This window comes from Myotis nattereri, assembly GCF_964212035.1.
Source record: "Myotis nattereri genome assembly, chromosome: 1".
Classification (NCBI taxonomy): Eukaryota; Metazoa; Chordata; class Mammalia; order Chiroptera; family Vespertilionidae; genus Myotis; species Myotis nattereri.
Genome location: NC_138075.1, coordinates 41,447,601 through 41,591,779, shown reverse-complemented (window position 1 = coordinate 41,591,779; position 144,179 = coordinate 41,447,601). Strand labels below are relative to the sequence as shown.

The 144,179-nt window shown below is 42.8% G+C and overlaps 1 protein-coding gene across 1 annotated transcript; it reads left to right on the top strand.

Moving 5' to 3' along the window:
* The first annotated feature begins 51,877 nt into the window (after nucleotides 1-51,877).
* FRMD6 (FERM domain containing 6) lies at nucleotides 51,878-131,251 on the top strand. Its single transcript, XM_081093547.1, has 14 exons — nucleotides 51,878-51,964; nucleotides 92,175-92,419; nucleotides 99,842-99,932; nucleotides 102,869-102,948; nucleotides 103,950-104,026; nucleotides 107,039-107,225; nucleotides 110,818-110,973; nucleotides 114,292-114,357; nucleotides 115,176-115,244; nucleotides 117,817-117,991; nucleotides 122,536-122,871; nucleotides 123,968-124,099; nucleotides 126,133-126,224; nucleotides 128,379-131,251. The coding sequence occupies exons 2-14, from the start codon at nucleotides 92,321-92,323 to the stop codon at nucleotides 128,661-128,663; spliced, it is 1,845 nt and encodes a 614-aa protein (XP_080949673.1). The 5' UTR covers nucleotides 51,878-51,964; nucleotides 92,175-92,320; the 3' UTR covers nucleotides 128,664-131,251.
* Nucleotides 131,252-144,179: the final 12,928 nt, after the last annotated feature.

The window sequence follows — 144,179 nt, the reverse complement described above, 5'->3', positions numbered from 1 at the left end:
TGCTTACAAAACAACTAACAACTCCTGTGATGACAGACTCTTTCTTTCTCTTGGGAAAAAAAGTGTCCCTAAAGTGAAATGCATGGAGAGGGGAGCAGGGGAAAGTGAGTGAGTGAACAGGAGGGCAGCGAGGGGATGAGAATGCCAACCCCCTGGAGGCCGGGAAATGGAGTGGTTCATTCATTGGTGTTGTCCTTTGGTCAGGAAACTTCCATCACTGCCCACAGCAGTTGGGGACAGCTAGATTTCTGGGGGAGAGTGGGGCAGGATACCTGTGTGTATGTGTGATGGTGTGGGTCTTAGGGAAAAATGGTTCCAACAATTCATTTAGTTCAACAGTTTCAAGTGCCTGCCATGTGAAAAGGACTGGGCATCCTAAGGTGCACAAGACACTCCCAGCTCCAACGCAAGCTCCAGCCCCTCGTGCTGGGTCAGGGAGTTGACTTTGGGGAGAGGCGCTGTGTGTCCAGCACACTTTCCAGTTCAGGCAGTTAGCATTCACAGAATGCTTGCACGCTAAGGGTTAGTAAGAAAGAATGCTATTACTAGAATACTGTTAAAATAATCATGTTTTGAAGAAATGGTTGGATATGATTGGGTCAGGATAAGAAGAGTCACTGAAAATTCTAAAGATGTTAGGGGACTGGATACTAAGAGCCTAAAAGAGGTGAAGAGATGAGTCTATGGCTCATGGTATTTATTTCAACCAACACCAAAGAGCAGCCCTTGGGTAGGATACTGCTAAGTAGAAACTACCATGAGCCATATTCTCATTTTCCTTGTCCTTTGTGTTTTCCAGGGAATACTGCTCTAAATACACTGTTACACTCTCCCAGGTTCTCTCCATATTTATACATTCCTGGACATGCTTAATATTAACACTGGCATGTGGATATGGTTCGGTTCTTAGAGATTATATCCTTGAAGTGCCAATGGTCAATGTGAGCTGCCAACTCAAGATAGATGAGGGTTAAAACAAAACAGAAATCAACCCAAAACACAACCATTTTCTCATGAAGTTCACTGTATCTCCATCCCAGCCCCGCCTTGCAGTCATTACACAGTCATTACTTGTTCTTTGCTGGTTTCTTTGCATCAATTTGCATTACGTTATTCATTCCACTTTTAAAATGGGTTTGCACAGGCAAGCCTTTGCTACATCAAACAAGAGAAGTAAATCATTTTCTCTTAATGTGTTCTTGCCTGAAGTATTTAGAGTCTGTATAATTGCTCATGTCTTACCCCAAAAGATATATGTTCTATTTAAATACATATATTTTCTTTCTCTCAATCTTCAGGATGCAGAGAGAGAGCGTCTATCATATCATAGAAGGCAATCCACTGAGGTGCCACACCTCCGTCTGCAGGAAAGGCACCCCATAGGCCAAGACTATACAGAATTTACTTTCTTTTCTGTAGGATCTGAGATAGGCTCTTTCCATAACTGGGACCCTCTGCAATTGGAGGTTGTATGTGGACCTGGCAATGATTGGTAATGAGATGTGGTTTATTTATACTTCGGGAGACCTGTTCACTATATAATCTATTCGTACGTAAAGGAAATTACAATGGGTGGGTCAGGAGGAGCTAGAACCTCTGGTCTCAGATCTTGTGTTCCTCCCACTGCTGGCACTGGATAATCTGAGTCACTCGAAGGTGATTATTAATTATCAAGTTTCCATACTGTTGTTGCCAAAGGGTCAGAGGAATTGGTCTTCACTGAAAATTGACAATATAGGCAGCAGTGAAGTGGGCCAGTTTCCACGGGCTAGGGAAAGTGTGTTCCCTCCAGGGTAGGTAAGGACCATCCCCTGCCACATTTTTGAGTTATGGTGAGGTGCCTGGAGGTCCTCTGAGAAGGGTTAAGAATGTGGTATTAGGTCTTTAAGCACCTGGCAACACCTCCTTGGGTGCCTGGCTTTGAAAAAGAAAGCTCCTCCCATTCCACACACACACTCACACTCACACACATACACATGCAGACTCACACATTCTGTAACACACTTATCAACATTCACAACAGCACATACACACATGCAGTCTCACAGACATACTCACACATAAAAACACACACATGCATACACATGTAAACACTCAAACACAGAGACATACACACATATGTACATGCTAGCTGGGCACTACACAGACTTTTTCTGAAGAACTGTCTCTAGCCCCAGCCCTCTTCTACCACCTCTGCCCTAATGATACACTGGTCTGAGCTGCATCTAGGTGGCCTGGCTCTCCTGGGCTCAGTCCATGAATCATTCTCATGCCAATAGCTCTAGGATTGAGTCTCTGAAAGGAATGATGAAAACTGGGAAGTTAGGGGATGACTTCCATTTCTTGCTCAATAGAATTGTTGGACCCTGCCCTAGCTGATTTGGCTCAGTGGATAGAGAGTGGGCTTGTGGACTGAAAGGCCCCGGGTTCAATACCAGTCAAGGGCATATGCCTGGGTTGTGGGCTTGATCCCCAGTAGGAGGTGTGCAGGAGGCAGCCAATCAATGATTCTCATCATTGATGTTTCTATCTCTCTCTCCCTCTCCCTTCCTCTCTGAAATCAATATATATAAATATATATATAAATATATATATATATGAATTGTTGGGCTAAATGAAAGTACCAATGTTTGGTAGGCAGCTTGCGGTGGAAAGTGTATTATGCATTCGCTTTTAAATTGAGGGGGCAACTGCGCGTGGTCATGACAATCACAAAGGGAATTGCTAATTCTAATCCTGACAGAAACAACAGAGTTCAGCTTTCACTTTCTTTTTAAACCTCTTTATTTTTATTTATTCTACTGTTTTTCATTACCTGATAATACGTGGCTATCATAGTCTTGTGAAAAATTTAGGTTATGCCAACGTTTCCCTACACAAGGTCTGGTCATAGGAGACAACTACCATTAACAGGTTGTGTATGGCCTTCCAGATGGTAAACTGTCTGGTGGGGATTCTTCCTGACAAAGGGTGCCCTATTACATGAATTGTCTTACAACTTGCATGTTTCCTTCTTAATCACGTCTTCACGGTCTCTTGTTTTGTTTTTTAATCCTCACCTGAGGTTAATTTTCCATTGATTTCTAGAGAGTGGAAGAGAGAGGATAAGACAGAGAGAAATATCGATGTGAGAAAAGCACATCGATTGGTTGCCTCCTGCACAAGCCCCAACCAGGGCCCAGGCCGGGGAGAAGCCTGCAACCCAGGTACATGCCCTTGACCAGATCGAACTCGGGACCCTTTGGTCTGCAGGCCAACACTCTATGTACTGAGCCAAACCGCCTAGGGCATTAACGGTCTCTTTAATAAGTGATTTTTATAAGAAACAAGTCAGCGACCTTCAAGGGGGCCCTTCCCCCACTTCTGCCGAGTGCCACGCTGTGCTTGAGGTTCCGTCGGAAATTCCTGATGACGGGCTCCTGCTTTTCCCATCTCACAGTTACAGCACTCGCTCTGCAGTGTGTCTGGGCTCCCGCCCGTCTGCTGCGGCCATGTGAAGGAAGCAGAGTCGTCTTACTGTAATTATTTGAGGTTCTGGGCATTTTTCTGTGCATCAAATCCAGTAACACAAAACAGAAGAAAACCATTATGCCCCCAAACCAGCTATTTACTCTCTCCCACACAGCACTTTCTGGGAAAGGGAGACTGTGGTGATCTGGGGAAGGGATTGGCCACCGTCCTCAGAGAGGTCCCAGAGCAGTGATTTACAGAGAGCACTCCAGCTCCCCATGGGGTCAACCCAGGCACGTGGGGACCTTTGCCCACGGATTAAACCACCACAGATGTGATCAGACTTTTTTCTCATACCCCGATCCCATCACTTCCTAGCTCTGAAACTTTGGTTCAGATCCTTTTTATCTATAGGCCTTACTCTACGCATCTAGAAAATAAAGATGGTAAAAATTAGCGCTATTTTATGGGATTTTTGTTCAGCCCAAGTGAGAGAATACATAAAAAGCCCTTGACACAGTGCCTGGCATGTACTAATTCCTGAAGAAATATTATCTGCTGGGTGAGTGTTTCCCTCCCTTCTTTCTCCTAGAATTTTTCTTGGTGGCTCCTCCCGCTTCTGTCTGCCCAGAGAGCACCCTTTCCCAGCTCAGGCAAACGTGCAATAATGGGAGCCTGCCTACTGCCCCAGCCTGGCTCTTCCCTAAGAGGTGCTCCCTGGGATTTGCCCTCACCCCCCTTTTCTAGGAACTTCAGAGCTAGTTATTAGAGAGCTTCCTTTCCACCCCCAGTCCAGCTGAAGCTTACCCTCTCTCATTCATGCACTCATCATTCATTCTTTCAAGATAGATGTGTGCTAGTGCCTGCTCTGGGCCAAGCACTGTGATAGGTGATGGGGTAGAAAGAGACCCAGTCCCAGCTCTAAAGGAACCCAGTGTGTTGGGGGTCAGGGACTGGTAACCTGGCTATTACAATGCAGGGGGACAAATACATGCTCTGATGAGAAGGAGAAGGCATGTCCAATGCTTCAAGGAGGGACATGCATACCAGCCTTAAAGTTGTTTCTCTATTTTCTAGGAGATTTCTCTAACTCTCTCTTCCAAACCTCCTATTGAATTTATTTTTATGTCATCATTACATTTCCAGGTTGCCTTTCTTGTTCTAATCATTCTTTTTTTTTCTAGTGGTTCTTAAAAAGTGTGTAGAAATCAGCTAGGAGTGTACATTCGGACTGGGACAGATGACAATGACCTGAGCAGGAAACCTAGACTGCCCCAGCCTTTCAGGTCAGGTCCTCCGGATGATCCAGAGACAATTGGCCAAGCTGCTAAACAGTCATTCAAACCATCACTCGTAGTATCAATATTATTGTTGTCTGCTATTGCAGGTTACGGTTTAGGGTGGTGAGGGACGTGGTGTGTGCTTTGAAGATTTCACTGACAAATGAACAATGAATGACAACATGAATCAGTGTATGGATGGACCAGGAAACCACTGAGGAAGAATCTGGGAAGAAGGAGAAAGGGCACAGTAGAAATGGCAATTTTGCCCGCCTGGTGTGGCTCAATAGTTGAGCATCGACCTATGAACCAGGAAGTCATGGTTGGATTCCCATTCAGGGCACATGCCCAGGTTTCGGGCTCCATCCCCAGTGTGGACCATGCAGGAGACAGTCAATCAATGATTCTCTCTCATCACTGATGTTTCTATCTCTTTCTCCCTCTCCCTTCTTCTCTCTGAAATCAATGAAAACATTGAGAGAGAGAGAGAGAGAGAGAGAGAGAGAGAGAGAGAGAGAGAGAGAGAGAGAGAAGGTAATTTTATTGCTGAGTTTTTAAGGATAAGTTTAAGGATAAGAGGTAATTCCCCAGACAGAGGAAGGGGCAAAGGGCAGACAGCATTCCTGGCAGAGAGAAAGGCGTGTATTGAATCAGAGAGGTATTAAAGGGCTTATGGCCTGTTTGAGACTGGTGAGAACTTCTGTGACTGGAATAGAGTTCGCAGAGCAGGGAGGCCCGGGGCAAGGGCACTGGCAGGAGGTGAGGCCCCAAGAGGTGGATTAGTCTGGGCTGTGCAGGGCCTCACCTGTCATGTTGAGGATTAGGGCTTTGTATGTGTGGTTCTCAAACACTCAACGTGGACCCTTCGGAAAATATGATGAAAATGTCGGGCCTTCTCACCCACCCCCCGGAATGCACATAATCGCCAAGTTGCAGGCTTCAAAGGCTCTGAAGCCCATTCCTGTTCCTGGAGCCAGGCAGTGAAGAGCCCACGAAAGTTTCAAGCAGGAATGCACGTTCAGACAAAGGGCTGAGTTCTGGCTCCTCCACATCCTGGTGTGTGCGCCTGCAGCGTCACCTCTGTGCCACCTTGACATCCCACAGCCACCTCAGATTTCAGTGGCAGTCCAGGTGGACAGTTCTGTACAAACCCTGATGTGTCCACATTGGCGGTCACCTGCTCCGTGACCTCCACACAGGCCCTGTCCCAGGGCAGCCGTGACCTAGTGACCGAGGGGAGAGGGGATCAGTGCATAAATGCCCAGGCCCCCCTTTTCCAGGCCACTGTTCCTCTAACCACTTTCTGTCTCCTAGAGGGTTTCAAAATCTCTCACAAGCTGATAGACCCCATCCATTCTCTTTTTACACCATTTCTTTAAAAATCTTTACTGTATAGTGGCTGTCAAAAGGAAAAAGAGCTAAGTGCTTCTACTCAGTTGGCAATTACTAGCAAGACAGCTTAAATTTTTTTTGTACTACTCAGAGTAAAAAGTTTAAAATATAAACTTTTTAAAAAATATATATTGATTTCAGAGAGGAAGGGAAAGGGAGAGAAAGATAAAAACATCAATGATGAGAGGGAATCATTGATTGTCTGCCTCCTGCATGCCCCACACTGGGGATCAAGCCCCAACCCAGGTATGTGCCCTGACCAGGAATTAAACTCTGACCTCCTGATTCATAGGTCGACACTCAACCACTGAGCCATGATGGCTAGGCTAAAATGTAAGTAAACTTTTAAAATAAATGTTAAGTTACTAGACTAATTGTGGCGATCACTTTTAAGGTACATAAAAGTTGAAGCACTATGTTGTACAACTGAAACTAATAAAAAATTGTTTAACTATAATTTAAAATAATAAAATAAAACACTTTAAATTTTAAAACAGATATTAAATTGGGATTAAATAATGAAGAAATTAGAACCAAAATGGATCAAGTCCCTAAAGCTGGGATTAAAGATTAAAGAATTTAAAAATCAGTTTTACTTAATCAAGTGTAAGCCATGTGCCCAGTGTTCCATTATCACATTCTCTACAAAGGTCAAAACACTCACAGTCTGTGCTGTGATCCTAGTTTATGTTAAAAAATAGGGGGGGGGGGGATAAATGTTGAGTCTTACTTTTGAAAAAGTGTAACCCCTCCTGGTCCCAAGGTTGAAACGGTGAAACATTCTGCAGGACTAGGAGACCAAAGGCTTCGAAGGTATTTGTTTTTCAAGTAGTTAATTCTTTTTTAAATTAACTTTATTGGGGTGACATTGGTTAATAAGATTATATAGGTTTCAAGTGTAGAATTCTATTACACGTGATCTGTATATCGTGTTGTATGCCCAACACCCGAAGTCAAATTATCTTGCATCACCATATATTTGGCCCCCTTTACTCTTTAATGAAGTGGTTAATTCATTGAAAAAAAAATTAGGAAAAACAATTTCTGACTATGACTTTGACTTTTTTGTCAACCTATCGTTGCGACATCATGTAGAGTTTCGAAATTCAAGGGCTTCCTTAAATACAGGCATATAAGAGAAATTGGATTTGGGCTTGAGAGTAGGAGAATGTGCCAAGACAAAATTATTGAGAAGAAATCAAGTAGTCTTTCTATTGCTTGTTGACTCTGTGATACAGAAAACTCATTTTTTGTGGTCTTTGAGCATCTCCAGAGAATATCACGGCCAGGAATATCTTGGGAGAAGGGAAAAGGGGAGAAGGAGGCTAGGGAGGGGCAGAAAGGAAAATGCAATGGGAAATGCAAAGAAAATTTTCTATTTAAATATTTTTTAAAAGCATCATCAGGTCTTATTTTGGTTTCATTGTTGTTGTTCTATTTTTGTTTTGCTTTGTCTTGTTTTTGGAGACTTTCTCATAGACATTTATAGAATGGCTTTGTGGAAACAACACCAGTACTAGAGACAGAGGCTACATAAACATCTAATCAGTTTATGACAGGGTCTCAGTTGCTTCTTCTGTGGCTTTCGAGCACCTTGAAATCACCAGGACAGTGTTATACAAGATTGATACTTGAGTCTCCCTCCCATAGATTCTGGTTTAGTCTCTAGCGTGATCTGATCATGATGTTAACAATCTTCCCAGGTGATTCTAAGGTACAGCCAAGGTTGAGATGGTTTTTAGTCACTACCTCTTATATATTAACGTGCACACAAATCGCCTGGGGATCTAGTTGAAAAGCAGATTAGAATTGAATAGGTTTGGGCTAGGGCCCAAGAGTCTGCATTGCTAACAATCTCCTAGGTGATGCAGATGCTGCTGTTCGGAGGACCACACTTTGAGAAACAATGGACTAGAGATATGAGGTTCCTTTGAGCTGTTAATGCTCATTCCACCAGGTTACTAGATGTTATGCCCTTAACTATGATTCTATTTGGACTCAGACAACTCTGAGCATTATGGCATCAATGATGGGTAGACTGTTATGCAGCCATAAAAAGTTATGCTTATGGAGATCATATAGTAATAAAGAGGCAGTTTATGTTATGATGAAAAATGGAAAAAATAGTGACAGAATTTTATATACTAACAAGTAGGTCAAACAAATAAAAAGTGTATAGAAAATACTGGGAATAATTGTCAAACGTTAATAGTGATCTTGATGCTGATATTATTCTTCTATTTATTTTTTATAATTTTTTAGTATTCCATAATAATGAAGAGAATGGTTTCAAAATAAATGCCTAAACATCTGCAATTAAAAATAATATGGTTATTATATTACTTTTATTATATACTAGAGGCCCAGTGCATGAAATTCATGCATGGAGGGGGGTGGTGGGAGGGGTGTCCCTCAGCTCAGCCTGCACCCTCTCCCATCTGGGACCACAGGAGTCGGGCTTAAACCAGCAGTCAGACATCCCTCTCACAATCTGGACTGATGGCACCTAACTGCTCACCTGCCTGCCTGCCTGATTGCCCCTAACCACTCCCCTGCTGGCCCGATTGATGCCTAACTGCTCCCCTGCCAGCCCGATCACCCCAAATGCCCTCCCCTGCCAGGCTGATTGCCCCCAACTGCCCTCCCCTGCCGGCCTGGTCATTCCTAACTGCCCTCCCCTGCAGGCCTGGTTCCCCCCAACTGCCCTCTCCTGCCACCCAATCACCCCCAACTGCCCTCCCCTGCAGGCCTGGTCACCCCTAACTGCCCTCCCCTGCAGGCCTGGTCCATCCTGTGGCGGCCATCTTGTGATGACATGAGGGCAGACATCTTGTGGTGGTTATCTTGTGACTATGTCGCACGATGCCCCCTAGGCTTTTATTACATAGGATAGTTTATAGATATATATTATTTAGTTTAATATAGATATATTAAACATTTTTACATATCTAATTTTATATTTATATATGCCTTTGTTTAATATTTTTCCCAGATTTTGGGGGTATAATTGACATAACATTGTATAAGTTTAACTTGTACAATGTGATGATTTGATATATGTGCATATTGCAATTTTGACTATCACAATGAAGTTAGTTAACATCTTCATCATCTCACATAATTAACCTTTTTGTGTGTGTGGTAAGAACATTTTAAGATATTTTAGCAACTTTCAAGTATATAATACAGTATTGGTAAATATAGTCACTATGCTGTACATTACATTCCCATAACTTTTTCCTTTTATTACTAAAGTTTGTATCTTTTGACTAACATCTCCCCATTTCCTCTAGCTACTGATTACCATCATTCTACTCTCTGTTTCTATTAGTATGGTTTTTTTAGATTTTACACATAAATGACATCATTCAGTATTTGCCTTTTTTTGTCTAACTTATTTTGCTTAGCATAATGCCCTCAAGTTTTATTCATATTGTTGCAAATTTCCTTCTTTTTATGGATGAATGCTATTCCATTATATGCATCTTTTTTTTTACCTACTCATCCATTAGTGGACACTTAGGTGGCTTTCATAATATTTTATATTAATAAGTACAGCTAGTATAAATCTTTTTACTACATAAGAAACTCTAAAAGATATAGATGGAGGCTGAAACGGTCTCATTGGTCCTAATGTGGTTCTTTCCACTAAAACATTCTATCTCTCTGTACAAAATGTCATATTTGTCCCAAACAAGACAAACCCAAGGAAGCCCAACCCAAGACACATCATAATAGCCCTAACCAGTTTGGCTCAGTGGATAGAGCGTCGGCCTGCAGACGGAATGGTCCCAGGTTCAATTCCAGTCAAGGGCATGTACCTTGGTTGTGGGCACATCCCCATTTGGGGGTGTGCAGGAGGCAGCTTATCGATGTTTCTCTCACATCAACGTTTCTGGCTCTCTATCCCTCTCCCTTCCTCTCTGTAAAAAAATCAATAAAATATATATATTTTTTAAAAGACACATCATAATAAAAGGCTAATATGCAAATGGTCATCATGCCCTAATGTGTAACAACTGATCAGCAGGAGGCAGGGCTTGACGAGAGACCTGAGGCTTGCATCCCCCTCCCGGCAGGGCTTGATGGGGGTGGGGTCGGCTGGGTCTGGGTCTTGCGCGATTTCTAGGTGTGCAGTGGTGGGCGGGGACTTGACTCTGGGTCCTGCGGCATGCCCCAGACTCTGACAGGAGGGAGATTTTCATATACATTTTACTAATTTTCTTTCATCTCTGACACTTCTATTATAGAGAAAGGGAAAATAGCAATATTAAAATATTTCCTCTAATTAATTCCCTTTTAATGTGCATGAATTTCATGCACCGGGTCACTAGTTATAATTAAAATGCCAAAGTTTAAAGATAAAGAGATAATCTTAAAAGCAGCAAGAGAAAAGCAGTTGGTTACCTTCAAGGGAGCTCTGATAAGCTGTCAGCTGATTTCTCAATGGAAACTTTGCAGACCAGAAGGTATTGGCACAAAATATTCAAAGTGATGAAAAGCAAGGACTTACAACCAAGATTATTCTACCTAGCAAAGCTATCATTTAGAATCAAAGGACAGATAAAGAGCTTCCCAGACAATAAAATGCTAGAGGAGTTCGTCATAACCAAACCAGTATTACAAGAATTATTAAAGGGTCTTCTTTAGAAGAAGAAGGAAACAAATATAAAAAATAGAATTAATAAAATGGCAATAAAAACATATCTACCAAAAATTACTTTAAGTGCAAATGGATTAAATGCTCCAATCAAAAAAACATATGGAGGCTGAATGGATTACAAAACAAAACCCTTGCATATGCTGTCTACCAGAGACTCACTTCAGATTGAAAGATGCACACAGACTAAATGTAAAGGGATGGCAAGAGATATTTTATGAAAATAGAAACAAACAAACAAAATAGACTTTAAAACAAGGCTTTATAATAAGAAACAAGGAAGAACCCAGCAATTCCACTTCTGGGTATTTATTCAATGAAACTCAAAACACTAAATCAAAAAGACATATACATCCAGATGTTCATTGCTGCATTATTTACAATAGCCAACTTGTGGAAGTAATCTAAGTGTTTGTCAAAAGATGAATGAATAAAGAAGAAGTGATGTATATATATAGCGGAATATGACATCATAGATGGCCCTAGAGGGTATTTTGCTGAGTGAAATAAGTCAGACAGAGGAAGACAAATGTCATATGATTTCACTTAGATGTGTAATCTAAAAAACAAAATAAATAAAGCAGAACAGAAATAGGCTAGATACAGAGAACATTTTAATGGCTTCCAGATCAAAGGAGTTTTGGGGGGATAGGTGAAAAGGTGAAGGCATTAAGAAGTACAAATTGGTAGCTACAGAATAGTCATGGGGATGTGAAGTACACATAGGGAATATAGTCAATAATATTCTAATAACTATGTATGGTGTCAGATGTGTACTAGATTTATTGTGATGATCACTTAGTAACTTATATAATGTCTAATCACTGGGGTGTGTACCTGAAACTAATGTAATATTGTATGTCAATTATAATTAAAAATTTATTTAAAGTCAATAAAATATCATCTTTGTGTCTGATAAATAACTCAGGGAGCACTGCAAATTGTAAGTAGTCATGTGAGACAAGGGAGAGACAATTAGACCAAGTACAAGGAGACCTGAAGTCTTATCTAACCTTGCCAGGTAATCAATTAGCTTTGTAACCTTGGGCACGTGGCTTAAATTCTCTGAGGCCTCATTTTTCTTTTGTAAAATGGGTATTAATAGAAATGCCTACTTCATAGGTCACCACGAAGATGAAATGAGATAGCAGGCACTCAATAATTGATAACTTGTGTAACCTCTAAAAGTTTTGGTTTCCACTTCAAGGAATTAGAGAGTAATCTAGAAGGTCTCTAAGGATCTTTTAAGCTCTAGCTTGAGAGGTTAGAGAATTCTACTTTTTGAAAGATTACTTGGAATTTCTTTGGATATCAAATAAAGTTCTGCTGTATCTGGCAGCCAGGATAAAAACTGAATAACTCAGGGGAGCTCACAGTCAAACAATTCAATACAGTATGATATGTGTGATAATGGGGAGATATATAAAGTGCTATGAAGGTCTAAAAGTGGATGTCATAGAGATGCTGATAATGTGGGTCTTGAGAGAGACGGGGAACAAAAGGCATTCAGGCAGAGGGAAGCACACGTGTAAAGACTTGCAGATATAAAAGACTGTAAGTCTGGTGTGGCTGAGGAGTATGGGTGGGGGAGCATAGTAGAGATGAAACCTGGACTGATACAGTTTAGGGAGGACGCTCTTGACTATAATGAAGACTTAATGGCATAATATAACCAGATTTGGGTTTTAACATTAACTCTAACAGCAGTGAGGAAGATGATTTGAAGGAAGGAGGTAAGGTGAGAGGTTATGACAATAATCTAGGGCAGTGGTGCAAAGAAACACAGAAGGGCGTGTTAGATAGACTGATAGGCTTTAATGACTGTTTGCAGGCGCTGTCATGGGCAGGGAATGAGGAGAGGAGGAGTTCAAAGATGCCGTGACCCAGACAGAACATGCAGGAGGAGCAGAATTGGTGTGAGAAGTGCTAATACATTCAGTGTGAGCTGGAGCATCCCGGAAGACAGTGCAGATTCATTGATATGTGCACCTCTAAGACTGGCGGGAGAGAGATTACAGACTGTGTGCCAGTGGTGAAGGGATGGGTGGGTCACTGCTTGTCTCTGAAAACACCAGCAATGTTAGAGGTTTCCATGGCAGCATGTCTCCAAATGTGAGCCAACTGCAGCCTTGCCTGCATCAGGCCCCCTGGGGCTGGTTTCCAGCCAAGGCCCTCAGATACAGAATCTGGAGGTATGAGAGATGACTAAGTCCCTCTTGGCTTTAAGAACAAGAGCCCTTTGAAAACTGATGAAAGCTATAGACACATTTCCATCCAATAGAACTGTATGAGCTACATTATAGTTTTAGTTTTTCTAGTAGCCATATTTTAAATAATAGATAAATAAATAAATAAATAAATAAATAAATAAATAAATAAAAGCTGGTGGGATTTGTTTTAATAATATATTTTAGTCTAATACATACAAAATATGATTTCAATAGTTATCAGTATAATAATTATAAATGCAGTATTTTTTCATTCTTTTAATCACTGTAAATCTTCAAAATGCAGGGGAAATTTTATGCTTCCAGCACACCCCAACTAAGGCTACAATATATGTAGTGCATTAGATGGTGTACCCATACATACCTCCCACTCCCCTCCCTGGAAAATATGCATACCGTACACACATAATTTTCTGAAAATTGGCGGGGAGGCTCATAGCTCCTGAAGCCTATGTACGCTTGGTTAAGAACTCTTGTTGTTAGGGTCTTTGGGTTTTTTTGAGACTGGTTCTGAAAAAGGATGGCTTTCTTCAATATTGTGAGATTTAATTTTAAATATTCTAGTCACATAGGATATGAAATAGCATACACTGTGGGGTGATAGGAATTTATTTTTGAAAAACGAAGAAAGAAGCAGATCATTTTCTTTTGTAATTCTACAGTAGACTGTCTACTCAAGAGAGGGATTTTTACATTCTCGGTTGGTTGCAGACTTGGTTTATTAACTCTGGGTATTGTTTCTAGGCCAGACCGAAACAAAGAGTGATATGCACTATTTTCCAGGTGGATAATTTTAAACACAGAATTTAGTGAGTTTTTAAAATTGGTTTTGGTGGTTTCCTTTCTCCTTGTCATGGTTATATACATATTTTAAAGAAATGGCCTGAGGCACTAGTCCCTTTTCAAACCCTATGTGTTGTTGCTATAAAGCAGCACCCTTCTAAAGGATACTTCTTTCTGAATCTCAGACAGAATTATTTTTAGAGGCAGAATCATGTTGTATTGAAAGAATGACCCTTCCCGTAATTGACCGTTGTGATGATTTGGTTGTGGCCTCACATAATTATAGATCTGTGCCAGCAGTCTGAGGGACATCAGCGTACCTCCAAGGCCTCTAAATCAAGGGTATTTGGTTAATTGCTCACAGGTGTTTTCTTATGTTTACGAGTACATGCAGTCTATGAATTATACAAAACTTGGCATGAGGAAGGGCCATACGGTTGAGGAGTTTCTTAGATTTATCAGCTAATTAATCAGGCAGGGTAGGGACTTGGCTACTTCATTGAGGGAGTTTAGCATTTGGATTATGACTGAGGAGTAACCTGTACTTTTGAAGGAGAGTTTTAGAGAAAACAAAGGAAACAGAAAAACTGGAGTAAACTGCTGCCACTAAAAGCTCAGCCTAGCCTGGCTGGTGTGGCTCAATGGTTGAGCATCAACCTATGAAACAGGAGGTCTCGGTTCCATTCCTGGACAGGGCATGATCCCAGGTTGCTGGCTTGATCCCCAGTGTGGAGCATGCAGAAGGCAGCCTATCAATGATTCCCTCTCATCATTGATGTTTCTATCTCTCTGTCCCTCTCTCTTCTTCTCTGAAATAAATAAAAATATATTTTTTTTAAAAAAAAGCTTAGCCCATTCTGGCTGCTTTGCAAAGTTAAGTGAGCTGTGCCTCCCAAAGAAATGGTGCTAGATTCTAAAATAAAATGGACTGTCAAATCTCAGAGGGAAGGCAGGGGTGGGTGGGAAGGAATCAATCAAGGAACTTATACGCATATATGCATAATTCATGGACACAGACAATAGGGTGGTGGAGGCCTGGGGTGGGAGGATGGGGGCAGGCTATAGGGGTCAATAGGAAAAAAAGGGGCCATATGTAATAGTTTCAACAATAAAGATTTAAAAGTAAATAAAATAAAATGGACTGCATTAGGGTATTCATCTTAATTTCTAAAACTGTATATAAAGTACAAGCCACATTGTTGATTCTTTTGATTAGTAATGATCATTGTTGTTGGGGCCTTGGCCATGGAAAGTGTGGAAATGCTGATGAAAGGATTCCTGTATTGGATTTGTTTAAAAATTCATCCTAAACAAGTTAAACTGGCATTATTCTGTGGCATAATACGAAATCCAAAAGAACATCCCAATAATTACCCCCAATAATTTCTATGGCAGTTATTAATGGAAATAACACAGGGGCCTGGTTCAATGAAATTCACCTATAGCAAGTTCAACCACATCATTCTGCCCAAGAAGCTGGGGGGAAGATGGTTTTGCAATTCAGTTCAACAAGCACAGGTGAATGCTTACAGAAAGCCAGTGACCTCTCATGCCCGTGAAATAAAAAGCCAGGGAATGCTTTATGATGGGTATGGCTTTCCCGTTTATCATAGGAAGCTTCTCCCAATTCATGGGAGCGCCATGGGCTGGCCCCCTCACTCTCCGGGGGATGGGAGGCTTCACTCTGGCTGAGGTGTGACCTCTGATTGAGCCGTTTACATGTACACAGTGAGACATTGTTCTGGCAGATGCCCTGCTCTCCACACACATGTGGAGATGTGAAAAAGATGAAAATGATGTGGTCCCTGCCCTCGAGGAGTTTAAATTTGAGAGAAGAGAAGAGAAAAATAAATACAGAATGTCAATGAGATGTACTAGATGGTATAGATGAGTCTTCGTCCAGCCAGTGAATCTGGAAACCTTAAATAGAGGCTGCAGCAACTGAGCCAAATTATGAAAGACTAGAAGCCTGGTGCACGAAATTCGTGCACTGGTAGGGTCTCTAGCAGCTGCCAGCTGGATACTCTCTCCCTCCCCCTAGGACACCTGCCCCCTCCCCCCTGCTGCTGACACTGGTCACCGCCTGCAGGGCCTGATTGCCCCACCAATCATCCCACTGCCACCCGGCTCCCAGGTGCTGAGGGAGCCTGGTGGCAGCCCTGCCCCCCACCGCTGCCACTGGTCACCTTGCAATCGGATCAGTGGGGCATCGGATCGGTGGGGCAATTGGCTCCTGCCCAGTGACCAGTGGCTTGCACCCACCTTGGCCCGGCACTGCCCACTCACCTGCTCCACCATCCTGCCCCGGTTCCACTCTTGTTGGGGCCCACCGGGGCCAGCAGTGCCTCCACTGCCAGCACCAAGATGCCAAGGCCCACCATGTTCCGTGCTGGCCCCTGGTGGTCAGTGCACATCATAGCAAGTGATTGAACTCCCAGCAGAACTCCCAGTCGAGGGGATAATTTGCATGTTAGGCTTTTATTATATAGGATGAGTAAGAGTTCATGCAGCTAAGAAAGCTTGATGTTCAGGGAGAATATTACCAGAATACAGAGAACTGAGTGGAGAGTGGATGGGTATGAGGCAGGAGATATAAAGATGACAAGCTCCAGGGACACCTTTTCAAAGTTGGGGGAGTCTTAATCTTGCTTATAATCTGAAGGGAAAGATCCAGCAGAGAGGGAGAGACTGGAGATACAAGCAGGTCTTAGAAGATCTTGGAAGACACGAGTATGAAGGAGAGAGTTTGAAAGAGAGGGATGCCTCAGCCTCTGAGACTGGGGGGAAGGATGACAGGGTGAGGGTGCCTGGGGAAAAGCTTGTGAGCGGGTCGGAATTTGAGAGAGTTATACTTTACCGACTCCCCTTTTCTGATGAAGCAGGAGTGAAATTACGTGCTTAAAAGCAATGCACTGTGCCCTGGAATCATCTGGGGAGCTTTAAAAATACCGATGCTTGGATCCACTGCCAGAGAAACTCATATAATTGGTCTGGGATGCAGCCTGGGCACTGGGGTGATTTTAGTGGGTTGCCAAGGTTGAGAACTACTGGCTTTGATAGAGTAAGGGGGCTGAGGAAGTAGGGAAGAGGTTCGGAACAGTTGCTGAGGGGAATAAAAGGGAGCTGAGGATGGGCAAAATAATTGTGAGGCAACCTTACAGACCAGGTGAGACTTAAGATCATAAATGTATGACAGCCCCAATCTGAAGGGCTGATTTTTCCCCAGCAGCAGTGTTATATCAGCGAAGGAGGCTGGTTGTGGGACTGGTCCCCAGCTGGGTTTACGCAGTCTCAAGGGAACTGAGGCACGGGGTCATTTCCATGCAGTCTAGGCTGCTTTTGGAAGGGAGGCAGAGAACAGCCCAATCCATTTCCACCGTAATCCTCAGGACCAAAAAAAGCAAGTAAACAAACCCCTGGAGAAGCAAGGGGACCACACATTCCACCACTAAGGTAACTGATTGCTGAATGACCTAGAGGTGACTGTACATGCTTATTATGACTATGTATGACATGGCATGTCAAGAACTCATTTCATGCTTATCCTTTTTTGAAAAATCACCTTTCATGCCCATGAAACAAAAAGCCAGGACATGCGTTATGATGGGTATGGCTCTCCCATTTGTCATAGGAAGCTTCTCCCAAATCAGAGGTGTGCCGTGGGCTGGCCCCCTCACACTCCGGGGGATGGGAGGCTGAGGTGAGACCTATTATTGAACCGTTTACATGTACACAGTGAGTCATTGTTCACACACATTTCTACCTGCCTTTGGAATGTGGGAACACTGACCTTGTATGTGACAGCTTGACAGAGAGGTGGCTCTGTCAGAGATTTTACTACCTCACAGCAAGCGGGGAAGCGAGGAACAGGAGACGGGAAGGGAAGATGGAAGGTAGGGAGAGCAGTGACGGGTGTGGGAGGGGGAGTGTAGAGAGAAGAGAGAGAATGGTGACCAAGAGGAACCAAAACCATTCTCCCACCTGCAATATTCCTCAGTATGGGAATCCTGGTTGGGTAACGCTCTCTCTGGTAAGACAGTGTTTCAGTGAGAACACCAACATGAATATATACCTATTGTGTAAAAAAACATTTAATATGATTTGTGTATATGTTTGAGACCTTGGGCAAGTTACTTAACCTCCATGTTGTTATAGGGACTAAATGAGTTAATGTAGCTGGGACATTCCTGACACACCATAACAGAGCAATAAATGCTAATCATTATAATTATTTTTATACAATTATTTTTATAGCTATTAGGCAGCTCTGAACTTGAGGACCTTAAACTACCTTCCCTAACTTATTTTTCTTTAACCTGTTTATTCTCTGAACAAGGGGACAAAATCATCTGGTCAATAGGTACCTACATTTAAAGGAATTAGAACACCCATGCCCTTTAAACTAAATAAAACATGCAATGTACAAATGCATTATAATGAGGATCCATTTATTCACAAGTATTTTGTTGTTATTGTTGTTAATCCTCTCCCAAGGATATTTTTCCATTGATTTTTAGAGAGAGTGGAAGGGAGAGGGAGAGACAGAGAGAAACATCAATGTGAGAGAGACATATCAATTGGTTGCCTCCCGCATGCACCCCAACCAGGGCCGGGAAACCTGCAACCAAGGTAATGCCCTTGACCAGAATCGAACCCGGGACCCTCCAGTTGTGATGCTCTATCCACTGAGCAAAACTGGCTAGGGCCACAAGTATTTTTTTGAACATCCCTGCACTGAGCCATAGAAGTTATAGCTCATAGAACTACTGTCCTCATAGAACTTATAGCCCTAACCGGTTTGGCTCAGTGGATAGAGCCTTGGCCTGCAGACCAAAGGGTCCCAGGTTTGATTCAGGTCAAGGGCATGTACCTTGGTTGTGGGCACATTCCCAGTAGGGGGTTTGCAGGAGGCAGCTGATCGATGTTTCTCTCTCATCAATGTTTCTAACTATTCCTCTCCCTTCCTCTCTGTAAAAAAATCAATACAATGTATTTTTTTAAAAAAAGAACTTATATTCTGTGGAAGTTGGGCATTATATGTAACACAAGAATAATAGCTTATTATACTACTAGTGCTCTGGTGCATGGGTTTGTGCACATTGAAAGGAATTAATTAGAAGGTGGCCAGTGGAGCAGGACTGGGCGAGACGGCAGACATGCCTTGGAGCCAACCTCCCTCGGTCCTTCCCTGGCTGGCCCCATGTGGGGAGCCACTGTGGCTCAAAGGTCATCTGTGGAGTGAGCGGAGTCCCTCCAGTTCCATCCCTGGTCAGAGCACATACTGGAGACATCCAATTAATGTTTGTTTCTCAGATTGAGGTTTTTGTCCCTTTCTCTCTCTTTCTTTCTTTCTTTTTCTCTCTCCCTCTCTCTCTCTCTCCCTTCCTCTCTCTCAAATTCATAGAAAACATAGAAACATAGTCTCAGGTAAGGATTAAAAAAAAAAAAAAAAGAAAGAAAGAAAGACCTGATTTCTCATGACAGAGTTATGTACTAAAACTTCTGGGTCTTATTTCTGTAAAACAAAGAGTTTCCTTGTATTTATATTAAAACACAAATATTCACAATATCTATACAATAGCTGAGCAATAGGAAGGAACTCTTATTTTTAATAAATGCATAGGAGGCCAGGGCTCAGTAAGTCACCAACTGCTACAGCAGCCCTTCCACGAGCAGCTACTGTGGGCGACTGACTGCTTATTAAAGAGCCCCGCTGGGCTTTGAGGTGTGACGGAGGAGGAAAAGAAGAGAAGAACAAGGAAGACAAGGGCAAAGAAGAGGGGGGAGGCAAGGGAGAGAAGGAAGGAGAGAAGGGGGAGGGAGGGAGAAAGGAAAGGAGAAAGAAAAGATAATCCTGACTTTCACTTCTTATGAATTTGAAGCCAGTACATAAAGAAAAAAATAGCATTTGAGAAAATTGTCATAAATATGACAAGAAAGATTTCTTCCCAAAATCTCCCTCCCATCACCACCTCCCAGTACCTTCCCTACTGCTAAAGTGCCAGAGACAGATGGGAGACCAGAGAATACTTCAGGCTCAGAGCATAAAAGTTTATAGCTAATGGACAATTTGCAACTGGAACCTAGGACACAGGTCAGTCCAGATGTTTGGGGAACTTCGCACTTTGCAACAGCTGGTCCACTGCATCTACCGATATGACATCAGCTGCTTTGTATACTTTTTGGAATATCCAAAACAATCTCAACAGCTGGATTCCACGTGTCTCCTTTAGGGATATAACATTACTCCATGAATAAAAGTTAGGAGGTGAAAAGAAAGATGAACTTGTGTGAGAATCAGGCAAGGCCTTTGCTTATGACAACTGTATTCTAGTTGTCCCCAAAGGGACTTCCTCTGTAATCAAGCATGTCGCCCAAATCCTCTCCACTGTCGGAGGTGGCCAGCAAACAGCTGCGTGATAAGGCAGGTTCGCTCACCTCTATGAGCCCCAGGTCCCTCACTTACCAAATGAAGTGGCTGAACTAAATGGTCTCCAGGACACTTGGAGGTCTCTCGTTCGCCTTGAACTTGCCTCCCTGGGAACGCTGCATTCAAACCCCCTGGGAACTGGCTTGACTTGCTCTGTGGAGGTCATCCAAACCCGGTTTCCACTCAGCTTGTTGTGTGAATTCTCCCCTTAAGTTGGCCTGGGAACGTCTCCTCTAAAATGTACAACTAGATGCAATAAGCCTAACAAGGGCAGCTAATTAGCAGCAACCGAGTTGCCAGCAGCAACTTATGAAGGCAGTTCTGTGAGGATAAAGGGAGACACTGGGAAAGTTCCACATGCTTGTGCCGAGACATAGGGCAGCGGGGTGGTGACTTGGTCTTCGTCCCTGAGAACGGTACGATTGCACAGTGGAACTGGAGAAAGGAGCCCCTGTGACCTTCTGCTTAGGACAAAGTTAGACACCAGCCAGCTTGGACCCATCAAAGCAGGGCTCCTGGATCCACAACGGGAGTCGTCACCTCTTCCTTCCTAGGATGTCACCCTTCCCGCGAAGTCTTGCCCATGCCACCAGCCTCCCTCTGGCTGGATTCCTCTGCCTTGCTGAGCGGTGGCTGCTCAGCCCCAGTAGGACCAGGCAAGACAGGGTAATGCCAGATCCCGGCCACTGCCCCTCCCACAGGCCTCGGCTATTGCCCAAGGGCTCCCACTGAACATGAGTGACCACAGCTGCTACTTGCAGGCCAGGTCCCCAAGCCATCTTGCAGACAGACATATTGTTGGTTGCAAGCTGGCACCAGCCTTCCAGAGCTGGGCGGTGCCCTCAAAATTGTCCCCAAGTTCTGACTTTCCCAGAGACAGTTCCCGAGGAGGAAGTAGTAAATGCAGGGAGAAGCTGACTCGCCAGAGTTTGCTGAGAGTCAACTCTGTTTGCGGCAACCTTGCACATCACCACATGCCAGGGCCGGGATATAATTACTTTAAACACAGAGTGGCATCTAACCACGCCACTGTTTACGGGCCCAAATCAGCACTCAGAGGAAACTGCCTTTTAAGCCTTAACGTTTTGATGTTGCCTCCACATCGCATGTGACTTTGGCAGGGAAAATAAGCCTGGTGTCGTGTGATTGACGTATGACTCCAAGGCTCTGAAGTGGTGCGGTGGATCGGGTAGCCTGCCCACAAGGGAGCCGCCTGTGCTCACTGGTCCCGCCTGCAAACCAGCTTCCGTGGGGGTGGAGCTTTTCTGCCTCGCTTCCCTGCTTGTTTGCTCAAACAGTGATGAACTGGCACAGCGGGACCCAAGGCCAGGCTATGGCCCAATAACACTGCCTTGGCTCCACCCCACATTTAGATGCAATGTTTCACCCAAAGGACAGACACCCAGGACAGATCACTAGGCTTGAATGTTATGCCACTCCACCCTGTAGATTGTTTAAGAGGATGGGTGGGTCACCCAGCCAGCATGGCTTAGTGGTTGAGTGTCAACTTATGAACCAAAAGGTCACCGGTTTGATTCCTGGTCAGGGCACATGCCTGGGTTGCTGGCTCGATTCCCAGTGTGGGGTGTGCAGGAGGCAGCCAGCCAATGATTCTCTCTCATCATTGATGTTTCTATCTCTCTCTCCCCCTTTCCCTTCCTCTCTGAAATCAATAAAAATATATTTTAAAAAAGAAGAAGATGGGTGGGGCTTCATGAAGCATAATAGAAAGGACTAAATCTACTGGATTACTTACAGATTCTTGGATCCGTAAATGAAAGAAGACTTACATACCAAAATAATGACTCTCCCGAAGATAGAAAACCACACGAGAACCTTCCTTGCAGCCCAGTCTAAGTAGGTCAGCGTGATTACCCGCCACTTGAAGATTGGGAAGCAGATCCTGTCAGGTCCAGCTGGCTCAGAAAGGCAATGAAGATGCTAAAGTTAGACCTGAGAGCCTCCCGCCTGGACCCAGCTTGTGTGGTCACAGAGGTGAACAACAGGAACAGGGTGACCCTCTAATTAATTTATTATGCAAGCCCTGACTGTTGTTTTTAGAAGGGAAGGGGATTATTAAAATGTAAACAAGGGTAATAGGCATAACCTGGGACTTTCTGGCAAACCAGGAAGTATATCCAAGCCACTCTCCTGCAGCCTTCCTGGGCAGTACCACATCTGGGTGAGCCACGGAGCCAGTGCAGCGCCAGCCCCACGCCCCTTGCTGCACGGGACCCTGGGAGTGCTGGGAGTGGCTGGGGCGAGGGCATTGTAGGTGTGGAGGGAAGGCCAGGTTGCAACCAGGAAGCATTTCTGTGTAACAATAACTGGCAACTCCCCTTAAGATATTTTAGCAAAAGTCCTGCATCTCCAAGGCTTCATTACCTGTTTTTGACTTCTTTCTTCATTATTCATTTTTGTGCTCACTGTTGCCTGCATAATTCTGTATTCTTTCCCTTCAAGGGCATCCCTCTCCTCACCCTGTAACCCTCGCCCAAATTGCTGAAGCCTCAGATTCCACACCCTGTGCTGAGGGCACCGGCTTAGGTGGGCAGTCTGGGGAGAGAAGCAAGGTTCAACGTTATTCCAACAGGGTGCAAATCAGGCCCTTTCTCACCCTCGCCACATCTATGTCAATGAAATTAGGATAAAATGGTCACAAAGGGCAGCTGTAGAGAAGAAAGTCAATCTCCCAGCAGCAGCTGAGGGGCATAGGTGAGAGAAAAGGGCAGCAATAGTCCTGACTCCCGGTCCTTGGTTACAGGAAGGAAAATAGGAGAACATGGTTCATTGGATGCTTGTGAGCTTCCGGTCCTCTTATAGTTTCCATGGGTAGTTATTTCCTGCCCTGGAGTGAACGTCACTCTGAGTCAGTCCCTGACCCAGCTTCTGCTGCTGCCCAGCCCCCAACTCACACATACCCTGTCCTCAGGCTCTGGGGTATTTGCTCCTGCTCACAGCACCCTAAAGGTTCATCCACACCAGCTGTGGGGGGCCTTCAGTCTGTCTCTTTCTCTGCACTGACTCATGTTGGTGGCTTTGTCACTCGATGCTCGGTTTTCTTGGATGTACAATGCAAATAAACAATACCTGCTCCTCAAAAACATAAAAAATAAAAGATCAAATTTTAAAATCAGCTGTCTGCTATGCACCTGTGAAAGCAGCGCCTTAGGAGTGTGGAATGTGAGGAAAGGATAGGTGTTTGGTAAAACAACGCCAAAATGATCTTTCTGGCTTTCCTGATCAGACTCTGAGAAATGAAATGAGAGGCTCTTGTCTTATCACCAGCTGGCTGCAGGCAGACTCTGCCTCGGGAGCAATGCAGGGCGGACCGGTCTGCCATCACAGTCCCCGAATGCCAATCAAGAAAATGCCCTTTTAACCGGGCTCCTGAACTCCACAGGTGCAAATACTCGAACTCATTAGACTGTGAAAACTGGAGCCCCGGCTGGTGACTCGGCCCTCCTTCAGCTCCGTCACCGTTCATATTTGTGCAAAGGTCATGCATTTCCTTGTGCTTCTGGACGCGCGGCTTCTCCGTTTAGAATCCTCTTTACATCGTCTCCACCCTGAGGACTCCGAGTCATCCTTCATAGTTTCCCAGCCCTCAGTTTCCTGGAAGACTTCCTGACCATTGCTGTCCTCGGCCCATCACTGCAGCTCCTAGTTCCTGACCACCTCACAGGACTCCACACTGGACCGTCTACCCAGATGTCTGTCTCCCCCGCCGGACGCTGAGCAATCTCAGTGCAAGCACTGTGCTAACCGTGGTTGTAGTAGACGCTCAATAAATGCTGAGTGAGTGAACAGATGAATGAAAGCGAGAAGGCCTTGTAGAGCACCCCTAAGGCAAGAAATGTGGGTTAGAGGTTCTGGAAATAGATTCAAATAATTTCCTGTGGACATCCTGGCGTTTGCCACTGTAGAAGCTGTAGCGCTCACTGGGAACACCATAGGCCAATACTAGTCACAGATTAAGATAAGAGAAATTTCAAGGTCTGGGAGCCCTTGAGTGACATAACAGAAGGGTAAATTGGACTCTCCAGTTTCTGAACCTTCCCTTTCAGCCTCTTTCATTCCTGCCCTTGAGTACTGCTGCCTTCCTGAAAGCAAGATGCATTTGTAAGGCGAGTGTGTGTGAGTGTGTTACCCATGTGAATCTATATCCCCTCCACCTGGGGGCTCTGCCAGGCGCTGCTTAGCCAGTGGATGTGCGCATCCCCGTGCTGCCTCAGTCCAGCCCCAGGAGCCCAGAGGGGTGTCTTGTTCACCCTCTAAACTGTAGCGCTGAGAGAGCTAAATCTTTTATGCTCAGTGAGTAAAATGATTTTTTGTCCAAATTAGAGCTGAGGGAGCATGGGAAGATTTGTCTGGAAGCATAACTAGCCTTCTTAAAACTCACTAAAATAATTGCTCAGCCCAGCCTCGCACAAATTAAAAGCTGTGTAATTAAACGCATCGGAAAATGTTCAAGTTTTGCAGCTAGCAGGAAAATTGTAATTTTAAAATTATACTGTGTCTAGAAACTATGCTTGAAAACTCTAAAGACAGTTGACACTCTCTTTGTATTAAAAATGGCAACATTGTCTTAACTTTAAAACAACATCATGTACTGCCCACGTGTCTCCAGCATAGTGAAACGGCAGTTTGAGGGCAAGTTCATGACCAGAAATCAGTACTTTTAAGTCTTGGTAAATTACTTCCAATGTTCTGCATATTTAAAACGGGATGAATCTGTGTGTGCTGGTTGTGGGGGTGGTTACGTATATATTAGTTTCCCATTTAGCAGGAGCTAATTCAGAAGAACTTTGATAATTTCTACTGTTGCATTGTTAGAGAATAAGTGACTGAAACTGGCTCTGTAGCCCTTCTGAGATGTACCTTACCATTTTTTCTTAATGATGCCAAAAATAGACATGTTTCTGCCCATGGCAGGAAGCAGCACCTGGATAGCTACTCCCTGGACCCTGACTAGGATGTGATTTCTTTAGGGTCACGGGGGGCTGCCACGGGACACATCACTATAGCATTCAAATCTCTTTGCTCCCCAGCACAAAGCCCACCACATCCACGAGGGAGGGGGGGGCCCACGGGCTCTCTGTTCTTTAATGCAGCTTGTCCGTTCCCAGTTCCAGGCCTTTGTAGGATGCTCCCCTCTTCTCTGCTTCTGTCAGCTCACCCAGGCCTCACTTCATACTAGGAGGCTTCTCCATTCTCAGCAGCTCATAACCATGTCCTTCTCTACGTTCCCCTAGCACTTACAGTTCTTCAAACTTAATTCTGTTCTCCTTTTCTCTTTCCTGAATCATGAGCTCCTGAAGAACAAGGTTCGTGCCTTATTCTGGGGGGTTGTCATATCCTAGGTTCATGTTAGGAATTGAATAGGCAACCAATAATTGTTTGTTCAAGCTGCCAAAAAAAAAAAAATCATCTAATTCTCGGTGGTGCTCCAAGGATTGAGGATAGGCAAGAGCGTATGATGAAAAGCACAGGAATATCGAGTCAGACAGAATTTTCTAATCTCCCTTGGTTCCATTTTTGTTTTGCATTTTCCCGAATATAGGAATAAGAAGACCTAACTGCCAACTTATCAGGATTAGAAACAATAAATGTGAAAATGCCAAGTACAGTGCCGTCTCTATACTGGGCTCTCAAAAAACGGAAGTTGCTGTTGGTTGTATACCAAGGCCTGGAAAACGATTATCCCATTTTGTATTAGATCGTCAAACAGATGAAAGGGCTTCTAGATTTCTCTTATTGAAGGAAAATACGAGTCTACTTGAGCTCATGATCAGAGAACTACAGAGGGGAAGTGGGAAGGGTTGCAGGATCTCACAGGCTTGTTTGCGTGACTTTGTCTTTGCTTTTCATCCTCAGGGTCAGGACTGAGGTTTTCTGCACAGTAACTCCAGCAGCAGCCACATCTTCATGTCTGAAACATACCAGAGAGATGTATGAGGGAATTTGATATATAATGGTTTACCTTGAGTCCAATGACTAGTTTTAGTTACTTAAATATACATGCATTCCATCCGCTGTGTGATAATGTTCTTCATCCATAACCTCCTCTGTCTTTTCCTCAGTGGAATGAATGCCAAAATGTTTGCATTCAATGTAAACCAAACCAGCAGCTCTCCCCCTCCTGGGAGCACTCCCGCGCCTTTCCTGTCTCCTTCCCCTTCTCTTCCCCCTCCCCCTTATCTTCTCCCTCCCCCCTCTTCTTCCCCAAAGGCCCCTTACCATTGCCTTCCTCACTCTGGAGCTCGAAGGGCCCTTCCTTGGCCTCTATAACTTGTTTCCTAAGCCCATTTCTTCTACAAATTACTTCTACCTCTGTGATTTTCTAGATAAATGTTCTCTTATTGAAAAAAAAAACAAAAAAACAAAAAAAAAGCCAACCAGCCCTAGCTGTTTTGGCTCAGTGGATAGAGCATCGGCCAGTGGACTGAAGGGTCCTGGGTTTGATTCCAGTCAAGGGCACATGCCAGGGTTGCGGGCTCAATCCCCAGTGTGGGGTGTGCAGGAGGCAGCCAAGATCAATGATGTTTCTCTCTCTCATTGATGTCTCTCTCTCTCTCTCCTCTCTCTCTCTCTCTCTCTCTCTCTCTCTCTCTCTCTCTCCCTTCCTCTCTGAAATCAATAAAAATATTTTTTAAAATAAAAAATAAATTTAAAAAGTAACCAAATCAAAGTGCTAGTTAATTAGCTGTAACTTAAACATGAATGGCCCTTGTATTTTCAGCGCCTCCAGTGATTTCCAGCAGATGAAGAGTCTGACATGCCCTGCTGACTGGAGGACCTGTAGCTGGAATTCAGGTGAGCCTGACAGAGAAGAGCGTTCTGTTCAAGTCTTAGAATAACCCGGTGAACAGTTTATTTTGTGAAGCAAATCTCCAAAGAGCCAACTCGTTACCTATTCCTAAATGAGTCAGATGCCCTTGTCCCCCTGTGGCTTGCCCATTTGTAAAAATGAAGGCGACCGTTTTCTTGTTTTGTTTTGTTTTTCTTTGTGGAATTTTATTTAGGTCAGTTCTTAGTACACAGCAACAATTCCAAATGTAATTTCAAAATTAAGAAGTGAATGCTCCCCCCCGCATGGAGGTGGTTTAATGGCACACACACGAACATTACCGGCAACGACGCTCCCTCAAATTTTCCTGCGTGGTTTTTACTCACAACACCAACCTTCTCTCTGGGAGCTAAAAGCACAACTGAAGGCGACCGTTTCTACAAGATTTTCTCGTGAGGCCTATTAGCTGCCCGGCGCAGTGACTGAGGACACCGGGCTCGGAGTCAGAAAGATCTGGGCTGGATCCTTCTGATCTGGATGGTGCTGCTTATCCTCTGTCACTTTGAGCAAAGACCCTTTTTATGTCTTGTTCTTCTCATTTGTAAAATGAGGGTAATTATTGTCCCTATTTCATATGGTAGAGTCATTATGAAGATTAATAAGGTGCCTGGAACATCACACGAACTCAATAATTTTAGCTATTATTTGTAAAGTACCATAAGCTGCTTATTTAAAAAAAACAAAACAAAACAAAAACACCATATAATTCAAAATCCAAATTATTTGACTGGCAGATAGCTTTGGGAGAGCATTTTCCACTTTAAATACATTTTAAATGAGCTTTACTCTAAATAAGCACTGTGCACCAGATTCTATGATATTTAGTTGACTCACACAGTTCTGTAAATGCCCATGGAATTACAATCATCAGTATCAAGGATGTACCACATTTACCTGCACGATAACAGTGCTCCCTCTCTCTTGATAATTTCACTCTGAAATACTGAAGACTAGATTAAGTGAAAGGGAGCATTATTGAATTACCAAGTCCCAAACTAGTCAAACTTCACTACTCTTGGAGATTCTCGCCCACATTCATTTTCGGCAATAAGGTAAATTGAAAATTAGTGATCTTAGTTTCTTAGGTATACGTTTGTCCATGAGACCTATCCATAACGGAACAATAATGATTACAAGATAGGATTTCCTTGGTTTGAACTGTTGCCTACAGGGGCTAAGACACTTCAGAAGATGGTCAAGCCAGATAGGACACATTGGTGCACAGATGACTGAGGGCCTAATAGATGCAGAAGCACAGCCCAGAGGAGATTGGACATCAAGAAAAAGCAGAAATGGGAGAGGTTGGGGCAAAGAGAGACTATGGCCAAGACAGGAAATGGCAGGATGGGCCTATTGGGTCCTGGTTCTCAAAAGGTCCGGCCATGCAGGTGTCCTGCCATCTCCATGCTTGATGTGGGTAAAGAAGTAGCTTCTGGCCTGCTCACCTTCTCTCTGTGCCCTCTCCCATGGCTCCCATCACCCAATCCTGCTCCTCCCCTTTGCTCACTGTTCCATGCCATACCCATCGGGGAAGCTGGAGCACTGAGGTTGTTTGCCATCAGTCACAGAATAATGAATATCAGAACTGAAAGACAGATGTGTGCTCAATTCCAAGACCACAGTCTGATTATGATATCCTCCAGAACTTGTGAATGCTACTATTGATATGGAGGTCATCTCATGAATTACATAATAAGCATGCTTTTTAAAGAACTTCATTGAGGTATAATTGACATACCATAACATTTATCCATTTTGAGTGTACAATTTAATGATTTTTAAGTAAATGTATAGAGTTGTATAATCATTACTGCAATCTAGTTTGAGAACATTTCCAACATCCAAAAAAGTTCTCTTATGCTTATTTTTAGTTAATCACAATCCCTACCCCAGTCCCAAGTGACAACCAATACTCTGTCTCTACAGATTTGCCATTTCTGTACATTTGAACAGAATCGTGCGAAGTCTTTTGCATCTGGCTTCATTCAGTTACCATGACATGTTTGCGTTTCACCCGTGTTATAGCTTGTATCAGTAGTCTGTTCCTTGTTATTGCTCAATAGTACTCCATTGTCCATGTACCACTTGGTAGACATTTGAATTGTTTCCAATCTTTGCTATTATAAGTAATGCTGCTAAGGACATTCACATATGTCTTTATGTGGATATGTTTTCATTTCCACATGGGTAGATTCTTAAGAGCAAAATTGCTGGGTGGGATGGCAGGTTTAACTTCTTAAGCAACTTCCCAATTATTTTTCAAAGTGAAACATATTTTACATTCGCACCAGCAATGTAACAGGGTTCCAGTTTCTCCACCTCTTTGTCAACACTTACTATTGTCTTTTTAATTATACCCATTCAAGTAAGATCATAAGCATTCTACAGTGACCAGAGTCCACTTATCAACCTGAAACAATCCCTTTGATGTCTGTGCAAGCAGAAAAGGAATGCTTAGCTGCTGTTTCTTGTTTTGGCCAATTAAAATAAGTAAAAAAAAAAAATTAATAATAACCTATCACTTGATGTAGGCAGGGGTAGAAACTTCGTCTTTTTCCTCCAACCAACCATCCAGCTGGTTCTCCTACACAAATCCTCCTCTGCTCCAGCAAATTGAACTGGATCCCTAAGAAAAGTCTCTCATGGTCCATGAGGTTATTTCAAAGAAAACCAACAAATTCAGGGTAGGTGTTTATTGTTTCTTTTCTTCCCAAAACCATGGGATTTGATGATAGGCAATGGATGCAGGCAGAGGAGAAGAGAAGAAAGCAAAGAACCCAACTTCCCACATATTGGCTAGGAGATAAGCATTTTCACATTTTTTCATATCATAAAATGCTCATAACCCTTGAGAAAGTGTTATAGCCACCATTTCATAGGTGAAGAAGTGAAGGCTCAGAGAGGTTAGGGAAACTGCCTAAGATCACATAGATAGTAAGTGAAGCTGGGATTTAAGCCCACGTCATCTAGTTCCAAAATGTTCTCCAACTGAGAAGAAATAAACAAAGGGGGAAAATTCAAATGAATGGTGGGGATTTCATGTAAATGTTAACTATTGAAAAAATATAACAATGAGATTTTACAATGGTCAGTTATACCTACATCATACTGCCAACAACGATCTGGTGGTGCAGGCTGCCTGTTACTTCCACACTTTGGTGCCATACGCACATACTAAGTTCAAACCCTGGGACTCAGGGCCCCATGGCGGCATTGGAAGGAATGAGGAGTTGTAGTCCTGCTTGTTGAAAAGGCACTTCGATTTTCTCCCAGCTGAGAAAAGATGGTTCATTCTGAACACTTGCCCAGATCGTGCAGAGAACATCCACAGATATTTTTATCACCCAGGGTGAGCAACTGAGAAATTCCAGCATTAAACTGGTTCATCATTTGAGTACTCATTCTGCTTCCCTTGGGTAAGCAGAATCTTTACTGATGTCATTCCACCCACCACCCCCCTAGCATCCGTGCCTGGTGGCGGTGACAGCAACCCACAGACGGAGTGCAACATTGGGAGGAGTTACAGGGCACTGGAGGGACACTCTCAAAGAAACGCCTTCACAGATTTCCCGGTGGAGGCCTTCTTACTCTCTGAATTTAGGAATATTTGATCTGTGTGTCTCTTACTCCATTTTCCCCCCACAAATGTTTATATGGTCATCATAGAAGAAAAAATGATAACTCGTGTTTAGCTTTAAGCGAAATGATGCTGTTTCCCTTTAGTTCTCCTATTCCTTAAAGCACTTAGCTAGGGGTTGTTCATGCTTAGGTCGGGAATGTGGTTAAGAGAGACAGGGGATAGGAGACGAGGATATGAGTAATATACTGTGACGTTGCTTTTCTCTAACAACAGCCAACACAAATTCTGGTAATTAGGGATTATTTGGATTTTTACCAACTAAGTCTCCAAATTTTAGGGCTTTAGATTAAATCCTGTCTCTGGCAGTAGCTTGTTACTCAGCTCATATTATGTACTTAATAGCACTTATCTTTGAATGGGAATAAAAATACCAGTTTTATACCATAGATCTAATAGTGAGAAAAAATAGCAAAAGTGATTACCAGATATTTGCCAGAACAAATTCTTATTGGTGTACTTACTACAATTAGTAATAATAATAGCATGCATAATGCACTTCCCAAACCATGTTCCAATAGATGTTAACAGGTGATCTGTGGTGGGGAAAATCCAACTTTATAGGTTTGGGAAACACTGAGTGAAATTTGTGCAACACCAAAGAGCCTTAAATAATATTAAATGTGCATTATGAGCCTCCAAGTGGGGGAGCCTCCAGTATGGGGTATTTCCTGAGTTGCTTGAAAAGAACAACTTTTAATCTCACGAATATTTTGTAAAGCATGAAGGAGAAAGATGGCACAGAAAATTCACAGTTGCTTTAGGAATATAGTTTCTTGTCTGTCTAAAGTTCACACACCCAGGCAGCTCTTTCCATCTCACAAACATCCTGTCCTTCTAATATCTCCGATAAGGATCTGGAACACAGAAGTATACTGAAAGAGGAGTGATATTTATCTAAACAGGAGTTGTTTCCTCAAAGCCTAGGGGACCAACCTGATTGAGGCACTGACTGGTTAATGGTGGTTTCATGTTAGAGGGGAATTCTTCATTAAAAAAACAACAACAAAGCTAATGGCCAGTTAGTGTGGCTCAGTGGTTGACCGTCGACCTATCAACTAGGACAGCCGTGGGCAAACTACGGCCCTCGGGCCGGATCTGGCCCGTTTGAAATGAATAAAACTATTGAAAAAAAGGACCGTACCCTTTTATGTAATGATGTTTACTTTGAATTTATATTAGTTCACACAAACACTCCATCCATGCTTTTGTTCCGGCCCTCCAGTCCAGTTTAAGAACCCATTGTGGCCCTCGAGTCAAAAAGTTTGCCCACCCCTGAAGTTGGTCACGGTTTAATTCCTGCCTGGGTTGCAGGCTCAATCCCAATGTGGGACATGCAGGAAGCAGCTGGTCAATGGTTCTCTCTCATCATTGATGTTTCTATCTCTCTCTCCCTCTCCCTTTTTTTCAATAAGTATATTTTTTAAATGTAGTAATGAACACAGAAATTCAATACATGCAGAATCCAAAATCCATATCATCATACTTTTGAAATGTTATTACCGAAGGTTCACAGAACATGCCTGGGCATCACGCCTGGAGTTCATATAGTCTGCAGCGTGATTAGCCATGTCCTAAGCTATAGTATCTGTTAAATATGGGCTTGTGAGCTGTTTTGGTTTTTCTAAAATGCATTGAAATGAACACCACTATTATTTTTAATGCTTATCTGATACTGTCTAAAATAATGTGGCATACCACAAGCAGTACTCTTAATACACCTTGGGAGACATCAGCCTAATTTAAGAGCAGCAAGAAAATAGCAGATCCTTTGCTAATAGGAAAGAAAGGGGAAATTATTCCTAAAGGGATAGAAGTATGTTCTAATTATATTTGGATGACCTATACCTAGCATGGTGTCTAAAACACAATAGGCATGCCATGTACATCTGTTTGAGTAAATGGATAAATGCTTATCATATGTCTGAATTATCTCTATCCCCTATTCTCAAAACCAATTATTTGTCAAGGTAAATGCTTTAATCAGAGCTCTTAGCCCAGGAAAATTAAGTTCCTGAGCCTGCCCTTCATAGGAAATGTAAAATCATGAACCTCGAATACACTTGGGAAATCCAAACACATTTCCATTTACCAATGTCTATAAAAAATGTAGATAAAATGACTTAAATACATGGGTATTAGATTTGACATTTCTGAAAACACTAAGAAAGGAAATGGAAAGTCTCTCTCGTGAATTTGGAGGCAGCTTGCTGTCACGAACAAAAGTAGGCAGAAAGCCTGGGCTCGAATCTGGCTCTGCCTCTAGTTAGTGATGTATAACCTGCTAGTGTCTCAGAGCTTCAGTTTTTTAATTTATAAAATGAAAAGGTGAGATTCAATTATCTATAAGTTTCCTTTCAGCTCTAAAATTCTGAGTCTAGTTTCCAACTGTCATTCTCCCAGAGGCTCCTGACCAGTGCTTTGCATGAAGCTTTGGGTCCTTCCCCGGATCAGGCCAGCAAAGCCTGTCACGGCCCTGTGCATGGGCCCAGCGCCATTCTGAATGACATGGGCCCAGGTGCTGGCAAACAAAATCTTTGGCATATAAGTAAAAGCTTCTGGTTATTCAAGTTTATACAGATTTATTTAGAAAAAGAGCTTAAATGCTCTCATTTCCTTTAACAGTTTAATAAAGGTTATCACAGCACATGATATTTAGTTGTCAAGAACATACAAGGTGGGGCAAAAGTAGGTTTACGGTTGTTCTGCATGGAAAATAATACAATAATCCTATATTATAAAAGCATAATATGCTAATCAACTGAATGGCCGAATAGTGGAACAACCATCCGGATGACCATCCGGGACCACACTGTGACATCCACTGGTGCCAGGCCAACCAAGGCAGGTGCGATGTGATTGGTTGGGGGCCCAGCCATCGCCTCATGATCACCCTGCAGAGGGAAGCCCAGGTCCTGGGTGTCGGAGGGAAGGCGGTGCAGGCAGCCAGGGGAAGGAAGGACTACTCTTGCATGAATTTCATGCATCAGGCCTCTAGTTTATAAATAATAATACAAGAATAAACTCTGTGTTTCCTGTACTTACAAGTGTAAACTTACTTTTGCCACATCGTTCATTCTCTGTGGATTGTTTGGGTTTGAATCCTGGCTTTAGAACTTCCTTAGACAAGGTTAGATGTTTTAATTAATCCTATTGTGGTAAACATTCCACTATATGTGTATCAAGTCATCGCACTTGCAATGTTATCTGTCAATTATGTCCCAATAAAGTTGGGGGGGAAAAGATCTTAGGACAAGGGACTTCTGTATGACTTAGTTACCTCATCTTTTCTAGGTGATTACAAAAAAAAAAAAAAAGTAATAATGCTGCCTACTTCACAGACTCGTGGGAAGCACAAGAACTAAATTAAAAAAAAATACTTGTAAGGCCCTTAGGAGGGTGCCTCATACCTAGTAACTGCTCAATTAAGCAGCTACAATTGATCTTCTCCAGATATGTTATCTAGGGAAATCTTTTTTTCCTGCTAAAGAACACAATAAAAAGGTTCATCTGGTATGTACCTGGCTCTTCACTCTGACCTATTTACGTTCACATTTGCAGAATAAGGAAGGCAGGCAGGATGGTTGGCCTGACTGCTCCCAATCACTTCTTCCCCAGAGTTCTATTCAGCTCTCCCGCTGACTAAATTGCTTTAATTCATCACATTTGTCTAAGGTTGACTGTTTTTCTGTCTGGCTATGTGCTGTTGGCCTGTTCTGGGCAGCAGCCATGTGAAATGCTGGCTCCTGCTGAAGACATTTCAGGAAGTCCCCGTACTGTTTTTGTGAGGCCAAAGAGATAAAGCCTGTGGTTTAAAAACTGCAAAAAAAATGCAGCTCAAATACAAATGTCCAATTTAAAGATAAAATCTAAAGGGGAAAGGCCAGAATGTGGGATGTGACCCCTGGGAGGTTTCCCATTGTTACAAGATACTCATGTCCCATGGCTCGTGGAGTCCAGTATGCACTGTTCTACACCATTTTTCACACAGTCTTCCCTCATTATCCTCAGAGTGTTGGTTTTAGGACACCCTGTGGATACCAAATACCATAGCTGCTCCAAGTCCCTTATGAGGGAGTCAAAGTTATACATGGCCCAGCCGGCAAGGCTCAGTGGTTGAGCGTCGACCTATGAACCAGGAGGTCAAGGTTTGATTCCTGGTCAGGGCACATGCGTGGGTTATGGGCTTGACCCCCAGTGTAGGGCGTGCAGGAGGCAACCAATCAATGATTCTCTCTCATCATTAATGTTTTTCTCTCTCCCTCTCCCTTCCTCTCTGAAAAATATATATTAAAAAAAAAAGTTATACATGGATTTTTCAAATGCCAGAGGGTTGGTGTCATGCAGCCCCATGTTGTTCAAGGGTGAATGGTAATTGTTCTATCTGTCCTGGTTCTGCACTATGAGGATGCAGGGGGCGGGAGGAGAGACCCTTCCCCAAGGGGCGGAGAAAGAAAAGACTGAAGCACTGTAGGCAAAAAAAGGACAGATTCATTCTGAACTATCTGCTCACATTCATAAACATTTAAAATGAATAGTAATTGTATTTTACATTAAAAAATAAATTTTTGGGTTTTTTTAAATAAGTAGGAGGACATTTTATTTATATGATTATGTCTCCTATTTAAGGGAAAAGATAACATTTTAAATAACAGCCACTAAATCCAAATCCTTTAAAAACTGTTCTTACTCTATAATTGATGTGTCCCCATTTAGCATGTAAATGAATGATGTTAAATATATGTGTCATTTCTTTATTTTAGAAACACACGTTTGCAAAAAAAAAATTTTTTTTGGAAGTGTAACATGTAAGAGTGATGCCACTGGCTAGAAATAGTTGCTGGGGTGAAAAAACTGACATAAAGCAAATGGCATGTTATCAGCACAGAACAGCACAATTAGTAACCGCATTTTGCTCTACCACACACACACTTGCAATGCTGTGTAGCTAAAAAACCAACTTCCCAAAAGGGAAATGGAAAACATTTTCCTCCTGTTAATTAGCATAACAAGTTGCAAAGCTAAAGGGATTTTATTTTGAAGTAGGAATTACTAATAGTGGGGGCAATCTCAGGCAAGGATAAAGATAAGATACCCAACACAAGTTGATATCTTTATGAACATATTCTGTAAATCCAGCTAGTAGTTTTAAAAGTTCACTCCAATTTAACTCATCTCTCCCCAAATCTCCTAAAAGGTTTTAAGGGGTGGCTTTCCTTGAAACACAAGGACATTTATTTAAGAGTTCTCCAAGTTGCAAAAGTAATAGGGAACTCTTCGATGTCAGAAATCAAAAGTTTGCCAAATTCTTTGCTGTGGTAAGGAGCCGGGTGAGACAGCGTGGTGGCCAGTCTTCAATGCCAGTGGGGATAGTAACTAGGTCCCTGCCACCCCACCCAGCCGGGGAGCCTCTCGCTGTGGGTGGCTCCACATTGTTCGCATTCCTCGTGGAGACTCTCATGGCTGACAGCCACTGCTCCTGCTCGGGGAGCCACAGCTGACAGAGGAGGAGGCTCTTGTCACATGCTAGATTTTACAACCTGGCTCTAGCAATGATAAACAAAAACATAGAGACCAAAAGCTAAGGTGATTCCAGCGACTGCCAGTCACTTCCCCATAAATAATCTGAACTGTCTTACTCTCTCCTTTATGCCATGCGTATGGCTCAAATGAAGGCACCGGAGACTGGGAGGGAAAAAGCTGGGTTGCTGATAGAAGCAGAGGGTATAGCAACTTACCTGAGAACTTCGGTCGTTCTTCCTTTAGTTTGATCAATTTTAGACACAGGCAAACTTAGGCTGTTAGAGTGGAAGGGGTATCATCTAGCGCTGCCCTGTTGACACCTTCGTGACAAATAACCTCATGTAGTTCTTTATAATTATTCTCATACGCATCTACCACCGGAAACAGGGCTGACAATTTTGTCCCCAGCCCTTCCTGTCCCATATGCAAATCCGGGTTTGAATCAGTGTGAGTGGGCACATAGCTTGGGTACTTTTCAAAGTATGCTGATACCAGACCTTGTTGCCTGAAAATCAGAATTCTGCTAAAAAAGTAGGCATACTAGTGTCAGATTTCTTTTTAATTTATTAAATCTTGGTGTTTCCATTATTTTCACATGACTTTCTATTTTTTTTTAACTATTTAGAATCTCCAGTATTAGTGGGCTATTTAAATTTGGGTACTTTACCTGTGCCCTGGTTTGTTTGTAAAAATAGAAATTATGATGGTACTTATCTCACAGGATGGCTATTATGATTACACTAGAGGCCCGGCGCATGAAATTCGTGTGCAGGTACAGTCCCTAGGCCTGGCCTGCGATCAGGGCCATCTTCCTCAGCTGCCCAAAGCTGACCCCACCCCCCGCCATCACCCACCCCTGGTTCCCCATTTGCCAATGGGTGATCAGAGCCTCATGGCCGGGGGAAGGGACCGAAAGTTTGGCTGTTCCCGCCCGCTCGCCAGCCCGGCCCCTGCTGCTAGTGGCCATCAGGTGATCGGAGCCTTCTGGCTGGGGGAAAGGGACCAAGAGGTCGTCAGTGCACCTCATAATGCCTGGTCCAGTGGTCATTCTGGTCGTTTCTGCCATTGGAGTCAACTTGCATATTACCTTTTTATTATATAGGACTAGAGGCCCGGTGCACAAAAATTTGTGCACTCGGGGGGGGAGGGGGGTCCCTCAGCCGAGCCTGTGCCCTCTCGCAGTCTGGGACCCCTCGGGAGATAACGACCTGCTGGCTTAGGCCTGCTCCCAGGTGGCAGAGAGCAGGCCCAATCCCTAGGTGCAGCCCCTGGTCGGGCTCAGAGCAGGGCCGATTGGGGAGTTGGGGCGCAGCCCCCTGTCATGCACAGAGCAGGGCGGATCGGGAGGTTGCAATGCCACCCTCAGTCACGCTCAGGGTAGGGCCGATTGGGGGGTTGGGGCACCGCCCCCGTCACACTCAAGGCAGGGTTGATGGGGAGGTTGCAGAGTCACCCCGTCACGCACAGAGCAGGGCCAATCAGGGGGGTTGGGGCTCTGTAACCCTGTCATGCAAAGAGCAGGGCCAATCAGGGGGTTGGGGCGCTGCCCCCTGTCATGCAAAGAGCAGGGCCCATCAGGGGGTTGGGGAGCTCCCCCCTGTCATGCACAGAGCAGGGCCAATGAGGGGGTTGAGGAGCTCCCCCCTGTCACTCACAGAGTAGGGCCGATAGGGGAGTTGGGGCACCACCCCCTGTCACACTCAAGGCAGGGCGGATCAGGGGATTGGGGCGCCGCCACTCTCACACTCAGGGCAGGGCCAATGGGGAGGTTATGGCTCTACCCCGTCACACACAGAGCAGGGCCCGTGGGGGGAGGGGGGGTTAGGGCACCGCACCCTGTCACACACAGAGCAGGGCCAATCAGGGGGTTGAGGCGCCGCACCCTGTCACACACAGAGCCACAGGGCGATCAGGGGGTTGGGGAGCTCCTCCCTATCAGGCACAGAGCAGGGCTGATCAGGGGGTTGGGGCACCTTTCCCTGTCACGAACAGAGCAGGGCGGATAGGGAGGTTGTAGCCCCACACCCTGTCACAAACAGAGCCGCAGGGCGATCAGGGGGTTGGGGAGCTCCCCCTTATCAGGCACAGAGCAGGGCTGATCAGGGGGTTGGGGCGCCTTTCCCTGTCATGAACAGAGCAGGGCGGATAGGGAGGTTGTAGCCCCACACCCTGTCACACACAGAGCCACAGGGCGATCAGGGGGTTTGGGCGCTGCCCCCTGTCACGCTGATCCTGGTGCCGGGAAGCCTCTTGGCTCCGCTGATCCCGGTGCTGGGAGGCATATTACCCTTTTACTATATAGGATAGAGGCCTGGTGCATGGGTGGGACTGGCTGGTTTGTCCTGAAGGGTGTCCTGGATCAGGGTGGGGGTCCCCACTGGGGTGCCTGGCCAGCCTGGGTGAGGGGATGATGGCTGTTTGCATCTGGTCACACACCCTTCAGGGTGGGGGTCCCCACTGGGGTGCCTGGCCAGTCTGGGTGAGGGGCTGAGGGCTGTTTTCAGGCTGACTGAAGCTCCCAACTGCTCCTTTTTTTCTTTTTATTCTGGGCCAGCTTTAGCTCTGGCTCCAGCTCTGAGGTCTCTGCTCCTGAAAGCAGGTATCTGGTTTGTTTGGGTTCTATACTAGAAACAATGTATAACTCCAGCTCTGAGATCCTGGCTGGCTGAAAGCAGGTTTCTGTGATTTTTTTTAGCTTCTATATTTGTTACAGTGTTTCAAACTGCTAGCTCAGAGGCCGGCAAGGCAGGTGGGGAATGTTGGAGTCCTCCGTCACTGAAGCAAGCAAGCCCCATGTTAGCTTGAAGCTGCCTGGCTGCCGGCCGCCATCTTGGCTGGCAGTTAATTTGCATATCACCCTGATTAGCCAATGGGAAGGGTAGCAGTTGTATGCTAATTACCATGTTTCTCTTTTATTAGATAGGATAGAGGCCTAGTGCATGGGTGGGAGCTGGCTGGCCTGCCCTGAAGGGGGCCCCGGATTGGGGTAGGGGATCCCTGCTCAGGGGTGGGGCCAGCCAGGGTGAGGGGCCGCCAGCGGTTTGCAGGCCGGCCACCCCCCGGTCAGGGTGGGGGTCACCATTGTGGGGGTGGGGCTGGCCTGGACGAAGGGCTGTGGGCAGTTTGCAGCCAGCCACACCCCAGCTTTGTCAGGAAGGATGTCTGGAATGACGACCATAAGACGTCTGGTCTATTCGGTCTAATTAGCATATTACCCTTTCATCAGTATAGACTAGAGGCCCAGTGCACAAATTTATGCACTGGTGGGGTCTGGCTGGCCCGCTCCAATGGGGGCCGGTGGTGGGGGAGGGGATGCGGGAGCTTGGCTGGCTACTCCCGATCGGGGTGGGGGGGCCAATTGGGGGCTGGGCCGTCTGGAGGAGGGGCTGTGGGAGGTTGAGGAGAGCCGATCGCAGCCCCAAACAGGCCAATTGGCTGCCGCAGTGTGCATCATAGCCACCAGTCGTTTCAGTCATTCCATTGTTCCAGTTGTTCCGGCATTCCAGTTGTTTGGCTTTAAGATATATATATAATAATAAACTTACAACACATGATCAATAAGCAATCAACTGTCATTATTTTAAGTGCATTGCATTCCTGGAAACCACTCTTTTGAAGTCACTTGTCATTCACAGAACAAAATTGCACCTATTCATGACACCTCGTACTTATCTATGATGTGTCACCTTGCAAAGCCGTGATTGGGTGGGTGCAGTGGGGATGAAATATACAGATGTTTATTAGGCAGCATTTAATGAAAAAAGCTAAGAAATGGGAAGAAGTAAAATCGGGATGTTTGCACATCCTATTCAGTCATTCTGTATCCCATTTTCTCTGAGCTGCCCTTCAGCATGTTTATGGAAATGTTAAGACTGTGATTCATTTATACATGATTACATTGATGTGCAAGTTTCTGAGGACTAGATGCAATTATATTATTATATTATTCATTAAGACTGGTAGGCGCCATTGCTTTATCTTTAGTCGAATGGCTTCTGATTGACCAAATTAATCATCACAGTTTTAGTTACTACATTCACATCACAGAAAATTAAAAATAAGCAACCCTTCCCTAATTGCAATTGGATGCACTGACATCAATGTGCTGTTGTGATGAAGAGATTACTAATCACATCTTAACGCATTCTCCCTCCAGTCACCGCACCTCCCCCCCTCCCCGTCCCCATGTTTTCTTTTTGTAAGAGAACATTTGTTGGGTAAATTACAAGGTAGGAAAAGTAATTCCTAAAAGAAATGGGCTTAGGAAATAAGTTAAAGAGGAAAAGGAAGGGCCCTTGGAGCTTGGGAGTGAGGAAGCTAATGGCAATGTGCCTGGGGCTGGGAGGGGGAGAGGGAAGGGAAGGCAAGGGAAGGGAAAGGCACAGGCGTGCTCCATGGAAGGAGAGCGGAGGAGTCCCCCTCCCCCATTTTTATTCATTGGAAGGAGATGGTCGAGTTATAGTACTTAAAGCATTTTGGGGGCTCCAATTACACATTTCAAAAGTATCTTTAATCTCGCCTCTTCATTTATAGCTTACTTTAGCATAAGCATTAATAGAGCAACTACCCATATGGTCACAAGTGGGTGTCAGAATGATTTGGAGAGTTTGTTTCTGTGATTTCAATTTGAGATCCGCTGCCCTGTTCGCCAGTTCTTAAATGGTTCTGATACATTTAAGTGTTTGGAAGCCACTACCTAAAAGAAATGAGTTAATAAGCCTAAGTGGAAATCAGGCAATATTTGGAAAAGGTGCTTAATGTTGTACTTTTTTTTAAAGATAACTTTTATTTAGAAAATCACAGAGGTAGAAGAAGTAATTCATAAAAGAAATGGGCTTAGGAAACAAGTTATGATGTACTTTTTATACCTATTCTTCTTGGGTTTTGCTTTCATGGAAATGTGTATATATTTAATTCATAGACATATATTCTTTACCATATCATAAATGCTAGTGATATGAGTAATGGAAATATAAAGATAAGGAAATGGCTTGTCAATATGAGTGTGATAAATATGATTTATGAAAATGATTTTTCATAGCCCTATCAATCCTTTCAAAATTTATTTCTCTATGTTTGGCAGTAGCTTAAAACATACATTGTTTAATCTATTAAATACATTTCTATTACACTGCTTTAAAATAAAATTTAGAAAATTTTTTAAGTAATTACCATTCTCATTCGTTGTGAGAGCTAATGACTGGTTAAACTATACAGTTGATCATTTATTAACATAACTCTTCTTTAAGACTGGCCTTAGTTCAATAAGTTGACTCTTCGCTTTAGTGAAAAGCCTTAGTGTTTCTTCTTTCTTCAATTTCAGTATCGTTTCACTTGGACTGAGTCATGTTGCACGGCCTCTGTTGACAAAGAGGATGTGTTCTACCACATAGAAGTTTTATAGCCAGAGGCAGGAATTACACCAATGCAAAAAATGCTTTTGTCAGATAAAGGGACTATCCTATTTATTTTTCCCAGGTGATACAGGAAGACATAAAATGTGCATCAAGTGTCTTGGGGCCAACAGAAAGATCCAGGTAAGATTAGGGGGAAAGTAGATGGAGACGCCGAGCCCAGATATTACACACAATAGGTCCCAAATGGTCTTTCACCTTCAGCAACTCTCTTCAACAGACTCAGCCAACATTCCCAGATGAGACCCTCCCTTTAACCCACCTCACAGGGCGCCTGACTGTGCAGTCAAGCTCTCCCTTTAGACCAGTGGTTCTCGACCAGCGGCAATGACTCATTGCTATGAGATGCCCTACATGGTAGGATATTTAGCAGCATCTCTAGACCCTACTCACTAGACACAACAGTAGCACTGTGTGCCCCCACCCCCACCCTTTCCCAGGCTCTTGTGACAACCAAGCGTGTCTTCAGACAGGGTCACGTTCCTTTGGGGAGAAAATTACACTCCCTTTGAGAACCACTAGATTAGATGTTGCAAAATATGGGTTTGGAAAGTAATTTGTCTCACAAATATCTCCCCCCCCCCCCTTGAAAATGCTGAAATTCCTTTAATAAGGCCATGGTGTCTGTCTTTCCACAATCATAGATTACAAAGCTTAAACGATGAGTACCGGTTGCAGGTAACTTTGGTGGGAACACATGTCAGCTAAAGTGAACTAGTGGTTTTCAGAACCTCCCCAGATCTGATCAGACAAAAAGGTGTAAGTGCTAAAGCCCACCTGAGATGCCCACGTTTTAGAAAGAAGACTAAAGACAAACTTCCAAACCTTGATCACCTTACCTGAAATAATTTATCCATCCATCAAACATGTACCGCGTGCCTTATCAGGGTCAGTGCTAGAGGCAGTGTGAAGTGTACGGTGACGTCAACATTCTGTAGATGGAAAGAAGGGTCTAGGGAGATTGCTAGATATTGAATATTTAGAGGCAGAATGGATAATTAGAATTTGAGCTTCCTCTCTGGGACACAACAGGTACTTAGTAAATATTTGTTAAATGAGTAAATGAAGGCTAGAAAAGACCCTTGACCCGCCAGTGGGGCTTGGGATACAGAGCTTTGGTAGGGGGAGATTGACCTAGAAGAATCAGGAGAGAATGGTCTAAGAGGGAAATGCACAGAAGTTTGGAGATGGAGAAGACCAAAGCCCTAGTGAGAAAATGCCTGATCAACTCTGACCAGAAGCAAGACAGTGTAGAGAGAAAGAGCATGAGGTTGAAGTCAGATCTCCTGAATTCAGACCCACACCCCACCACTTAGGTTCTTTAAGATCTTGGGCACCTGTAAACCAGAAGTAATGGCAGTACCTCGCTCAAAGGGCAGTTGTGAGGATTCAAAGAGGTAATGCTGATAAACCTTTTGGGCCAGTGACCACCACTGAGTGAAGCTAGGTTGGGCCTTGAGCATGGCAGGGTTTCAGAGCTGGACGAGGGTCTTGAAGAGAGCCGTCACTGTAGTGAAAGGGAAAGGGAGCCAACCAGGAATGAATCAAAGGTTAACTGATCACCTGTGACTACTCCGCCACCACAACTGTTGTCCTGGGAATGTGACTCATCAACTGCTTTATTTTATTTTCTTGAGTCATCCTTAGTGACTCTAAAGCAAAATACACTAAAATGCCCATTGCATTGACCTGAATTTTTGGAACATTAAGTAACGATATTAGAAGGGTATGAGACTAGGGGGGAGGGTATATTCAAAGTGATGAGCCCAGGTATTAAATGCAAAAGGAAATAAGTGAGGCCAAAATCAGCTCATAAACTGAAAGAACTGGGAGGGGTTTGGTGACTGAGAGTCTCAAGGTCAAAAAACAGCTCTGGTGGGAAAGGTAGAAGGGCGGATGTGGTGGACAGGACAGTTACCAGTCCACGTGTTCAGAGGTGGAGCAGCTTTGGGCGACACCAGGCTCAGCTAAACTTCGCATGGAGGTGGGGGGACTGAGCAAATGGAAGAAAGGCCGGTTATTTTCCTCTTGATCAACTCAAACCACTCTGTTCCCAAGGATAGCTCATCAAAACGCTTTGTTGGCAAGGAATTCCAAATCCATTCATTGTGCTTGTGAAATCCCTCCAACCGTCTTCTTAGTATCTCAAAAGGCTGTAGGGTGAGTAGCTAAAGGTAGGGGAAGGCTGCAAAGAGAAATAAAATATACTCTAAGGAACATCAGTCGATACAGAATAGTGATCATTATAGCAGATATTTATACTTTAAATCTAAACATTGTATGAACTGGCTGATGTATGGTGCCCCGTTCAAATTAACCAAAAGTCTTCTTAAGGGATAGTTCCTTTCTCATTATCACCTGGATGTCTGTCCAAAACGCACCTCAAAATATGTCAATCTTTTCCCATTGTTACCTCAATGACTCTCTCTTTTCCCCACCCCACCCTCAGTATGCTCATGTGCACGCACGCACACACACACACACCCTCCCTACACATAATTTTTGGGATTTATTCATTTAACAAATATGTGCCAGATGCTGTTCTAGATGCTGGGGAACACAGCAGTTAAAGAGATTGGGTCTGTGCTCACATGAAGCATGAACTCTAAAGGGAGAGACAGGGAACACTTGAGATCTTGCTTCCTGGCATTTGCTGTCAGTTTGGCTCAAATAAACCCTGATAAAAATTCAAAATATAAAAACAATAAAGGGAGAGACAGTTGACAAACAAGTGGACATAGTCATAAACAATTTCAGATAGTGAAAAGTGCTATGAAAAAGTAATTAATGTGACAGCAAACTATTTTATGTTGATTTATAGATCAGATTAAGTCTATATGTACATAAAATTATCATATATTAGAGATATCTCCCCATTATCCTTTAAGAAATTAGTGTGTAAGTGATAAAAATTATTATCCAATCAATATAGAACTATTGACTGCACAGGAAATCACTGATTTGCTGATTCTGTATTTCTGCTCAAGAGATCACACGGAATGTTTAGCTCAATCATATATGAATCACAAATACATAATAACATTTTAAAAAGAAAGCATGTTTAAAAAGGTCTAACCTCCCACCCACCCCTAGTTTATCTTCAAAGCCAGGGAGCTCCCACATAGCACTTTCTGCTCCAGGCCTCTCAAACTGAACATCTGGGGCGGAGGGCCTTTGAGAACAATCTCACAATCCTTAATTTCTAAATCAAACTCCATGGTCTAATTACCAGTGTGCTTTCTTCAAAGAACTAGAGCATAAGAATTCTGTTTAGGCTAATAGAACGGATCATTAAGCTACCCCTGGAAAAGGAAAATGTGACCACGGCCTTGCCTACGGAAGAATTTCTTAAGATTCTCTGGCATTTGGTTCCACAGCCAAGCCAAACAAGAGTGAATGTAGATTTTGTTTCTAACCTAGGATCAGGTGAGAGTAAAACCGGGACCTAGTGTGAGTGTCTATACGTATTTTTTTCCTTTCATCCAGTCAGTTCATACAACCAGCACGCCAGAACCTTGTGTGATAACCAAAATCCCAACCACCAGAGATGGTTGGAGTATCCCTTGGAGACCCCACCACCAGAGTCCTATAGCCTCAGGGAACTTTCTGTGAAATGCCACACTAGCACATCCTATTTGCACTTTTCTTCTTCATTCTCTTTCACGCAACTGAAAACAAGCTTACATGCATGTTTGTGATGCGTACAATCTACTCAAGGTAACCAAATTAAAACAAAATGGAAGATTTCATAAGCCCTCTTTATAAATGGAACTTTTGTTGTTATTCTCAAGAAAGCCGTGTGGGCCCGGCTGTAAGCCTGTGTTCTGGAGGGTGGATGTTCACATCTTCCCCTTCAGTGTGTCTGAGGTACAAGTGGATAAAATGTCATAAAATGCTTTAGAGAATTTCAGTGACATCATGTTATTGTTTGTGTCAGAAAGTGACTCTTCCTAGAACATCACTGTCAGATAAGTATAACTGGAGTGTGTCTGAGGCCTTAGTTAGACTAACCAGCTTATCTCCAGATTCCTACTTCCTTTCCTTTCTCTTCTATCTCCCCAAGGAATCGGAGCTGGAAAACCAGCTCAGCCCACTGTACAAACACACAAAGGGCACACACATCCTGAAGTTTTACACTGTTGGGGGGTCTACCCCTTGCCTCATCCCTCCTGCTAGACATTTTCCTGTATGAGGACCCTTTTACCTGTCCTCAATCTTCTTTCCGATAATGGGAAACCCCGTGCATAAGACCGTTGTACAATTTTCACACTAAATTCCTCACCACATTTAGCAGTAGTATCCCTCAACCTGGCACTTGCCTTTGACCCTGTGCCTTTTTAAAAAACAGATTTTAACATAGACATTATTTTGTATATGTTTTTATTGATTTCAAAGTGGGGGGGGGGAGAGAAACATCAATGATGAGAATCATGGCTCGCATGCCCTCTACTGGGGATCAAGCCACAACCCAGGTATATGTCCTGACCTGGAATTGAACTGTGACCTCCTGGTTTATGGGTCGTTGACCCTCAACCACTGAGCCACACCAGCTGGGCGTCACCATGCCTTTCAACACCAAGACCTTAGTGTAGGCATTATCCTGCCGTGTGCAGCTAACATCTTAGCAGCACCATTTAGAATTGTCTCTCCTCGAGAGTGAAGGGCGTGGCCTGGCCCACCCCATCTTATCAAACCTTTTGTCTGGAGTATCAACGCCCTCAAAAAACTGGAATGTGATGTTTATGGTGAAACTAAAACTATAACAGAATGGAAAGAAAGTAGCCTCTCAAATGCGTGTTTTAAACGTTTACCATGCTGTATTCAAACCAAACTTTGTCCCGGGGTAATCAAGTTATCCTACTTTTAAATATTTCCTCAACATTTGATGGCCGAGAGAGCTGAATTTAATTTTTGCAACTCTGTGTCCCTGATTTGGGTAAAGGTAGATCTTCCAGAGTTAGATTGCTACATACTATTAATCCCTGTGCTGCATTGGCTCTACACGGCACAGGGATTAATGATTTGTATTCCTGGTTAGGGATTCGTGGGACACAATAATGAAACCGATTAAATGGCTGATAATAAATTCTCCTGACTTTTCTGGAGCCTTAACTCTCTTTTTGTGTTTTTATTTTATAGAACACAGTAATATGCCAACTGAGAATAAGACCATGAAAAACTAGGGCTTTATCACTGCACGTTGAAGCTTCCATAAGCAATTATTTTGTCTTTCAAAATACTATTCATTAGCTAAATGGACTTTTATGACCTTAGAATAGGACTTAAATGCTTCTTGTTTTTCTTTTTCTTGTTTTTAAATATATTTTTATTGATTTTAGAGAGGAAGGGAGAAGAAAAGAGAGCTAGAAATATCAAGGATGAGAGACAATCATTGATCAGCTGCCTCCTGCACACCCCCTACCAGGGATGACCCATAGCTAATGCATGTGCCTTGGCTGGGATTGAACAGTGACCTCCTGGTTCATAGGTCGACACTCAACCACTGAACCACACTGGCTGGGCTTGTTTTGCTTTCTAAATGAATTTCAGTAATTACCAAAAAGAGAAATGAACCTAATTTCTTTGTTATGCTCTTCAGCCAAAATAAACAGTATTTATTTTGGGAAAGTATTCTTTAAAAGCCAGTATGTCAAATTACTAACTTCTCTCTCTGACTAGAACTTATATTTGAGCATTGAAACATACTCTAAGTCCCAAATAACCTTCAATTATGTATAAGAGATGAAAAAGAATAAAAGTTTTTTCTTCTAATACATTGAAGTAACCTTAATTCTCTCAACATACTATTTGGTCTTCGGAAAATACTGGTAAAGGAATGTGAATTATAGCAGTTCACATCTCTTAATTTTCTATATAATTAATTGTGTTCCTTATATCAAAATGCGAGTACATATCACCCACCAAGGATTAAACCTCTTAAATTACAAAATGAGGCTATGGCCACTGCACTTTAAAAGTGTCTCTGTGCACTTGTTTATTCTGTGCCTTTTACCTGAGATACCGTAGCCCATGGTTCCCACATGTGTCTCCACTTAGAATAATCTGGGATCTTGAAAACATTTCCAAGTCAGGTCACATCCCAGACCAACGAAATCACATGCGTGGGACACAGGCATCCATAGTTTTTGAAAGCCCCCAGGTGATCCCAATATACGGAGAACTACCACCTCAACCAACTGGTTCCCAGGCAAACTTTTGTTTATCCTTCCCATCTAGTTGATAGGAAATGTCCGGTACCCTCCCTGAAGGTCCTAAGCCTTCCCACTATTTCTCCTGCAGATTTTTACCATACCAAGCATTAAAGTCTATTATAACTGTTTACTTCCACACCTGGTCCCTCAAACGACTATAAGATTCAGCAATATTTTTATCTTTGAATCCCAGAATCTAACTCTGTGCCTAGTATATGGGTGTATTTGACAAATTCATGGAATTAATAACTGCTTCCTAAGAAAGCCAAAAGCAAAATTATAGTTATGGCTAGAGGCCCGGTGCATGAAATTAGTGCACTGGAGGGGAGGGTCCCTCAGCCCGCTTGCGCCCTCTTGCAGTCCATGACCCCTCCCTCCTTACTACCTGCCTGCTCGCTGCTCCTTAGCACTGCTGTGGAGGCGGGAGAGGCTCCCGCCACTGCCACCGCCACTGTGCTTGCCAGCTGTGAGCCTGGCTTCTGGCTGAGCGGCGCTCCCCCTGTGAGAGTGCACTGACCACCAGAGGGCAGTTCCTGTGTTGAGTGTCTGCCCCCTGGTGGTCAGTGTGCATCATAGGACCGGTTGTTCTGGTTGTTTCACCTGAACAGTCGCTTAGGCTTTATTATATAGATATTTATATGCCATGGAAAAAGTAATAGTTTAAGATGTGTTTAGAATGACTTTTCACTGATGGGCATTGTTTCATATTTAGGAAAATATCTCGTACCAATGAAAATAAAACTATATCTCAACGTCAAAAAAATCATAAAATATAATTTTGCTTACAAAATTACGTTCTTTAAACACAGAAAAACGTTTCCTGTGATAAATATCTAAAACAACCCATTCTTGCCTGGCCAGTGTGGTTCAGTGGTGGAGCGTCAAACCATGCACCAAGAGGTCACTGGTTCCATTCCCCGGTCAGGTCACATGCCTGGGTTGTAGGTTCAATCCCCAGTAGGGGGCGTACAGGAGGCAGCCAATCGATGTTTCTCATCGATGTTTCTATCTCTCCCTTGTCTCTCTCCCTTCCTCTCTCTAAAAAAGTCAATAAAAACGTATTTAAAAAATAAAAATAAAACAACCCATTCTTGCCCTGGCTGGTGTGTCCCAGTGGTTAGGGTGTTGGCCCCAGGATCAGAAGGGTCTTGGGTTCAATTCCCAGTCAAGGGTGAGAGGGAACCAATCCATGTGTCTCTCTCGCATCTCTCTCTCCCCCCCCCCCCTTCTCTCTCTCTTCCTCTCCCTCCCCTTTACTCTCTAAAAATCAATGGGAAAAGTATCTCGGGTGAGGATTAACAACAACAACAACAAAAAAAAACAACAACAAAAAAAACCAAACCCAAACATAAAACAACCCATTCTTTCTCAGCTCCACTTCCATCTTAAATGGAATTATGTTTTCTTTCATATTTGCTTTTATTTTTCTCTCTCTGTGTCATTGAGTGACTGCTGCCATCTGCACACTCCCAGGGCAACAATGCAATAAAGGTTTTTTTCCAGCACCAGTTACCAAATCCTGGCCCCACTGACTGGGGGAGGACCTGGGAAAGTGATAGTATGTGTTGTTTTCCAAAGCATTCCTTTCAGAATTTTATGATGTTTCAGGGGTTTATAAAACCAATTGCAAGAGTTCTAAAGTACTTAGTTTACTAAGTATTATGTAATAATCTATGTTCATTGTAGTATTCACGCTGTACTACACTGTGAATACTCAGGTCCTCTGTGTCGTCTCGGTAATATGATGATTATGATAAAAAAATATTCACTTCGTAAATGTTGCTACAATCTAATTCTAGACAATAAACCCAATCTTAAACACATGTTTTAAAAAAGGCTGTTTAAAAATATTTTGCTCCTCGGGTTGCCTAATTATATTATATTGCAGCAATGTTTCCCAAGCTAACAGTATGTTGTTTTTTATTCGCTAGATTTTTATTCGCAAAGCCTGAAAAGAAATCAGATTTAGGAACTGTTTTCCAAGGTAGTAACTTATTACTCATTTTTCTTACTTATATTTATATATGAAGTGCTGGACTATCTCATTAGACATCAAATTAATTTAAGACCTTTCCAACTAGTGTTCAATATGAGCTCATATAAGAGATAAAAATGAGAGGAAAAAGTTCAATCCTCCACTTTTAAATGCCTACACTGTAATCAGCTACCGTTAACCAATGTTTAATTTAGGCTTTTAATTAACTACACCTAATTTAAAAAGCAGCAATTGGAACATAGTTCTTGTCCTTTCCATAATGAAGTCATGACTCCAAATCATAGGTGCAATATCCTTAGAAACCACTCTACTTTAACAGAAATAAGCTCGGCACGTATTGCCAATTGTGAAAAAAGACCATAGTTCCCAGTACTCAGTTCTAAGGCCATGGCTCCTAAAATGAATGTGCTGTGAATGAGACTATTCCAAGTGAGCTTCTGTCGTAATGAGCACAAAACTGAATTTCTTTGCCAAGAAAACAAGGTGCACAGACGGGCGTCCTTTAAACCAGCGATGTTCAACCAGGGTGCTGCAAGAATTGTTTAAAACATGCAATGCCTGACTATTTAGTCAGGGGCATTGACCTCTTTTTCCTCAAAGTGACAACAGCCAACACAACAATAGTCGTCTGGTGTGAATGAATCAAAGTTACACCTATTTTTTGTTGTTGTTAGATTGGCAAAAAATATCTATTTTTTGGTGTGCGACAGAATTTTAGTATTTCATGTATGTGTGCCATGAGATGAGAAGGGTTGAAAAATCACAGCTTTAAACCATTAAAGACTAGTTTTACGATTTATATTTTGACTAAAAGAGCAGGGCAGTTTTAAAGTTGGCTTCGATCAGCATAAATCTGATTTTAGGTAGTGTCCTTTCTCAGGTCCTCCTCTGTCTCCTTGTCTCTCTCCCAGTTGTCATACCCTGAACATACACCCCTTCCCTCCGTTGGTGAGGGGCCCCGCGCGGCATGACTGCCTCCCCCCGCCCCCCCGACCCTGACCAGGGGTTACAGGCTCCACAGTCAGCCCAGGAGCTTCTGTGGTCGCGGGCCTGGGAGCCGGGTCGGAGGCTGGGTCCCTCTCCCATGGTCTCCAGGTCCCTCGCTGCAGGTCCCAGTGGGCGCAGACTCTCAGGAGAGGCTTAGCTCGCCCCTTTCCCAGACCCAACAGATGGCAAAAAGATCCTCGACTTCAGTGCCATGAAAACATCTTCCCCTGGCCCTTGGCGTCATCCGTTGCTCTCTCCGGACAGCATCGGGAGCGGGCCAATATAATTCTTAGGGGTCAGGGGCACAGAAAACACAGCAGACATAGGCTGTGTCCACCTGAAGAACGGGAGAGGCCGAGCTGGCCGGGGGCTTGGCTTCCGCCGCAGCGCCCCACGTAGAATAGAAAACTCTCGGGGGTGCGGCGTCCCGAGTCATGAATGGTGGGCAGGTGGGTGCGGGACAGGAGGGCAGACGAGAAGCTCGGAGTCACGAAGCCTCCTCCGCTGGAAACGCCTCCTCTGTGCGTGGCCTGCCCTCCATCGTTCCGAATTAGTAAGATGGTGCTGAGGCCAAACAGCCACCCCCGGCCAGCCCAGCCCGACGGAGCGGGGCAGGGAGCGTCCCGGGGAGCGGGGCCCGGGGGCGGAGAGGGCCGCTGGGCCAGGAGCAGGGGCGCGGACCGTGTCCCCTCGCGCCGGTCCCCTTCGCGCGCGAGGAAAGGCCTAGATCGCCCCGCTCCGCACACCTTCCGCCGCTCACCTCCCTCCCCAGGACCCCGGAGGGCGGTTCCCGTCGCCTCTTCCCGCCCCGGGCTCGCCGCACCCCTCCGCGGGACGCTTGGTTGGGTCCGGGGCGGGGTCGGCAGGCGCTGCACGTGCGGTCGCGATCTCCTCGCTCCCCTCCCCGGGCTCCGCTGCCTCCCCCGCCCACCTCGGGGCGGTGAAGGAGGCGGGGCGTCGGGGGGGCAGGGCGGAGGCGTGGGCGGGGGGCGGGCCGGCACCCCGCGCTCCCCTGGCTGCCCGGGCCCAAGGGCTGGGAGATCGGGGTAAGCGCAGCGCCGGCAGGAAGGGACCGGTCGCTGTGGTGAGTCCAACGCCTGCTGCTCCAGACTTTTCTCCAAGGTACGAGCCGGAACCCGGCGCCCTGGGGCCTCCCCGCCCGCCCCCTACCCGGCCTGTGCGCCCCCGCCGCCCGCTGTGCCCCCTGCCGGCCGGGCGGCGGCGGCGCGGCGGCGGGACGGGCTTTGGGAGGGTTTCCGAAAGTCGCGAGCTCCTGCGAAAGCCGTGTCCCCTTCCCCGCGTCTTTCTTCTTCTTCTCCAGGCTTCCCCGGCCCTGGGCGTCGGGCACCCGGCTGGTAGGTCGCCTTCTGCGAGGCAGAGCGCGCCCACGCCGGAGCGGGGGGTCGGGGCCCCGGGCAGCCGAGCCGGGCAGCGAGGGAGACGAGGAGCTCCGAGGCTGCCCGGGCGGCGAGAGCGGGAGGCCGGCCGGGCTGCTGGCTGCGCCCTGGGCTCTATGCGTCGCGCTCGGCTCCCCGGTGCACCCCGGTGCCCTGTTCTGGGGGCGCCTGTCCGTCGCGCCCCGTCTCTGTTACCCGGCGCCGGGGCCAGCCCCCGAGCCCTGCATTCCTGGGTGCGGTGCCTGCCGCCTGTTGTGCGCGCCTTGGGGCCGGGCTGCGGGGCTGCGGGGCTGCGGGAAGGGACCCGCGCGCAGCATCTGTCCCATCGTCCCTGAAAGTGCCTGGTCGGGGGAGCCGGAGATTGAGTTGGAGCTCGGCTGCGCCAGAAGGGGGCCTCGGTGGGATGCGAGCGCGGGGCGCAGCCTGCAGATTTTGGGTTCCCGGAGGAGCTGGCGGCGCGCAGGCCCGGGCCCAGGCGGAGGGGACCCCCAGCCTCTCCTCCGGGATGGCCAGGGACTGTCAGGTATGGACAGCGGGGGGCACCAGTGTGAGGTCCACAGGGACTGGAGCAGCACCTTGAGTCCCGGGACGGCTTAATCAAATGGTGAGGGCGATTTCTTAAAGGCACGAATAAATGGAAAGCTGTCAAAATAAGCATATTTTAAAGTTTGAGTGAAAGCTGGCAGGTTTTCAGGCCATGCAGTTGTTTGTCCAGGGAAATATTAGCTTCTCGACACCCTTTTCGTTTTTACTTTTTAACACAAATCTCTTTTGCCAGTATTTCCCTCGGGCTGTGCATTGCCCACGGGGGGCCGGGGGGGGGCGGGGGGGCGGGGGGCGGAGGAAACTTCAGCAATGTTCTCGGGTTGCTTTTGACTTCAAGCCCTTGCTCTCCAGTTTGTGTGTGTGTGTGTGTGTTTTTATGTTTTGTTTTGTTTTGAAATGCTCAGAAAAAGTATCTCTTGGCGGGTTTTCCATGTATGATTCAGTCTCTTCTTCTCTGGGACCCGACGTTGTTTGTTTATGGGTTTTGTAAGCATCTCTTTAAATTTAGTTTTTGCAGGAAATACTCCCCTTTGCCACAGGGTGTAGTTTACGGACTAGAAAATACTGCTGGAGAAAGCTGCTAGTGGCTTCATTTTCCAAGAATGTAAGTCATTTCCTTTCTGTGATTTCAGGGAGTTGATATTTCACAGCATCAAAACTTTGTGGGGAAAATTTTCCGTAGTACATCTGTCATTAAAAACACTTTCTTTGACTTTGGGATTTTTCTCCTTTAGAGCAGCGCCTAAATTTAGGCTCAGCGATGATCAAGGATAAGAAGTTTTTCAGGATCGACAGCATTTTGAGACCACTGTAGAGAGTAATTTTAACAACCACGGAGACCTACAAACAGCCAGCAGGATGGAGAGTGGGGGAGGGGAGTCGAGAAGTGAGAGGCAGGGAAACAGATGCGTTTGCTGTTCTTCCTTGTACTGTAGTATTAAACTTCTAGAACTTAATCGTTTTCCTTGGATGTGGTTTTGAGAAACAAAAGTACTGTGTTATGTCAAAAATGGAAATACTCCACAGTATGAGACAACTGACATTTTAGTGTACTTGTAAACATACTGGTCTTATATTTCATATTAAAATGGGCCTTTGGGGTTATTGGATGAGGAGGGTCCTCCAGGGGATATCTACTATCAAGTTATCTGCAGGGTATCTTCTCCAGAAAGCAGACTGACTGTAATATGAACTAATTTCCCCCTCTGCCCCCGCCCCCCGCCCCCCGCCCCCCCCCCCCCTTGAATTAGCTTGTAAGAATGCCTGAGATCTGACACTTATGGACCACAGTTAGCCAGTTAGCCAAAGCTCTTGCAGTGCTCAAAACATTTTAAGGAACAGGGAAATCTTTCTCTATTTGCACCCCCTCCTTTTAGGAGGTCAACAGGGGTAACCTACCAGCTTCAAATACATAATTTCAACTGGAAGATTTAAGATGCTCCTAGCTCCATAGGAAAACAATACAGGCCAGGATAAGACTGCTTTTGAAGGCAAAATGTCTGGTAGGTAATAATTTTTAGCTACAAGTTCTTTAAAAACTCACTCAATGAGGCTAGCTGAATCTGGGGGGAAGGGGAGGTGGTAGAGCTTTGCTAGTTTCTGTACTTTGTTTCCACTTTTAACTTCACTTATAAAGGTTTTGGCTTTCAGAACCAATGACATAATAGGCTGTGTAGCCTTCTTTTGTGGCAGATGCTTGAAATGAAAGTTTCAAACGGAATTGTTTTTGACTGAGCTGTCAAGTTCAGAGTTTAGTGTAAATGAGTCCTGTCGCACAACTAACTTTTTTGATAAAGGAATTCTTTATAGTTTTCAACTTGGATGTTGCACATTTTGATGTCTAAGGCTACGGGGTTTACCAAAAAAAAAATATATATATATATATATATATATATATATATATATATATAGCCTGCAAACAATTATTTTATTACATGAAAGCCAGTACCAAGAAAAGATTAATTCAGTCCAGATGTAAAAATGTATGTGAATTTTAGATTTGGATGATCTCAACAAGTTTCCCCTTCTGTTGACGAGGCTGCCTGGATCCCAGATGGCATGCACAAATTATCCTTTCGGTGGTTTTCTGGGTTCAGAACTAAATTTCACGGGCCTGTTCTAAAGTTATTTTCATATTGTTTTAGGCATTCCAAAGAACAGAAAACTCTCTGCGTTTACGCAGAGATGGGTTTTTCCAATTACTCATTAATACAAACCTCATAAATGCTCTGGTTTGGGAGATGGAGCATATTTCGTAAGTGGGGAAACGAGGTATTCAGTATTGTGTTTCCTGATGGGCAATGCATAGGTTTGGCTTTCAGTTATGCCAATTTCAGCTCTCCTCTTTTAAAGAAAAAAAGTGTTAAGTGTGTTTACAACCTTCAGTAGAATCCTCCTGGAACAAAAATTGTGTTTTCTGATTCAGCAATTGGTCCTAGTATGATGATCTTCTTATTCCCCTCTCCTCCATGCCAAGGAGAAACAATGCACACAACTTGTAAGAAAACTCCAGCATTTTTCAGCCTGTAGCCCCAGCATCAAAGTTATAAAGGGTGTGTGTTACACACTTAAAATTATATATATTTAGGGAAGTCTTTGTATGATGATATAATTACACATTTTGGGAGTTTGATTACATTGTGATTGTGTATAAAGCAATCAAGCGTAGGCGGGGGTGGGTAGGAAAGATTTAGGGAAGGAGTTTTATGAGTGGTGAAATTTTAGTTAAACGGTATCTCTCCTAAGACACAAACAGGAAAAATGGTATTGTTGGCCTCTGTAGTTAAACTTTGATATAGGGGTGGTGGAGAAGGCTTTTTGAATAGCACATTATCCTGAGGAAGAGGCTTTGGGGGCCTGTAAAAATAAGTAAAAACAAGTTAAAGGGATAATTTGAGAGGAAGGAGGAAGTAGAATGCTGGGCATTGAATTGCAAGGAAAATCTAAACTTAGAAGGATGAGTATTTAAAACAAGCCTGAAGTCGGGAGAACTTTCTATTTAAAAGCGGGAATTAAAGATTAAGATCTCTTTAGCTGAGAAGAAAAGATTAGAATTAAGGTTCTCTATAAGGTCTGTATTCAACATGAAATAGTGCTAAGTGATATTTACCATGGAAACTTTGCCTGCATTTGTGTTGAACCACTAGTTTGGTGTTCAGTCGTGTTCAGGGACTGGATGCTTATGATTGTGTCTCCCCACCCCACCTCACCCCACTCCACTTCCCACTTCAAAGACTGGAAACATTTTTTTTTTTTTTTGGCTAAGCTCTAATGATTCTTCAAACATTTAATTTGTGCCCTAGCATTTGGGAGAAATACACCTACCTACCCCCATGCTCTGGGACCAGAGGGGCTCTGCAGAAGTACTGATGGCAGAAGTTATTACAGAGTTTTGAGTGAAAACAAGCAAGCTGTGCTTCTAGTTACCTTATATGAATTAGTGATATGATTACTTCTAATGCAAGTGTGTGTACTATCACTTTTTATGTGTATCGAATGGAGTGATTGTGCAGTGTACCACATTGATCAAAGAGGGATTATTGAACACTGGGAAGGGGAAAGAAATTACTGATCTGACAGCTGATTGTATTACCCGAGGAAGAGAAAAAGGTGGTGCTGAAACAAATTCACAGAGGAACACATACAGGCCGAAGGAAGAAGGTGGGGTTTGCAGGAGTGTCCTTGTAGTTGTCTGTAACACAGCATCTTCTTGAATGCCTTTCCCCACCTGTGGAGTTGGAACTGTATAGCAGGAAATTAGGTGGAGATGTGGGCGTTATCTAGGTGATTTCGGTAATGTGGTTAATTAGGATAATTCTGGCCAAAGCATCTATTAAGAACCTCAATATTCTGAATTGATTATCCTGGGGTATCCTATATAATAAAAGACTAATATGCAAATCGACCAAACTGCAGAATGACCGGTCGCTATGATGCGCACTGACCACCAGGGGGCAGATGCTCAACATAGGAGCTGCCCCCTAGTGGTCAGTCCGCTCCCACATGGAGAGCGCCGCTCAGCCAGAAGCCGGGCTCAACGGCTGGCGAGCACAGCGGCGGTGGCGGGAGCCTCTTCCGCCTCTGCAGCAGCACGAATGATGACCCACTGCTGGCTCCTGGACTGCGAGAGGACACAGGCCAGGCTGAGGGATTCCCCCCCCACCCCCCACCCCCCAGTGCACAAATTTCGTGCACCAGGCCTCTAGTTTTTAGATATTTTCTAATAACTTTGCCTCTCTTTCTCTCTCTTCATGTATATATATTATAGAACTTAGAATAGTAGTGTTTTACTTGTATATGAAGGCAGGGAAAAGCAATATTTTAGACTAACTTTTTGCCACAGTTTCATGTAAAGGAGGAAATCATTATAAAAATCAAGCAAATTCTGGATTAATATATTAGGATATTAATGAAGTTTCTACTTAGCTTCTCAGGTGGCTCTCTGTCTACTTAACATTAAATGAAAAGGAATCCTTTTTCTCCCTGTAGGTAGCTATCTAGTTTTAGTAGATTGCTTTTTTTTTGGGGGGGGGGGGAACGGGGTTCCCATGGCATAATTTCTTTGAATGAACTTGTTATCGAATAGTTACATAAACCAGAAAAACGCACAGATCAGAAGTGTAAGCAAAACGTGATCATACCTAGGCACCCAGCATCCAAATAAAGAAACAGAACATTTCCAGCCCCGGAAGCCTCTCCCTTAGTCAGAATCCCCGATGCAAGGGTAACCACTGTTCTGCCCTTTATTGCCAGGGTTGGTTTTAACCTGTTCTTGGACTGCATTTAAATGAAATCCAATACGAGCTCTGTTTTGTGTCTTCTTTGGCTTAACATAGTGTCATGTCCAAATTGATGCAGGTAGCAGTAGTCCTTTTTTCTTTTATTTCTGTGAATGAAGATACCCAGTTTATCCATCCTATTGATGGACATTTGAGTAGTTTGGGCTGATGTAGTTGGGTGTGAACTTTTGATGTCTCAAGAAAAAACAAGCTCTTTGGAGGTGAAGGAAGAGTATAGTCTTAGGATTAAAAGAGAAAAAAAATCAGAAATGTGAGAGGGGGAAAAAAATGCAATATCACGAAAACACTAACGGCTCAACTCAGTCCACAGAATCCTAGTGTTTCAGGGCCTCGGTTTGCAATATACCACTGGATATTGCCAGATTTCGGTTGAGAACTGGGAAGAGGGAGGGGACCCTTAGGTGTTAGCTAGCCCCATCACCTTTAGAGGGATTGCGGTCCCTTGAGATTGAGTGACTTATACAGAGTGACAGTCTGTCTAGTCTTGACTAGTACCATCTGAGCGCTGAAACCCAGCCCCTAACTGTGTCCACCAGCCTGGAGGACAGGGAACCCTTTTCTGACTCACACAGAGGTGTCCTGTGGACAGATGAACTTAGACCTGCCCAGAGGAAATAGAGGCGTAGCCCAGCGAGGCAGAATTCTACCTCCTCCAGCCTGCTCTCCCTCTACCCCCATATACAGCCCTTGGGACTTATTTCCCCCCACCCTTCTTCGTTCTCCCTCTCTTATAGGGCTGTCCAGTGAGACCTTAATTTATGAGTGCCACGTCGGTCCCTCCTGACTCACTGTTTCATTGATGCATAAATGATCTAGGATGTGGACCCTAGAGGCCTGCTTTCTAAATACTTTTAAAATAGTTCATTTTTAAGAAAATGTTGCCAAAATGATTTCTTTTTTTGCCTCTTCCTGCCATTATGCCTCCTCCCCCTCCTCCAGTCCCTCTCCCCAAGTTATTTTAATTCTCAAATATCCCTGGAAACATCCGGTCTCTACCTAAAACAACAGTGACATTCTGGTGCTGAAGGCTGTGGCAGTCCCCAGGAAGCACTTATTATAAAACACAGGATTATGACTTCACTGAGAAATCGACTAGATAAAACAAAGTGCTTGGGAAGGATAACTATTGCTATAGATCATTTCTTTCATGTTTCCCTAGGGAGGAAAAGGACGTTTACATGGTTCAAGAAGAGGCTCAGAATTTCAACCTAGGCTCATTAGAACGGTGAAAAACAGGCAAAATAGCAGACGTTTTATAAATGGGTAATACATAGATTCTGCTCAAATGAAATGCTACTGCTTATAACAGCAAAAACGTAGCATGTTCAATCTCAAAAAATAAAAAAAATGTGTTCACTATAGGGCCACGGTTCTGACAAGTTGCTCACCGAAGTTACTACAGAAAAGAGGCGTGAGCTATGAAGACAACATGGGAGAGAGGCAGTGAAATATGATAGTCAGAATGAGATCTTTCAGATCAGTCCTCTGGGGCCCAGGTCCAGGCCCCACTGTCCTGGAGTGTGCAACCTTGGGGAAGTTACTTAACCTCTCTGAACCTTTTTTCCTCACCTGTTAAATGGAGACAATAAAAGTAACTACCCCACAGTGTTGTTTTGATTATGAAATGAAATAGTAGTGCATGTAAAGCAACTAGCATGGCCTCACACAGAGTAAAAAGTAATGTTAGCTCTTATTACGTAAGACAGACAGAAATGATGTATAGAAGGATTTAAAGTTTTCTTGGGCTTCCTCTAGGCTTTTGTTAATAAGCGGCTGTTGACAAGATTTTATTATAAAAGGTGGGGCAAAAGTAAGGTTACAGTTGTGAGTATGCGAAACACAAGAGTTCATTCTTATATTATTATTTATTAATTATTGTAATATTTTCCATTCAAACGACTGTAAACCTGCTTTTGCCTCCCCTCCACCTCCCCACCCCCACTCTGTTCATTGATGGCAGTCAGTAGGCAACAAAATCTAGTATATCTCTGTTACAGTCTGTATTGCTGCATCAAGAACAGCTGGCCCATTTCACTGATCGCTAATTGATCGAATTATTTTTCCTAATTCTCGTCTAATTTCTAGCTATTTCAGTTGCCCAGCTTCTGCCTACTGGATAATTATTTCTTTCCAGATGCCAAAAAGTAAATCTACAGATTTAGAAATTCTCTTTATGATGACTAATGTTATGCAAAGTAGTTTTAAAATTAAAGAGTACCAGCGGCCCATGTCTTTTGCTCCTGTACCCTGTAGGTTTCATGAGCCCTTTAAAAGAAAGCCACTATTATTGGTACAGTATAAGGCAATTGTTTATGCCTCCCAGCTCCGTCTCCCACCATTGGCAGTTTGTATAATATGGGTCAGTCCCCTTTATAATTTTCTGTTATGGGGCCCAGAGCTTAAGATTTTAAACCATTTGTTCAAAGGAAATTAATAGTCTGAAAGTTTCAAAGGAAGTGTTTAAGAAAAAACAAACTTAAGCACATTAGAAAGACACATTTACATCTAAACAGCATAATTACAAGCTCAGCCAACATAGACATGGGTTCCTTCAGAATGATCAGATGTGTCATTCACATCTGTGCATTAAAAGGGGGGGACCTATCCCAGATAATCCTGTTCCCTGTTATGTGTTGTGTAATATCTTGAACTTTTAATAAACTTAATGCTTTAAAAATGTTCACTTAAGTCCATCAAAAAACAGGTTTTACATCTGTGACGTATCCATGTCTACGTTGAATACTTTGTGCAAGTCCTACCAATGTGTTTCTTGTCTCCGTGGGAGAACAAAATACGTGTGTGGGAAGGTATTAGAGTTTCAGATACGTACTAAGTGGAGCCCTGGTTTTAGGGAGCAGAAGCAGTGAGGGCCCAGGTAGGTTGTTCCTAGCTGCCCTGGGCCCCTGGCTTTGTGTTGGGTCATGAGCTCAGGCTGAGACCTTTCTTGTCTTCAAGTACAAATGAGTTTTTTTTTAAAGAACAACAGAAATATTCATGATCTGGTAAAGGTCTCAAATATTAAAAGAAAACTATGAATTGGAGTCACTAAATGTTTAATTAAATTCATTTATTCCATATACTGTATGCCTCCTATGTGCCAGGCAGTGATCTAGGCCCCAGAGATACACCAATGAACAAAGTAAAAAAGTTCTGCCTTCGGGGACCTTAAATCCTAAAACTAAGCAAATTTTGAAACAGTAAACATAACAAAACAAATTTTATAGGAGTATAGGAGGTAGGAAGCAGGAGCATTGGTAATTTGAAGTACAGCAGATTCTCGAATAATGATGTTTTGTTTAATGCCATTTCGTTATAATGTTGATGAGATGCCATAGGGACTTAACTTGTTTATATCAGTTACCTTATAGTAAATTGAGTTCATTATATGTCTTTGCTTATATGTCTATTGACAACATTAAATGAGGACTTACTGTAGTGGGGTCAGGTTGACCTCACTGAGGTGACTTGAGGGAGGAAGGTAGCCATACAAAGACACCTGTGGAAGGTGTGTTCCAGCAGCAGGACTGTCAAAGGCCTCAGGTGGAAGTGAGCCTGGTGTGTTCCAGGACCAGTTAGAAAGGCCACAGAGTAGTGGTAGATGAGGTCACAGGTTTGGAGAGCAAATCATGTAGGGCCTGCGTGGTGAGCCATGAGTGAAATGGGGAATCACTGGGGAGTTGTGTGCAGCGGAGTAAGGTGATTTGACTTGCATTTGAATAGAATCGCTGGCTACAGTGTTGAGACAGGAAAATGGAGCAGGGTGGTCAAGGGTGGGCCCTGGGATACCGGTTAGCAGTTGTTGCAGTGATCCATTGAGAGATGCCAATAGCAGTGGAGGAAAGGAAGAGAAATGACCAAGACTTTTTTTGTAGGTTGTACCTGGCCAACTGTTTGAGGAGTTGGATCAGACTAAGGATGAGAAAGAGAGATCAGACTAAGGATAACACCGGGGCTTTTTGCATAATTATGGAGTTGCCATGAATTGAGATAGGGATCTCATGGAAGAGCTGGTTTGGGAAACAACTACGAGCTGTTTTAAACATGTTATGTTCATCTTCCAAGTGGAGAAGCTGAAAAGGTTGTTGGATATAGGAATCAAGAGTTTAAAGAATAGGTCTGGGTTGCACAGCACTCGGATGAGATAACTTGGGGAATGTGTGTAGACAGGGAAAGCAGTCCATGGATCAAGCTTTGGATCATATCAGCATTTACAGTTTCTGGAGAAGAAAAGAAAACTCGTAAGAGAATATCTTAAGCCTAAGGACTTAAGCACACATTTCTAACATAGTGGACATAATTGTCTCCTTGTCCTAACAGTGTCATTTTTAGACGATATTGTTAATTCTGTTGACCCACACCATGGGGAGAAGGAACTATGACTAATTTTTCTGTGATGAGGTAGTTGGGCTGAGCCAGAGATGCTTCAGCCTTGAGTGGTTGAGCTGATAAGGAGGAAGTAAAGAAACTGAGAAGGAGCAGCCAGAGGATAGGAGGGAAATTAGAAGAATATTCTTGAGGTTAAAGTAAGTGTCTCAGGGAGGAGAGAGTGAATCAATGGTGCCATGGGCTGCTTAGAGGTCAAGTAAGATGAGGACTGAGAGGTGCTCGTTGGGTTTAGCAATGAAAGTCATTGGTGACATTGACCTGAGCCATGACAGGTCACCTGAGCTGTATCAGTGGAAGATTGGAGACAAAAACCTCATTGGAGTGGACTAAAGAGAGAATGAAAAGCTTATGAGCCCGACAGGTGTGGGCTCAGTGGTTGAGCATCTACCCACGAACCAGGAGGTCAAGGTTTGATTCCCGGTCAGGGCACATGCCCAAGTTGTGGATTTGATCCCCAGTAGGGGGCATACAGAAGGCAGCCAAATCAATGATTCTCCCTCATCATTGATGTTTTTATCTCTCTCTCCCTCTCCCTTCCTTCTCTGAAATAAATCTAAAAAAATTTTTTTTAAAAAGAGCTTATGAAACATAATTCTGATTTTCAGTTCAACTTCTCACCAGTATTCATTGGATGTGAGTACATTTAACGTGTCTGATAGAATGTAGGGTGGGACTTTGGAATGCTGGCGGCTATGAGGGTCTTCAACAGGCTCTGACAGGAATGGGGAGCCTCTCAGCTTCCCCTGAGTTATTATTGGTAAAACTCTAGTGTGGGGGTTGTAGTCTGTTTCTTCAAAATAGAAAAAAGTCCTAAAGCAGGTTCTCTTCTTTTTTTTCTTTTTTTTTTAAAAAATTGTATCCCTTTGGATAAGAACTATATATTGGAATCATGTCCCTTTGTTAAGACTTTCCTGTTTGTTTTGTTTTCTACTTCAAGCCACTGATCCTTTATTTGAAAAGATACAGCAGAGCCCCAGTGCTTCATGTGCTTTGGGTTGGCTTCTGTTTCCGCAGTGGTGATGGGTTTGAGCTGATTCCCGCCCCCCCCCCCCCCCCCCCCCCCCGCACACATGGCAGTGCCCACAAGTCTGGAAGCCTTCGGGGTTAGATGGCTCAGGGCTGGCTGGGGTTCTCCAGAGCCAGAGCAAATGAAGTCATAGACACATTGCTTGCTTCATCTTTCTTTTTAACTTTGCGGATGACTTTGATTGTGAATATTATTTCAAAGCATGTGATTAAGGAGTTTTCATAGCTCTGTATTTTATGTCATAATTATGCACCAGGAATTTTCCCTCCCGGGAATTACCTTTGAATTATAATGCTAACTTTCTATAATACTATCATCGGAACGAATCAGCAAGCCTCTGATACTAATTACCTTTTCTTTCCCTAAGCTGATTAAAATGCTAACGTGTAGGCCTTTAATGCTTAAATATTGTTTTTGGGTGGTTAAAAGCTTACCGTGATTGTAGAATTAAAACTTTGTTACATCTGTTTGAGTGTTGTTTGGTAATAAAGTATAGTAATAGTTTTTAGAAAGTTGATAATTATGGAAAAATGCTGGAGAGAGCAAGGGCTCTCATTGGCAGTGGATTATGGCACGTTTTTTGAGCAGTGGAGCTCCAGTGTGTTGTGGCTTATACACATCATGCCAGCATTCTCTTAGGTACTGCTCTGTCAACACTGTTTTATTGGCATCATTCTGAATGCTTTTTCAGCTGAAACTTATAAGTCACTCCACAGCTAGTTCAATGAACGTCATTGGCTTGTAACAGAAATACACAAGGCCAATGTGAAATAATTTGGCAGTGCTGAGCATTTTACACGGTCAACATTGGAGTGTGCAGAGGTGTAAAACTAAGCACGTTTTGAAATGCATGTGAAGTCTTTTAAGTCTGTGAGTGCAGGATGAAGTCCAGATCTCTTAGTGTGGAGTTCAACATTCCAGGCCAGAGTTGCAAGGCTGTGTGGCCCACCAGGATGATTGGCTGCAGACATGCTTTGGTTTTTAACACAGCATTACAAACATTTATTTGCCAACATTAAAAATTGAGAAACTTTACATTAAAAATTATTTTGTTAATTCTCACCCGAGGATATTGTTCCATTGATGTTTAGGGAGAGGAGAAGAGAGAGGGAAAGACAGAGAGAAACATCGATGTGAGAGAAACACATCTATTGGTTGCCTCCTGCACAAGCCTGGAACAGGGCCCCGGGCTGGGAAAGCCTGCAACCAAGGTACATGCCCTTGACCGGAATTGAACCCGAGACCCTTTGGTCAGGAGGCCGATGCTCTATCCACTGAGCCAAACCAGCAAGGGCTACATAGAAAGTTTTTAATTTTACACCTTCTTTTGAAAAACTGGAAAGTGTGACAATGATGTTTTGGAGCCACGTACCAACTTCCCCTTTTATTTATTTTTTAAAATATTTTTATTGATTTCAGAGAGGAAGGGATATATATATATATATATATATATATATATATATACACACACACATACATACACACACACACACATATATCGATGATGAGAGAGAATCATTGATTGGCTGCCTTCTGCGTGCCCCACACTGGGAATCGAGTCTGTAACCAGGGCATATGCCCTAATTGGGAATCGAACTGAAATCTCCTGGTTCATAGGTCAAAGCTCAAATACTGAGCCAAGCTGGCAGGCCCAGCTTCCCCTTTTATATGGGGGGGGGGGGGGGCGGGGGAGGGAGAGAGAGAGAGTTAGAGTTAGAGTTCTGTAGTCGCCCACAGTCCCCAGCAGAGATCCTCTTGCCCCAACATTGAGACCAAGTGGCTGTTGGCACTTTGCATCCTGCAGGCTTCACTCCTGTGTTCCCTGCTCCTGTAGGCAGATGAGTTTGCTATCCCTCTGTTGTACTTGACTTATTTTCCAGTGTCATCACAAGGCTCCCTAAGTCTAGCCCAGTTATTCTCCCCATTGTCCCCACAGGCACATACACACTTAGTCTGGGTCACGCTTCCTGTCTGTCCACTGACCTGAGCTGCATGTTGCCTGTGTCACTTCATTGGAACGTAGCACATGCTCCTGCACACACATCTTTTTATATATCTTTTCTAGCTCCCCAACTGTATTATAAGTTTCATGAGGGCAATGATTGTATCTTATAATTTACTAGTGCCTAGCAGCTTTATTTTAGATTTACCAGATTGACTATGGTTTAGATTTAGCTTCTAGTGGGGATGGTAATCTGTTTTTATAATGATGCTATGGAAGAGTCTATAATAATAAAAGCATAATATGCTAATTAGACCGGACAGCTGAATGACCTTCTGGACGTCATTCCAGATGAAGCCACGGTGGCAGGGGCCAAGGCAGAGGCGGTTAGGGGTGATCAGGCAGGCAGGCAGAGTGGTTAGGGGCAATGAGGCAGGCAGGCAGGCGAGCAGTTAGGAGCCAGTGGTCCCGAATTGTGGGAGGGATCCCAGATTGCAAGAGGGTGCAGGCCAGGCTGAGGGTACCCCCTCCCTCCTGTGCATGAATTTTGTGCACTGGGCCTCTAGTTGAAAAATAAAAATCTTGTGTAAAATCTAGTACTTCCTCAATAGGGCTTTCTTAATGAACTGCATCCATTCCTTTGTAGCTTCGCAGTAACATTTATGTACTCTAAGTATTAATTTACTAAAAACCTCATTTATTGCAAATTCTCTGATTCAGTTAGTGGATGAAATTTCCAAATAAATGAGTCATTACTGTATATACCACTTTATTATTTTAGATATGCTTCTTTCTAATGGCTCATACTGTCTTAAATGTCTTATTTTTCCCTCATTCATTTGACAGATAGTTTTCTACAGAATACCTGGAGAAAGTATGAACTTGACAGGCATGGTAGTAACTGCTTTCCTGAAGCTTTTTACCGTTTAGCTGGAAAGGCAGATATTAATAACAGGGTATATCACTGTTCATTTTCAACAATTGTTACTGAAAAGTAGGGGTTGTTCTGAGCCCTTATGAAAGAGCACTCTGGTCTGAGGGTGGGGGCTGTAGGAGTATAACATGACTAAATTCCAAACTCCTTGACTTTCTCATAATTCCATAGCAGTTTGGAAAATATTCAGAATGTAAAAATTTTAGTTTAGAAACAAATAGATTAACAGATAATTTCTATAACAAAAATAAGTGTTTTAAAACTTTTCCAAATAATTTACCATTGACTGTACTCATTGCGTTAGTGATTAAGAAAGAATTATAATTTATAGCACTAGAGTTTACTGCCTTTTGCTTGGCACCTGAGTTGCACTCTGTTTAAATATGTAAACAAGAGGGCAGTTGGGCTAGAAATTTCAGATATAGCTAACTTGCAAATCAACTTTTATTTTATGAAACTATAATTTTCAAAAGGGTGTTTGGAATAAGGACTTTTCTTATGGCTCTCAAAAATAGGTTATAAAAAATACACTTATTTCTTAAAGAGTAACTAGTGGATAGTACCTTTATTTTATACTTCTAAGCCCATGACTGAAAAAGACTAATGGTTTATCAGTCTGATCTTGGAGTGATGTAAATATGGTGTCATAAGAAAACCTTAGCAGTAAAGTTGGTGATATATGTGAGCGAACCAAAAAATAGAGTGGAATTTTGTATGGTTGCACGTATTTTATCACAACAATCAGAAATGCTCTAAGTATCCCCCCCAAAAAAATATAGAATTCTATACTTAACTAACCCATCTAAATATAGTGTTAAAGTTAATTTTTTGCATAGTTTAGTGTCAAACTGAAACAAAGATCAGCTGCAGTCGTGCCATTTTTTAAATTTCTGTTAAGAAACTCATGTTACTTGTAATTATAGAAAGAGATTCACAAAAATTAACATAAGTAAGGAAGTTTTCAAATAAACTCAAGATTTTCAAATGTGATTTTAAGGAAATTTAAGGAAATGAGATCAGGGAATAGTTTTTAAGAAATGTCAAGGGTCATGTAGAATTTAAAATAAATTCCAAATAAAATATTTTTAATCTGCAAAAAAGGATGTTGAACTGATGATTTGTAATATACTAAAGTATTTTACTTTTACCAGTGCCTAGAGAAATGGAAAGAGAAATTTTCATGAATTTTATTTATTTATTTTTAATGAATTTTAGATGTAGAATAAAACCTAGCAGGGTAAGCTAGTATAAGTTATCTAATTTATAACATAAAATTTTCTTTAATAATTGCCCCCCAACCATCTACCTCTCCTGAATTCTTCCATAGTTCCTAGAAAATGGTTGGCTCTTGACTGTTAAGCTCAACAGTATTACAGCTTTATTTTATTCTGATCTAGCTAAGGTGACAGACTCGTCATCTAGATTTAGAACTAGAGCAAGTCAGTGAGGCATTTGACCCATAAAAGAAGCGACAGAAGTGTGCTTACGAAAACTCCGATGCCTATCTCCCAAGTCTGACATATAAATAAAATATAACTCTTCCCATAACAGTAATATATATTCAGATTTAATGTTAGCATGGAAAAAACATACTTTGTTGCTTAAATACTCAAAAGGCTATGAAAGATACAAGTTTTGTTCCTTAAACTCTCAAAAGACCCTAAGTAAAAATTGGATTTTTGCCCTGGCAAGGTGGCTCAGTTGATTGGAGCATTTTCCATACACCATAAGGTTGCAGTTCGATTCCTGGTCAGGGCACATACCTAGCTGCAGTTCAATCCCCCGTTGGAATGGATGGGAGGCAAACGCTTGATGTTTCTCACATAGATGTTTCTCTCTCTCCCTTACTCTCTCTAAAATCAATTTTTTTTAAAAAAATCCTCTGGTTAAGATTAAAAAATAATTTTTAAAAGATTGGATTTTAAATATTAACATAGAACGCAACAATATAAATTATCTGTGATTTTTTTTTTTTTAGTTAATCCTCACCCGAGGGTATTTTTCCATTGATTATTAGAGAGAGTGGAAGGGAGGGGAAAAGACAGAAAGAGAAACATTGATGTGGGAGACACATCCATTGGTTGCCTTCCTCACTCACCCCCGCGGGTGTTGGGGATTGAGCCTGCAACCGAGGTAGGTGTGCTTGACTGGACTCGAACCCAGTACTCTTCAGTCGTGGACCAATGCTCTATTTACTGAGCCAAACAGGGTAGGATTATTTTCTCCAACTAGATTTTCCAGCACCTAATAATTTATATGTATAAGACATTTCATAGTTTTAAAAGGAATGTTTACATATATATAAGACGTTTTGTAGTTTTAAAAGGAATTTGAAACTACAAAAATATTTTTATTTGATCCTCAAAGTCATAGTCTGAATTTTACAGATGAGGTTAAATGACGTGTATGATTTGACACCTTTATTTGACAGTTTGTGACAAAACCAGGACATGATACTCTTCTAACTGTGAGGCCTGTGCTTGTTTTCTGCCACCAGTCACAGTTAACCTGTCGATAAACTCTTTCTAGAGAATTTGCGAAGTATGGTGCAACACTGATTTTTTTTTAGTGCCTTTTAAAAGTCTATTTTAGTTTTTGACAGATACTGAGTCAACTTGTGTTCCTTCATTAATTTACATTGATTTTACCAGAGAATTTTTGTGTTAGTCTGAACTACACAGGGCCGTCTTTTCAAACATACGTACTTCCCATGATAATGCGTTTAACATGGCACAAAATTCCAGATTATTAGATTTTATCTGAAATAAGCAAGATATGCATGAAATTTCACACTATCAATCCTCTGTTCAGAGCAGCGGTTACCTTGAAAAAGTCTCTTAATTGTAGGCTTGGTTAGTGAAATGAAAATAAAGGTGTTTGCCCCTAGCTCAGTGGTTCTCAACCTGTGGGTCGCGACCCCTTTGGGGGTTGAACGACCCTTTCACAGGGGTCACCTAAATACATCCTGCATATCAGATATTTACATTACGATTCCTAACAGTAGCAACATTACAGTTATGAAGTAGCAACAGAAACAATTTTAAGATTGGGGGTCACCACAACATGAGGAGCTGTATTAAAGGGTCGCGGCATTAGGAAGGTTGAGAGCCACTGCTTTGTGTTCAGTGGTTAGAGCATGGGCCCGAGGACTGACAGGACTTGGGGTCAAGTCCAGTCAAGGGCTCGGGTTTGATTCCGGTCCAGGGCACGTTCCTTGGTTGCAGGCTCTATCCCTGGCCCTGGAAGAAGCGCACGCTGCAGGCAACCAATCGGTGTGTCCCTCACATCAGTGTTTCTCTCTCTTTGTCTCTGCCCCTCCCTTCCACTCTCTGTAAAAATCACTGGGGGGAAAAAATGCCCTTGGGGGAGGCTTAACAACAAAAAAGGTGTTTTTAAATGATTTCACATTTAGAACTTTGTAATTTTTAAATTGGAATTAGTGCTAGTGTTTTATGGAAGTGTATCTACCATAGCCCTTTCTGTGGGAAGTTTTACATACAAGTGGATTTTGCAAATGAAACCAACGTTAGCATGAGAACATCTGCAATTCATTCTTTCATTCAACTGTCATTAATGTGCCAGGCATTTTGCTGGAAATTCAATGCTGAAACAAGGCATGGACCTATCCTAGAGCCTGGTTGATGAGGCGGAGGGGGGGCGGGGGGTGCCGGGAGACAGACAAATGAACAATTATACCATGTGACAAGTGGAATACTACTTATTTAAAACTCTGTTACTCAGTTTGTGGGTTTTTTAAAAATATATTTTTATTGATTTCAGAAAGGAAGGGAGAGGGAGAGATAGAAACATTAATAATGAGACTCATTGATTGGCTGCCTCTTGTATGCCCCCTACTGGGGATTGAGCCCACAACCTGGACATATGCCCTGACCGGGAATCGAACCAGAGACCTCTTGGTTCCTGGTTCGACGGTCAACCACTGAGCCACACCGGCCAGGCTTTACTTAATATTCTTTAAAGATATAATCTTTTTCCACATCACCATGAATTCCTACATTTTAATTCTGAGGTCTGGTTTAAACACTATGAAGCCATGGTTTTAGTCAGTCAGGTGATATTTATCACTTGTGCTTATGTCCTTGTCATGCAGCAAAGAGCTTGAGGTAATGTGTTACTTAATATATAAGTCACTTAAATGAACATATGGCCTCATTAAAGTTTTTTTAATATCAGATTTTTATGATATAAATTACATGCAATAAGAATAAAGTTCACAAGTTTTAAGTACATAGTTTGGTGACTTTTGACAAATGTATATAATCATGTAAGCAGTGTCACAGTCAAGATATAACCGGTTTGGCTCAGTGGATAGAGCGTCGGCCTGCGGACTGAAGGGTCCCAGGTTCGATTCCGGTCAAGGGCATGTACCTGGGTTGTGGGCACATCCCCAGTAGTGGGTGTGCAGGAGGCAGCTGATCGATGTTTCTCTCTCATCGATATTTCCAACTTTCTATTCCTCTCTGTAAAAAAAAAAAATCAATAAAATATATATATATTTTTAAGAAAGATACAGAACATTGTTATCTTACCAAAAAATTTTCTACAGCCACTTTTTGGTCAAACCTCTTCTCCACCCTCACTTCCTCTTTTCTTTCCTTTCCTTTCCGCCTTACCCCCCCTCCCCATTCTTGACATTACTGCTTGTTATAGAATCCTATATAATAAAAGCCTAATAGCAAATTGTCCCCTTGGGCAGTCCTTCGACTGGGAATTCTACCAGGAGACCAGGAGTTCCACTGCTCGCTATAATGTGCGCTGACCACCAGGGGGCGGTGCAGAACGTGGTGGGCGTCAGCTACGCAGCCCTGGGAATGAGTGGCAGTGGAGGCACTGCCAGCCCCGATGGGCCCGACAAAAATGGGACCGTGGCAAGATGGTGGAGCAGATGAGTGGGTGGCACCAGTCCAAGGTGGTTGCAAGCCGGCCCGATTGCCCCGCCAATCACTCTGCAGATGTCAGCCAGTGGCGGCCAGCAGCAGGGCTGAGGGAGCCAGCAGGCTCTGATTGCCTGATTGGGGCTGGGCCCAGGCTGGGACGGGGAACTGGGGGGTGGGGGGTGGTGGCGACCATCCTTCCGCGGCGCCTGGGCAGGGGGCTGCAACCTCTTGCCAGCTACCTCAGGGTGGGGGTGATGGGGACAGAGGTGAGGTGAGAATGCGGGGTGTTCGCTGGGTTTGCTGTCACTCCCGCTGCTACCCTTCCCCAGGACGCCAGGGTTTGTGTGCCAGGGAAGCCCCTGCACACAGGTGCGGGTGCCTGTGAGGAGCCCTCCCTGCATCTGCGTGGCATCTTCCGGGTGAGCCAGGCCACAGCCACCGGGACTGCAGGGCACAGTCAGGCTCCCCACGGGTTCATGCAGGAGCTGGTCTGTGAAGCCGGCCGGGAGAGAGTGCGCTGCCTGCCTGGCTTCCATGCGGTGCCATTGGGCGGCCCGGAGGCCCACACTGCTCCCTGGCCCGCAGCGTCCAGCTGTGCTCACCACGGGGGCGGGGGGGCACCGTGACGCAGGTGGAGGGGAGTGTGCGGGGGCCCAGGTGCGGCCCAGACGTCAGCTGGGACCTGCCCTTCCATGCCAGATGCTCGAGCTTTAATCGCCAACCAGGCCTAGGGACCACACCCATGCATGAATTTTGTGCACCAGGCCTCTAGTTTCATATAAATAGAATCACATAATATGTAATCTTTTGTGCCTTGCTTTTGTATCTGGCTTCCTTTACTTAACATAATGTATTTCTCCTCCCTCCCTCCCTCCCTCCCTCCCTCCCTTCTTTCCTTCCTTCCTTTGATAAGTATATTTTGTTGCAGTACCAGTAGTTCCTTTTCATTATTGGGTAGTATTCAGCTGTCACAATTTGTTTATTCACTTACTTATTATTAATGGATATTGGATTATTTTCAGTTTGAAGTTACTATGAGTGGAGTTACTATGAATATTCATGTGTTAGTTTTTGGTAGACATATTTTTTCTTTTATCTTGGGCAAATACCTAAGAATGAGATATCTGAGTTGTATGAGTAATGCATGTTTAACTTCATAAGAAACTGTCAAATTGTTATCCAAAGTGGCTATATCATTTAACTTTCCCTCCAGTAGTGTCTAAGAGTTCCAGTTGCTCCAAACTCTCACCAAGACTTGGTATTATCAGTCTTTTTATTTTAAACACTAGAGGCCCGGCACACGAAATTCGTGTGTGGGTACAGTCCCTAGGTCTGGCCTGTGATCAGGGCCATCTTCCCTGGCTGCCCGCAGCCGGCCTTACTCCCCGCTGCCACCCACCCCCGGTTCCCCATTTGCCATTGGGAGATTGGAGCCTGCTGGCCAGGGGGAGGAACTGAGAGGTCGGCCGCTCCACCCGCTTGTCGGCCCTGTCCACCCCCCCCACCCCCCGCCGCCACCCACCCCGGATTCCCATTTGCCATCAGGCGATCAGAGTCTGTCGGCTGGGGAAAGGGACCAAGAGGTAGTTAGTGTGCCTCATAGTGACTGGTTGAGTGGGTGTTCTGGTCATTCCGCCATTAGGGTCAATTTGCATATTACCCTTTTATTATATAGGAAGGAAGGATTATAGTGGTATCTCACTATAAGATTTTTTATTTTTCTATTGACTAATGTTGAGCAGAATTTCAAATGATCATTTACTATTTGCATATTTTCTTTGATGAAGTTGTTAGGTCCACACTGAAAGGAGCTAGGCCAAGAGATGCCGTGAGAGTTTAAGAAGTTTTATTGCATTCTCTCACAGCAGGCAGAGACCAGTGTGTCAGTGCCAGCCCTGAGGGATGATTGGGTTCTCTTATAGGGTCAGGACGTGGGTGCACAAGTAAGTCAAGCCTAGGGGAGGGCACAAGCTTGTCAAGGGGGAGAGTGCACAGGTCGGTCAGGCAGAGGGGAGTTCTTACCTTGCTTCTGCAGGCACTGGATTGTCTGCTGCAAGCTATGGGAAATGGCTTATAACAGTATATATTTCAGAAAACATGTCCAAGCAGGAGAGATTAGGGATCGTTCATCCTAACACAAGTGACTGTTTAAATCTTTCCTCCATATTTTTAAGAGATGTCTTCTGTTAGTTATAAGAGCTATTTATGTATTCTGGGTTGAAGTCTTTAATCAGGTAAATTTTTACCTTGGCACCTTTCTCAAACATCAAATGACTGTGTATGGTTCTAATTCTGGACTCTTTGTTCTATTCCAGTAAAATATATATATATAACAATATTATACTGTTTTGATTACTGTATGTACCCTTTAGAATAAGTTTGAAAATCAGATAGTAAGTCCTTTGACTTTGAATATGAGTAGTGAGAGCAGGCATCCTTACACCATTAGGGGAAAACCATTCAATCTTTCACCATTAAGTGTAATATTTGCTGTAGATTTTTTGTTGTTTGTGGTTTTTTATTAATCCTCACCTGAGGATATTTTTCCATTGCTTTTCAGAGAGAGTGGAAGGAAGGAAAGGGGGAGAGAGAGAGAAACATTGATGTGAGAGAGACACGCCTACTGGTTGTCTCTCAACTGGTTACCTCCCGCCCCAGCCCCATGGAAAGCCAGTAGATAACTTATAACTTTGCAAATCTTATCTGAAAACGAATTGTTACCCAGCTTTCCTTAGAAAAGTCATGACTAGGATCAACACCATGTTTTCTTAATTGACTCCTCCGGATGTGCAGGTGGTGAAGGAAAATGGGCACTCCTGAGTGCTTTTTGAATACTTGAATAGTTTTGGATCTGAGGTATGATTCTGAGGCAAATGCTGGTAGGATCTAGCCTTCTTGTGGGAGGAGTCAGGGAGTAGGATGCCGTGATGCCCCATTGGTGTTGGCAGTGGTCCTGTCCTGAGGGACGGCTGACGTGGAATGAGGCTGCCCCTCTGATTTCTCCAGGATCGAGGTCCGTAGGTCAGCCTCTGGACCAGCTTCCCCAGCATGATTAGAGCCATCTGAAAAAGCTGTGCTGAGCAGGGGTAGGGTGGTTTCTGTTTTTCGTTTGATTGGCCTGTTTGTTTTTAACTCTAACCTTCAAGATTGAGCTGTGGTTCCATTTTTCATGGAGGATTAGCCCTGTTAGCTTAGGGTAAGGTGTAATTCTGATTTCCTTCCTCCACACCCTTAAAAACCAGACTTTAAGTCTCCCTCAAAGCATTAGAGGATGACTACTATAAGAAGGAATGCTGTCTTTTAGCAATGTGCAGGGGGGATGTACATCAGAGAACCAGAAAATCCAATGAGCAGGCAGGTCGAAAGGAGGCGACTTGACTGGGCTATTCAGTGACTCAGTATTGGATTTTGTTGACTTCACACACCAGGGAGCACAGAGGTACACTGTTAAATGGCTTTTATTTCTATTATCTTTGGAATATACATAGGTAACAATCGAGTTGACCTTGTTTTGTATCTTATTTCAAAACCCCTATTGAGAAGAGTTCCACAAATAAGACTGTGAGTTGGTATATGGGAAATAGAATGTTACTGCATAAGTACCACTTGAAAATGAGATTTCACACTTGATGGAATTGTCAAATTTATGGTGCATAGTTATCTTTCAGAAGTAATCTACGGGAATTAAATACTGGATGACAGGTAGGAGAGGGGAGAGCCAGCTTCTGACTGAAGATTCTCCCGGATCCCAGTAATGTTCCCCACAGTCACCTTAACAGTCTTAGATCACCTCCATCTCTTTAGAATATATTGGCTAATGATTTGATGATGTCCCAAGGGAATGGGGGTTGTGTGTGTGTGTGTGTGTGTGTGTGTGTGTGTGTGTGTGTTGGAGGGGTGGGGGGGACGTGATCCTTAGAACTGTTGGTCTCTGGTTAATCTTCATCCAATTCTTTGTTTGGATATATGTGTCTTAATGGGTTGGAGTTAAATCCCTACATGACAATAACAACATTAACTATTTTGTGAAGCTATAATTAAAGAAGCCTTATCTAAAACAAACATTTTCATCATTTTTCTCCAGGGCTTTTAAAACTGTAAATCAAAGTTCTAGGGTTTTCTTATGATTAAAATAAACATTTTTTTCTCTGACTTTTTAAATGGATATTTTCGGATGTTTCATAAGTTTATGAGACAACTTTGTCTTTAACCTATGTATTCACAGCACCCCCCCCCCAAAAAGGGTGTTAAATGAGGACTTTTATAGCAATATAAAGCCTTGTTAGAATGTCCAGAGGAGTCTTTTACTTTGAAGTGTATAGAGTGTGCTTTTGATCTTTTACTGTAAAGAGTGCCTGCACCTTGAGTCTCACTTCACCCCTTTCTACACATTTGGCACATGCACAGTATGTGTATATGTGAGGGTGTGTTCCGCTGCCAACGCTACTTTTTTGGGTGTGTCCGGTTAACCAAATAATTTCAGCCCATAATTTTATGTGTGTGGGGTAAAAATTGGATTCCTTGCACCTTAAAGTTTTTTTCTGGCTTCATAAACTTTTTTGTTTTTTGCATGTAATTGTACAACTACCAGGGTAGGAGGCAGGTTTTAGTAACATTTGGGTATGTTTACTTTAGTATATCATTTTAGCATGTCTCTTGACTTTAATATCTAAATACATAAAACATGAACTTTCTGAAAAGAGTCTAGACCAGGGGTGGGCAAACTTTTTGACTCGAGGGCCACAATGGGTTCTTAAACTGGACCGGAGGGCCGGAACAAAAGCATGGATGGAGTGTTTGTGTGAACTAATATAAATTCAAAGTGAGCATCATTACATAAAAGGGTACAGTCTTTTTTTTTTTTTTTAGTTTTATTCATTTCAAATGGGCCGTATCTGGCCCGCGGGCCGTAGTTTGCCCATGGCTGGTCTAGATTCAGTTTCCTACCTGTGGGAATTTTTGAATAGAATTTAGAGAAGAAAAATCCTGGAAGGAACAGCACACCAGGTGCCTGCCTAAAACTAACTGGTGTTCTTTTGCCGGGTCATTGGCTCAAAGGGTCAGTTTCTTCACCTATAAAATTAAGGGGTTGGACCAGATCATCTCTAAGATCTGATCCAGTGGTCAAGTTTTGATTCCATAGCACTTTATTATATTACTTTTCCATTTAGTAGTAAATAGAAAGCCAGGAATTAATCTATACACATGCCACTAAATTGTAAAAGCTCCCATAAGAATTCATTAACCACCAAAATATCTAAGGCTTTTTTTTTTTTTTTCAGTTTAGGGCCATGGAAATAATTGTGTATTAGGCAAAATAATATTTAATAAGGATTATTTTAATGTGTTATAGTTGATTTCATACTTATCCTATCTTCCGTATCTTTTTAAGTTTAATCACTAGTATGTGGTTACAGCATTTTCAGCATCAATACATCTGATTTGTTTTACTTTTTCAAGTGTGAAATACACACATTGAAGAATGATTATTATGTTTCTGTACATTTTAAACAATAATAGTAATAAAAGAACACCATTGTATTTACTACCAAACTTAAGAAAAAGAATATTTCTCTAGCATCTTTGAAGCGCCTGCCTTTTTCCGAAGACCCCTCCCCCCATGAGGCCCCTTCAGCACCACTATTGCAGTTTTAAGGTTAATCATTCCTTTGCCTTTCCCTATTATAGTCTTACCATATTCTACTACATATATATAGCCCTAATTGAATCATCATTTATAGTTGCCTGTTTTTGAATTTTCTGTTCATAGAAAGGAATCGTACTGTATCCATATTCTTCTGCTTCTTGTTTTCTTTGCCCAACATTGTTTTTGAGATTTATATTGGTCAATATGTAGCTGTGGTACATTAATGTTCACTGCTGAATTGTTCTAATGCACTATATTTTAATTATATATTGTATTGCCAATGGACTTTCCCATTTCCAGTTGGTACATTGCATCTCATCATGATTGTTGTTGTTAAGAGCCATTCAATGACATGCGAAAATCCTTGTGCAATGTTACAAGAAAGCTCGCAACTTTCCGAATGTTTAATTCAATCTTTGTTAAAGGCATTATGCACTCTTTGGAAAGAAGTGTTTCATGGGAAACATAAGTAAACCTAATGTTAATATTTTAGATATTATTGCCAGATAATGAGTATTTCACAGCAAAATTATTATCTAGAAAACTGTAGTTTCTGTGTCAGAGAGTTGAGTGCAAGTCCCATGAATGAAGGAATCAAAGATTTCTTTGTGGAAATAAGAAGCAGATGCTTCTAAGTTGAAGGGTTTTCTCTGAGAACAGCACTTTTTGTTGGCGATGTACTGCTAGAAATTCATCTTGGTTGAAAGGAATTTTTGTGCCTGGTTACTAAACCTAATATGACTTTTGAATACTGATAGCTGTAAAAAAAAAAAAATAGTTTCTCTGGTTTATTTATTTATAAAAACCATACTACAATCAATTTTAAAATTTTCAATTACTGTTGACATACATTATTATATTAGTTTCAGGTGTACACCCTAGTGATTAGACATTACATAATTTACTAAGTGATTATCCTGATAAATTTCACACCTATCTGAAGACAAACATAGCTATTAGAATATTATTGACTATATTATATTCCCTGTGCTGTACTTTACATCTCCATGACTATTTTGAAGCAACCAATTTGGACTTCTTAATTCCTTCACCTTTTCATCCATTTCCCACAACCACCCTCACATCTCTTGTTTGGGACTCTCTGTGCTTCCTGGACTTGTATGTCTATTTCCTTCATCAGGTTAGGGAAGTTTTCCGTCATTATTTTTTTCACATAGGCCTTCAATTCTTTGCTCTGTCTTTTTTCCTTCTGCCACCACCGTGATGCAAATGTTGGTATGCTTGAAGTTGTCACAGAGGCTCCCTATACTATCCTCATTTTTTTTTAATTATTTTTTTTTCTTTTTGCTGTTCCGCTTGGGTGTTTTCTGCTTCTTTATCTTCTAAATCTCTGATTTGATCTTCTCTTTCATCTACTTTCAGTTAATATATTTCTGACTGGTTCTTTTTCATGGTTTCTAGTTACATTTTTATGTTTCCTATCTTTTTGTTGAAGTTCTCACAAGTTCATCTACTCTTCCCCTAAGTTCATTGAGCATCCTTATAACCAGTGTTTTTGTTTGTTTGTTTTAATTAAATCTTTATTGTTCAGATTATTACAGTTGTTTCTCTTTTTTCCTCCCATAGCTCTCCTCCACCTGGTTCCCACCCCTCCCTCTGCCCTTAATCCCGCCACCCACTGTACTCATCCATAGGTGTAAAATTTTTGTCCAGTCTCTTCCCACACCCCCCACATCCCTTCCCCCCCTGCCCCGAGAATAGTCAGACCACTCCCTTTCTATGCCCCTGATTCTATTATATTCACCAGTTTATTCTGTTCATCAGATTATTTATTCACTTGATTTTTAGATTCACTTGTTGCTAGATGTGTATTTGTAGTTCATAATTTTTATCTTTACCTTTTTCTTCTTCTTCCTCTTCTTAAAGGATACCTTGCAGCATTTCATATAATACTGGTTTGGTGGTGATGAACTCCTTTAGCTTTTTCTTATCTGTGAAGCTCTTTATCTGGCCTTCAATTCTGAATGATAGCTTTGCTGGATAAAGTAATCTTGGTTGTAGGTTCTTGGCATTCATCACTTTGAATATTTCTTGCCACTGCCTTCTGGCCTGCAAAGTTTCTGTTGAGAAATCAGCTGACAGTCGTATGGGTACTCCCTTGTAGGTAACTGACTGTTTTTCTCTTGCTGCTTTTAAGATTCTCTCTTTGTCTTTTGCTCTTGGCATTTTAATTATGATGTGTCTTGGTGTGGTCCTCTTTGGATTCCTTTTGTTTGGGGTTCTCTGTGCTTCCTGGACTTGTAAGTCTATTTCTTTCACCAGGTAGGGGAAGTTTTCTGTCATTATTTCTTCAAATAGGTTTTCAATATCTTGCTCTCTCTCATCATCTGGCACCCCCATAATTCGGATGTTGGTACACTTGAAGTTGTTTCAGAGGCTCCTTACACTATCTTCATATTTTTGGATTCTTTTTTCTTTTTGTTTTTCTGGTTGGGTGATTTTTGCTTCTTTGACTTGATTCTTGCGATCCTCTGGTCTGCTGTTGGGAGTCTGTATAATGTTCTTTATTTCAGTCAGTGTATGCTTAATTTCTAGTTGGTCCTTTATCATAACCTCGAAGGTCTCACTAGATTTCTTGAGGGTCTCACTAAATTTATCGGCGGTTTCTAGAAAATTCTTGAAAAACCTTAAAAGTGTGGTTTTGAACTCTATATCCAGTAGTTTGCTTTCCTCCATTTCTGTCATTTGTGACCTGTTTCTTTGTCTCTGCATTTTTTATGCTTCCCTGTGTTGATATAGTGGTTTTCTGTGTTAGGTGTCCTATAGGGCCCAGTGGCTCAGCCTCCCCAATTATCTGAGGTGGACACTCTTGGTGCACCCTTTTGTGGGCTTTGTGCTCAGTCTTGTTGTAGTTAAGCCTTGATTGTTGTAGGTATCACTGGGAGGAATTGACCTCCAGGCCAATTGGCTGTGGGAATCAGCTGTGTCTGCAGTGGGAGAACTTCTGGGCTGGAGACACCCTTCTGGGGCAAGACTTGCTTCAGTGGGGCTTTGGTGCTCACTGAGTCTGCCCCCTGAGTGTGTCCCTTGTGGATCTGAGGAGTTGTAATCTGGATGGTCCCACTCTGACCACTGGGTACACTGGCTCTTGGATCTCTAAGGAGGTGCTAATTTAGCCTCTGCCTGAGGCTACCCAGCAGGAGTTATAGAGAGTTCCTCTTCTTTGTTTGGGGTTTGGAGGTGCCCAGATGAGGCCCAGCTGTGAAGCAGTGTAAGCTGCTGTGGGGCCTTGGACCTTCTTTTGGAAGTTCTGGGTCTCTCTAATACAGCTGCAATTTGTTAGGTAATTTTCAGCTTGCAAAGGGCCAGGCCTTTCATATGCAAATGCATCTGCACAAAGCTTGGGTGGGGCAGGGTCTCAGGGGATCAACAAGGCAGAGCAAGCAGCTATGGCTGCTTCCCAGTCTTACCCTAAGAGGCCCTGCATCCAGTGTCCCAGTAATCGCTGCAAGCACCTCTGAGAGAAAGCCGCCCTCTACTTCTGCCCGATGCCAGACAGTTCAGTTTCTTCTCTTATGAGTCTGGGTCCCCAGAGACTCACCCAGAACTGGAGTTCAGAGCAGTCAGGAGCTTGAAACTCCCTCCCAATTGAAAAAGTCAACCGTGTCCTCAGTTTCCAGCCCTCTCTACCTGCGCCTCATCCTCAGCTGCCAGCCCTTTCGGCGTGCGCCTCCATACCTCTGCTCTTCACTTCCACACCGCACCTCCTCTGAGTCTCAGTGTGCTTTTCTCTTCCCTCCTAGGTGTAGAATTTCCACTCAGCCAGCCTTCCTGTGGTTTTGGATGATGTCCGTTTTGTCTTTTAGTTGTATTTTTTAAGTGGTTGTGCGAGGCAGCAATTTCTGGTGTTTACCTATGCTGCCATCTTGGTTTCTCCTCTAACCAGTGTTTTTTGAACTCTGCTTCTAGTAGATTGCTTGTCTCCATTTTGTTTAATTATTTTTCTGAAGTTTTGTTCTGTTCTCTCATTTTGGACATTTTTCTTTGCCTCCCTGTGTTTGTTTCTATGTATTAGGTAGAGCTGCTAAGTCTCCAGGGTTTGGTAGAGGGGCCTAATATAGAAGGTGTTCTATAGGATCCAGTGGCAAAACCTCCCTGACCATCCAAACTCGGAACTTGAGGTATGCCCCCTGTGTGGGTTATACACCCTTCTCTTGTAGTTGAGCCTTGATTGCTGTTGGCATGTCAGTAGGAGGGGTTTGCCCCAGGCCAGTCAGCTGCAAGCCTGGCTGTGACCACTGATGTGGATCAGCTGTGCAGAGCAGGACTTATTTCAGCAGAGCTCTGGTGCCCACTGAGTCCACCCCTCCTTGAATGGAGGGTACCAGGCAAGGCCAAGGTGTGAGCCAAAGCCAGCTGCTGCTAGTGCTGGGCCTGGGTCACTTAGCAAGAGATATGGGTCACACTGTGGCCAAATGCTGCTTGTTTGAGAGGTTTTAGGAAATTCTGAAGCTTGAGCCACAGCAGGCCATATGTATGGAAAAGCCATTAGAAACAGCTTGGGTGGGCCTGAAAGTTGGGTGGAGAGGGCCTCAGGGAATCACCAGGGCTGGGCAAACAGTGTGAGCCAGGTTGATGAAGTCTCAGATATGGCACTTGCCTGCCAGCTCTGTGGGCGAGGATTCATCAAAGGAACAATGGCCTCTGCCAGCACTTCTTTCTGGGAGAAAGCTTCTTCCCCTCCCACTACCCCACCTCTGGGGTCTTGCCCTGATGCCCCTGGTTCCTTTAGAGCTGCTGCCCCAGCACTGGAGTTCAGAGGGATGGAGTCCATCCACTGGTCCTTTAAGAGGAACTGCCTGGGACTCCAGCAGCCTCAGCCTCCCTTAGCCTCAATCCCTACTGGTTTTTACAGCTAAAAGTTATGGGAATTTCTCTTCCTGGTATGGAACCCTGGGTGGAATTCCTGGTGTGGGTCTGGGATCACCTTTCTCAGGGGAGTCCTCTGCAGTCAAGATATCCCTTCCAATTTTTATCCACCACCTGTGGGTGTGGAACCAGCCCATTCCCCATTTCTGCCCTACCTACCAATCTCAATATGACTCCTTCTTCAATTTCCTAGTTGTAGGACTTCTATTCAGCCAGATTTCCGGCAGTTCTGAATGATAGTTGTTCTGTAGTTTAATTGTAATTTTGATGTGGTTGTGGGAGGAGACAAGTACCACATTTACCTACCTGCCATCTTGACCAGAAGTAGTTTCTCTGGTTTAAAACTCGTGAATTTTATCATTGCCTTTGTTCTTGTTGTCTACCTAGCATTTTCCCTCATCTCCCAACTTTCCAAAGATACCCAGGTTTTTCTTTTGATGTCCATGTACTTCAGGAGAGTTAATCCCAACTCTATCTATAGCTCTAGAGGCGGGCCCTGGGCTGCAAAAGCTGATCTAACAATTCCATCCCCCAGTGATGGGCGGCTTATGATCTGAGCCATCCAGCAGGGTGAGTTTCAGTACTCTTGTTGATGTGACCACTCTCAGAGGCGCCAGCTTTAAAGTGCAGTGATTTCAAGGTACCAGAAAGAAAGTAGGTACTAGATGACACCGTGAGCTACTCATCAAACCACAAGCCCACCCATCCTTCTTCTAGGCTTCCAGTTACTTTGGTTTTTCTAAATTCCCCTTATATCATTTTAACTAGTGTAACTACTAATAGTTGGCACTTACATAGTTTTTGCCTTACAACATCCGGTAAAATAGATATTGCTGTTATTTCCATTTTGCAGATAGGGAAGCTGAGGTGTAGAGAGGTGAGGGAACCGTCTGAGCTCATACAGCTAGTAAATAGCTGACTCAGAGGCAAACCCGAGCAGCCTGGCTCCGGAGTCGAACTTTGAGTTGACTATTTTCGTTACTTTCAACTTACCGCATCCCAACCAATATATCTTTTTCTATGTTTGCTTTTACACCAGTTGGCTGAACCTGATATACATGGAGACTTTCCTAGAAACTATTTTGCTGGCAGTGTTGGAGAATAGTATTCTTCCATTATGCTGTCTACTAAATTTAAAGACAAAAAAATATATATCCCTTTTCCCCTGTAAATAACATGCAGAAAATATTCAAGAAGCTGTGGGCTGGGGGAGTGCCTCTTAAAGAACATGATTTTAATCTTAATTGCCAGGAAATGTATTCACATCTCTGATGAGTTTCCAAATAATTTATTCAACACATCTTATTGGGTTCCTCTCACAGACCTAGGACTCCCCCAGGCACGAAAGACATAAAGATGCTGATGGATGGTGTCCTTGAGGGGATTCCAGTCCTCTGTGGGGAGACAGACTTGCCAGCAAGTACCACGATGATAAGAGCGCAGGAGAAAGCGTTAGACAGAAGACCCAAGCAAGAGCCTATTAACTGTCCTTTCCTTCCCCCCTCCCCCATGTCCCATTATTTCCTGGTTGCCTAACAAAAAAATAACCTGTCATGTATGCTCCACTCTTCCTAAATCATCTGCAGATCATGCAACCATCCAGTTTTACCTCACTGTCCTTGAAATTTTCATGTGCATGTGAATTCCCTGTGCACATGTATTAAAATTTTATTTTCTCCTGTTAATCAGCTGCCCACCGATGGGGAGGCATGCTTCAGTGGCTTGAGTTCTCCAGGGTGTACCAAGATACTTTGTTCTTTGGGAGGTGGGTGGTGGGTGAGATAACAGACAAGGGAGGATATTCTGGGCAGAGGAAGCAGCGTGGTCAAAAGCAGAGACATATGAGAGCAGGACTCGTTCGGGGGACCTTGAGGAAAAGGGTTGCAGGAATACAAAGCATGAGTTGTAGAATGGACACACGGAGGCTGGATGGGACCCGGCGGTGGAAGATTGCTGTGCTTGGAGGGTAGGTGTTATCCTGTGCAAGTGCCGTAGCACTAAGGCTGTGAGCTGGGTGCGACATGCAAGGTGGGAGGTGCATTTACACGAGGTCACGCTGCCAGCGTTGTGGGGGTGGCAGATTTCAAGAACAGGACGAGACAAGCGCATTCAGAAATCCAGGTGAGAACACAGTGAGGAGCTATGGTAGAGGAGAAAGCCACAGGAATGATAGACTAGGCAGAAGGATGGATTTTTTTCTTTCTTACTAAGATGGTTTCTAAAATGTATACACATATAGCAACTAAATCTATCCCAACCGTTCCGACCACTGAGGATCACTTTGTTAGCCTTCCTCTCCTTCACCTTCCTTGGGTCTTGTGTCTGGAAAGATTGTCTAGCAAAATAAATGACGTCATTTGTTTTCATTTTTCAAATCTGGCAGTAAAACTAAATGTGCTACCAAAATAAGCATTTAAAAATGATATGAAGTTACTTAAGCAAATGATATTTTCATTTCCTTTGAGGTGTCACCATGGGGAAATGTGCCAATTTTTTCAGGCATTTTGAAATATTTAAAATAACTCTGAAGACCCCCATTATTTCTTTGATGAACTCCAGCATGGAAGCCACTGCAATTGTTGATTAACAGAGTTATGCTTATTGCTGTTCAGTTTAGAGAGAGCATACCAGAACTGTGCTTTGGAGAAATGTGTTTTTAATCTCAAGTGTAAAAAAAAGTGGTGGTTTCATTGCCCCGAGTACCATTGTTCCCGTTACCCTTTGCTTTGCTTCTGCAGCAGAGTGAATCAAGTGAGTATGGTCATAGCAGGAAAAAAAGCCAGAGAAGGACACCACTGGGGAGTCTAGGAGTCAGAGTACCACAGAGTGCAAACTATTGCCAAAGCCAGAGAAAGTGATTGGTTGAGTTAACTTAAACAAAACTTTGGAAAAATGCCATTTTTTTTTCAGCCACTATAATGTATGACAAATGGACAACACAGTAAAAGCACATTCCGCACATTCTGTAAAAAAACTTTGTGGTCTTTACTAAGACAGCACCGCTCACCCACAAATTAGTATTCAAGATGCGATATTCTCTTGTTGCTGAAAATTTGTCATGAATTAATTGTGCTTTGTTTGCATTACATGAATTTATGCATTTTCCCATGTTACTTGCTGTGTGCAGTGCTCCTAGAGAACGGTGGTGTCTGAACAGCAAGCAACTCAATCACCTAAACTTTTCAGTTACTCAGCTGTTTTTCTACCCAGAAGGTCTTTGCTAATGATGTCTATTCATCATAGTGATTATTCTACTTTGTTGTAGAATGGAGAGAAACTTTAAACCTTAGAGCATTGTGGGGTTTTTTCCACGTCAATGTCAATCTTCGTCGCCAGTGATAGTAAACTTTCAATAAATTAATGAATAAGCGTGTCAAGCAGTAACTGAGCTTCTGGTTTGATTAGGCTCTGTTAGAGATGACTGGGTCGCAAGTGGCAGGATTAGCGGAAGAGGACAGGTAATTTATTGGCCACTATCTGGGAATTCCTGGGAAAGGTTTCTGGTGTCAGACACAGCTGGATACAGGATAAATGATGTGATCAGGATTCTTTCTGAGGTTCACTTTCCTCTGTGATATCTTCCTTCTTCAGGAAAATTCTTACCGTGGAAAGATGATTGCCAGCAACCGCAGGCTCATATTCTGCGCACAAATCGGAATCCAAAAAGGGGAGCAGCCCTCTCCATCCCAACATCTATATAACATTTCACGGAGGAATTCTGACTTTGCTTGGGTCATATGTGCACCCTTTCCACCAAGCACTGTGACTGGAGAATAGGGTACCTGTTAGGCCAGCCCTGGGTCACATCCGTACCCTCCATCGTCTCTCCGCCCATCCACAGTAGGAAACGCTCTGATTGATAGCCAGAAGGGGAGAGGAGCACTCTCGTAGGGATCCTCAAACTTTTTAAACAGGGGGCCAGTTCACTGTCCCTAAGACCGTTGGAGGACCGGACTATAGTTTAAAAAAAACTATGAACAAATTCCTAGGCACACAGCGGCGGCAAAAACACCCGGCGGGACGGATAAATGTTTTCGGCGAGCCGCATGTGGCCCCCGGGCCATAGTTTGAGGACCCCTGCTCCAATGGAAAGATGGTGCCAAGTAGATTAAAACAGATGTACTCTACATTCCGTTCTTTGGTTAGGCAGCGCACATTTGAACCTACCTAGTCATACACACTTTCTCTTTTTCGTAAATTTCATAAATGAAATTTCAAAGGAGTCACCACCTAACAGTATAACCGTTCCATTTACAGCAAACAATACATTTAACTTCCCAACCCCAAAGTAGAAACCACCCCTCCCCCACCCCCCCAAAGTTTAGTCCAGTCGCTGCATCTGGCTCTAAGTTCTAGAGCTCCAGGTGATATGTACAGTGTTCTTGCTGATTAATTGCAGATGTGCCTTCTCATGACCTGGCAACTCATGACTGTTACTTTCATGAGCCTTCCCTCAACAGCCTGATAGCTAATACTTTATGACCATTCTCTCATGTAATCTTTCCAATAATCTAGGAGGCCAATAGTATAGATTTTACAGCTGAAGAATCAGACTCAGGGATTAGGTTACTTGCCCAAGATTATATAGCCAATATTGTAGAATCCAGGTTAAAACTCAGGTTTGACTGATTGGGGAAGTTAAGTCTGTCTTCTTAATTAATATTCTATTCATATTGTCTCTAAACGCCTGACATCCAACCGTAAGAGAGGAGATCTTAATTTAAGCTTTTGGCAGTCCCTTATTTATCTACTAGGTCAGTGGTCGGCAAACTCATTAGTCAACAGAGCCAAATAGCAACAGTACGATTGAAATTTCTTTTGAGAGCCATATTTTTTAAACTTAAACTATATAGGTAGGTACATTGTTATTAACTTAATTAGGGTACTCCTAAGGCTTAGGAAGAGCCACACTCAAGGGGCCAAAGAGCAGCATTTGGCTCGCGAGCCGCAGTTTGCCGACCACGGTATATTAGAGCAATGGTTGGAGGGTAGGATGAGACAGTAACAGAGTCTGATGTTCTTTCTAGAAGGTTTGGCTCCAGAGGTTGATAGATGCCAACTATTTTGATTTTTGGATAAAATGGTAACTGCAAAACAGGCCATGAAGTAGAAAGGGTTTGATTTACTTTACTCTGAAGAGAAATAATTCTGTGGTTCCAAAATAGCTCTAGTGAGCAAAAAATGACCCTTAACTTAAGGAAAAAAGAAATCCTCATAATACAGAGCATACAGACAATTGAAAGTCAAGTGTCAGTTGTTTCCAAGTTAATTTATGTATTTCCAGATGCTCGAATCAAAATATAGGGCTCTCTAGGACAAGTCCCTGGCAGTAACGCATAGGTACTTGCGCGAGGAGTTTGGCAATGCGCTGCATTAAACTTTTAAGTTTCAAGAAGGCTAACCTTCAAAGCTTTTCTGAAGCCAGAGGCCATTAGACATTCAAGAGGTTGAAAAATTTGACTTCAAGGTTCAAGCCAGGTCTTGAGTTTGGAACTCAATCGCTAACCTTTAGTTAGGAAATTTGTGTTGATTAAGAGTTGTATTGGTACAGTAAGTCCCCACTTAACATCTTTAGTAGGTTCTTGGAATCTGCAACTTTAAGCCAAACAACATAGAATGAAACTAATTTTAGCATTGGCTAATTGATATAAATCAGAGTTAAATTCCACAACATAGTTCTGGTCATAAAAATATCACCAAACTTTTAAAATACAGACCCAAAACACTTCTAATATTCAACATGAAATAAATGTGAGTTATACATACATGTAAGAAAGGTTAATACAAAAAGTATGATCCTGATTCTCCAAGCTAATTCCAGTTCAGGGTCATGGGTGGCTGGAGCCTCTCCCGACAGCTTAGGGCACAAGGTGGGCACCCACCCTGGACAGGAAGCCCTTCCATCAGAGGGCCACTCACCCCCAGCCACACTCACTGAGACTGGGCTGATGTAGACAGGCCAGTTTACTTCATGTGCACATCTTTGGGATGTGGGAGGGCATGAGTATCCAGAGAAAACCTACGCAGGAAACCCTTCGGGAGAATGCAAACTCCACACAGACAGTGGCCCCCCCTGGGAATCAGTTTTTTTTCTCAGCAATGTTGTAATGAAACATTTGAGCACCTCCTGTCCTTAAAAAACAGCTGGGTGGTAGGAAGGAGCCCATAATGACTCTCTGTGGAAACCTGTATAGTACGCATGTGAAAATCTAAGGCTAACTCGGGCCAAATAAACGAGGTTTAAGTTTATGTGGGCCGCAAAAAAAAAAAAAAAGCTTCAATTTTCATAGAAACGTAGGTTTATTTCGATAGAGACATGCTGCATACAAAGGGCTGAAATAAATGAGTAATCGTTAACATAAAATAATAGAACATTTTAATAAAAGTTAATATTTTTTTCTTGAACGTTAACTTACCAGACACCGAGTAACTGCACAAATTAATAAGCATAACGCAAATAAACCTATTTTTCTTGTTCAAAATATTTCCTCTTTTGCACACCAAACAAGTCAGTCCATGACTAATGACGTGGCCATCGGCTGCTAAAATGTTTGCTGCTGGTATTAGTGGAGAGAAATGGTGCACCTGCACTTAAGGCACGTAAGGGAAATGAATGCAACACGATTATAGTAATCAGTCATTAGTGAACGTTGTAGTTCATTATTAATAATTATGTGTAACAGGATATTGTAAAAATTAAGTTACAAAATTTTTATTAAAACGTTTCTTACATTCCGTTATATTGGCTGGGCTGCAAAAATATTCATTGTAGGTCACATGCGGCCCATGGGCCGAGAGTTTGACATGCTTGCTGTACAGTATCGGTTCTCACTATGGGTGATTTTGCACCTGAGAACATTTGGCAGTGTCTGGAGGTATTTTGGATTGCCTTATAATAATCTTCTTATCAAATTACCATCCTTTCAAGTTTTTTTAGGTTGACAATCTCAAAGTTGAGAATTCCCTTTGCCTCCATTCAAAGTGAGATTATATTATGTGGGTAGGAAATTTCCATTGACTTAATTTTTAAAAAATAAACTTTTTATTGTAGACTACTTTTGCATACACAGGAGTTGCAAAGATAGTACTGGGAGTTCCTATATACCCCACATGTACCCTCTCTCATGGCTATGATACATTTGTCACAACTAATGAACCAATCTTGCTATATTATGGGGGGCGGGGGGTGGAGGGGAGCAAAAATAGTTTTACAGTTGTTTATGTGGAAAATAATACAATAATTAATAAATAATACAAGAATAAACACTGCTTCGTGTACTCACAACTGTAAACCTACTTTTGCTCTACCCTGTAGGATGAACTAAAGTCCATACTTTTATTCCAAGATGACCCAGTTTTAAAGGTAATTTCCAAAAAATGGAAATCACTATTGAATGTCCATACTATGTAATGGCTTCCTGATTCTTAAAAGAAATGAAGTAACTTTGTAACCAATGGTGCTTCTCAGGAAATAAGGACTTTATAATAATATGACTTTAAAATCCAAGTGTGGGAATCTTATAGCTTAACATTTGTAAGTTGGGTATTAATAAAGATGGCAAGGTAGAGTTTGATCACTGGTAAAGCTGTTTGTTGTTGCCTGGGAAATGATATTATGACATGGTTTATTCTTTGTAGATTATGTACCCTAAGAACATTGGACAGAAAAAAGGCTGCCCTGGAATAGGAAATGTGCCCCCCACCCCACCCCCAGGAAATTTAGGACACAGAATAAGTGGCCAGTGGATCAAAGGCTTATTTCTACAATTCAAATTGGTATCAATTTATTCTAATTCTTTCCCCCAGGACTGTCCAATTTAAGATTAAATTTTATACCGGAGCATATTAGAGATCTGGTAATTTTGCTATTTCAGTTGAACCTTTTAATCAGCTTTAATGCAGTTCTGGGTAAAGTGAAAACTTAATCCTATCTCTCTTTTAGGGCTTTTTTAGTTTGCCATCCTCAAAGCTTTCTAGAAAAAGCAGCAATGAAACATTACTGCTTCTTAAATACTCTGCTTTTGTTAGATTTTCTTCAGTAAACCTCTTTTAGTTTGTGGGGGTTTTTTTACTGCATTAGTTGAACGAAAAAATAAATAAAAATTGTACTCAAATGAAATTTTATAATTAACGAACCTTTGGAAACATCCTAAACCTCAGAATATATTTTTTTTTCCCTACGTTTTTCTTTTCATTCTAGAAAGTAGGTCAGGAGAAATACCGCTGCTTAATTGGTTTAATTAGAACTGGAAAATTATAGGAGGAACTCAATTTGAAGTGTAGATTTAAATAAGAAGAAATATACTGGGATTAATATCACTTAAGTGTTTGAATTTAAATAAGATGCATTTAAGCATAGCTTATAATTTCTTAAAAGATTTTAATGGCAGAGAGGATTGTAATGTATTAATACAGAGGGGGAAATTTGCCATGAAATGTAATACTTGACAAGGAAATCATTTTAGAATTGTGTTTCTTAAGCAGTATGCCTAAGAATTTTACTCTACAGGACCTTAATAGGTATGTGGTGGGTGGGGGAATATTCTCTGCCCAAGTAAATTTGAGACATATTAAGTTGAACGAATTTAAAAAGTTGCCTGCAGGACTTATCAGAGCTTTCAACTATTTCTGAATTTCTCTGAGAGAGTATGTGGCGGGTACCCTGCTTCGCCAATTTACTTATTCCTAGATCACCAAGTAACATTTTTCAGGAAAATGTTCTGCGTATACATATACATGTGACCTGTTTTAGGAATTTATACTTCACATGTGTACTTCCTGATGTGTACTATGGAGGCATTATATCCAACCCTGTGCTTCCTTCTGTTAACTGAAGTGTGATTTCCAAATCTGACTGTATATTAGAAATAGCTGGGGAGCTTTTTTAAAAGATAAGGTTTCTGGGCCCTGACCCTGACCCTCACCCTGACCCTGGAGATTCTGACGAGTAGAAATGTCACTGTGCCCAGGATCTGTATTTATTACAAATGTCCAGGTGACCCCCTGCAGCCAGCACTGGTCCTACGATGGGTGCTTTGGAGCTGCTGAACTACAAGTGTGCATGACTTAAATCGGTGTTTGGATTCGGGTGCAGTGAGTTTGTAGTCATAGAGCACATGGGTCAACCCTCCCTTCGTGGAGAGAACGGCAGCAGGGACCTCCAGTGACCCTATTGGGTGATGCACTGGCTACAACCTAATGGGAAACAATCGCTATTATCCTTTAGGAAAAGCAGAATACTGCTAAGGGAGCTTTTGGTCACCGTCCCAGGGGGGGAATACTATAAATAAGATTACCATTTGTGTTTACTTAGTTTGAGTAGCTCCCTTTTGGATAGTATATTATTTATACTTTAAATATCTTTTTTATTAATTTTAGAGGGGGGGGGGAGGAGAGAGATAGGAACATCGATTAGAGAGAAACATCTGTTGGCTGCCTCCTGTACTCCCCTTCTGGGGATGGAGCCTGCAGCCTAGGCATGTTCCCTGACCGACCGGGAATTGAACCAGTGACCTCTTGGTTCATGAGTCAGTGCTCAACCACTGAGGCACCCTGGCTGGGCATTTATGCTTTAAAAGGAAATACTATTTTATATTTATTCATGTGTCATCTAAGAGTATATTCTCTCCCACCCTCCTGCTGATTACAGATGGACATTTAACCTTAAGAAGCAAATCGACCAAGATTCTGTCTCATTTATACTTTGATTTATGTGAGCATTGATAATAGCTTTTCTATTAAAGCTATATGGTTATAAGTCTCTGCCTGGTAAAACGGTTCTCTATTCCTGGAAATTCTCTTTTGCTTCTCACAAATATAGGAACAATGTAAATATAACAGTATTAAAAAAGGAACAATATAAATATTGCTAATGGTTTGAGAGGCAACTAATCTTAACATATCTTTGTTGACTAGTGTTATATTAGCAATAAGTTGTGAAGTATTAGACACACTCCTTAAAAGTAGGAAATATCCACCACTGTTTTAAAATTATTCTGCAAGGCCTTGCCAATGCAATGAGACATGAAACAGAAATAAAAAGACAGTTATTGAAAATTGGAGAGAAAATTTTCATTACTTGGAAATAAAATCATATACATTGAAAATCTGAGAGAAGTTAAAAAAATAAAATTAATATGTTGAATAAACTGATTAGATGTCAGAGATATCCAAAATCCACATTTCTTTTGTATATAAACATACTAGCATTTTGATATATACTGTCTTGTTGTTTCTTTGTATTTTATTGGTTGGTGAAATAACAAATAGAAAAATTGTTTGCATTGTCAAGTTAGAGAATTAGGAGAGAACAGTGCCATAAAAGGGAGAAACACGTTGCAAGGAGGGCATAGCAGCCGTGGTAAACGTCATAGAGACATCCATTACACCTCCTCGGATACTGCTGATGGCCTGGAGGTCCCTGGCTTCTTCGTCCAGCCAGGCGGGTGACGTGCAGGAGGTGAAAGCCAGACCAAAGTGATTGAAGAAGGAATGTCATGCCAGAGCCAAGACATTTATTTGAGTTTGTAACGGAAGAAAAGAGTTTGAGAATTTTGTTGTTGTCATTGCTATTTTGTCATTTTGCTTCTTTTCGGCACCCTTTGTTATCTGTCCTGTGAGGCTGAAAACGCCTCAAAGGCAGCTCTGGGATGTGAGGGCTTTACGTTTAATTCCTGATTGCGAATGAAAGTTTTAAGGCAGTCGTTAGCGGGCGAGATGTAGAATGAATTTCAGGGAGTTCTCATTTATTCTACGAGGCAGCCCTAGCTCTGAGACACGCTGGCCCTGTGCTGCTCATCTCCCTGTCTCTCCTCACCAATCTCACCACCTTGATTCACGCCTGCTTTGGGCTTTTTTGTCTTATAGCTGTGAAACCTCCATCGTGCTGCATCATGGTGCTTCTCCCACAGAGTGTGTGATGAGGAGCAGAGCTTGGCTGTGGCGTTCTCGGAAGCAGCGGCGTTGCCGGGGACTCGGAGCCCAGCGCTGACCGCTAGAGAGGCCCCCACACGATGAACAAACTGAACTTCCGTAACAACAGAGTCATGCAAGACCGCCGGAGTGTGTGCATTTTCCTTCCCAATGACAAGTCTCTGAACATCATCATCAATGTGAGTGGATCCCATCTTAAAAATGTTTAAATAGTTGTGTTCCCACCCGTGACCACATTCACGTTCTGACTTGGTTAATTAAGGGGTGAAGTTATTACAGAATGAGATCATTAATCTGGCGGGTTAGGGTGCTAAAGTAGTCCACACAGGTATGAACTCTGAATTATGGCTGAAGTGCAGCTGACTTAAATAGCCACTCACCTGGGGTGCAATTAGAGAATTTTGGCTACTATATTATAGAAAAACAAACACTGCTATTTTTAAACTTTCGATTGAAATATAATTTTTATTTATATATATAATATGAATTTGCTTTTTAAATACTTTTGAGTTGTACCTACACACATGAGATAGTAATAAATTGCTAGCTTTTTAATGTATTTTGATCTTTGTTTTAATAGTAGCCTAAGTCTAGCCAATTTCCTGAATAGGTTGTGCTTATGAACATTGAACTTTGCTTGTGCTTCATGAGTCAAAGTTAATTCTCTTTAGTTCACCTGGACATTAAGGAATATGACATTATTTTTTTTTAATTGAGCTATAATTTACATGTAACAAAGTATAGGAATCTTAAGCATGCAGCTCGGTGAATTTTTACAAGTGTATACATCCTTGTAACCATTCTCCAACTTGAGATATATAGTCCATTGCCAGCACCCCAGAAAGACCTTTTGTGACTCTTCCTAGTCAATAACCTCCACCCAAAGGGTAACAGCCGTTCCCACCTCTATCGCCATAGAGTGATCTTGCTTGTTTCGGAACTCCGCGCCACTGACATTATGCGATATGTTCTCTTTTCTATTTGGCTTCTTTCACTCAACATTTGTCCTGTGAAATTCATCTCTTTTATTGCATGTAACAGTAATTCTTTCTTTTTCATTGTAGTATATAATATTCTGTTGTGTGAATATGCCAATATCTTTAACTGTTGTTGATGGGTATTGAGTTATTTTAAATTTTGGACTATTATGAATAAAAATGTTACGAACATTTTATGTGTATGCATATATGCGTACATTTCTGGGCTTATACCCAAGAGTGGAATCGTGGATCCCAAGGTATACATACGTTTAGCTTTGGTAGAGACTGCCAAACAGTTTTATGGTAATCAATAGCCTGCCTAGCATTTTTCAGTTCCTCTCCTTATTATCAATTTTCATTGATTGTATTCTGATGGAATTAAGGGGGGAAATTGCCTTAGTGCTTGCCTTGAATTAGTTTTGTTTTGTTTTGTTTTGTTTTGCTATATGCTACTATATTTTAACCCAATTACTGTACAAAAGAATATTTCTAAATGTTATACTGAATATATATGGCATTTAAATAGCCTTACTAAGCAGTTTAGATGGGGAAAGTTTCTTGCTTATTAACTATTTTGGTTTTATTCTATCACTACAGTTTCTTGATTTACTAATGCAGCCTTGTTTTTGCTTGTAGCGGTTATCTGAAAATCAAACCTGCCTATTGAGTTAACTTTATCATCTGTTGGGCAGAATTTCTATTGATGAGGTACTCAGGGTACCTGCGCTGTTTTCGATGTGTGAAATGACAGACAATTATTTTTGCAGCATTTGGTTTTTAAAAACTAATAAAAATTGGCAACATATCTCTATTTCACTGTGGACACTGGCAAAATATATTAAAATGTAATTTATTTATATATGTGAGTATGCTATTTCAGTTCTTTTACACAGTTATATAAAAATGTACCCACTAAATTTTAAAAATATGCATAATCATATAGCATAAGCACTTAAGATACTTCTCTCAATTCCATTTCTATCATTTTACCTAGTGGAATCTGTACACGAGTTCATGTGTATTTATATACACACATACAGGCTATGGAACAAAAGTTTACTGACCTCAGTTAAATGGAAGGAAGATTAATCTGACTTCATAAGGAATACTAAAAGCTGACTATAATTTTCTAGGAAATTAATTTGTACTAAAATATCAGGTGAGGAAGATAATTGTAGAGAACAGATTGGAAGACAATCTGTTAATTGTTGTACATCAGTGGCTTTAAAATTTTAATGTACATCAGAATTATTTGGTGAGCTCCTTAAATATTCAGATCATTGTACTCCACTCCTTAGAGATGCTGATGTAGTAAGTTGAGGTCGGACTCAGGAATCTGCATTTAACAAGATCCCCTAAACTGGTGCTATAGATATTTTAAAGTCAAGCCAGACAGCCAAAGACCTTCATACCCTAATATCATCAGAGATCTTACTACTGGCACCATTGATCTTAACATAGTGTCAAATTGTGTTTTTGACATTGTGTTAATAGCCTCATCCTGAGAATACATAGTAAAGGCAGAGTAAATGTAAGTTGTTAGTAATATAATTATCATCATTGTTGAGAAATGTAAGATTATTCATATTTTGACCCTACATTTTACTAGTTTTGTGACCTTTGGACGAGTTTCTTAAGCTCATTCACCTTCCTCACTTTCAAAAGCAACTTGCCCAGCACTCAGCACTTAGTAGGCATTTGATTTATATTAACTCCCTTCCTGCCTTCCCTTTATGAAGAATAACTGAGGGGCAGTATGGTAGTGGAAAGTACTGAACTTTGTGAATGTACTGAACACACACTGACCTGAATTCAAATCCCATGTTTGGAAAGTTTATTAAACTTCCCTCAGCTTCAACATTTTCACCTATTATAAATTGGGAATAGTTACCAGTGGTACCGAGTGATTGTGAGAATTAAGGGTTAACACATAGCATAATTTCTCATACATAGATGATAGCTGGTATTATTACTTTCAGTTCTTACTCAGAGATTAATTTTGCACTTCTTTAATTCCCTTCTTTTGCAAAATTAGTATAATAGTTCCTACAGGATCGTCAGGACTGTGCGCCATATGTTGTCATAACTGAGGAGGGTTTGAGTGACAGGGACCTAGGTAAAAATCCATCGTCCCCGACTTGCTCTGCACCTTGGGCAAGTTCATTTTTTTTGCTTCAGTTTCCTCATCTTTAAGGAGATAATCTTATTCTCCTCGCAGGGACATTGCAAGGATTTAAAGATAGAACCTGCATAAAGCACAGTGCCAGGCACTCTGAGCTGTTTGCCCATTTCAGTTGGGGCGCCTTGTTAATGAGACTCACAGGGAGAGTCTGAACTCTGTTAGGCCTGTTCTTCTTCCAGGGTGTGTAGATCCCTTTGCCACGTCTAGATTCCTCTCTATCAAGCGATTGGACCCAAGGAGGGAGGGCCTGGGCTAAGGAATGTGGGAACTCCTGACTGCCAGCAACCCGCATTCAAAGTTGCCAGAAAATAGCAGTTGATGTTTGTAGAGTTGTGGTATCACAAATTAACCGTAGCAGAATCTATTTCATTAATGGTCTAATTTTTCATCATTTGTAAATAGTGTTTTAAGCAAAGACAGTTTACTCCCTGACAGGCATAGTTGATAGAATGTTATCTTCGGCAGGTGGGATAAGTTTAGTGTCTTGATCATTCCGAATTCTCCACGAGTTGAACTGGTAGGGGCTGTTTTAAATGATTTTAATCAGCAGATGAATATTAAATGTGGAAACTTGGAAAATTTGGGAAATAAAATCATGCCAGATGTAAGAGCCACAAAATTTTTGAGTGATGTAAACTGTGACCAAGAGCTTGTACCTCTTCACTAAGACCAGAGTGAAGAGCTTTTTTGGTTTCTTTTCTGGAACATGTTTTAAACATTTCTGCTCAAAACAAACCATTGATATTTAGGATCAAATACTGTTTTTATCAAAAACTTCCATGTAGAGTATATTTTTAGATAATGCCTTCATTCTTAAAACCTCATACTCTATAGCACTTTGTAAAGTTCCCATTGCTCCTGAAGATTAAATAATGAACAATTTCGCAACAGCTATCGTGTTGCCGTAGAAGACTCAGCCCAAGCTTGTTCTCAGGCAGGTGAGACTTCGGAGCGCAGCGTTGCTAATTGCAGTTTTTAAACAAGAACACCGTGCTTACCTGATAGTTGTTAAAGAGCTTTATCAATATGCTCCCAAGTGCTTGATTTGAACATGCAGAACAAGAATAATAATAATTATATGGGAAGTGTGGAGGAAATGTACAGCATTATTTGAACAGCAGTTACACAATACAATCTAGGTTATGTTTATGGACAGTTTGTGGTTTAAGAATTTTTCTGTGAACTTTTCAGCACATTTTATCCTAAAAGCTCTGTGTATGACATTTTTAGCTACAGTCAAAACTAAGAATTAAAGGTGCCCTAGGCTGTATTGCATTCTAAGTCGCAAATCTGTAGTATATAGTTCAGTTTTATGTAACATCTGATACTTTTCCCTCTACCAGTCTGCTTATTGAAGCGTATTTGTAAAGTGGAATTTTGGTGCTATAGAACCCAAAATCCAAAGTCCTTTTAATGAATGAAGAGGATGATGGTTTCCCAGTGGTACATGTGTTCTCCCAGGGGTGTTGGCGGGTTTGCATTCGCACATTTTCCCATTTACTACATGGTCTGTCTACTCGGTGGTCAGAGAGGAGTCTGGAGTCGTGGGACAGATCAAAAGGAGCGCACAGGGAAATCAGACTCCTGGCTTTCATTCATCAAATATTTACGGAGAGCCTACTGTATGTCCTGAGTATAAATAGGACACCCTTCCTAAGCCCCTGAATTTGTCTCTGGCCTTAACATAAAGACCTTTTGTGCTTTCCAGCGGATAAGGATAAGGTGCTGTAGATGAGTTGCCAGCTAGTGATGGATGTGGAAAAGAGTAGCAAGCCTATTTTTCTCACTCATTTGTCATTTTCACTATTCTGAACTGTTTGGCTGTCAGTTATCAAGGAATTTCAGCACCTTTTTATTCTCCGAATCTGAGTTACATATTAAAGTAATGATAAAAAGTCGTTAATTCAGAATGAACTAATTTCAAATTTATAGTAATTAAAACTATAATTGTCATATTATCATTGAAGACAGAATTTGCAAGTTATAGTACAAACAAGAAGTGAAATGCCACCCATAATAGATAGAGCTGAAATGGTAAACTGTCACGTTGCACATATTTTAATATATACGTACTAGAGGCCTGATGCATGAAAATTCATGCACTGGAGGGGGGAGTCCCTCAGCCCGGCCTGCCCCCTCTCACAGTCCGGGAGCCCTGAGGGGCAGGAGGCAACCCAGCAATCAGGGGAAGGTGACGCCCCATCACACCTCTGCTGCTGCCACTGCCGGCAGCGCAAGCCTTGGCCGGCCCTGGTTACCTGAGCCTCAGGCGGCCCTGGGTTGCTGGGCAGCCGCCATCCAAGGCTTGCCTGTGCCTTGGGCTAGATCTGGGCGGCTGGGGGGGCTGAGGGGACTGGGCACTGCCATCTTGTGGCTGTGGACACCACCATCTTTGAGGACGTGGCAGTCAATTAGCATATTCCCTCCTTATTGGCTGTGGGCACTGCCATGAGGGTCAATTAGCATATTCCCTCTTTATTAGATAGAATAATCATATTACAGTACACAAATTAGCAAAGTTGTGAATTGCTGCCTTTGTCACTTGACCTTAAGCTTTCTGGATCTTATTTTTTTATTTCTATAAAATGAAGCAGTTGACCAATTGGGTCTCTTAAAGTCAATTCCAACTCTAATGAGTTTTCGTCATTCTGAATTCAACAAGGTATACTCAGCACAATTTCTATCTCCCACAACCTTTCATTAAATATTTGAGAAGCCTTAAAACTATATCTTTTAAGGACTGTTTTATCATTCAACATGTGACTTTTCAGAATAATTTACTCCCAGGGTTTCAAATTAATGTGGTTTTATGATGTTTGTTTTATACTAGAATTCAGAAAGGGAACCTGGTTTAGGTACCTAAAAGTATAAGACAATAAAATGATTAATTAAGATAAATAAGAGCTAGGCATCCATGTATTGTACAATATATGAGTATTTTGCTTAGGCCGTCACGAGGAAAACTTTCCTTATACTTGCCAAATTTGATAATCTGAGTAGGCTGTTTTGGGTTCCTTCCGAAATATTTATCACATACCATAATGGGTTTAGACTAAGGCCTTGCCCAAGTATCATAAGATTTATGAGTTTTCTACAGATTGCATTGGGACTTTATTACCATGTGTAAAAATCTGTATTGTGATAATCATTATTGACACTCAGCCACAGATTAAAGTGGTTGATTTTGTATATATCTATAATAATAAAAGCATAATATGCTAATTAGTCTGGACGACGAAGCCTGGGCTGCGAGGGAAGCCTGGGTCCCAGGTGCCTGCCGGCGACCTGAGGGAAGCCCAGGTCTTCAGTGCCAGAGGGAAGCTAGTGCCAGCAGCTGGGGGAAGGAAGGCCTACTCTTGCACAGTTTTCGTGCACTGAACCTCATATGTATGTGTGTATATATACATATATATATATATATACACACACACACATATATATATGTATATATACATATATATGTATATATACATATATACATACACACATACAGACAAGACAGACAGTCCTCGGGCTACGTAGGACTCGACATATGTCATTTTGTGGTTATGTCGCCATCTCCCATTTATTTATTTAAAAAAAAGTTCTGTCATTTCATTGTATGTACATATGTGCTTTATGTTTTTTATTATTTATTTACCACAAGTAAAGGTCAGGAATTGTTATCTTTCTTTTAATTTTTTTTACTGTCTCACTTCATTACTGCTGTGTATGTGCTCCATGTGAGTGACGTAGGTGCTTATGTAGGTGGGTTCTCATTTACGGTGAAAGTCGCATTATGTCACGCCGAAGGAAGGGGTCTCCAACATAACCCGAAAACCTACTGTATATATTTTTTTATTGATTTCAGAGAGGAAGGGAGAGGGAAAGAGAGATAGAAACATCAGTGATGAGAGGGAATCATTGATTAGTTGCCTCCTGCACACCCTCTAATGGGGATTGAGCCCGCAACCTGGACCTGTGCCCTTGACCAGAATCAAACCTGGGACCCTTCAGTCCGCAGGCCAGTGCTCTATCCACTGAGCCAGACTGGATAGGGCAAAGTAGACACTTTCAACAAACCTAACAATTGTTTTTCTAGTGTCAGCTTATCCTTTCCAGGAATCTGTTTAGGACAGTGATGGCGAACCTATGACACGCGTGTCAGAGGTGACACGAGAACTCATTTTTTTGGTTGATTTTTCTTTGTTAAATGGCATTTAAATATAAAGTAAATATCAAAAATATAAATCTTTGTTTTACTATGGTTGCAAATATCAAAAAATTTCTATATGTGACACGGCACCAGAGTTAAGTTAGGGTTTTTCAAAATGCTGACACACCGAGCTCAAAAGGTTCTCCATCACTGGTTTAAGGATGCATTAAATTGCCCAGTTGTGGCTCACTATGTGGACTTGGTTGAATTATTATCTCAAGTTGTATTTTTCCCCCCCCTGTAGGTTAAAATTCTGTGTCACCAGTTGCTGGTCCAGGTGTGTGACCTACTCAGGCTAAAGGACTGTCACCTCTTTGGACTCAGTGTTATACAGAGTAAGTCTTATCCGCATCTCTGATGCATTCAGCCAACTATGCCAAAGGAAATGACATTTTGTACCTGTCACTTAAGTTGGGGCATATGTTATGAAATTGTGATTCCAAAAATACCTGTAAACTGATCATCATTTTTAGTCTAGTATTCATTTTTTAGACTGAAGTCTTGTGTGATTTTTACAAGATTTCGAATCTTAGATCATGTATTTATTGTAGTTTGAACTTAAAAGTTCTTTCCTCTTTAGGAGTCTGGATTTTATGTGTTTGCTCTTTTATGTTTTAATGAACCAAGCTTGATTTTTGTTTCCCTGCACAGAGGGAGCAGCTGGAGCTAATAGGAAATTAGCTTGGCTATTTTAGTAATTTAATTTGTTTTAGAATTTTTGGCATGAAAAGAAATGTAGACACAATGAAACTGACTTTCCTCTATTCAGGTTCACTTGCTATTGACTGTATAACAAAGTGCCCTGTTAATTTACTCTTATTTCCTGTTTGTTCCTCCTTACTGCTTCTCTTTTCTCCAGTCAGAATCTATAACTTTGAGATATGGGATCAGTTTCCTCTGTATACTTCATGTGGAGAAGATTGTCCAGGAAGGGGCTTCTCAACCCTACCATCTTAGCCAGTTAGAGTTAAGGTCCCAGGGTTTACCTGTGGCCATTCCTTATAAGCTTTCTTCTTTCAAATAGTAATTTAAATTTCTCTAGGCCCTGTCTGGTGTGGCTCAATTGGTTTGAGTTTCAGTCAGAACCGATCAATGTTTCTCTCTTACACTGAGGTCTTTCTGTCCCTTTCTTTCTCTAAGATAAAATTGTTTTTAAAAAAATCCCTCTAATTTAATCTTCTAAATACCAAAAACCTTTCATATCTTTGTTCAGTTTTTCAAGGAGAATTTTTTGTGAAATGTTGTTATATTTACACTTGGATATGAATTGTTTTTTGCTACAGGGATTGGTTTAATGTAAAGGCTTATGATATCTTGAGAAAACGGTTAGTACCATAAAACGCTTAGATCTGTCAGATTGGAAAGTGTGTCATGATCAACTGGTAAGCAAGGCTCTTCTCCCAAATGTGAGCTGTTGTCGGTGTTTTTAGGTGAGGCCAGAGCAGGGAACCTGTCAGGAACCCACGAATCAACCGTTTGCTCTTCACTTTCTTCCCATGATAGTTAAAGCAATAAAAACACAAACGCTCAGCTCCATCCCAGCGTTAGTACATACCTCAGTCATTCTTTCAAGACGGGGTCTGGGAGGAAATAAGGCGCCCTGTGGGTCCCGAATAACTTCACGTTTCCTCTGTACTGAGGTTCGTTCTTCTTACTACATAAGCAGACTGTTGATCTTTGTTGCTGAGCAAGTCAGTCTGATAAAACCAGTTTACACCTTCCTTCGGATTCAGAAGAATGGACTTTAAGGTGTTCTTTTTAAAAGAGAGATTGTAAGATGGCGAAAGAACGCTGGGACAGGAATCTGATGGCCTGGTTCTGATTCTGGTTCTGCAACTTGCTAACTGTGTGGCGTTAGACATGTCGCTTGACTTCCCCAGTTTCAGTTTTCTCACATGTCGAATGGAAACTACCGTGCCACCTGCTTTGCAGGACTGGTGTGTGCTTGAGACTTCTTAAAGAATGAAGCTCTGGTCAGATGGCAGGGGCAGTGGCATTTGAAAACTGTGCATGTGCTGTATGGTGAGCAGTCTCGGTTCTACTCATGGGGCTGCTTCTTCAGACGGGAACTCAAGCCAAACAAATCAGGTTCAACGGGAAGGCTGTCTGATCTTGTCCATTTCGTGTTTAATCAGTAACACGGGCGAGATGAGCGATGGTGTTAATCAGTCTGATGAGTTAAGAAACATCTTTCTTTCCCTGGGACCTTTTCCTCTCCCTGTCATTCACATTGGTTGGTTTAATATTGCCAGTTACAGACAAAGAGTGGCTTCCCCCTTCCTGTTCTCTTCTGGCACTTTCCCAGTCGAACCCCAGCATTCAGCCAGGAGTGACAGTGTGGTCACGTATGCCATCCCTGGAGTGGTCCAAGGAATACACTTCCCTTTCAGAAGGAGGACATTTTTAAGTGGAGCTTCCCACGAGCCCGCCCCCTTGGTGAGATTAGAGAAAAAGAAATAAGCTTTTAAGGAAAAAAAAAAGATTAAAAACTTTTGTACAAGATAGGAATGCTGAAGGCCTTTCTTGTGAAATAAATCTCTCTTAAAAAGAGTCTCTGAGAAGTTTGAAAAACTTCTATATTTATTAGCTTGTTTTCACATGTTTAGATCGCTTTGACATGGGTTTTTAGCTGTCTCATTTTCTGTTCGTCTTGAAGAAATCTTTTGGCATTCATTCTTGTTTTGCATAAGATTCTTCTCCTCTTCCCACAAGACCAGTCCCAAAGGCAGTGTGAGTAATGGTTCATCGTTTTGTCACGCTGTGTTGAACGAGGAGAATACTCGAGGGTTGCTCTTCATGAAGCCCGGGTCAGGCCCCCCACTTGAAAATGTGTGATTATTATCAGCGTTATCTGATTTCTTACACAGCAGTGAGGATGGTGTTTCTGCACTCTTTCACTATCGTGCCCATGTGAGAAGAGTCTTCTGAGAGCTAAACAAAAGCATGTTTTGGTAAAACCAAGTAACGTCCAGTGTTGGAAGTTAGATTGTAAGCCGTATTGACCCTCGCAACTAAGTACAAGTAGGAAACTATATTAATAGTATGTGTGCGGTATTACAAAAAGCAAAATAATTCATAAAGGCCCTCATTATTGTCTAGCCCACAGGACTTATGTCTTAGTATCTTGTTGCATTTTCTTGGTAGTATGTAAATTCAGAGTACATTCATAAATCTTGAGGCTTTCTTTGAAAAACCTGTTTCTTCGTGTATTCTTTTCTTTTAAAAAAAATTAAACATTTTTATCACCTTGTCTCCTCTTTTTAATGTGCAGATAATGAGCATGTGTATATGGAGCTGTCACAGAAGCTTTATAAGTATTGTCCAAAAGAATGGAAGAAAGAGGCCAGCAAGGTACGACAATACGAATTCTCTTGGGTGAGATTACATTTATGAGCAAAATTATTTTGATTTCTTAAAAGGTTTATTTTAGCCATTCTACATTAAAAATATTGTCAACAACATTTTATACAGTCGAGAATGGGAAAGGGAAATGCATTTTCAAAGTTCTAAAATGTCACCTTAATGAAGCATGAATAGCTTATAGCATACAACTAGATTTGGAATATCTGTTTAAGTAATCCTGGATAATACCTTTTCAATAATCATGGGATAAGGCATTGAAACGAAAAGTATGGAAAAGTACATGTTCTCTCTTGTGGCTGTGTGAGTTGTCCAAACTGTTGTTCTAAATAGTATTAGCAACTTCTGAATCTACTTTTACTATCCTTACATTTGATACTTTGTTACTTTATTGTGCTGGTGCTTTTATTTACACGGGGGAGCACTCACGGGGATTTACCTCAGTGTTTTCAGGATCAGCCTCCTAAGTCAGGAGTAAATCCCCAGTGTCTGATCCTAGAGCCTCCAATTTGTATTTAAGAATTCTTGGAATAAACTGGAAGGCCACTTCAAAGCTTACTACAAAGTAAGGAGCACGAATGTCTAAATAAACAAACAGCATATTAGAATTTGGTATGTGGAATGTCAGAGGAACAAGAGAACATTTGTAATGAGGAGCAAATGGTCACCACAGGGGACAGAGCTGAGAAAGGAGCTGGATCTCAGCTAGAAATTTCCACTGGCATTTATTTTTATCTCCCCTTCTGTTGTCATTGGCATTACAGTGAATGAGTATCAGATACAGTAATGATGCTTTATGACTTCCCGGTTGTGCATGAATCTGGTATCCATATGGGACAACTGTCTGCCCGCCGCAAGGCCACACTCACCAGGAGTAGATAAAACCTTTCAGTGTTTAAAAAGTAGCTTGTAAATAGTGGTAAGTGATTGCTTTTGAAATCCACTGTTGAAGCAACTGAAAATAGCTTGATTTTTATGTGACTCTGTTTTAGGGTATTGACCAGTTTGGACCTCCTATGATTATCCACTTCCGAGTACAGTACTATGTGGAAAACGGCAAACTGATCAGGTATGAGGACAGGGAGAGAGTCTGAACCTGTCTTTCCCATGGCACTCATCTTCCCACACAAACAAGCCAGCGAAAGTACCTATGACCAAATCAAGTACTCGTGTTTGTCTATCTCCACTGCTAGACTATAAATTCTGTAAGAGCAGGAATATATATATATATATATATATATATATATATATATATATACATATATATATTTAATTGATTTCTGAGGTGAAGGGAGAGGGAGAGAGAGACAGAAATATCAATGATGAGAGAGAATCATTGATCAGCTGCTTCCTGCACACCCCCTACTGGGTATCGAGCCCGCAACCCGGGCATGTGCCCTGACCTGGAATTGAACCGTGACCGCCTGGTTCATATGTTGATGCTCAATCACTGAGCCACACAAGCCAGGCTGTCTCCTAGGTTTTATTTTAATTTTATTTTTTTGTTAATCCTCACCTGAGGATATTTTTCCATTGATTTTAGAGAGAATGGAAGGAAGGGGGAGAGACAGAGAGAGAGAACATTAATGTGAAAGAGACACATCAGTTGGTTGCCTCCCACATGCACCCCAATCGGGGCTGGGGATGGAGCCTGCAACTGAGGTACATGTCCTTGACCAGAATCGAACCTGCAACCCTTCAGTCCTCAGGCCTGCCCGACACTCTATCCATTGAGCCAAATTGGCTAGGTCAAGGGATTTTATTTATGTTTTTTAAATCGTTTTGCATGTGCATGTATCCTCAGGTCCTACAATAAAAGTACAGTATTCACTCAATAAATACTTGTTAAGTAAGTGAATGACTATGTTAGGCTATTGATGAAAATGTTAGCAATACAGCTGACTCACATTCTCTGTACTCCACATTTTCTTTTCTTTTTTTTAAATTAGTTTTATTTATTTCAGAGAGGAAGGGAGAAGAGAGAGATAGAAGCATCAATGATAAGAGGGAATCATTGATTGGCTGCCTCCTGCACATTGGACCGAGCCCGCAACCCAAGCATGTGCCCTTGACTGGAATCAAACCTGGGACCCATTGGTCTGCAGGCCGACGCTCTATCCACTGAGCCAAACCGGCTAGGGCTGCATTCCACATTTTCAATAACAAATAAGTCACCAAAAAGATAACTTCATTCAAGAAGTAACTCGCACTTTTGTGAAGAGTAGTGAAATTGATGAAAGGATTATATTCCTTTTTGTTGAGGGGGGCGGGGGATGGGGTAGCAGCAAGAACTCTCTCCTATAAAAACACATGGGTGTTTACAGCCTGGTTTTCTTTTCACGGTGGGGGTCTTGCTTCTGTTCTTGGCAGTACCTTTAAAGCTAAGATTATGCCCAGTGGAGTCATCCTGTGAGAATCTTAGATGCGGTTTGGCAAGGGCAGGTAATTCATTCTTTGTCTGGACGTAGCTGCATGAACAATACTATGCCCATGATACAAACTCAGAGTTCACTGTTTTAAAAGCAAGTTTACCCTTTGCTTAGGAGGAGTCATGCTGGAAACTTTCAGAGATGATCTTGTTGGCTGATAGAAAATACTAGAAATGGGAACTCTGAGTTTTACTTATTTCCTATTAAACTTTGAGAAACCCCATGTAACAGACAACAGAAACATTTGGCTAGTGATTTACATGTGAAATTCGCTCTTAATATTTATATCATCGCCATAGGCACATTACACAGGCATATTTTATATTAGTCCATAAAGAATTTTTTTAAAGACTGAGAAAGTTTTTAGTTATTCTTGATTTATATAAAGTTTTTACTCAATTTACCTACTGAGTATGGAATGCACTTTACCGACTAAGTATGGCATTAACCTCCTGGGGATAGTGAATGTTTAATTTATCCCAATACTTCTGCCCTTTCCCCCTGGGATGAACTAGTCCAAACACTGTGTGATCAGCATTATAAAAAGAAGTGCTCTGAAAAGTACTCTGTACCAAGGGGGAAAAAATTACATAAATGCTTTATTTTTATTCTCTTTTGTTTGTTTCTGTCAAATGCTTTATTTTTAAACTCTTGATACTTAAACATGATCTTGGTAAAAATAAGCCCATATGTTTTCATTATCATCAGCTAATGAACTATGAATCTCAGCTAAAAACATTCAACCTACAATAATAAAGAGGCAAATAAGCACATTAACTATATACCTACGTGTCCTCTTGCATTTCTACTTTGATCACAGAGGCGTCCTATGTGCCTGTGACATCTTCTGGAGCTAGACCATGTTTTTCCCAGTCAGCACTTCCTGCTCAACATGTTTCATGGGGACTATATTTATTTCTGACCTCAGTGGATTGCAATGAGTGCACTGCTAGTATTTCCATTTTTGAGGAGTATCATGGTTGTCATAACATGTGCCTGTTAAAACACACCCATAAAGTAACACCCACTTAATAATCATTTTTTAAAAAAAGATTTAAGGGAAGCATTTTTCAGTTCATTCATTCTGAAAGAGGAAAAAGAAATCATACCTTTTGTAGTGAAATTTTTTTTCTGGACAGTCTCATAAACAAACATCTTTAAAAGGGCCTTAGAGTATTTGTAATGTGCTCAAGCTGAAAAACCAAAAAAGAATAGCAAAACATTAAAGCCAGGGTTGGGTTGTCCCCTCGGATTTGTCCTTATTTATATTACGTGCACAGCATTATTGTAACAAAATTATTTTATTACAACCAATACCTAGGCTTCTATTGTCATACTTGTTTAATGAAATACTTACCGTATTAGAGTGGAAGGATTCCGACCGTTTTTCCAGTCTCTGAGTGAATCGAATGTTACAGGTCTTAGGGAATGTGATTTTTGCAGCCAGGGTAGTCTGACTTCGAATTCAGTTAGGCAGCGAGCGATCAGGTGTTCCTACCACCTCCCCTTTTTTCAGTGAGTGGGGAAGGAGAGGGGGAGGGCAGGGAGCCGAAACAGAAGAGCCCTTGTCAGCAGATGGATAGCAGGATTTGGGTTCTGTTTACATGCCATTGGATTGTACCATCAAAATGTGTTTTCTTGTATTTTCCTAGTGACAGAGCAGCAAGATTCTATTATTACTGGCACCTGAAAAAACAAGTGCTTCATTCTCAGTGTGTGCTCCGAGAGGAGGCCTATTTCCTGCTGGCAGCCTTTGCCCTGCAGGCTGACCTTGGGAACTTCAAAAGGGATAAGCACCAAGGAAAATACTTCGATCCGGAGGCTTACTTCCCATCTTGGGTAGGCACTGTTTTCAAATTCTAAAATGTTTTCTCTAGAGAGCATGCTTCTATGTCATTGTGCGGCTATGCGCGCTGCTTCAAGCAATGGGAACCCAGATGTTTTGTGGCCGGTGAAACCCTTCATGATGCGCAGAATATAAGTCTAACGCTTAAGAGTGTGATCCACGTGCTGTCTTCGTAGGCGCGGCTGGCTTACAGTTAACGTGGAAGAAGACTGCTCTCCATTCTAAAATGCTGGAGCGTGGAGATTGCCAGCCCGCTTTTGGTGTTTCCTTGGCCTTGATCTTATTTATTATTTACTCTTAATTTGAGAAAGCTTTTCTCCTTCCCAGTCAACCCCATTGTAAGGTGAAAATATTGTTAAGTCAAGATGCATTCAATACACCTAACTTACCGAATATCATAGCGTAGCCTGGCCCACCTTAAAATGTGCTCAGAACACTTACACTGGCCTTCAGTGAGGCAGAATCATCCAACACAAAGCCTGTTTTTTGATGAAGTGTTGAATATCTCATGATTTTTTGGCTACTCTACTGAAAGTGGGAAACAGAATGGTTGCTTGGGTCCCCAGCGTTAGTGAGCACAGCTAGAAGCCTGAACACAGCCTGGAGCGTGCTTGAAGCCTTGAACTAAAGCAAAAAAGAAAACGTGCTGGTGACACAGTGGACACAGAGTGTCCATTGTTTGCCCCTGTGACCCTGTGGCTCACCACCACTGTCCAGCATCACGAGAGAAGACTGAACTGCAGATCGCTAGCTGGGGGGCGGGAATCATTCAAAATTCGAAGTTCAGTCTCTGCTGAAAGCATATTGCTTTCACACCATAGTCAAGAAATCGTAAGTCGAGCCATCATGTAAGTCGGAGGCCCCTTGTCCCTGTGTGTAAGTAAACTCCTTGCTCTGACCACCATCTCCTTACTTCAGCGAGGAAATTTAGGTTATTCCAGCATGAACCATTCAACTGTACTTTCTCTACCCCAGCCCGTCTGTTCTGTCCCTGCCCTTCCTCCAGGTCTCTGCTGTAACTTCTTTCTCTTACCTTTACCCTCTGCTCTTCAGATAGAACATACACGACAGGCTTGGTTTGCACTCCATCCTAGGAAGGAAGGAAGGGAGGGAGGGAGGGAGGGAAATGCTGCTTCTCCTGCCTTCCCTTCTCAGTAACGCTTCTTGAAAAAGCGATGTCTATTTGATTTTCTAGCTTCTTTGCTTTCCACGCGTACTCCTCCACCCACCTCCATCTGCCTGCTCTCCCCACCGCCCCACTCATGGGCTGTCCCTCAGGTCACCAGTGACCTTTAAGTGGCCAAATCCAGTGAACACTTTCACTCCCTGAATTTCTCCGCTGCCCTTGACACGTCACCCCTCCCGATCACGGGAGATTTCATCCAACTGAATGCTTTTAACAACCACCTCTCCCCTGAGTCCGTGAGATAGCTGTTCACCCGGAGGCATCTCAAATTCAGAATGTGCTGAGTCAAACTCATCTCCTTCCCGCCACCTCAGTTCTGTTATTCCTGCCTCCGTGTTCCTAATCTCGGCTGGCGGCACTGCCGTCCACCCCGTCACCCAGAAACTTGGGAGTCACACAGCACTCCCTCCCTGACCACCCTTCCTTCTCCCCGTCCCACCCAGTCAATCAGAACGTCCTCTTCCCTAAACAGCCTATAACCCATCACCCAGCAGAAGAACTAAAATTCTCTTGTATTTTTGTTCACTTCCTACATGTCTGTCTATTGCGTCCCCTCCCCACCATTGTTCCCCCGCCTCCCAGCTTCCAGCTCTGTGAGCACTCAACAGCCTGCTGTGGAGGCTTGCTTGGGCTTCGGAGGGAAGCCCCCAGGGCTCCCCTGTCACCTGCAGTGCAGCCCGCTCCCAAGCACGCCTGAGGAGCTTTGCAGGACGTGGCCCCTGTCCCCCCCCCCCCTCCAGATTCCTTTCTGACTGTCCTCACCTTGAATTTTATGTGGTAGCATCGTCCAGTGATCCCCGTGTCTCCACACCTGTGGTGGCTCCTACTCTGGCCTTTCTCCCTCCAATTCTTTTAGCCTGTGCAGCCCCTCTCCCCGCTTCACCCAACTCCTTCCAACACTCCGCTCAGGGGTCGCTTCCTCCGGGCAGATGGACCAGGTGCCAGCGCCCCTCCTTTGTGCTCAACGAGAGCCTGGATGGGTGTGTTTTACATCTTATTTTCAAATAACTCTTTATCTTTTGGGCCCAACCCCAGTAACCTTAGTGTTTCTTGGTATGTAACTAAGGACAGACATAAATTTACCCTTTTCTGTTTCCTCGGCACTTCACATTAAGGTGCTCAATATAAGTTTTTGTTGACCGACTGACAGTTGATTGACAGTGCTTCAGTTGTTGGAAGAGAAACCCACAAAAGGTGTCAAGCTCTTACATAGCAATGTCTGTTGGGCCAAAATTAGCCTGCTTTTATATTCCCGAGTTGTCATCAGGTGCTCACTGAGCCTTGGTCATTTACATCAGAGCTTCCCATCCATGTGCCGTGGCCTCCGGAGTGCCCAGGTACCAGTGTCCTCAACCCTTGGGGTCACCAAAGTCACTGCTTCAGTACCCTTACAAATACTATTTTCTATGTGTTCTCTGACCTGAACAAGGCTGACAAATACTGATATAGATGACCTTCATGTAAAAGGCATCAAGAAAGAAAAATCTGTAATTTGAGTTCTCAGTAAAACTTGAAAATTGGCCAATAATTTATCGTGCTTAATTCAATAGAAAGAAACAAAAAATGTCAGTATCTATAAAACATTTTTAAACTAGAAATTCTCTAATTTTTTTTTATTCTGATGATTTTAAACATCACTCTAGTTTCCTTTGTGCAATTCCACATCTGATAATCCTTATGAAATCAGTTAGGACCTTTAACAATCGACACCTTTCTCTGAACCTGCAGCTGCTGGATACTGAGTACTTTTGACACCTAAAAGCTCAGGCTATTGTCTGATGAAAATATAAGCCACAGTTCATTATAATGAATGTATGAAATAAATTGTTTTCTCATAAGTATCCAATAGACTGTTCATATCAGCCTCTTATGCAAAAACCACACATTTCAGAGAATTTCTCGCAGTCCCCTGCCTTTTTTTGGATTAACATTTAGAGTCTTCCACGCTGTGGCTGTGATTTTGGAAGAGTTAAGTAGGATCCAGAACCTAAAGATGTGCTGACAGGAGATGTATTTCATGGTACCAGTAATTTTGCAAGTATAAGGAATGATATGTACAAAATTTTGCAAGTTTGCATGGTTTTGTCTTTGGTTTGATTTTTTTGTTTTTTTGGTTCCTGGTGAGTTTAAAGCCAAGAGAACACACTTTTCCCATTTCTTGTGATTTTTCTTCTCAGATACTCAATACTGCAGCTAAATTGACTTTGTCACTTTGAGTATTAGCTGATTCAGCCTCGTACTATAACCGATGGTGAAGACAGAGTGAACGTGGGAATGTTCTAGTGGATGTTAGCCAGTTTATATGGTTTGTTTAGGTCCTGGTCCTTCTGTCACTTACGGGTGAGGGTGTGTACACCCCCCGACAAATGTTGCATTGCATGCCCGTTGTATTCCAACAGGTTGTTGCCAAGAGAGGGAAGGACTACATCCTGAAGCACATTCCAAACATGCACAAAGATCAGTTTGCACTGACCGCTTCCGAGGCTCATCTTAAATACATCAAAGAGGCCGTCCGGCTGGACGACGTCGCCGTCCACTACTACAGACTGTATAAGGTACAGACGGCCTTGCGCCTGCAGCTTCCAAGAAAAAAACTCCTTCTCCATCACAAGGGGCGTTTATTTAAGCTTGGGCTTTGAAAAGAGTTTCACGTGGCCCGCTGTCTGTCACCGCAGGTCATCTCGGAGCGGGCGGTGCTTTTTCTCGGCCTGGGAGCAGGATGCAGGCTCTCCTGGTTCTAACGCTGTGATGACACGGGGCTGCATAGTGTGAATGTGGCGTTTCCGTGAACAGAAATACCGTAGTTGTTTTTCTCCTCTCCAAGTCTGCGTTTCTGTCTCGGGGAGTGACATTGGCAACTTCTTCGATCATTAGTTTTTAATATTCCCCAAAGTGAAGTCACACGGCATCAGATCCATTAGTAACCAGAGCCTCACAATGACAGCAAGTGCTTATTGAGTCCTGTGTTTATGGGGCACCCTTTATATTTATCCTTTAAAAAAATTCTGTAAGATAGGAACTGTAATCTTCATTTTACAGACAAGGAAACAGACTAAAGGCCACAAAACCAGTAAGTGGCAAGGCCAGGATTCAACCCAGGCCTAATCAGAGCCTGTGTGCTTTCTCCACGGAACTCTCTGATGTGTGTCACTCCCTTCTGTGCCCTGTGTATCCCTAGCCTCATTGTTTCAGAGGTCAGAGGCCACACATCCAAGTAACAGCTGAAGCCAGGCTCTGCGGGGAATCCCTCACACTACATTTATGGGATCCTGTCTTCTCTCTCCCTCTACCTCCTCCCCCCTCTTGGCCATATTTCACTCCTGAATCCCCACTTATGTACCCAGAGGTATATTCTCCAACCGAATAGGATGAAGTGGTTCAGAGAGTGGTCTATTGAGCCTAACTTGTGGGATTGACTCCTAGCTTCACCTCTTACCATGTGGCCTTAGACCAGTTACTACTTAGCCTCTCTGCTTCAGTTTCCCATCGTTAGATGGGGATGGTAATGACCTGCCTCTGAGGTTCATTGAATAGGCAAAGGACAATGGATAAAAGGTGCTTCAAGCAGTTGTTATATCACTGTTACTATGCTTGGTATCACTCCATAGCCTTTGGTATCACTCCCTACCCAATGGTCTAGCACCCCTAGACCATTGGATATACTGCTGGTGAGCACATTGCCTGGTTCAGAAAACTTAGAAAGGGACCAAAGGATGGTGTTTCTTCTCCCTTCCATGTTTAAAAGGTGCACTGTTAATGCCCTGTCATCTTTGAAAGGCATAATTGAGTTCCATAATATCTTTTTGGCTAAATTCCTAAAGGACTTAGCTATCTGTTTGTTTTTTTCCTTAAATTTTATTTGTGACAATTTATAGGAAAAAATGAAAATAAATGACATTTTTGACAATCAGCTTATAATTTTAAAATGTATGAGAAGTATTAATAATGCATTGAAAAGACTGCAGCTTTGGAATCAGATATCCTCCTTCCTATATAATAAAAGGCTAATATGCAAATTGTTCCCTTGACTAGGAGTTCAACCAACTGCCTGCAGCTCCTCCCCCAGGCCCCACCCCCGATCGCCCCTCCCCCTCCCCCCAATCCAGGGTGGGGCTGGCCTGCCAACCTCCCATGTCCCCTCCCCCCAGCCAGCCTGGCCCTGCACAAATTCATGCACCGGGCCTCTAGTCACTTAAAAACCCTATATTACCACTGATAATTACTGGATCCTAAGTAAATATAAATAATCCTGGGCCATCTATTAAGTGGGAATGATTCCATACATTTCCAACATTGGGAAAATTCTATGAGATAATGAATCTGAAATAACTAAGTGAAGTGTCTAGTACATTAGTGATTCTTATTTGATAAGGAAATTTAGTATTTAAAAAAATCCTATTGGCCCTGGCCAGGTAGCTCAGTTAGTTAGAGCAGCATCCCCTAAGGTTATAGGTTCATTCCCTGATTAGGGCACATAAAAGAATCAACCAATGAATGCATAAATAAGTGGAACAAATAGATGTTTCTCTACCCCCCTCCCCTACTCCACCCCCTGCTCTCTCTCTTTCTAAAAATCAATTTTTAAAATCCTATTAAGAATCATTTAGTGAAGTAGATATCCTCAATTTATCTTGTGTAAAGATCTTTCAAACTTACTTAAAGTATGGTACTTCTACATGACATGGAAAATGACTCTAGTCTGCTTAAAATGAGATAATTAATCATAGTAATGTAACTGAATGAAGTGGGAAATAATATTGCCTCATGGACAGAATTTTTATTCTTCGGAGAAGTCAAGTGGCAGCCACTAAAACTGCTTCATTTAAGGCCTGGTTACAAAATGGAAATAAGGTAGATGGAGGATAGGAAACATCCTGAAAAAGAAAAACAACAAATTCTGTGCTCCCTTTCCAGTACTGCACACCTCATACATGCACAGCCCGCGTTTTTATGAGCACAGTCTTCAGGAAACAATCAGAACGGCCTTGCAAGGGAAATTGGCCTAAACTCATAGTGATGGATTGAGTTCTCTTACTATATATGCCTTTCGTGATGTAAAAATACGTTGGTTGGAAAAAAAACAACCCAAAGAGTAAAAATAGGCTATGTCTTCTCTTTTCTGTGCCTGGTGAGGATGCATTTTCAAAAAATACTTCTTAACCATGTTCCTGGGGAAAATGGCACTATAATGAAGATCTGTACATATTTATTGTTTGTACTGAGAAATCTTATAGTTACTTAATAATATTATGTCTCTTCTATTTTATACTTTATATTTTATATACGCTTTTACAGATGAGCACTTAAAAAGATGTTGCCAAAGTTCTAAGTACATTCTTTTTTTTTTTAAGTGTTTATTGTTAAAAGCATTACATGTCCCCTTTCTTCCCCGTTGACCCATTCTAGCCCACCCCCCACCCCAGGCCTTCACCACACTATTGTCTGTGTCCATGGGTTATGCATAAATGCATATAAGTTCTTTGACTGATCTCTTCCCACCTGAGTACATTCTTAATTGGAGAATTTTTTTTCCTTATGTAGTTATACATTATTGTTTATAGTTTATGGGTTAGCTGGTAGTATACATTCTACCACCTAACCCAGTGGAATGTATACCACTTTGTTAAGTAATAATTGAGCATTTAAAAAATGAGTACTTTTTAAAAAAACTAACCGATATAAAACTTTTACAGCTTTATTATTTGTCCTTATGAGAGACCCTTAAATATTTAGGCTTGCCTGTGATCTTAGCTTCTGAGCTGGGAGATTTACCCAGTTTTTAACATATAAAATTTGGTGCATCTCAGAATTTAATTATGACTTTATATTCAAGGTTCTAACGTAGACATTTTCATAAAATTTTATTCCTCCAGGATAAAAGGGAAATTGAAGCTTCTCTGACCCTCGGGCTGACCATGCGGGGAATACAGATTTTCCAGGTGAGTAAATGAGAGAACTAAGTGTTCAGTAGGCACTGCTCTGTCTCCCAGTGACAGTCCCTCTGTGGTCCCGTGATAGGTTCACCGGTCCTTTTTGGCCACGGATTGGTCATTGCTTCCTGTTTGTGTGCACAGATGTGGACGATGTGGGATAGACCAAGGGATCCAGTCTAAACCATGTAGTAACAAGTCTTCCAGAACAGAAAACAAAACGCCTAAGATTGGCCCACGGGTCACCACTTTTTCTGTGTGTGTCATTGACGTTAAATATACTCTTGTATATTTTTGTCCTCTGGAGCATTTATAATTCTAAAGATGACATATGCATACAGTGCCTGAGCAGATGTTTTAATTTCCATTACACTTTTCTGATAAAGCTTGTCCCTTGAGTAAGTAGGTGGGATGGTGCTACAGCCATTGACAAGGGGGAGAAAAAGCCTCTTTCTGGGAGAGCTGGGAGAGTATTAGGATATCTTTTCTTTGATGTAGGCAAAATATCCAAGGATGAAAGTCTGAGTACCTTGTCTCGTCTCCTGAATGCCCGAGTCTTTCGGACTTTTTATTTAAATTTTAGGGATAGGCCAAAAGAGGAAAGATTGCCCGGAAAGGGCAGTTAATGATGCAGTCACTCGGGAACCGGAAACTACTGAATCATATCACTAATCTTTTAATTACTGTCTGCACATCTCCAAAGAGAGCTGAGGGCCTCTTTCGGATTTTAATTAATGTATTTTAGTTTTCTGGGAGATAAATTAGAGCCATTTTAGTGTCTGTCAGTTTCATCAGTAACTCTATATGCATTATAATTCTTCCCACAGAATTTAGATGAAGAGAAACAATTACTTTATGACTTCCCCTGGACAAATGTTGGAAAATTGGTATTTGTGGTAAGTTTAAAATAACTGGCTAAAGTAAATTACTCAGTTGTTTGTTTGTTTTTGGAATTTTGTTGTTTCTTGTTTTTTAAAACAATATTGTTCCAGACACAAAAGTTGATACTTTTAAGAAGTCAGCAGTGAAGATAATTAGATTTCTTATATTCTTATGTCACTCATCAGTAGAACAGCTAAAATTAAAGAATTTTATAACAAAATAAATTACTAGTTTTAATTTGTGTGCCTGGTCTTCACCACACTACCCTAAGTTATTCTACTTGCAGAAGAAATGTAGTGAGAAAAGTACAAGATGAGTTCATCAAATAGAATTATTTTAAAAGTGTACAGCAGAGGGATTAGAAAATAGAAAACCATAATCACAGTGTAAGTTCTCTTCGTGTGGGGCCGGCCAGTTCCTTTGGAAATTACTTCCTTTGAAGAAGGAATAAAGAGTGATATAAAAAGATGTTTCTATTAATATCTGACTCTTCGAAACTCATCATTATAAAGAAAGGTCTGTAGTTCTTAACAGGAAAAATACCTTTATTTTTAGAATATTTTTTGAGCAAATTTATGATTTTTCCAGCTGTTTCTTTACTTTGCTAGCTATCTCCATTTCTTAGTAGAGTTCAAAGAATTACAGTTAACAGTGTGTCTGTCTAGTAGTCATTAAAATCCACAATTTTCTTTTGTTCAGAAACTACTGAAAAAAATACACAAAGAAAGGAGGGAGATAAGGATTTGTCCACATGGGCTCTCTCCCCTAAGGAAGATGGCCTATATAAATAAAGGGTTGTATTGCCAAATAGCACTGGGCACTGATTCCACACTGTCCTGTGAGTCAGAAGACCTGTTCCTGACTTTACATTACTTTAATTACTTGGGCACAGTTCAATCTGATTTCACTTTCCTCCTACATTAAGCGCGGCCTGACCTGCCTCCTCCCCACTGCTCTCCTTTGTTCCAGCTCTTTGTGAAAGGATCTGGGCTGTTTGAAAATGAGTACTTTATTGCCAGACTTGCCCCTTTCATGTCCCACACTAAGTAGTCATAAAATGCATTTCTGGAATGGAGTGTTTTAAGGGTCCTGGACTCAGTGGATCTAGTTTTGCGTCATACTCATCTGAGGAGCGTGTTGAAGTTACAGACTTTTGGGCCTCGCCCTCTTCTCCTAGAGATTTTCTATTCAGTGGCTGTGGGTTGGAGAGGAGGAATCTACTTTGACAGACTTCCCAGGTGCAGCCAGCCCAGCCCTGCCTACCTGTGTGACCTTGAGCAAATTGCTTAACCTCTCTGTGCCTTAGTTTCTTCATTTCAAATTGAGGGTGAGGATTAATGAGTTACATCTGCTTACAGCTTGTTAAGTATCAGTTATTACTAGTCTAGCATTGGGGTCCACCGATGGTCTTTTAAAGAAGTCCAGAGGTGAAAAATTCTATCCCTGTCTGAGTTACACAAACCCATATTGCTTTGTACCCACTTCAAGTTAGAGTATGCCTCCCTCTTCGCTTCACTTCTCCTCTCTGGCTGAGAATCTTTGTATCTGGAATACTCCGTTTTGTAGTTCTGCTGCTGCTTTATTCATTATTAAGAAAGCGAAAGAAATTCAAAATATTCTAGCACTGTACGGAACTCTGCCAGGCTCTCGCCCTCAACTTTGAACACTATGTTAATGATCCCAGGCTTAAGGAATGTGATTCCTTATATCTCTATTGATAGACACGTATAGCTCTTCTTTCTCTTCCTTGTCCCATTCCACTGCTGTCTCTGTAGCTTCCGGCTTAGAGAAGTTTTATATTTTTTCTAAACCCTAAATAGGTATCCAGTATTTTTCACCATCATAATTCTATTTATTTCCTCCCCGGAATTTATCATAAGCTATAATTATTCTGTGTGTTAATTTACCATCTGTCCCACCAGAATGTGTCTCCCGGAGGGTGGGGAGCTTGTCTGTCCTGTTCACTGCTGTTTCCTCGGTGTCTGTCTAGCGCAGGGATCGGTAGACAGTGCGTGTTCCACAAATACTTGAATGCATTCCGCTTGTGGAACTTGTTTGCTGAGTTAAGTGTTGGGATTGCATTTGAGGTTGAGGATGCTGCATGACGGGCCCTTCTCTTCTCCATTATATAAATGGCCTGACCAGCCAGAGACACCAAAGATCTTCCTCAACTGTCACACCCAGTCAGTGATTACCAGAAGACCCTCGCTAGACCCTTTCCTGAATTTTGGGTAACCCTCTGTCTGTGACAGTTTTGAAAGGGAACACAGTACTTTATGTCTCAGCAAATTTTGAATGGAGCTTTATACGGTAAGTCCTCACTCAAAATCGTCCACAGGTACAGCGACTTTCAGCAAAATGACGTACAACAAAACCAGTTTTACTGTAGGCTAATTGATAGAAACAAGAGCTGCGTTCCCATAGCAACTCATCAACGTTGTGATGAAACGATGTTACCCAAGGACCTGCTGCACATCGTTTTCGCAATCTGTAGTTTTCCTTACCAAGTAAACAATGAAGAGGACCTGGGCAAATCAGAAACTTTGCTTCCCGAATCTGCATCTGATTTATGCTTTCCCTCCCCAGGGTAAGAAATTTGAGATTTTGCCAGATGGCCTGCCCTCAGCCAGGAAGCTCATATACTACACGGGGTGCCCCCTGCGCTCCAGGCACCTCCTGCAGCTGCTGAGCAACAGCCACCGCCTCTACATGAACCTGCAGCCCATCCTGCGCCACATCCGGAAGCTGGAGGAAAACGAAGGTATCGCAGGCTCCTGCGGGGTGGGATTTGGGGGCCCGGACTCTCCCAGTTTAGTGCAGCCTCCTCTTTCCATGCCAGCACTGTTCCAGAAGGCAAGGGTAGCCTCGGTGCCAGCAGCCGCACCCATCCCAAATGCCGAGGTGTTCCCTGTCGTTGAGCTGCCCCTTGTGTAGCCTCTTTAACTTATTCCACGCTTGGCTTGAAAATGCTTGTGAGAAGCCACCATGTGAAGGTTCAGGCCAAGGTTTAGCTGCATCTCAGAGCTCCGTGTCTACACGGATCCACCTTGGTTCTATGATCCACGGCAATCTGAAATTGCTTCCAACGAAGTGGGTCACAGAAATGGCTGCAGTCTCTCTTCTTGACTGCGGGGAGGCCCCCACATCTGCCCTAGCAAGAATGGCAAAGGAGGGAGAAATTTTCACCTGATGATTTTACCAGCCAGTCCTGTGGGGCCTGGGCTGAGACACAGACTGTCTATTAGGAACCCCAGAGTCCTGGGCCAAAGTTGACACATGGTGAAGAAGAGGGAGGCAGAGAGGGCCTCTAAAAGCAGGCTTCATCTTTACAGTATGAAGCTCGAGGTTAACCCTTTATCTTGGGTTATGGCACCCTGGAGTTACTCCACTTAACACTCCCAACTTCTGATCCCCCAAAAGGCTACTTTGCATATTTGTTTATTTTTTAATGCCTTCCGTTTATTTTGCATATTCATGTTGTACTAATTCTTGGTAATGTGATTAGATTAGTAGATTTTAGGGGGTTGCATGATCATTAGGATGCAGATTCATATCGGAGGTCCACGTCTGAAACAGATTTTGACCTCTCAGATCCAACCTTTCCCACAGAAACAAGGCAATACCTGCTCTCTCTGAGCAAGCAAAACACCTCAGAGAGATTTGCACGTCTGATCGATTCCTTTCCAAAGCTGCCTCTGTCTAAATGAGACCCCATTTGGAGATGTCACTGTCATTTAATTAGCGATTAGAACGTGAATCATCTCCCACTGTCTGCCACCACGCTGCACCTGTCTTCAGAGAGAGTGGGTAAAAATGTCAGGTGTATTGGCTTCCGCCGCTGCCAGACTGCCAGTCCTTCCCCAGATGACTCATCGGTATGACAAATATATTTCTCCGATGCTGACATGAATATTAAAGAGAATTCAGACAGGAAAAGGTGCCGAGGAAACTTGCGAGGATGGGTAGGAGACTTAGTGGGGTGCAGAGCCCATTGTTTGCCAAGTCAGCCTCGTTCCTAACTGATGCCTTGAGAAGTTCATTTATTTCACCAGCTCTCCACCAGCAGCCTTTTAGTAAATTCTTGTTTAGGGGACTGTAGGGGGAGCTCTTTAGAGCCCATAAGAGGGAACGAACCATAGCGTTTAAGGTAAACTACCCAGCAAGTACCGGGTGCATTTGTGGGCTTACATGTACAGGGCCATGAAGGAATGAAAAATTTGTAAACTGGATCTTTTATTTGGGCAAATGTAGATAGATTTGGAAGGGAAGTCTTTTCTTCCTCCTCCTCCTCCTCCTCCTCCTCCTCCTCCTCCTCCTCCTCCTCCTCCACCTCCTCCTCCTCCACCACCACCACCACCACCACCACCACACATTTAATTTCTTCTACTTAGAGATCACACAAGGTCTGAGGAAAAATTGAAACCAAGTTCCTCTGGACCAGCCTTGGCCTGAATCCACTTATCTCACCCACACTTAAAGCCCTTTTTCAATATTGGCTCAGCAAAAAGAGCAGCACAAAAAGAATCTTACTTTTCTTAATTACATTTCATTTAGAGTCACCTTGTCTGAAATACTGTTTTAGCGTTTTATAGCAGAAAATAATCACAAGATTTCTTCCATAGTATTTAGAAGAGAAGTGCCTTTGTCATTAGAAGGATGTTAGCCCAACTTTATTCAGTAACTAGAGCTTATTCTTAAGACATCTATACAGAAGTCACATCGCCTGCTTTCTATTTTAAAATCATGTGTAAAAACCTTTGCGGTCGCTGGGCTTTTCCCACAGAGGGAATAAAAGCACACTGGCATGTTGAGCATCTTCACTCTTGATACCAGTCATTGCGAGGGGGATGAGAAGTTGCATTTTGCATTCCTTCGAACAAATTTCTGCGTTATTTCAGCATTTCCCTCAGTTTGTAACCGAGTGGTGTGAAGTTTCTTAAATGTTTGCAGAGGGTTAAGTCAGTGATGGCAAACCTATGACACGCATGTCAGAGGTGACACATGAACTCATTTTTTTTGGTTGATTTTTCTTTGTTAAATGGGATTTAAATATATAAAATAAATATCAAAAATATAAATCTTTGTTTTACTACGGTTGCAAATATCAAAAAATTTCTGTATGTGACACGGCACCAGAGTTAAGTTAGGGTTTTTCAAAATGCCGACACGCCGAGCTCAAAAGGCTCGCCATCACTGGTCTAAGTGATGTAGCACTCACTTCAAAGGAGACAGAAGCCAGCCTTGTGGTGCACCAGGGCTGCTGACACTCTGATGGGAAATATACATACACAGGGCTCCTAGCAGGAGCGCAGGCTGGAGACTGCTTGTACCCCAGGGAGTGTACTAGTGAGTATGGGATACTAGGTTTGGCTCCAAACCTACCTGGAAGCTGGGGTTCAAAAGACTATTTGTAAAGATGTAGAAAAGCTTTTATTTATATTTATTTAGTTAGTTAGTTTTCAATATATATTTTTATTGATTTCAGAGTGGGAGAGAGAGATAAAAATATCAATGATGAGAGAAAATCATTGATTGGCTGCCTCCTGCAGGCCCCACACCAGGGATTAAGCCCACAACCTGGGCATGTGCCCTGACTGGGAATCGAACCATGACCTCCTGGTTCATAGGTGGATGCTCAACCACTGAACCACATCGGCCAGACTAGAAAACTTTCAAATAATCAGATCCACATTTCCCAGTTGTCTCAGACCTCCAATACCCTATAGAACTTTTTCCCTATTTCTCTTTTATTACTTTTTTTTCCTTCACTTGCCACCCTTCTGAGGGTCACATGGCTATCTATTATTTTGAAAGTACAGTAAGTAGAAATGGTATGAGAATTTTGCAAATGCTTTTAGCTCTCATCTTCATGTCAACCCGTTGCCTTCAGAAAGCAGGAATCCTTAGAACCCCTCACCCTAAAAAATGGGATGGATGCACTTGTCTCAGTGGTGCATGTTGGGCTGTGATGTCCAGCCCCAGTCTGCGTTCTCTGTGGCTACACACACATGCCTTTGCGTTTCAGCCCGATTCCTTAGAATTGACAGGGAAGGGCTGGAGCCCAGAAACGCACGCCTCGCCGTCCCCTAGCATCTTCCCATTATGCATCCAGCAAAGCATATCATCACCTTCTCTTTCTGCTCATGCTCATTCCCTCTCTGGAGCCTGTGGCGATGATACTTCAGAGCTGGAACCAGACATCAGCGGTGCGAGTGTTTTTACTTAACCAAGAAACAAGACAATTAAATCCGCCATCAGCCCCCTGAGGACCCAATTAGTCTCCTTGTTAGCAGCTTCTGAGATAATATCAACTTAATGTTTCCCAAATGCACTCTCCATTGTTAGCATTGTTCTAATGTGTCATTTCTCATCCGTATTAAAAGCACAAGGAAGCTAAGCTATCTTTCTGTTTTAAATTTCTGACGTGAAGCACAAAAATAATGTTTTTGTGTCAGGAGTGCCCCTGCACCTCAGCTGTAACTTTGTGCTTGATGTACTGGCTGGTTTAGCACTTGATGAAAGGGACTTTCAGTGATGTGTCTCTGCATGTGACACGTTCAGGAACATTTTTACCAATCAGAGGCCACGTGACACACCAGTCGTGATGACTGTGTTTTCTAACTAGATGAGAAAGCCTCACTAATTCAGCCTAAACGGAGAAAAGCAGTCTTCGCTAATGTAAACCTAAATTTTAGAATTACCTGAAAGAAATTCTCAGAAGAATCGTTTTATTTTAAATTGTATTCAACAAGTTGGAGCTAAAAAACAGTGGACCAAATGAACAAAGGAAATGAATGGCAAATAGCATAATTATGTTTATTCAACAGTCTCCTATAGTAGTGTTTCTGAAATTACCTGTGGGGGAAGGACCAGGTTTTTTAAATTTCTAATCCACTGTGAACTGATACTTCTGCAAAATACAAAAGTCACAGTGGTGGCTGCCATGACAATGTCAGGTTGCTCTCACACTTTCTAAATGTTTATTCTCAGTTACTGAACTTATTTCACTGCGGGGCCAGTAACAGTTTGCTGACACGAGGTGGTCGGTCAAGGAGCAGCCTTCTTCTCTGGTGTTTGAACCCTGAGTAGTTTAAGCGCTCCCCTCAAATGTGCCATCCTGGCTTTTATTCACTTGGCGGTGTTCTTAGGTGGAGAGCCGGCCAGAATTAGGACCACTTGCCAGTCACTAGATTCTGAGAGTGAACTTGTACTTGATCTTGGCCTGATGACTGACTCACGTAAGCTCCCCATGCGGTCCCCCTCTGGGTTGAGTGAGATGACGATCGGCTGTTTCTTCCCAAACAGAGAAGAAGCAGTACCGGGAATCTTACATCAGTGACAACCTGGACCTTGACATGGACCAGCTGGAGAAGCGGTCCCGGGCCAGCGGGAGCAGCGTGGGCAGCATGAAGCATAAGCGCCTGTCTCGTCACTCCACCGCCAGCCACAGCAGTTCCCACACCTCGGGCATTGAGGCGGACACCAAGCCTCGGGACCCGGGGCCGGAGGACAGCTACTCCGGCAGCGCCATCCACCGCAAGCTGAAGACCTGCAGCTCGATGACCAGCCACGGCAGCTCCCACACCTCAGGGGTGGAGAGCGGCGGCAAGGACCGGCTGGAAGAGGACTCGCAGGACGATGGTAACCTTTCCCCCCGGCCCACCGAGCTGACAGGACAGCCCCGTCCTCATGGCTCATTTCTTTTTCTCTCCTAGTTGTTTCTCAGGTATTCGTTCTACAGAATTGATGTCTGTAAGAAGTAGTAAAATAGAGAGAAAGTCTCATGCCACCTTCCCCACTGACTTGATTGGATTGTTTGTGAACAAAACATCCCTCTAGTCATGAACCTTTGCCACCACAGGGTTGGATGGTTGTGGGTTCTAAGTTGTAGGATTTTATATGGAGTAGAAGTTAGTCCCACAGCCCTTGGGTCTGCATCTCTGATTTCCACATGAAATAAGCATTGGTTAGGACAACAGATTGGATTCAATGATAGTGACATAAATGTCTTGAACTTTCCAAAAAAAAAAAAAAGAATTTTGAGTCCAGGCCATTTCATTAATTAGTATTTCTTAAATACTTCTCTTATCACCAGAACGCTAGGGAGTATAAAAGAAACACAGCACCTGGCCGCTTAACTCTGTGGCGAGGAAAGAAGGTGAGACGGACAGCCTGTATCGTCCAAACTTCGCATTTGTTTACATCTTTTTTATTATTTTCCCGCCTCAAATAAATGCTATAGCATTCAGGTTTGGGGAAGAGATACTGACTCCATTAAGGAAAGCTGCAGAACATGTTTGGTTACTACAGAATTCATGTAGTAACCAAATTGAGTCACTAACTACCCTCAGACTAGGCAGCTATGGGCAGTGGGGAGCTCCATGAACTACTCATTCTGCGTCAGCAGTCTGCTGTGGCATTAGCCAAATGAGCCATCGGTCTCCGTTTGCCCTGTGATGGAAGCAGGGTGGTAGAGCTTTTCTTCTTTCTTAAAGAGTAAACAACAATTGACAAATCAGGGTGTTGGAAGACCTGTGGAGAACACAGCAATCTTGTGAGAAAGAGAACGAATAGCATCTGGTTGAGAATTGTCCCGAGAGTGGACTGCTGTAGAGCCTCATACGCCAACTTATTTTCAAATACGAATAATTACATAGCTTCCCTCAGAATGTGGCTGTGCATTATGGTGATCATTTCCCTTTCTGCCACTACATGTCTTTTCCCTTTTCTGTGCCAGAAATAGAGATGTTGGTTGATGACCCGAGGGACCTGGAGCAGCTGAACGAAGACTCGCTGGAGGTCAGCCCGGACATGTGCATCTACATCACGGAGGACATGCTCCTGTCGCGGAAGCTCAATGGACACTCTGGTGAGCTCCCCCGGGGAGTTCTCCTTAGCAGAATGGGTTTTGTTTTTAAGCCTCAGTTAGCTTCTGTTTTTGTCACGTGTCATGAATTAATCTCTGTTCTTTAGAGAAAGATGCCTTAGTACAGGTACTGTCCAAGTGGCCTGGTGCTTATCATTATGCCTCTCAAAGCTTTGATTGGGTGAGAGACCCTATTAGGGTTGGAGTGACTGCCATTGCTCTGTTAAGACCCACAGTCCTGTCCTAGCTGGTGTTGCTCAGTGGCTAGAACATCGGCCTGCAGACTGAAAGGTCCCAGGTTCAATTCTGGTCAAGGGCACATGCCTGGGTTGCGAGCTCGATCCCCAGTGTGAGTCATGCAGGAGGCAGCCAATCAATGATTCTCTCTCATCATTGATGTTTCTATTTCTCTCTCCCTCTCCCTTCCTCTCTGAAATCAATAAATGTATATTTAAAAAAAGACCCACAGTCCCCGATGCTGCACCTCTCCCATGCACATGGGCAGGAATCAGATGAATAAGACCAGCACAGTACCCCCACCCTGGCACTCACTCTGCAAGAGCGCGAGGAACCTTTATGGCAGAAGCCCACTGGCTGGCCCAGCAGAACCCTGGCCTTCAGGTGCTCTGCCAGGAGCAGATCTGCGGCGGTGGCAGAATCCTCTGCCTGACCAACAGAGATCCGCAGGCCGGTGCTCTGGGCACGCTTAGCTTAGTTCTTCACCCCGCTTTCCTCCCTTCCTGCCCTTTTGTCTTATTAGGTTGAATTTTCCTTACAAGTACATTTCAATGTGTATTAAATATAAACTCATAATTACATGCACATTATAGGTACACAGACAGCACACTCTCTCTCACTATGCATGTGTGTATGTGTGTGCATGAAACAATATACACGAAAGTGCTTGTCGGGAGTGGGTACAAGGGAAGCATTTAATACCGAAAGTTATTTCTATAGGTTACTAGCAGTAGCTGAATGAAAATCACATTATGGTTTTGGTGTGTGTTTTTTTTAATACGGTGGGAAGGTACTTAAATTATTTGGCCTTAAGGACTTCACCTACTCACTTGCTTCACCTGTTTGCAAGAAAAATGTCAGTGATCTTCCCATACATCTCCAGCTCTTGTTGGCAGTTTTACCTTCTGAAACCTGTCGTGGGGATGCTTCTCTCACATGCCGCGGGCTCATAAGGAAGTGTAAGCCCTGGATTTCTGTTTCCAAGTTTCAGCAGGTTGCCCCCAAGCACTGGGGTGATTAGGGACCCTGCTGATCTTCACTGTGGCCTCCCATTCCAGGCTCTTACCAGTGAGGGGATTGCCTCGGGAGGTATGGGCCACAGTGTCCCTGTCAGCCAAGAAGAGCTTCTGTGATCTGAGCACGTTCCATGTGCAGGCCCTGTACTTCGTGCCTTTTATGCACATGCTCTTTAATCATCGTAAAACTCTGTTGATGGGTGCTGCTATCAGCCCCCTGTATAAGAGGGGCTGATATGAGACTCAGGGTGGTTAAGTAACTGGCCAGGACACATGGCTGATTACTTGTCTGGGCCGAGGATCAACCCAGATCTGTGTGACTCCAGAGGCCAGAGCCCTCACACTTACCCACTGCACATCCAAGTGGACCAAACCTAGAAGTCACTGTTCAGGTGGGATTAAGTCAAAGTTGGTGTTATGTGGTAAGGGGGAAGATCGCAGGAGACATAGTAAAGAGATTCCTTTACCTGGCCTAGGGTCTTTGTTTTTACTACGAACTTCATCATAGCGAGCTTCATTAGAAGTTTATTTTAGAAAATTCAGGCTCTAAATTTCTTCCTATACTCAAGCCCCACATTCATCTCAACCCACCCCTCACCCCAGTTTCCTATAAGATACAAGATAAAATGTGTTCCATCCTGGTTGTCTCCTACCAAAGAATCACTGTGAGATTTTCCAATAATGGTTCATATTTGATCTTTCTTTTTCAGTAGCAGCAGTATATGTGGCAAGAGGTATGAATAATGTGAAATCTTCATTGCTTTTTATTCTGTTTTACTTTAGGGTTGATTGTGAAAGAAATCGGTTCTTCCACCTCCAGCTCCTCCGAAACAGTTGTCAAGCTTCGTGGCCAGAGTACCGATTCTCTTCCACAGGTATGGAGGGACCTGAACACTTTAAATAGCAAGTCAGCATGCATATTTATATAGAGAGGCGAAAATTAAAAATCTTGAGGAAATGATTCTTACCAGACACATGCATTACAGTCTCATTCTGAGCTGACTTCCAGTTCATTTGCTGGTTCCATTTATCTTGGAGTTGATTTGGTTTTGCATAAATTATGCACCTTGTGTCACACTCTAGGTGTCCAGACTTCAGGCTGACGGTGTGTGTATGTGTTGATTGACAACAACAACTGGTCAGGTGTGCTGGATAGAGGTGTTTCTCCACCCTCTGATTCTCCCGTTCAGAGTAAACTTCCAAAGTATACAATGGGAGAATATTTGATAACCTGTGTTCACTAGTTAGGCTAAGATGTCAAAAGTTAGAGACAAGTTAACATACTCTAAAGCTCATGGTTGCAGTATTTGGATAAAATGTACAACTAACATTGACCTCTATTTTCTGAGCGCTCTCTGTCTCTCCTTATATGTCTCTTTTTCTTGGGTTCTCTCTTTTTTTTTTTCTTCTGTGTATTTCTTTTATTTCATTTTTTTTCCTGCATTCTGGTAATTTTTGCCTACTGCCTTTTTCTCTCTTTTTTTCCTATTTGCCCTTTCTTCTTTCATTTATGTAGTCATAATGTGAAATGACATTTTATTAAATATTTTTCTGAGCCCAGCCAGTGTGGCTCATGGTTGAGCATCAACCCATGAACTAGGAGGTCACAGTTCGATTCCCCGTCAGGGCACATGCCCAGTTTGTGGGCTCGATCCCCAGTAGGGAGCATGCAGGAGGCACCTGATCAATTATTCTCTCTCATCATTGGTGTTTCTGTCTCTCCCTCTCTCTGAAATCAGTGAAAACATATTTAAAAAAAATATTTTTCTGAGAACTCTAATGCATAATTTTTAAAGCTGTATGTGTTGCATGATTAGGTGGAATGAACTCCAGAATCAGACTGCCTGGGTTTGCACCCTGCTAGGCCACGAAGTGTTAGCTCTTATTGTACATAAATGTTTGTGGGGCACAGCGAAGGATCACAGTCCTCACCTACAGAGTGGGGAGAGCATTGTGCCCGCCGTGAGGATTTGTGGTGAGGACCTACGGAAGTCTCCGTGTGAAAGCACATGGGCGCCTGGGAGGACCTCAGTACACGGGACGGTCATCTCCAGGGGTGCTCCGAGGCGACACTTCCTGGTAAAATATTGTTGGGCTCGGACCCTCTTCTCTCCCTCCTGGTGCTTTTGCCTCTTAATTCTAACAGCGTTGTTGGCCTTTGTGGTGTTCAGCAGCATAAGTGGGAGAGAATAATGCGTCGTTTCCATTAATAACCCATTTAGTATCTTCCATTTATGTAATTATCTGAGCCACTTTTCAAACTATTTATATGTTCAGCCAGTACCACCTCTTGGGATAATGAACTCCAAAAGTCTGCTACCCGCTGTGTGAAGCCTTTGGCAGAACACGGCCCCTTGGGGCGTTCAAGAGCTGCCTCTCAGTCCTGGCACCTGCCTCCCAACCTTCTCTGCACCAGGTTATTCTTCCACCCCAAGAATTCTGGCTTTAAAAAAAACAAAAACAAAAAACAGTTCTCCAGTCTTTCTTCTGGAGAAATAATTAGTTTGTTTTCCCATTTCCTATTAACATAATAACAGACCTCAGCATGAACGCATTGCCACACTGAATTGCCCTATGCTAAAGAAACAACCTCTTTACCTTTACAGCCTTATTTTAAGGCAAGTGCTTGATTTCTGAGATGCTGGAGAGAGAGTTGGATTCCTGTCGCATTTACTTCTCTGTGCCTTGGATTATTCATCTGTAAAATGGGGAGAATAACAGCACCCGCCTCATAGGGCTCATAGGAAGAATGAGTTGGTAATACACGTAGTGTGTTTATATCAGGGCCTACCACCGCATAATAAAGGCTCAGCAAATGTTAGCTGCTATTCCTGTTATTGGTGGTGCTGATATTTTTCTGCTCAGGGGTCCGGGTGTTTTAGATTAGAAACCTCTCTAACATACAGGGTTCCTTAACCCTTTATATAGTTTTGCAGCCTCTCTCTGTAAACAGGGCAAATACTGCTATTGCTAACCTTTCACTTGAGCCTATCCTCTTGAAGTTGTTTCAGACTTCCCTTGTTTTGCAGACTATATGTCGAAAACCAAAGACTTCCACCGATCGGCATAGCTTGAGCCTCGATGACATCAGACTTTACCAGAAAGACTTCTTGCGCATCGCCGGTCTGTGTCAAGACACTGCTCAGAGCTATACCTTCGGCTGTGGCCACGAACTGGACGAGGAAGGCCTCTACTGCAACAGCTGCTTGGCTCAGCAGTGTGTCAACATCCAGGACGCTTTTCCAGTCAAAAGAACCAGCAAATACTTTTCTCTGGACCTCACTCATGACGAAGTTCCGGAGTTCGTTGTATAAAGTACATCTGCGTGCAGCTCTACGGCAGCCCCTTTCCCTGGGGGCCGTGAAAGCCATGAGTTCTTTCTTATTCCTCGTGCCATATCTCCCTCACCCAAAACACAGCTCTTTCTTTATATTTGCGCGGGAAACAAAGCCGTGGGACAACTGCACTTTAAGTATTACACAGACGTGGAAGAGAATGTACGGCAAGACAAGTGCCTGGAGTTCACGAGCCTTCGGAAGGAAATGTGCTTTACTGGTTACCCAGCCTTCAGAGTAGTGAGCCGTGGTGTGTTTGCTCACCGTTTTGTTTTTTTTAGTTCAGTCCCACGTAATAACATCATGGTTTTTATCATGGGCATGATGGTAGCGTTGTGTGCCTGTACATTTTTTTATCGCTCCCTCATGAAATGCCCATGTTTTGAGGGAGGAGAAAAGAGTCTCCTTTCTCTGGAAGGACCGTGGCCTAGCCCACACCCACTGCCGCCGCACTGGGGCTGCCCCAGCGTGAACCCTGGCGAAGCGGTCAGGATCAGTGCGTCTAGCAAGCCAAAGAGATGAACATGACAGAAGTGCAGCCCAGGGTGGCACCGGCAGGCGTGAGCGAAGCAGTGCCCGAAGACCGCATGCTGCGTGCGGCGCCTGTGACTCCTCCGTGCCCAGCACCACCTCCTCCTCCTGCTCTTCCAGAAAATAATAGAGCAACTGTGTTCATGTCACAATGTATTTTGTAGAGTTTCCAACACTGTTTTCTGTTAAAAACTATGGAAATGTCTTAGAAAATGTTCGTGCTTAGTGTTTGTTTTTTAAATAAATCAAGAACAAATTATGGTAATGCTAGTTTCTGCTTAACCAGAAACACCCTAACTCTCCCCAGATGTTATTATACACATATAAAGACATGAGATAGTGTGCGTGTTTATATGTGTGTAAAGCTTCCGTGACGGTCTCGTACGTGGCCGGTCTTGTTGAATGTGGAGGATGTGTCATTGAATGAATGCTGCCTACAGACAATCAGTTGACTCATATAGCTTAAAATGACTATTTCTCATGTGTCTTTTGCCGTGATTCTTAATCCCGGTTGCATAATAGAATTATTTGGAGAGGTTTTTTAAAAAATGTCTGGGTCCCACCTCCAGTGAATTTAATTAGACCCAGGCAGACTGCCTTTTCCTGTAAAGTTCTCCAAATGGAGCCGATATCAGCAGAGCTGAAAACCATGGATCCAGAGGATGTCTTTTTAATTTTGATGTAAAAGCATCCAGAAAATGTTAGTGGTTGAGAAAGGGCCATTTTAGAGACAGTTTCTGCCACTACTGTTAGGATATAGAAGGAAACCAAGTCCGGGGAATGAACTCATTAGCCTTTAGATGTAACGGCCTTGCTAGCGCTTTAGGAGAGAACTTTAGCACAGTGTCTTTCTATGAGATGTTTTTAATGATTTCATATTTAAAGCATTTGTTTACCATATTTTGATATACCATTTTTCTACCTTCCAGGTTTTATTAAAAAAAAAAAAAAGCAACACTATTATTTTCTAAAGAAACAGTCATATTTTTATACAAAGTTAAGTTTTCAGGTAACAAAGATGTAGATTTAGGAGACAGCAGGACACGCAGTGTTACCCATGGATGGGAGTCAGTATTACAGACACACACGGGAGCACGCCCACCTGTGCTGTGCCCCGCATGCCCACGCGGGCGTGGCAGGGCCGTGTGCACACAAGCCTGGTCAAGTCAGTCTAACTTGACACTTTAAAAGGAAAAAAAAAATTCTATAGAGTTGTATAGTCATGGAATTATTGTACTTTTATCAAATGTTTTGAAAGAACCAAAGTTTCACATACCAGAATGTATAAAAGTATCTCAGCCTCTGTATGAAAGGGTGAGAGTGTGAAAGGATCATCTAGTGACTGTTTTTCTTAGACGTCACCAAATAGTTCACCGCTTCCTGTAGATGCGGAAGGGACAAGTCCTGGGGAAGTTGGACTGTAAGAGCCCCGTCACGACGTGCCGTGTTTCCTCAGCTCTCAGTGTTTCTTGCAAAGACCAAGAAGAAAACATACATGTATGGACTAGGTAGCGCTTTTTACTTTATTTTCTCTCAACTTCAACCTGAGTCGCGCCTTCAGGGTTCTGTCAGCACAGTTGGGGGTTTTGCACACCTTCTTTCTAATTGGATTGATGCATCGTCTTGTGGGTTTTCAAGAATGAAACATGCTGAGGACACTTTTGTTTTGTGATCCACTGTTTGCAGCAGAAGTATATATATGTATATGGAAATCCATTTTGAATACCTACATTTTTGTATTTGGAAATTGTTTTAAAAAATAAAAAAAGAAAAGTATAGAGCTGTTATTTATTCTGCATTTGTTGATGTCCATTGCTAAGTTAGTGTACCGATTTGGTATGCACTGCTTCTACATTTGTATTTGCAACAGTGAGCTTTCTATCTACACAAATTGTAAAGAATCCTTTCTGTGAAAGGATCGTCATATCAGGATGATACCAAAAGTGTGTAAAAAAACGAACTGCATTATTTTGTAATTATTCTTATAGGCATTTCATGGTAAGATCAACAGTCAATAAAGTTACTTTTTATTTGTCTCTGGGTGCTTTTTATGTTGTTATTAGAGTTCTCAACGAAGCAAAAGGTGTTGAAGAGTGAATGTTTCCTCTGTGTCTTCTTTCCTGTGATGGAGCACATTAAAGGACAACCTCACATTCTGGCGAGATAGATGCCGAGCCCTGCCCTGGGCCTGACCTCCTCCGCCTGCACTGGAAGTGCACTTGTTAGCTCGTTTAGTCCTCGTATTCGCAGAAGGCAGGTACTATCATTGTTCTTAAGTTAGAGATGAAGGAACCAAGGCTCCAAGCAGCTGAGTCCAGTCAGAGAGGTTGTGACATCCACTATTCAGTTCCAAATTATGGGGCTGAAAAAAACTCTTCTTTAAATATATTTTTATTTTTTAAAAATTAAAATAACTACTATAACTTTTGCCCTTAAAACAATCGTTATTGGAGTGTTGGTTTTAATTTCAAAAAGCTTAGTGGTTGTTGCATGTACCTATTTATTTTTAAAATATGTTTTTATTGGATTTAGAGAGAAAAGGCGAGGAAGAGAGAAATATCGAGAAAGAAGCATCAACATCGATTGGCTGCCTCCTGCATGCCCCCATTGGGGATTGAGCCTGCAACCTGGGCATGTGCCCTGACCGGAATCGAACCAATGACCTCTTGGTGTATGGATCGACATTCACCCACTTAGCTGCACCAGCTGGGCAGTGGTTGCATTTAAAAGCAAGCATTCATAAGACTGAGTGTAGGGCAACGGGCATAAAGGACAGAGCCCAGAACTTCGAGGCCATGGACAGGGTTCTGAAATGCCCTAGCCCTCCTGAAAGAAAATCCATTACCTTCTTTTTTGCTCCTGTTTTCTTGGCTATGAAAAATGGGAATAATAATTCAAAGAACTGTTGAGGATTAAATAAAATAATAGGTATAATATTCCCTAGATGACTAAGGTGGGAAAAAAGAAGGTTTTCAAATCTGAGAAAAATTGAACTTTTATAGAATTGAGACAGTGGGTCACCTGGAAGCATAAAATCCAAAACACAAGCTTTGTAGTGCAGTGTTAGGAATTTTGCAAAATATTTGATAAATTGGAGGCAAGGGGAAAAACAGCTTTTTGCCCACTATGTGCTGGGGTCCAACCCCAGCAGGTCCAGGGGTCCCCAAAGGTGTGGACGGAGTTGGCGAAGAAGGAATGACACGGAGACAGCGTTCAGTTGATCAGCAGCCTAGCCAGGATCTCCAGCCAAGTTCTGGTCTGGATCTCCAGCGAAGTTCTGGTTAGGATCTCCAGCCAGGTTCTGTGTCCATGTTCTCTTGCTAGGTTCTCCAGCCAGGTTCTGTAGCCATGTTCCTTCTCTAGGTTCTCCAGCCAGGTTCTGTCCAGGTTCTCCAGCCAGGTTCAGTCACCAGGTTCTAGTCAGGTTCTCTTGCCACGTTCTATCCAGTTTCTGTAGCCAGGTTCTGTCTCTAGGATCTTCAGCCAGGTTCTCTCACTAGGTTCTGTCTCTAGGTTCTGTTGCCAGTTTCTGTCCAGGATCTTTTGCCATGTTCTCTCCAGCGAACTTCTTCTGTCTCTAGGTTCTGTGTAGGTTCTGTGTCTAGGTTCTGTGTGTAGGTTCTGTCTTCTAAGTTCTGTCTCTTGCTGTCTTATTACATCTGTATTTATACCAGTTGATTCAATCCTATCAATCTCTATTACAAAGGTTAGGGCGTTTCTTATCTCCATTCCAGGGAGTAAAGATTATGTAGCTTAAGCATGATTGTTCGTAGTTAAAGTGATTAATTACCCGCCTGGCACTTAGTTGAGGGGTTTTATTCTCTCCCTAACTTCAGGGGAAAATCCCTACCTGGGGAAACAACCTTTCTCAGAGAGGAGACCTTGGTTAAAACACATAGTGCCAAGAAGGTGAGCAAACATATTAAGAACAGTATGCCATATATGCCAGGTCCTTTGAAACAGCAAGGATGGACCGGCTCCCGGCAACTATGTGTCTGATATTACACACATCATGTTAATTCTCACAACTCTTTGAGGAGGTGTCACTCCCATTTTGTAGCTGAGGAAACTTAAACTTTCCCAAGATCCTACAGCTAGTAAATGATAGAGCAGAGTTTTTAACCCAAACTCATCTCCAAAAGCTTTGCTTTTTGTATTACATACCATGTTACCCACTGCTCTAGAGAAAACTTCGAATCTAATAGGGAAGACAGATTTAAAATTTTAATGGTGTGGTGCTCGCTTCGGCAGCACATATACTAAAATTTTGATGGTGTAATAAATGAAATGTCTGTTCATGCACTATATTTTCTTAGCACCCACTCACTCTGGCAGACACACTCAAGACTTGTATAGGTATTAGCATAGGCAGTGAAGACGTAGGGAGTGGGAACAAGAGTGGGAAGATCAGAGGTTTTACTTGGAAGAAGAGCCTTGAAGGGGGACTTCTGGCAGGACGGGGTAAGGTTCCAGCTGTCCAGGCAAAGGCTCAGAAGCTGGCGACAACTGCTCATTAAGGGACCGGCAAGGACCCACAGGGACCTTTGTCTCGATGAGACTCTCTCCAGCCTCATCATGAAAGGCCTTGTGCCCCCAGATGAGGACACAGATTTTTCTGGAGGGAGGGATCCATTGAAGAGGGTGTGAGAGGAAAGATGTGTCTGGGGCTTAAGAGAAACACTGGGAACAGTGCTAGACAAAGGTGGGGAAGGGGCAACAAGACTAGAGAGATGATGAAGACCTGAACTAAGGATGTGGCAACAGGGGAAAAGGGGAAAATTCAAAAGCTATATAGGAAGCAGAATTACAGGACTACCACACCACACCACACACACACACACACACACACACACACACACACGTGATTGTTAACCCCTTACGCTAAATATTAGAGACACAGACATAAACAGTTTTACCATACTTGGAAATGTCCTTGGGAAGACTAAAGAGTTAATTACTGCTTTAAAGCACAAATTAAAAATCTACCCTGCATGAATACTGGAATATTGGCCCAATAGCTACCACCACTCTAATCTAGTAGTGGTTCGCAACCCTGGCTGTACATTAGAATGACCTGCAGAACATAAACAGCAATGCCAGGGGCCTAGAACAGAGCTTCTGATTTATTTGGGGTGAGCATGGTACTGTAGAAGTGTTGCAGGTGATGCTAATATGCCTCAGGGTTGCAAACCATTGGTCGTAGGTGTACCCAAGCAATACAGGTTATCTGCTCCTGAACTAGCATGATGCCTACTTGGGATGGGCTGTGTCTCCAGCGTCCGAGTGCATTGCATTTTGTGGGACTAATATGCTGTATGCTTTTCCTCCAATATATCTGTCAGAGAGTGGACCAGTGTTCAGTGAGGCACGAAGCTCACTGTTTGAAAAAGTCCAAATGCACCCCCATTTTAGAGACGTGGGTGTTAGATACCTATGATTGTTTAGTGGAGTAAAAGGGGAGGGGTGTTAACATGAGTATAGTCAACTGCTTTAAAATCTCCCTGTCTTATTTGCCTCCTCATTGCTCTGATGCTTCGTACAAGTTGATCCACGCACACAGGCATAATGAAAATAAGCTATATTTCACCTGCCCCTTGGTTCTTAAGAAATGTATTTTGAATTAAGGGAGGAGCCTGACCTCTGAAAAGTTCCGCTCAGAAGGTTTGAGCCATTGTAGGTGATGGGTTTATATATGCTCAAGAGATTAATCGAGCCGAAACCGGTTTGGCTCAGTAGATAGAGCATCGGCCTGCGGACTGAAGGGTCCTGGGTTCGATTCCGGTCAAGGGCATGTGCCTGAGTTGCGGGCACATCCCCAGTGGGAGATGTGCAGGAGGCAGCTGATCGATGTTTCTAACTCTCTATCTCTCACCCTTCCTCTCTGTAAAAAAATCAATAAAATATATTTTTTTTAAAAAAAAGATTAATCAAAGATCTAGACACATGGCACAGCTGTAAATAACCAACTCATTACTTCGGATGTGTGCTTGCCCATTGGTGTGAACTGTAGCAGTTAAGGTGTCTTCCGTTTATTACTGTCCTTATGGCAAGAGATGATTTCAATCAGTGCTTGCTAGATGCCCTGATTCTGACTGCTTCGCCAGTGTTCATGCTGGGACAGCCCCAGTGCGGGGCGGCAATGGGTGTGGGCTAGGCCACGTTCTCTCTAGAACAGTGGTTCTCAACCTGTGGGTCGTACCCCTTTGGGGGTCGAACAACCCTTTCACAGGGGTCACCTAAGATCATCGGAAAACACATATATAATTACATATTGTTGTGATTAATCACTATGCTTTAATTATGTTCAATTTGTAACAATGAAAACACATCCTGGATATCAGATATTTACATTACGATTCATAACAGTAGCAAAATTACAGTTATGAAGTAGCAACGAAAATAATTTTATGTTTGGGGGTCACCACAACATGAGGAACTGTATTAAAGGGTCGCGGCATTAGGAAGGTTGAGAACCACTGATCTAGAAAAAAGAGACTCTTTTCTCCTCCCTCAAAACATGGGCATTTCATGAGGGAGTGATAAAGAAACAGAGAGTTCCCGACGTAGGAAGGGCTTATGTTCCAAGTTTGCTTCTAAATTTGCTGTTTGATATTTAGAACACACCTCCCCAAGCTCTCTAACCAGCTCACAAATGCCTGTTTGTCCCAGAGGGATTATTAGAGATCATGCTTTCTGTGCATCAGTAACCGTCTCTTAAAGAAGAGACCCAGGGTATAAATAAGATAGATGGAAGCACCACACAAGCAGATAGAGATGAAGGGACCCCCAACAGACTAGTAGTTCTGTCTTTGGGGTTTACTTCTCTGAGTTCACCCATGCCCATCTATAAATAACAGAAGAAAAGCCTCAGGCCAGCCATGCCAAAATGAAAAAGCTCTCTGTCAATTTCCATCACCGTGGGGTTCTATGAGGGCTGCTCCTAGCGTTTTCTCATCCAGACTCCAGACCCTGGTCCGAAGCCCTCAGCCCTGCTCTGCCATCATGAAAGAGTGATCAGGAACGAAGCCAGCAGAAGATCTGGTAACAGGTCCCCTTCTTCTTCTGATCTGCAGGTGGGAGGAGGAGGTTGGGTCTAGAATCCACGCGATAAAGCAGAAGCCAGGGTTTCCTTTACATGACCCCACGTTGCTGCTGCTACAGGGTCTAAATAAGACGCTGTCAGAGAGGAGTAAAAGAGCCTACAGGTATACTGGGGCCTTTAAATGCGACATACATATGAATGTGGAAGATGATAAAACTCACTGGAGAAACTAAAAAGAAGGCCTAGGTAAAATGAAATACCATGTTCCTAAAAGAAAAACTCAATCATGTGAATGTCACATTTCCCCATCAATTCTAATTAAGAACCCAAATGAAACATTTTAACAACGATGGAGTAATAGGGGCCAGTTTTAACCTCTCACCCGAGACAGCAAAACATATGCTGTCTATAAACTGTTTCTCAGACATTTAACAATTGGCAGTGCGACAGAGGAAGCCCCATAAAGAGAGAAGCAAGATGGGCATTATCACTGCCCTGGCTTACTGTCTGGAGAGGTTCCAGGCCACAATGAAGGGCGAGGAGCCCACATAGATCCCAGTGGTCTCCCTGAATTGAGATCGCAGAGGGGAGAATTTAGGGAGGCCAATGTGATGAGTTCACAGGGCAGAGTACCAGAGAAGAGTGCCGTGCAGAGCAGGAGGGAGGGAGGAGGAGAGCCAGAGAGGGCACACAGAGGTTCTTTCTTCTCAAGCCCGCAGCGGAGTACTGATCAGCATCCACATGTGAGGAAAGCATTTGGAGCTGGGGAGAGAACCAGGAGGAAGGAGCAAAACAAGCCCTGGAGCTCACATAGGGCCAGAAGTAGTTGGTGTTTCCACCAGCTAGAGTGAAAAACCTTGCACTGGGTGGGCATCTTATGAAGTTCTCAGAAGGGTATTTTCCAAGACTGACAGTTGCACGGTCCTGCCTAACAAAGCTGAAAAAGCAAGCCTTTTTTTTTATTTTTTAATATTGAAAGAAAAGTACTGTTAACTTAAAATTAATTTTATACCCAGCAAAAATCTCTTTCCAAAAATAAAATTGAAAGGAAGACTTTTTCAGGCCTGCAAGAGCTGAAAGAATTCAGTACCAGCAGATCTACACAAGAAATGTGTCCTTCAGGCAAAAAGAAAATACCACAGGAAAAACCTTCTTTGTGCACACAAAGAATAGCCTGAGAAATGATAAATATGTGGGTAAATATAAAATACAATTTTTAACATTTTAACTCCTTTAAAAAATAATTGATCATATGAAGACAAAATTAAAACAATGTATTACAAAGTTTATAATACATGTAAGGAGTAAAATGTATGACTGCCTTAGCAAAAAGGCCAGGAAAGGGAAATGAAGTACTATACAGTGGGGCCTTGACTTACGAGTTTAATTCGTCCCGAGACCGAGCTCATTAAGGAGCTCGTTAACTCAAAGTACTCTATCAACTCAACGCAAAAAATTGGCTGAGAGACAGCTGGTATCTCAAAAACTCGTTAGTCGGGACACTCGTAAGTCAAGGCCCCACTGTACTGTTATTTCCTGTACTATATTTGAAGTGGTGTAAAATTACTTGAAGGTGGACTATGATAGCTTACAGATGCATACTGTAAACTCTAAAAGTAAGGAGGCATAAGAGATAAAATAATCACTAAACCAAAAGAAGGCAAAGGGTGGGGGGAGGGGGAGGAACAAATAGGACACATAAAAAAGAAATAGAAAGTTGGTACGAACTCAACCATATCAATAATCAATTAAATGTAAAACTCACACAGACATTTATAAGGAGCAGCCAAGATATTTTTGAAATATAACCTAATGAGAACATATTTACTTTTCCAAATGCAGAGCACACCGTAGAGTGTCTGTTATTAATGATACTGACTCAAGAATTGGCAAATTTTTTCTCTAAAGAGCCAAATAGTAAATATTTTAGGCTTTGAAGGCCAAGTGTTCTCTGTTGTAACTGCTCAACTCTGCCTTTATAGCATAAAGTAGCCATAGATAATATGGAAACAAATGAGCATGACTGTGTTTCAATAAAACTTTAATTATCGGTCAGGAGGCTGACTTAGGCCACAGATTGTGAATTGCCAATCCCTGATTTAGAGCAACATAATGGACCAGGAGCATACAGTATGTAAGAGGGAATTTAGTGACATTTCAAATAATAGGGGAAAGACTGGATTATTTTATAGTTCAGAAAAATGATCTATACTTTTGAAAAATAAAATTAGATCTTAACTTTGCATCATTCACAAGTATAAGTTAAATAAAGAGCTAAACATTAAAACTATAAAAGTATTATAGGGCAATAAATAAAAAATATGTTTATGAACTTGGAGTGGAGTAAAGAGAAACATGTACTATGGTCTGTGTCAAATAAATACTGGCACAATCTTATTGTGGCACAGTACGCAGCAGTTAAAAGTAAGTGGTTTAGAAATACAGACATTACAAGATCTTTATCATATGCTGTTAAGTGTTAAAAAGGCACAATGCAGCATAGTTATGAAAAAAAGATAAACTATGCAATTATATGTGTGTGTTTTAATGTAAATAAGTGCATGAAAAATGACCTTGAAGGACATCTCACAAACTAAACTATGAGTAACTGAAGAAGGGAATGATCAAAGACAGGGGAGGAATGGGAACTTGGTAGGTTTGTTTATTTGTTTGTTTTAACTCCATATTCTTCTCAGAAAAAAAAAAAACAATGTAGAAAGTAAAACTACTGTAGAGAAAACAACCTATTATTAATATTCCCAGAGATATAGAAAATATTGCACTCAGAAAATTAGAAAACACTGCTGGTAAGAGCATGTTAATATACATGCATACATACACATCGACAGCTTATGTGCACGCATACATTAAATGAAGAGGAAACCTTACAAGAAAAAAATTCAGAACTTGAAGACATGCATTTGCAAACTAAAAAAAAAAAAATGCAAGGAATGCCTACAAAATCAGTGATAAAGACTAATCCAGGACAATTCATCATGAAATTTTGAAAACTGGAGATAAAGAAAAAAAATCCCAAAAGCTCCATATATTCCTCCAACCCCTGTTTCAGGGTGTGTGTGTGTGTGTGTGTGTGTGTGGTTTTTTAGACTACTTTTTGAAAACAGTTTAGGTTCACAGCAAAACTGAAGGGAAGGTATAGAGATTTCTCCATATACAGAGGTTTCTTGTAGACCCTTTGCCCCCATATAGCATAGGATTTTTAGGAAAGGGAGGGGAAGGGAGGGGAGGGGAGGGGAAGGGAAGGGAAGGGAAGGGAAGGGAAGGGAAGGGAAGGGAAGGGAAGGGAAAAAGAAAGTTATATATAAGGAATCAGGACACAGAATGGAATCAGTGTTTTCAACAATAACACAGGAAGCTGGAAGACAATGAAAAATGCTTTAAAAATTCTGAGGGAAATGATTTTCAACCTAGAATTATATAAAGAATAATCAAGTATAAAAGTACAATAAAGCCATTGAAGTTTTTTTTTAAAGTTGTCTCTGATAGATTCATACTCAGAAAGGTACTCAAGTATGTGCTCTCACAAAATAGGGGAGTAAATCAATTAAGAGGAAGATAGATATGAGATCCAGTAAACAGGAGCCCTAGTACATGAGGGAATTGAAGGGACGACACAGGTTTAAAGCTGAGCAGCCAGTCCACATAGGGGCAGGGAAATGAAAGGTTCCAAGAAGGGTATCTCGGTGGGGAGCTGGGAGAGGGGTGGGGTGGGGGGAGGAAATAAAACTCGCAAATCATTCAATGCATTTGAGCAGGTAGAATATAGTAACGAGAGGGGTTTTATAGTTCTGTGAAGAACATGAGAAATTTTGATGATATATGCATAGCATAAATGAACAAACTAAAAGAGGAAATTATTAACTCTGGAAACAAAAAATTGAAGAAAAACATAATAATAGTATCTAAATGGGCTCAGCAATGAACACTTGCACCATCATAATGTAAACACTACTATAATATCGATTTAATAAAAATATGACATAACTATCGGGAGGAGAGGGACATTCTATGGGTGGTGGAGAGTGAATGTGTGAAGAAACGCTAGCTCCTCATCTTCAGTAGGAAGTTGACAGATAATATTCCAAACTGATAAACAGTATACAAATGTTATAAGAGTGTTACTTAGAAATATAGAGGTAACTTTTCTTCTGAACCCACCTCAAGGGGTGAAAGTGTTAGTATCTGTGGAGGGAAGGGAGAAGAAATTACTCTTTTTTTGTTGAAGGCTATAGTACATTTGAGTTTCAAATTATATAGATGTATTACTTTTATAAAAATATTTTTATTGATTTCAGAGAGGAAGGGAGAGGGAGAGAGAGATAAAAACATCAATGATGAGAGAGATTCATCGATCCGATGCCTCCTGCACACCCTACACTGGGCATTGAGCCCACATCTCGGGCATGTGCCCTGATCGGGAATCAAACCGCGACCTCTGGGTTCATAGGTGGATGCTGTACCACTGAGCTACGCCAGCCGGATAGATGTATTACTTTTTTAAAAATGTTTTTAAATTTATTTTTAGGATGACAAAAATTATTCCAGTCACTAGCATAGAACCCTGAGCTCCCAGAGACCATAGAGAGAGAAGGGCCAGCGAATGGAAGCCAGGTGTTTTGGCAGTGGCCTGTGAAATTTGTCTCCGGTGAACAGAATACGTGGGCGCCGAGCCCAGGAGGTGGAATGGAAGAGTGAGGCTGTTGTTCCTTTGGAAGTGGGCTCTTACTGCCAACGCATGCAAGCTATTCTGGGAGGTGTTGAGATATTAATGAAAAGAGCTTTGGGGAACCACAAGGGAGTTGTGTGTAGTGATAGCACCAGAAGGGGAGGCCCTCTCTTGTTCCCTGCATGCTGGGAAGTGTGGGGCTGATGCGCAGGGAAAGTGATCTGGCTCTCGTTTCCCTGGTGAGAACAGCCAGCAGATGGGCGTCTGGTAACCCAACGCCTTTACTGAACGGGCCCAAGTCAATTGTTCCACCAGGCAGGAGGCTGGGGCGGACTTAGGTTTCAGCCACAGGCCCCTGGGGACAGATGACAACCTGTGGGGCAGAAGACTGAACCTGAGGCCTGGCATTGGAGGCGGGGGTAGAGACCAGAGGGTGTCAGGATGGGAGGAGAGCTAATTAGGAGGTTGTTCTTCAGTTGATCCCTAGTTCAAAGGTTCACTAACCCAAATGATTAGCAGAAGTTCCAAAGAAGCTTTTTAAAGAGATGGCTTTCTCTCCGGGCCTCACACCATGCTTGCTGATCAGAACCCCTAAGGGTAAAGCCCCTGACTCTGACACACCCATTCCTCCTTCCAGCCACCCCTGGAAGCCCTGTGGGCCAGGCCCGGAGCACTCCTGCCTGTGGTCCTAGAGCAACCAATCCTCTCCCTTCCTGAGCTGTTCTTCTTCCTTCTTTGTAAGCAGTTCAGAGGCAGGGAGAACTTGCTGAAACCCAGATGTTGTAAAGGTCTGCTTTCTGCCAGTGGTTGGCAGCATCTGCTAGTTATGAATTTGTGCTGCAGGAGAGCAGGTGCTTCCTGGGAGGGGTGGGAGCAAAGCTCTTCTACAGGTTGTTGCCATTTTCCTGCATCACCCATCTTCAGTGAGAATCTCTGAAAGATCTGAGACGTGGGCAGGGGGCCAGCGGGGCTGGCCAGGCTGCTGTGCATTTTTTTAAAAAAACAAACAAACTTGTTTTTAATTGATTTTAGAGAGAGAAGAAGGGAGAGGGATAGAGAAAGAGAAACACTGATGAGAGAGAAACATCAATCAGCTGCCTCCTGCACGCCCTCTACTGGGGATCAAGATGGAAACCATGTGCCCTGACTGGGAATCCATCTGCGACCTCTTGGTTCATAGCTCGATGCTCACCCACTGAGCCACACTGGCCGGGCAGGCTGCTATGCTTTTGCTCAGCACCAGGAGACGGAACCCAAAAGGGCAATGGCTGAATGGGCTGCATGCAGTTATGGAAGACATGAGCGCTGCTTTGAGAATCCATTTCTTCTTCTCACCCAGGACTGGGGTAGTATGAGGGGAATGCTAGAGAGCCAAAGGAATCCTCGAGAGTGAACACAGGCTCTTTCCCCCCAAAAGTGGGCACGAAGTGTGGCTGGGTTTTTGTTTTGTTTTTAAATCTGAGCCACTCGGAACTGCATTCAGGTTGTTGGGACCTCCGTGGCTGATTTCCCCATTGGGTTTTGAGATTTGTCATCACAAAAGCTTCCCCACCAAAGCCATGCTAATCCAAAATCTAGAATAGATTTTCTAAGATGAAGATACGTGGTGAACTTAGGAACTGAGGAACTAATCTCTAAAAACTGCACCAGGTTATATATATATATATATTCTGCATGAGGGCAGAGCTATTTCTTGCTCACAGCTGTATACTGAGGAACTAGCACAGAGGTGGGCAAACTTTTTGACTCGAGGGCCACAATGGGTTCTTAAACTGGACCGGAGGGCCGGAACAGAAGCATGGATGGAGTGTTTGTGTGAACTAATATAAATTCAACGTCAACATCATTACATAAAAGGGTATGGTCTTGCCGAAACCGGTTTGGCTCAGTGGATAGAGCATCGGCCTGTGGACTGAAAGGTCCCGGGTTCGATTCCGGTCAAGGGCATGTACCTTGGTTGCAGGCACATCCCCAGTAGGAGATGTGCAGGAGGCAGCTGATCGATGTTTCTAACTCTCTATCTCTCTCCTTTCCTCTCTGTAAAAAATCAATAAAATATATTTAAAAAAAAAAAAAAAAAAAAAAAAAAAAAAAAAAAGGGTATGGTCTTTTTTTTTTTTAGTTTTATTCATTTCAAACGGGCCGGATCCGGCCCGCGGGCCGTAGTTTGCCCACGGCTGAACTAGCATCATGAGAACTAGAAAAGGGGCTTGATGAACGTTGAGTTAAGCAATGAGTGAAAGTTCGGCAGCCATGGCCACGGTGCCGGGTAGGCTTGGTAAAAACCACAAGGAGGTCCTCTCTACCTGACACCCTCTTCCTCTGGTCTGTCTCTTCACCCCGCCTCCTGACCCCTGGACTCCCCACTTGAAATTGGCTCCTCCATTGCACCTGTAGCCCTGGTCATAAGCTGCGACTCTCTGACTCACTCTTTCATCTACATATTGTGCTTTGATTATCTGCCTCCTACACCATCATGTCAGGATAAGGGCGATGACCTCATGCACTCACTTAGCCCTCCCGTAGCCCCTAGAATAGGTGCTTGGTGCAGCAGCATTCAACGAATTTGAGTTGAATGAATCAAGTAAGAGAGAATTTTCTTAATTATAAAACATACCGTTTATGGATTCTAGACCTGGGCTGCACCTTCCAGTGGATGTGCATATTTGATGTCAGATTTCACTTCACTCCTCCCCAAAAAGCTGTGAGTACATCAGGGGGCTCATGTTGTAGGTGGTTCTGAGCACCAACAAGGACAACACGCAAGGGTTCTCTTAGGCAGAGCACGAAGCTGCTCTTGTTCCAGGATGCTGTTTCTGAGCGATGAGGAGGAGGGAGGAACAGCAAAGGGAAAACAAGGAACCGGCGCCCAGAAGGAACTGGAGCGGGAAGGGCAGGGAGCAGGCAGGGCGGCCTGCTGTGGTCGTCCTCCTGCAGGGCCATTAACAATTCTCCTCCGTCCTCAGCCTCTTCATCTCACGTCTATTCATGCAGCCAGGAGGAGCTGTGTCCCCTCAGGAGTATACGTCTAGTGGCCTACAGCCCTGGGGACTCTGCTCGAGTCCTGAGCGTGGCACAAAGCCAAAGGCTCTGTGTTGAGACTGCCCCGTTGAACATCTGCCTAAAGCATCGCCTGTGGAAGTGTGGTCCTGCACCACCTGCAGCAGAACCACTTAAGAGTCTACAGAGAATGCAGATTCCTGGGCCTGATCCCTCTATCCCAGAATTGGCCTCC

Coding starts and splice junctions, on each gene's coding strand:
- FRMD6 (XM_081093547.1), top strand. CDS start 92,321: ATGAACAAACTGAACTTCCGTAACAACAGAGTCATGCAAGACCGCCGG. Junction 92,420..99,841: donor CTCTGAACATCATCATCAAT/GTGAGTGGATCC, acceptor CCCCCCCTGTAG/GTTAAAATTCTGTGTCACCA. Junction 107,226..110,817: donor AGGCTTACTTCCCATCTTGG/GTAGGCACTGTT, acceptor GTATTCCAACAG/GTTGTTGCCAAGAGAGGGAA.